At 47.2% G+C, this 144,179-nt stretch overlaps 5 protein-coding genes across 10 annotated transcripts in view; 2 read left to right on the forward strand and 3 right to left on the reverse strand.

Moving 5' to 3' along the window:
• Positions 1-8,245: 8,245 nt before the first annotated feature.
• LOC120905750 (neurogenic locus Notch protein) lies at positions 8,246-82,955 on the reverse strand. 2 transcript variants are annotated; one of them, XM_040316819.1, is made up of 12 exons: positions 82,809-82,955; positions 80,328-81,244; positions 51,871-51,949; positions 37,927-38,198; positions 37,640-37,841; positions 30,497-30,630; positions 22,006-22,518; positions 21,744-21,926; positions 12,393-18,028; positions 11,988-12,309; positions 11,400-11,789; positions 8,246-11,318 (listed from the first exon to the last, which is right to left on the reverse strand). In XM_040316819.1, the coding sequence occupies exons 2-12, from the start codon at positions 80,419-80,421 to the stop codon at positions 10,783-10,785; spliced, it is 8,361 nt and encodes a 2,786-aa protein (XP_040172753.1). In that variant the 5' UTR covers positions 80,422-81,244; positions 82,809-82,955; the 3' UTR covers positions 8,246-10,782. The 2 variants fall into 2 exon arrangements, with proteins under 2 accessions (XP_040172753.1, XP_040172752.1); XM_040316818.1 differs by having other exon boundaries at positions 11,400-11,816.
• A 3,082-nt stretch (positions 82,956-86,037) lies between these two features.
• On the forward strand, positions 86,038-88,246 carry LOC120906170 (outer dynein arm-docking complex subunit 3). Its single transcript, XM_040317654.1, has 2 exons — positions 86,038-87,313; positions 87,388-88,246. Exons 1-2 carry the CDS (start codon positions 86,133-86,135, stop codon positions 88,151-88,153), a joined length of 1,947 nt encoding a protein of 648 aa, XP_040173588.1. The 5' UTR covers positions 86,038-86,132; the 3' UTR covers positions 88,154-88,246.
• Positions 88,247-90,075: 1,829 nt separating this feature from the next.
• LOC120906168 lies at positions 90,076-95,376 on the reverse strand. Its single transcript, XM_040317653.1, has 6 exons — positions 95,096-95,376; positions 92,849-94,794; positions 92,529-92,770; positions 91,869-92,454; positions 91,084-91,777; positions 90,076-91,000 (listed from the first exon to the last, which is right to left on the reverse strand). Exons 2-5 carry the CDS (start codon positions 94,688-94,690, stop codon positions 91,100-91,102), a joined length of 3,348 nt encoding a protein of 1,115 aa, XP_040173587.1. The 5' UTR covers positions 94,691-94,794; positions 95,096-95,376; the 3' UTR covers positions 90,076-91,000; positions 91,084-91,099.
• Positions 95,377-103,409: 8,033 nt separating this feature from the next.
• LOC120905824 (dihydropyrimidine dehydrogenase [NADP(+)]) lies at positions 103,410-120,417 on the reverse strand. Of its 2 annotated transcripts, none has more exons than XM_040317025.1 (5): positions 120,413-120,417; positions 107,463-108,397; positions 103,987-105,518; positions 103,747-103,904; positions 103,410-103,666 (listed from the first exon to the last, which is right to left on the reverse strand). In XM_040317025.1, the coding sequence occupies exons 2-5, from the start codon at positions 108,298-108,300 to the stop codon at positions 103,579-103,581; spliced, it is 2,616 nt and encodes an 871-aa protein (XP_040172959.1). In that variant the 5' UTR covers positions 108,301-108,397; positions 120,413-120,417; the 3' UTR covers positions 103,410-103,578. The 2 variants fall into 2 exon arrangements, with proteins under 2 accessions (XP_040172959.1, XP_040172958.1); XM_040317024.1 differs by lacking the exon at positions 120,413-120,417 and adding an exon at positions 109,928-110,035 and having other exon boundaries at positions 107,463-108,756.
• LOC120905825 overlaps positions 110,034-144,179 on the forward strand; it is a 44,516-nt gene continuing 10,370 nt past the window's right edge. Inside the window, exons 1-4 of one of the 4 annotated variants that reach the window (XM_040317028.1) lie at positions 123,497-123,875; positions 125,325-125,523; positions 139,751-140,303; positions 140,405-140,519. In XM_040317028.1, the coding sequence (XP_040172962.1) occupies positions 139,854-140,303; positions 140,405-140,519 (565 nt within the window). In that variant the 5' untranslated portion in view covers positions 123,497-123,875; positions 125,325-125,523; positions 139,751-139,853. Of the gene's footprint in view, positions 110,127-123,496; positions 123,876-124,487; positions 125,524-137,947; positions 138,532-139,750; positions 140,304-140,404; positions 140,520-144,179 lie in introns of those variants that run through there. The other 3 variants (XM_040317027.1, XM_040317029.1, XM_040317026.1) reach the window with 3 other exon arrangements.

A 144,179-nucleotide genomic window follows, 5' to 3' on the forward strand; every position in this document is an offset into this window, starting at 1 on the left:
CAGTGCTTCATCACAGGTCTATACAACATGGAACAGATGACAGTGCACCTATCGAATAGTGTAGAGTTTGTTGGTCTCGTTCGATGGCTGCCAGAGCGCCGCCTTACCTGCGAGTTTTGCAATAATGGTTGCATACCTTACAGGCGGTTTTAAAAAGGATGCATTACTTTAGCCGGTTGGTTTCTTTGTTTCTTATCCAGTATTAGTATTTCCCCCTTCCAACCGATCTGATGCGTCTCTTTTTTGTGGCTTGTGTGTTCTTCTTGATATTCTTTTTGGTTGCTCTTCTTCCGTGTGCGAATCGTTTGTAATTACACGCGTGATAATTACGGGCTTGTTAAGGCGATTCCGATCCCACGCCACGCCGATTCAGTGGCCACACGTGTGCGACCACAATCATACTCACACACACACACACACGCACAAAGTGGTTCCGAAATCGGGACAAAGGCCGAGACGCCGTTTTGCGATTTTCGTTCGTGATTTCCAGTGCAACCCGTGTCGATGGTTTTAATTTAATTACCTTTACCCTCTTGTGTTTTTTGAAGCTGGTCAGCGTGTGGTCACTGCTGTGTCCCTCTTCCTTCCATTCTGTTCCCTTTTCGCACGCCGTTTCCGTTCCGCACGCATGCGACCACTCTCTGCGACTGATTGATTTATCGACATTATCGATATGTGCGAAACGAGAGGGGTTTGCCCATGAACCGCGCTCTGCTGATGCATTTTTGATGCACCCAAAACCCATCTCTCTGTATGTCGCATGTCCCATGGGGTTTACAGTCGATCGGTCAGCAGTGGTCAGCAGCGGTGCAAATAAAGCGTGTCCGGGGACTTGGTTATGGGGCGGGGACCTTCAAAAGTGATGAAGCTGTCAATAGGGTCCGTGTTTCTTCTTCCGCCGTGGCCTTGTGTGTTCGCATGTGTGTGTGTGTGTGTGTATGTGCGCAAACCTTTTTCCCGCACTAGACGATCTTCCCGAGAGCTCGTACGTTGTCAAGTGTTAGCTTTGATTAAACTGTCAAATTCATTTGTCAATGGCACGCACCGGGTCGGACCATGTCTGGAGGATGGGGCGCGCTCTGTGCTCAAGATTAATGGACACTGGAATGGCTGTGGCAAACCCGAACTACCGGGGAACTACTTAGCGAAATTAGTCCTCCCACAGTTCTCTGTTCGCCGCACACACACACACACAGTTTATGAAAATGTGATACGGGAAGAAAAACAATCCGGGAAACAGCTACTATTAATAGCCCTGAAGAACGATGTAAAGGTGCTGGATGGTCCGCTGCGGCTGGAAGGTGGAAGCACAAAATGAAGCCATAATCGAACCGTTTTCCCGGGCACGCTGTGAAAGAACTTCACTGGCACTGGTTTCGGATGACTTATGCTAAGTGAGAGCGTCATCACCTCCAAGCGCACAATACGGTCGTTCCACCCGCTTTGCGGTCTACGGTACACGGGATGATGCACACGTGGTGAATTGCCAAGTTCGGGTGGGTTTGTCCGTGGGCACACCATTTAATATACACACACACACACACACACTGGCACATACCTAACACAACACAACGAAGCAACAACATCAAAAAAACCATTTATCATACTCACTTAGCGTTTCGAGAGAGACGAGTGAGGAAACGCTTTTCCCCCGTGCTCCGGCCTTTCCACTCCTTCTGTTATCCCTTCCCGACACGCACACACAGCACCTCAGTCGGGAGAGAAGGGAGTAAGCGGGGCACACATATATGTATGACAGCGCAACGATTATTTATCTTCTCCAATTGTCTCCGCAGCTTTGACAAACCATTTTACTGGCGGGAATGCGGGAGGGTGGGTGTGAGGGAAGGAAAGGAGAAAACTATCATGTCCATCCCGTCCCGATCCCGTTGGCTAACGCGGCGTGGGGGACGGTTCGTGGAAATCGTACGTGGAAAATATAATCCATTATCGCTCATTAAACTAAAAGCATCTTTTTCGCTCCGGTGGTGCCCGGACGGTGGAGGGCGGAAGTGGGACAATGCCATCCTTTCTGTCTCCACTCCCAAGTAGCAGCCGACACTTTTGAACGGGTTCGAGATTGTTAATTAACTGTCAAAAAATTCATCAACAGATAACTTTTACTTGGTATCGGGGGAAGAGCATATTTAGACCTTCTGCTGAATTGGAAACTATCGCCAATACCAGCTATTGTGTTTTTACGGACTGTCGTTGACATCTGTGTGTTCAGCTGGAAGGTGGACTACGGTTTAGAAACAGAAAACAAAGTAACATGATGAACATGTACTAAGAGTTCATCTGGATAAAGTTCTTTCTTTGACCAGTACCAGCTTTGACCCTACCTCATCTAAACGGGAAAAGCCGAGCATCGCCATTGAGTCATCATTAACCACTTTGCGATATAAAACCGTTATATGCGTTACGCCTTCTTTCGAATGGACCTCAAAAGCTCGACAGAATGTCGCCATGCATTCTCATTAGATGACGCTTTTGTTGGGAACATAGTTTAACCTAATTTCCTTTAGAGGGCGCTCTCGCTAGATGTTTAATTTGAAAACATTTTACCCTTTTTCGGCTCACCGGCGACCCGGGAAGTCAAATCAGTTTTGATTGCTTACACCTTTTTTAAGCCCAAATAAACAATATTAAGCTGATTTTGTAGATTGTTCAACTATAAGTAGACATTTGACGTCTAACTGAAATACTGATGCACAATGCCTGCGTAGGACGAAGTCAAATATTAGCAAAAATCGGTTTGGCCATCTTGTCCATGCCATTTGACAGCAGAAAGAACTTGAACATTCATCAAAACCGCAGTTAATTATTTCCTATCAAATGTTTGAACCAATTAACAGTTTCCTTGCGATTACCAAACCGATTCATCATTATAATCATATTTAGAATTTGAATCGAAAAAGGCATTCAGATGTCAAGCTGTCTGCAACGAACTTTTAGGTACTTGTCAAATCGTTCTTCATTACGGTACCTCAATCCTACACATTCCTTGACTGATGCCTATCTGAACTTCGTTCAATCGTAACTAAACAAGTGAAACCCCTAATTTCATTTCATTTCATTGGTATTTTTCATTATTTTTAAAAATCTCGGGACCGCCTGTATATGTTAATATTGGATAAAGCAAATATTTAGTAGCGATTGAAAAATGTTCAGAAAAGCATCAGAATTTCAGTTGACCGTCAAATATTTACTTATAAGTGAACAATATTCAAAAGTACCTTAACATTGTTTACTTGGGCTCGAAAATGGTTCTAGCCCGATTCTAGCAATCCGATTGAGTGTCACATTGGAGTATCTCCAACTTGGCATGTATTAAACAAGCCATCGAAAGAATTGTGCCTGGCCTATCCTTCTTATCCCTCCGTTTTCCAAAACATTGTAACATAGTATCGAGTAAGCGGATTTCCATCCTACGTTTGTTCGCTAACTACATCAAAAAATCTAAAATAATAAATCAATTTATAAATCAATTTATCATAAAATGATAAATCTAAGACTTAAGTCATATGTTTTTATAAACATATTATTTTACTTGAATTTACTTGAAATTCAGAAAAATTTGTGTAATCTAGCCTGTAATCTGTAATCTCCAGCCTGAAAAAGCTGTTCACCTCAAAGAACCTGTCACGACGGACGAAGCTGGGACTATATAGTACCTATATAGTACCAGTGCTCACATACGCCTCTGAGACATGGACACTGTCCAAATCTGACGAAACCCTCTTAGCCGCGTTCGAGAGGAAGATGCTCAGAAGGATACTTGGCCCCGTATGTGTGGAAGGACAATGGAGGAGCCGCTATAATGACGAGCTATACGAGATGTACGGCGACTTCACTGTCCTACATCGTATAAAGCTCGCCAGGCTTCGGTGGGCTGGCCATGTTATACGCATGGAAACGGACGACCCAGCCCGTAAAGTCCACAAGGACAGAGGAGGCGTGGTAGGCCCAAATTGAGGTGGCAAGATGGCGTGGAGGCGTCCGCCATTAAGGCCGGGACAACGGACTGGCAGACGAAGGCGCGAGACCGTGAGCGGTTTCGGACACTCCTGAGGCAGGCCAAGACCGCAAAGCGGTTGTAGCGCCGGATAAGTAAGTAAGTAAGTAAAAACATTTAAAAACATACAAGAAGGATGTGATGGTTGTGGAGCTTCAAATTGTTGAATTACTAAAAGGGCCTATGCATGTTTGTGAATCCATTTTATTACAAAAAAAAAAATTTTTTTGCCTAATTTTTGTTTTCTTCTTCACCGACTACACCACATGGTGCTTTTGATCTATGAAAATCGGACATCTTAATCTATCGGTCCTTTCATCACGAATCAAATTTACATTTTTTTGTAGCTTCCAACAAATCTTTTCGTGTCAAAATCTTCATCATGTATCTTTAATACAGTCGTCGCCGCAAAATTTTGACTCTAACTCACCTATTTCTGTCTTGAAGGTACCAATTTTCGACAGCGTGTCATAATGTTTGTTCACGGTGGAAAAGTAATGACCAGCAGGGAGATCGGGAAACGAAATAGAATGGTAACATTGGGAAATTATTCCACAGAGGAAGAAATATTTCCACTGATGATAGCAACATCGTCTAACAATGACCTAAGCCGAGTCAACCCATTTATAGTATGACAAATATTGTATAATGCGATTAACGGAAAACCGATTCAGGTAAATCACATGAACGATGGCAAACTGTTAAAACGTGCATGCAAACAGAAACAGGCGAAAAATTTAATAAATAATAAATCAATTCCGCACTATAGAGGGGAAATAGTAGTAATAACAAACAAATCCCACACAAAACACATGTAAAGGTTGATAAGATGCCCAGATATTGAGTTTCTGACCGAAGAAGAAACCATTGCAAGACTCAACGAGCAAAAAGTCGAAGAGGTCAACATTATGAAAAGAAAAGTAAATGACCAACTGGTAAGTACTAAACCGGCAAATATCATGTTTAAGGCAGGAAAAGAAAAATGGTGTAAATGGGATAGAATATGTGCCAACTGTTGCAAACGTGTGACGTGTGTATAAAAACAAAGTGTGTATTGTGTGGAGAACCACACACCACCCTTGACAAAAACTGTCAAATCTTCCAGGACAAAATGGAGATAAGCAAAATTAAAACGGAAAACAGTATGTATACAGAAGCAAAACGTATTAGAAGAAGGTAATGCCCTGTAATACCTAGACTTAACGCAATAGAACGTACATTTGTACGAACAGTTAATCCACCAACGATACTATCTGTACCTAATACAGAGAATGGTAGATCCACCACCATTTAACATCTGTTGTATTTTCTAGAGATCATTCCGTGAGGGTCCCACCATTTGGAAATCCGCTTTTCTAATTCCCATTCACAAAAATAACGATCGCTCTTTATGTTCTAATTACCGCAGTATTGCGATACAATGCTTACTATCCAAAATTATGGATTCGATTGTTCACTCGTACCTGTCTCCTATTGTCTCTAGATATATATCTCCTCTCCAGCACGGTTTCATGCCCAAAAGCTACCGGTAAAAACCTTATGTGTCTATTATCTGTTATATTGCCAGCTCTTTAATCCGCAAGCCAAATTGACGCCATATATACCGATATGAAAGCAACATTTGATAGCATACTACTCAATCTTCTGTTAGCTTGACTTTTCCTTGACTTTTACGTTACCTCTTACATTGGCTTGGATGTTATCTTTCTGCCCGTTTTTACAAAGTACGAGTCTGGGATAGTTTCTCCGAAACATTCGTAGGTCTCTCTGGCGTGCATCAAGGAAGCGTACTAAGTCCTTTGCTTTTTGTATTCTTTGTCAACGGTTGTGTTTCTGTGCTCCCTCAAAATAGTAGTCTCCTCTGCGCTAATAGTGTAAAAATCGTTTTACCTGTTGCTTCGCCGCATGACTGTAATGTCTTCCAGAATTTTATGTTTGGTGTTGCTTCAATGGTCTCCTTTATGTCCTTAAAAATGCTCTATCATATCGTTTGGTCGTTCACACCATAAAGTCCTCTCGAATAACTACATTTGTGGTTCTCAACTTGTTCGCGTCTTATCCATCAAATACCTCGGTGTATGGTTGGACGAAAAATTACTGTTTAATTTACGTGTCAAATTCGTCCTAAATAAAAGCCAACAAAGCTCTTGGATTGATTCTTTGTTCAGCTTCCGAGATAAGAGAAGTAATGTGTCTTAAGTCTTAAGTACAAGGACTGCTGTTGTATCCATCCCACTCTTAAATACGCTGCAGTCGTTTAGTTTCCACCCGGTATCACTGCCATGGCAAGGCTAGAGAAAGTCCAACGCAAGTTTACCCGTATCTCTAATCGCCGCTTCCTTCCCGATCAGTCGTCTATCCTCCATACCATGTCCGTTGTCGTCTACTTAGTTTGGAACCTATCCAAGTCAGGCACTGCATCATCCAGTCCCATTTAATTGCCAGTCTTCTCTTCTCTGATCTTGATTCCTTATCTCTTTTTGTCGCGTATACCCCTTTATGTTCCGTCTCGTCCCATACGCCTCAGAGCTCCGCCATACATTGAATTTCGCCGAACCCGTTACCCGTTAAATGACCCTCTCCTACGAGCGTTAGCGACCTTTAATGGCCACTTCGATCTCTTCGACTACCATATACTACCTTCTCGTTTCTGCTCCTTGTATCGCAACACTATCACCCTTCCCACTCCGTAATTCGTTAACCCCGCTACATTCATACCTTTCCTTAGTTTTTAAGCCAAATATTGTCAAGCCTTAGGCGGCCAATTGACATAATTAAATAAATAAATTTAAAAAAAACATAATGAATTTCCAAAATCACAGGAAAAAACAACTGCAACAAGAAAAGACGTAACTGCACCACAACAAGTAAGAACCTAAACAAATAATACTAATGCACAAGAATACACAGCCAAGTGCACAATCGAGAAACAAAACATTATGTACGAAATGAATCCGTTCGATCCGAACGATGCGTTGGATACGATGTCCATCTATGTACAAGAAATAAATGAGACACCACAAATTGTCACGGCAATAGAGGAAGAATATATAATTACATACGGGAAAACTGAAAAATTTGATAAATTTCACAGCTTTAACTAGCGCACACAAGGAGAACTACTACAAAGTCAAGAACAGACCGAAACGAAATAATGATAATAATAACGAATGGATAGAATACAAGGAGACAAAACTGGTGAAAACAAACTAGACACAATCTGCATAGTAATGTAATTTTGCCAAGGTAAAAATACTAATTACTGGGTACATATTAATTTGATCGATATTGAGTATCTCCATTTCAAAATATCCATTGTGGATATTACACATATGGAAGGTTTTCTTTCCAACAGAAAAAGAGAAGTTTTGGAGATCATACAACTCTTGAGCGCAATAAAAGATTGGATGATAGGATAAAAGCAAAAGGCAAAACTAACGATGAATTCAAATAAAACAATACAAAAGATAAAGTAACATACATACTCTATAAAGTAAAGGAAAACCGGGCAAACCAGAACAAAACAAAACAGAGCTATCAGAAAGCACAAACGTGAACCTAGCAAAGATGTTTCTTCACAGAAAAAGAACAGATGGCCTAAGTTGCCGGAACTAGTTTTTATAGAAGTTGGTGAGTATAAAGTCACCAGTTGCGGACTAGTTTTAGAGAGCCCAGAAACTGGACTCTGAAGCCGAACCGCAATATAACCTCGCAAAGGGAAGAAAAACATTTTTTTTACTATGGGAGTACAGTTGAACGGTTCAACAGTACTCCAATACAGGACCCATGGTCTTCAAACCTCTGGTCCGGTGCGTACCTTCATAATGGCTTTATAATTAATGCAATGCATTAATACTGACAGCCTAAAAACGATAGTTTTGTAACCGTGTGATGGTCTTAATATGAAATTTACAAATACTATGCCATAAGCAGGACAAAAAGGACTCCCTAACTCTGCTGATATTCCGTAATATAGCTTGGAGTTTCTGAAGTAATACTCAATAACGTGTTGTTGATGAGCATCAGAAAGAGCCAAATTGCATCCTTAACCACTTGGTTAGAATACACTTGAGAGTCTAATTGAGTCCTTGCCGAGTAAACTAGATGTTGTGAATACCTCGACGTGAACGATTTCGGAAGAAGACAAATTGTTCGAATGTACCTAATAAATAAAGTAATGTTTCGCATGTCAAACAACACCCAAATAAATAACTCTACAAGACCGAAAAGTTCACTATTATTTTTAAAAGATATTTTATTTAAAATTCCTGCATCTACTTGTTGCGCTTTCTAACCGCATCGTCTTCGGCCGTTTACTTTACCAAAGATGCTACGGCGATTCATGTACGTGGTTGTCATAATTTGCCTTGTTTGCATTTTTTATGTTCCATTCGACTTAACTTTGCACACCCTTTTCCTGTTCTCCTCTATCAGGGCTCTAAGTTGGGCCGATAATCACGATTCAATCATGTTTGTTCGTACATTAAACATAAGTAAAAGTTCGATTTGCTGCTGCTGCTGCTGCTGCTGCAGTGAGGATTAAGCTCTTTGTTTCCATGTTTTATGTTTGCATTCTTTAACACGCCCTTGCAGCTCATCATTGGCTAAAATACTTCCACATGCTCTCTGATTGCATTCAACGCTTTCGCAAACACACCGCACAACAACAACTCGCACAAGGGCTCAAGGCGAGAAGCGCTCTCCTTCCTCACTAGTCTGCTAAATAATAAACGGAATAAAATATGAGTAAAACTGCAAACACACACCGGTGTATACTGTTTTGCTTGATCAAGGGGTTCCATTTTTTTCTACTTCGTCTCTTTAAGTGGAGTGAGTTTTTTGATTGGGCAATAGAAAGAGTTGTTGTTATGTGCTGCTGAATTGCGGCACAGTGCGATGGACCACACGCAGCAGCAGCCCTCGTACGTATGTGTGTGTGTGTGTGCTGCATTAGACACACTCGAAAAGTAAAACAAGAGAACTTGCTTAAAATTCACAACTAAACGAAACAAAGATAAACTACTAACAAGTGAGTTGTTTGTTTGCGTTAAGAGATTACGACAATTATTTGAATATTCTACACACTTAGCGGCTAGATTTTTTTTGTAATATAGCGGCTAGTTTAATGATAAAATGTTTTTGTTGTTGCTCGTGTAATAATTATTAAGCTAATAAAATGGAACAATAGCGGGACGGGTTGTGTGGAGGGTGTTTTTTGAAGAGAAAAATCTAAAGAATTCAAATTTAAATCGAAAATATCTTTCGTTGCCAACGTATAGGGGCGCTTTGTACGAAGGAAGCGGCTTAGCGTTTCCTCTGGAACGAATTCCCCTTCACACGATTAGACAAAAGTATCTCGGAAATGGTGCGAACATAATAAAAATTCAACTGATTAGTAGCAACTGTCATGCTTTTGCTCATGCGAGACAACGTTGGCTACGGCATCTGCAGGATTTATAATTGTGTAGTAAGCTGCAGCGTTACCGCTGCACCGCTGACGTGAATAATGCACGGTTATAAAAAAAATATATAAAACATAAAGTACACACGTCGATCGTCAACCCCGTTGTGAATGAATTTAAGGGAAGAAGGTTTAGGACTGATCGCCCGTCGCATTGTTTCTATTTTTCTCCTCTCGCTCACTCTCTCTTCTCTCTTTTCTCTTTCTTCTCTCTCCATCTCTTTTTTCTCTCTCTCCCTCTTTCCCTCACACACACATACACTCTTATAACCTTTGTAAAAGCGCACTATGTAATAACATAAAATATATTACTCTTCCGGGATAGTCTTTTATGCTGCGCGTCCCGGAAGGGGACAGTGAGATTGTGTATGGATGTGTGTGTTGTCGAAGAGAGCGTAAAAAAACACACACACAGAGCTTATACAAACAATTAACAAACAGTTTCTATGTACAAAATCGAACCCCACCATCGTCTGGCCCCAGCTGCGGAGTGGTAATGGTGGCGCGGCAAATGCAGTAGCGAACACCAACCAAACCATTCCGGGGCGGAAGGGATCTGTTTTCGTTATAGCAGTCGGTGCGAAGTTTTGTTTTTAGTTTTAAAAAAATGCGCGTGCACCACTCGGAACGTATACGGCACCAAAGGATCGCTAAGTTACACAGCTACGTACTATAAAAAAAGGATAACCCTAAATTATGTTTGTAAAAAAAGTCTAAAAAAGGCTTCCTCACTTTTCTCTATTCCTCTGTCTGCTCCTTTTTTTCTCCCATCTTGCTCCTGCTGTTGGGCATCCTCCTGCGAAGCATCTTTTCTATACCAGCAACTCTGCGTTTTAACTTACAAGCTAGCACGTTTGCTACACTACGCACTAAAAACAGATATGTGCAATTACAGCGCCATTGTTTAGTCCTTTTCTTCCCTCTTAGATTTTGCTATACACATTCGCGCATATCTCTCATTAAAACTTATATAATACGTTTGCTTCTGTCGAGTGTACTTTAAAATGAAAATAAAATAAAATGTATCTTTCTCTTTGCCCTCCTCCCCGTTCGCCTACAGGATTGCGCATGTTTTGTCTGCAAATAAAGGACAGGGAGGATTTTGCCCTAACACCTAACAGCCCTAGCATAACCTAAACAAAAGCGCACACAAAACGCGCAGTACGTCAACAACAAGATTCTATTCGGGTGTTGTGCCAGGGGCAGGAAAGGGACAGCCAATCACAAACGATGGCTCAAACCCACTCGGCTCCGCGGCCCCTCGTAACCCAAAGTTTCGTTTGTCTATGCGTCCGCACCAGCCGCGCTAGATGTAGATCGCCTCGGAGCCCTTGTTCGCCTGGTGGCCGGCCGCACTCGTTACGTACACGTTGTTGGCCGGCGACTGCACGCCCTCGGACCAGTCGGACGTCGAGTGCGGCGAGGAACTTGACCAGTGGCCGGGCGATTCCGGCGATGGCGTTGGGTAGCTGTCGAGCGTCTGCACCAGATGCTGGGGCGTCACGCCGCCGCTGTGCTGGCTCGGCGGGGTGAGATATTGGTAGAAGGATGATTGTTGTTGTTGCTGCTGCTGCTGCGGTTGCTGCTGTTGCTGCTGTTGCTGTTGCTGTTGCTGTTGCTGCTGCTGTTGCTGCTGTTGCTGTAGCTGTTGCTGGTGCATCTGATGATGAGCCTGCTGCTGTTGCTGCTGGCTGTTCAGTTGTGCCTGCTGCTGTGCAACCATTGCCAACACCTGCTGCTGTTGCTGCTGACTCAGCGGCGACAGGTGCGCGGACGCAACCGTCATCGCGGAGCTGGTCGTGCCGGTGGTGTTCTGTGAGGTCGATGCTTGAGATCCTTGACCTAGAAATATGGCAAAAAAAGAAAGGTGGAGTTAGTGAACATTCATTCCCTTGTTTCGCACTCTCGCTCTGTCTAACGTACCAGTAGGACTGCAGAATCCGGCCAGCTCGAGCCCGCTGGAACCGTTCACGAAGTTCATCTGCAGCCCGGCCAGCATTGCACTGTTCGAGGTGGCATTGCCGGTATTGCCCCCGTTGCTACTGCTCAACCCACCGCCCATCTGCTGTTGCTGTGGGCCGCCTCCACCATTGCAGCCTAAGCTGTTGCCACCCTGCTGCTGCTGCTGCTGCTGCTGCTGCTGCTGCTGCTGCTGCTGTTGCTGCTGCTGTTGCTGCTGCTGCTGCTGCTGCTGTAGGTTGCTGCTGGAGATCATCTGTATGTTGTGCTTTTGCTGCTGCGCGTGCCTCATCGCCTGGATGTGGGTCGGTGAGGTCGGCAGGCTGGGGCGCGTTTTGGCGGGTGAGGGAGAACCTGCAAAGGCGTTGTGATCGGGAGACACTGTAGTGCGCCAAACGCAGCGAGACAAACCAAGCGAGAAAGGTTGAAACAAAGCAAGATAGAGAGAAAGAGAGAGAGAGAGAGAGAGAGAGAGAGAGAGAGAAAGTGTTAGTAAGCTTGCAGAAGGGAAGAGCGTAGCTGCAGCAGCGAGCGGATTAGTGCGACACTTACCTATATAACCTTGAGGCGAGAGCGCCATGTTGCTCTGCACCGAGTGTGGTGGCGACTGGTTGGAGTACGGCGGGCTGAGACCACTCTCGCCCATCGTGTGCATGGCCGTGTGCATCAGGTTGTTCCCGCCCGGGCCCATACCGCTGGACGAGAGCGACCCGACGCCACCGCCGCTTCCCCCTCCGCCATTGTTCAGCGATCGCTGTTGGCTCATGAGCAGGTCGGAGAATTGATTGCCGCCGCCACCGGTGACGTTGCCCCCGAGCGAGTAGCCGTAGTTGTCGAGCTGAATATTGTGCAGCGATTGCATCGACTGTGCGCTCTGCAAAGAATACAAAAAAAAAAAAACATTAGCGATTAAATCACACAAACCAAAGCACAAATGCTGCGAGCAGCCTGTGTTACCTTTATGCAGTCTTCGTAGCTGGGAGGTTTCTTCGGCATCATGCCGTTGCCGGCAACCGCTCCACTCCCGTTCGGGCTGATCGCGTCCAGCTGGTGGACGGTCATCGCGTTCGAGTAGAGGCTGACCGAGTCGTACGGGCTGTTGAGGTTCGCGATCGGCGACTCGACCGAGCTGAGCTGATCGTCCGCCAGCCCCAGCTCGGTCAGCCCACCGTGCCCGGGAGTGGCACCGCCGGAGCCACCGCCACCACCGCCGCCGGATGTTTTCTTCGCTGCACCGGTCGGCTTCTTTGCTACCGCTTTTCGCCGCATGCTGCCCGCGACTAGTTCGGCCGCCCCGCAACTGCCGTCCTGCGGGCTGGTCGGGTTTTGGCCGAGCGACAGCCCGCCGCCCATGTTGGCCACCGCTGCCGCTGCCGCCGCCGCAGCTGCCTGTGCTGCCGCGGCTGCCTGTGCCGAAGATCCTGCCACTACACCGCCCCCACCGCCAGCGCCACCGCCGTTCATCTTTTGCTGGCGCTGCTTCTTCTGCTTGCTCTGCTTCGCCGAAGCGATGATGGTCGGGTGCGTGATCATGTGGGCGTGCGTCGGCGACATGATCGTGTTGCCACCGCCGCCGCCGCCAGCCGTGCCCGCCCCGCTACCCGCCGGTATCGTCGTCACCATCTGGGGCGACCGGGGCACGTGCTCGTCCAGCAGGCGCACTATGTCGTGATGGAGCCGCTCGCTCGCCACGTCCCGCGGCAACCGGTCCATATGGTCGGTAATGTCCCGGTTGGCGAAGTTGTCCAGCAGGGCCCGGCACGCCTCGAACGAGCCTTCGCGCGCCGCCAGAAACAGGGGCGTCTCGTCCTTGTCGTCCTGCGCGTCCCGATTCGCACCGTGCGTCAGCAGTATGTTGACCGCGTCCACGTTGTTCACCGCCGACGCCCAGTGCAGCGCCGTCTTGCCACTATTGTCCGCAGCGTTGATGTCCGCATCGGCCTGGATCAGATCCTCCACCATGCCTTCGATCGCGAGCCGCGCCGCCAGTATCAGCGGCGTCGTGCCGTCGTGCATGCGCGCGTTCAGGTTCGTCGCCCGGTTGCGCAGCAGTATCTGGAACACGCCCATCGCGTCCGCTGCCACCGCCGCGTGCAACGGCGTCCGGCCCGTGTTGTCCTGGCTGTTCGCTTCCGCGCCCGCGTCCAGCAACCGTTTCGCCGCGTCCGCCCGCGCGTACCGTGCCGCCAGATGGAGCGACGTTTCGCCCGTCTTGTCCATGGTGGCGTTCAGCTCGGCGCCCTGTGCCACCAGCTCCGAGATGATCTGCGCCGCCGAATCGTCCGTCGAGTCAATGTCCTCGCCCGAGTCGAGGCCGCCGCCCCGGACCGCCGCCACCATGAGCGGCGTCATGCCGCACGGGCCGCGCACATCCACATCCCGCACATCGCCGTCGTGGTGCGTCGGCGGCGTCATCATTGCCGGATGGTCCCGTATGTCAGCCGCCTCGAAGTGCTGCTGCGCCCAGACGCGCGGTTCCGTCTCCTCGTAGTCCGTGATCGCCGTGTGGTCGCTCGAGTAGCCCTGGTCGATCGCCCGCATGCGCTTCCGGGCCGTCGGCATCTCCGACTCGTCGTCGCTGTTGCACCACGGCTGCCCATGCCCCATCATACCGTGGCCACCGGCCCCACCAGCACTGCCATGGCCGCCTCCGTTCGCCACGACCATGTCCACCATCGACGGATTCTTGTTGAGGTTGCGCATCTCCTGCCCGTCCGGGCGGCGGCGCGACGGCCGCCGCACGTTCGTGTTTGCGGTGAAGAAACCCTCCGGGAACCAGGTGATGCCGTGGGCACGCTTCCGATTCACCACCAGCACGGTCACCAACACCATCAGCAGCAGGCCGAAGAAGCCCACCAGCACGTAGTTGACGTTCGTCGCACCCGGCAGCCCATCGTCGTCCGGATTGACGCCCTTCACCTGGTAGATCGGGAACTGCTTCGACAGCGAGTGCTTCGAGGCCGTGGCCGCCAGAAACTCGGCCGCCTCGTTCGCCGTCCCGAAGCATTCCGCGCCGCTCATCCCGATGCACTTCCGGTTGTCCAGCTCCAGGTACACCTGGATCCCGATCTGGCGCGTTTCCGTGTACACCACGTGGTGCTTCCGCCCGAACTCGCTGTCGGTCAGGCCCTGTAGTGCGGTGCCACCCTTCCACGGGTAGATCATTTCCATCCCGGCCGCGTTCTTCTTGATGCGCACCGTCGTCCGCAGCTGGTGGCCCAGATCGCGCAGGAACTGAATCGCGTTCAGCCGGAACGTGGCCGCATCCATCAGCAGTATGATCGAGATCGCACCCTCCGCCAGCTGGGCCGGCTCCTTCTCGTTCTCGCAGTCTAGCCCGTCCCAGTTGCACTCCGCATTGTTGCAGCCGTAGTCGCAGAACCCGTTCGCGTAGTGCTTCTGGCAGTAGGCGTCGTAGATCGGATTGCACGGCTGCAGCTTCTTCTCGCAGTCGCGCCCATCGAACAGGCAGGCCGCATTGTTGCACTCCTCGTTGCAGAACCCGTCCATGAATACCTCCCAGCAGTTGATGCTGGCGGTGCAGTTCAGCCACGGATTGATGCCGAGCGAACAGTCGTTCCCGTCGAAGTCGCACGCGTACGTGTTGCACTCCTCGTCGCACCGGTGGTTGCCCTGCTTCTCCCGGCAGCCCTTCTTCACGCACTGCGACCGCTGGTACTCCAGGTCGATCGCGTAGATGTTTGGCAGGGCGGCGCCGCCATGCTTGTGCCCACGGCCGCCCTGCTGCTGCTGCGTCGTATCGTACCAGCCGTGGTAGTGCGGATCGTACGTGCCGCACGTTTTGCCGCTCCACTTCGGCGGGCAGAGACACTCGAAGTCGCCCAGCTTGTTCTGGCACGGGGCGCCCTTCTCGCACGGCGCCGATGTGCACTCGTCCAGTATGTCCAGCTCGCAGTTCACGCCGCTCGTGCCGAGCGGACAGTCGCACCGATACCCACCATCGTCCGCGATCTGGCACAGCCCGTTAATGCAGGGATTGGAGTCGCAGTCGTGGCCGCTGAACTCGCAGTTCTTCCCGTAGTACCCGTCGGCGCACACGCAGTGATGGCCGGACTGGCGCGTCGAGCACTGTCCGCCGTTTAGGCAGGGGCTGTTGGCGCAGAAGTCCACCTTCACCTCGCAGTGTCGGCCCATGTGGCCCGGCTTGCAGTTGCAGTGATAGTCGTTCACCAGCTGCACGCAGTCCAGCGTGCCCGGATTCGAGCACGGATTCGACAGACACTCGTTGATGTCGCCCTCGCACCGGGCCCCCACAAAGCCGGGCGGGCAGCGGCACTCGAACCCGCCGACCTTGTCCACGCAGCTGCCATTGTTGTGGCAGGCGCCCGGCGTACAGTCGTCCGTGTTGATCTCGCACAGCACGCCGATCGTGCCGGGCGGGCAGGAGCACTTGTACCCGTTAACGAGATCGTGACAGATGCCACCATTTCGGCACGGGTTCGGCTTGCACTCGTCGATGTTCAGCTCGCAGTTCTGGCCCTGGAACCCGGCCCGGCACTGGCACCGGTACGAGCCGATCAGGTTCTTGCACGTGCCCCCGTTCCGGCACGGTTGCGACTCGCACTCGTTGATCTCGTGATGGCAGTACGATCCGGTGTAGCCGCGCGCGCACCGACACCGGTGCGAGTTGCCAAAGTCCTCGCACGTCCCGTTATGGCAGAGGTGCTTCGCGTCCACGCCCTTCCGTGCGGCCGCATCCTTGCACGATACCATCTCCACGTCGCACAGCTTGCCCGTCCAGCCGGCGGCGCACGCGCAATGGTACGTGTTTTCCTGCTGCGTGCAGGTGGCACCGTTTTCGCACGGATTTTGCGAGCACCAGTCGACGTACTCCAGGCACTGCTTGCCGGTGTACCCGTACGAGCAGTGGCACGTGTAGTCGTTCTCGTAGTCGTGGCACGTGGCCCCGTTCCGGCACGGCTGCGAGTCGCACTTGTTGATGCGATACTGGCAGTTCGAGCCGGTGTAGCCCGTCTCGCAGGAGCAGTTGTAGCTGTTGATGCCGTCGATGCAGGTGCCCCCGTTCATGCACGAGCTTTCCGTGCAGTCCTCGTCGTTCGTTTGGCAGTTCATCCCGCTGAACCCGAGCGGGCAGGTGCAGGTGTACGAGTTGACGTACTGGTTGCAGGTCGCGCCGTTCTGGCACGGCATCGACAGACACTCGTTGATGTCGACCTCGCAGTGCTTGCCCTCGAACCCGTCCACGCACAGGCAGGTGTAGTCGCCGATCCCGTCGAGGCAGGTGCCCCCGTTCTGGCACGGGAACGACGCACAGTCGTCGGTGTTGATCGTGCAGTCCCGCCCCTCGTACCCCTTCGCACAGATGCAGTGATAGGAGCCGTTCGTGTTCCGGCAGGTCGCACCGTGCCGGCACGGCGACGACAGCGCACACTCGTTGATGTCCTCGTCGCACAGTCGGCCGGTGTAGCCTAGCGTGCAGGAGCAGGCGAAGTCGAGATAGTTCGGGCTCGGTGAGCATTTGGCCCCGTTCCGGCAGCGGTTCGGCTGGCACGGGTCCATCTTGGACTCGCAGTCGCGCCCGGTGAACGGTCCGCGGCAGACGCACTTGTACCCGTTAACCAGATCGATGCAGGAGCCCCCGTTGCGGCACGGATTGTTCACGCAGTCGTCGATGTTGATCTCGCAGTTGCGCCCGGTGTACCCCGGCATGCACTGGCAGGTGTACGCGTTGAGGCCGTCGCGACAGATGCCGCCGTGCTGGCACGGGTTCGAGCCACACTCGTCGATGTCGATCTCGCACCGCCGTCCACCGTACCCCGGCGGACAGTGACAGATGAACTGGTTCACGCCGTCCTCGCAGCGGCCGCCGTTGATGCACGGGTTCGAGGCGCACTCGTCCACGTCGCTCAAGCAGCGGGCGTCGAAGTAGCCGCGCGGACACTCGCACCGGAACCCGTTCACCAGGTCCATACAGACGCCTCCGTTCGCGCACGGGTCCGACGCACACTCGTTGATGTTCGTCTCGCAGTGGAAGCCGGTGTAGCCCGGCACGCACTGGCAGGTGTACCGGTTGATGCCGTCGATGCACTTGGCCCCGTTCCGACACGGGTTGCTGTGGCACTCGTTCACGTTAACTTCACAGTTCGGACCGGACGTGCCCGGCTGGCAGCGGCACATGTACCCGCCAACCAGATCCTCGCAGTGACCGCCGAACAGGCAGGGATTCGATTCACACTCATTGATCTGTATCTGGCACAGGTAGCCGGTGTAGCCCGGATTGCACAGGCAGGTGAACGAGTTGTCGCCGTCGATGCAAGCGCCCCGATGGCACGGGTTCGACTGACAGTCGTTGATGTTCGTCTCACAGGACAGGCCCGTGTAGCCGGGCTGACATTCGCACGAGTAGCCAGCGATCGAGTCGTGACAGATGCCGCCGTTACGGCACGGCTGTGACATGCAGTCGTCGATGTTGATCTGGCACCGCAGCCCCGAGAAGCCAATCGCGCACGTACACTTGAACGAGTTGACCATGTCGCGGCAGATGCCTCCGTTCAGGCATGGGTTCGTCGCACACTCGTCTATGTCGATCTCGCACTGCGTGCCGGTGTAGCCTGAAACATGGGCAAAGAAAAGAGCGTCATTAAGCGGAGAGTTCCTCAGGGATGTTAGATATACTAGCTGACATTATATAAATGTAGAAATTAAAGAGTAAAAATGTCAAAATGTCATGAGCATCGCGAGATTTTCACCAACGAAAACAACGAAAACATATCCGTGGTAGCTTCATGCTCATTGCTGATACTCAATAAAAGTGCGTCATGACATGCCGAACGCGACATGCGAATTCTTGAATCCAGCGTGATACTCTGACTGATAAGCTGAGCTTAATGCCGGCGCAAGCATAATCATAAAATTTTCTGGTTGTGAACAGTGCTGCCAAGTGCCACTGTTTCAGTCATCAACACTCATGACTGAAACGAAACTCAAATTAAATCACGTACATAACTGAGATGATCAGTGACGAGACTCAAACAGTTGGTGGACCAATCACAAGCTTGGTGATATTTTATTTAGCACCCAACTCTTGGTCACTCATTTGGTCACGCAAAATGAGCATGCTTTCTCCCTCTGTCTGTTTTGATTATCTGTCGGGTCAAACAGAGCGCGAAAACATGCTCATTATGTTTCTTGGAACCACTCGCAAACACCGTATATCTTCCATGACCATCGCAATGATCACCGACTGAAAATGTCGTAACCAACTGACTGACTAAGAGTTGGTCACACAATGTCACCAAGCATGTGATGGTCGCAACAACTGTTTGAGGCTCACCTCTGATCATCACAGTAGGGCTCGTGACGCTGACATGATTTTATTTCACTCGGAATTTGTCATGACTATGTCAGTGACATTTTGCAAAACTGATCACAGTAAAAAAAAGTGATCAAGCGATGGTCGCAAAAATGTCATGAAGCATGTATTGGTCACACAAACCGTTCTGAGTATTACCTCTGATTATCATAATTGAGTACGTGACGCTGATATGGATTTTGTTTCAGACAGATTTTTTTATGACATTGACAGTGACTTTCTGTAGCACTGCCAACAAGTATCACAAGAGAATAGAGAACCCTCTAATGCGATTTCCAAAGTGATTATAATTACACAATGTCCCGTAGGAGTTCTCAAACAGTCTGCTTTACTACAAGACTTATAACTAGACTAGAATTATAGACATTTCTTTTGAATTATAAACATTTCTTTTGACAAACTTTCTTTTGAGTGACGACTCAAAGCGAGAGACATATATGAAGCGATGAAGTCGAGTAATCATAGTTGCGAAATGCCAACTTCTCAAATACTGTGTTGAAGACTCTGTTAGAATAACACAAACTTCAGTCTTTGGAGTAAATTAAGCTTAATAGGGGTGTTAACTCCGTAGATCCTAAAGATTTCCGAAAAAGATTTGAACGTTTGGGCACACTAGAATAACGATTGCTTGGACATTACAACATTTGATAATATCGACTGAGGACTTCTCAAACACTTTGTTAAGCAATGATCGAGTACTCTTCAAGAACTTGGACTTGGAATTCAAGATGTTTGCACCAACCAAGAATTGTATAATGTCAATTTCATTTTCCATTTTCCACTGGCACCGCACGTTGCACAACGTGCGTCACTTGAACTCAAACGCTCGGTCCAGCGTTTAGCTCCGGTTCAGATTTCATGGACGACTTCATGAGAACAAACAAAAGATAGCTCTCGATGGGGGTATTCTCAATGATGCATGTTTTCTCTTCCTCTCTCTTTCTCTCTTTCTCTCTCCTTCCGTCTCTCTCTGTCTCTTTTCTCTCTCTCTTTTCTCTCTCTCTCTCTCTCTCTCTCTCTTTCTCTCTCTCTCTGTATCTGACTTTCTAGCTCTCTCTGCTGCTTTCTTCATTCCGACATTGCGTCACTCAAAAGGTACAAATTATGTGCCATGCCTGAAGCCTGCGAACCGAATTAGAAGAAAGGCATACCGACCTAATGGCATCGGAATGGGGAGGATGGAATGCAAACATTCATTTCGCCCTCCCCGCCGGCCGAAACTCGGACCGCACCACAGCCCAAAACGTTCCGGGCGGATGTGTGTGCGAGCGCGCACACGCTCGCGAGACCACAGCCAGGCTCCCGCTCGACACGACGCCGGTATGTGCGTTATTTCCGAGCGAAAGGGGACCAGGGCGAAGTGCGCGAAACCGCATCATCATTATATGACGGTTTGATTGCACGCGTTTCGCCGCGTTTACGATGTTCGCTTCGGCGTTTGCTTGAAAGGGAACCGAGTGTCCATCATGAGATTTGCATAACTGCGATATCCAGAATATGTCTCTCGCCGAGGCGTACCCCAAGAACACAACAAGACCGTGAAAAATTACTCCACTGGCTACGACGTGAGCGTATGTATGTGTGTAGGGGGAGGAGAAGTAGGAAAAACCGCAAAAACCCACCAGACTGCACCCAATTAACTGCCAAAGAAGAGCATAACAGGAATAGTTGCTGCAGTGCCAAGCGCTCCCAACGGCGACGAATGACGAGCGCGACCGCGCGGCCTAATGGGGGACGACCCGGGGCGAACGGAAGGCACCAGAATTCGCAAACCCCGCAAACTCGCTGCAAGAGCTGACCAAGGAATGCAACAGAGTCTGGACACTGGAGCGGCCCGGGGTGGAATGGAAGTCCCGTTCCGAGGGGGGAGGCTTGTGTGGGGCATGGGAAAACTGGAATCCGATTCCGAACGAAAGCACAGCCAATACACCGGAGCAGCGAGCGGTGCATACGATTGCACACACAGTGGCCAAAGGAGTCGGCGCAAAACGCAAAACTCGGGTGACTCGGGCACGGTTGCTGCGCAGGGCCTAGAGCACAAGTCGGCCACCGCCAATCCAGTCGTTCGTACGTGATTTGTATGTAAATTGGCCACCGCGACTCTCGAGAGTTGGCGCGTTCCGTTTCTTGTTCCTAGAGGCTGGTCGAGCAGATACTGGCGGACACTGTGTGGGGAGAGGGGGGGGGGGCGGTGTGGGAAATGCCGAGAATTCGTCAAAGCAGACTCCAGAGCAATAACCGTGGGACACACTCGCCGCGCAATATGACAATAAACCATGTCCAAGGCAGGACCAGTTTTTTTTTTTTTGTCTTTTCTCCCCAGTTTCGCTCTCACACAGCTTCGTCCCGTCTTTTGTTTCTGTGGGCATGCTCGGCCAGCAGAAATAATGATCCTGTGCGAGCGGAGCACGCGCAAATCAAGATCGGCGGACCGGCGACACGATCGAAATAAGGTCAGTGCGCGGTGCGGATCAACATATTTATCATATCTGCGCGCGGCTGCCTCGGACGCGTTAGTGGACTTCCGCCTGGCGAGCTGAAATTGATCCGGCCGCTACGGCACCACTCCGCTAAGTACAACATTAATCATCAAGATGGAGTTACCGAACGGTGCGCGCCGCTCTAGCAGGAGTCCTGTGCTTTGAGCGCGTGGTTGTGTGGGCGGTTTCGGCTCGGCTCAAGCGGAACAACATAAAGCGTTTTGCTTTAAAAAAAAAAAAAAACACTCCCCATCCTAGCAAGGAACCGGTTTCATGTGCGCAGTCGTTGGTTAATGTTTGTCTACCCCCACCCTACACCTCTCCAGATGTGATTCTAGAGCGATAGGAGCATTACACAGCGGCCACACGAACTACACAGTCCACGACCGTGGAGAACCGGGAGCTTTGATAGAGACTCCACTGTGGGGTTCGCTGTCTACTTTCGCGCACACTTGATTTGCTACAGACACTTACCTGGCATGCAGACGCAACGGAAGGTACCGGGATCGTCCAGACAGCTGCCCTGGTTCTGACACGGATGTGACTCGCACTCGTTCACGTTCGTTTCGCACCGCGGTCCGGTGAATCCTTGCGAGCAGTTGCACGCGAACGAACCGGGCGTGTTCACGCAGATACCGTTGTGCTCACACGGCGAACCTGCAGCAAAAAATAGACAAAAAGGATCAGTTTTAGCCTTAAAGCCTCTTGCTGTTGACACCCTTCTGGTGACACTTACCTTGATCGCACTCGTCAATGTCTTCCGAGCAGTCGATGCCCTTGTACCCGACGGCACAGGAGCACGTGAACGAGCCGTTGATCGGGCTGGTGTCGCAGATCGCGTCCGCGTGGCACGGGTTCGACGTGCACGCATCGTCCAGATGGCACAGCAGCCCCGTCTTGCCGGGCGTGCAGCGGCAGTAGAAGCTGCCGACACCGTCGATACAGGTCGCCCCATTGAAGCAGGCCGCGTCCACACAATCGTCAATGTTGTTGCTGCAGTCGGGCCCGTTCCAGCCGTTCACGCAGATGCAGTTGTAGCTGCCGTGCGTGTTGGTGCAGGTCGCCCCGTTCTGGCAGATCGACGGCCGCAGCGCACACTCGTCCACGTCGTTCTCGCAGAACTCGCCGGTAAAGCTGGACGGGCAACTGCAGTGGTAGGCGTTGATGCCGTCCACGCATGTCCCACCGTTCTGGCACAGGTTGCCCGGACAGTCGTCCGTGTTTTCCTCGCAGTTCTTGCCTTGAAAACCTGGTGTAGGAGAAAAAATAGAGAGAGAGAGTGTGTGTGTGGGCAATTAGTTAACTTGATACGTATGCGCACGCGGAAAGTGTGGGATACCACAGCATATCCAGCATCCAGTCCTATTTAAAATGAAATTATAACAACACCAAAAATAGAGTAAGAGAAATAGAACGAATGACTTGAATTGTGCCCCCCACCCAACATTGCGGATGACAAGCGACGAACCCGACAATGTCTCTGTTCAAATGAATTTCGTAGTCGTCCAACTATTCGCCTCTGAAATTACGGTGATACTGTTCGTGCATATTCTCGGCATTTAAGTGTGTGTGTGTGTGTGTGTGTGTGTGTGTGTGTGTGTGTGTGTGTGTGTGTGTGTGTGTGTGTGTGTGTGTGTGTGTGTGTGTGTGTGTGTGTGTGTGTCTGAAAGATTGTAAAGCGTATTGATGGAACCTACAATGCATGACGTGATCAAACAAACATGCAAACCCTTCCTCCTCTCACGGTGCGCGGATGACCATTAATTCGTTTGACGATTAAGAACAAATAAGAAGAAAACAACACACACGCACGCACACACACACAACAGACCATTTTGATTTGAGCTTTGTGGTAAACGAACCGTCTTCTTCAGCGCTGCAAGCAACGGTCGCCAGCAGTCGGTGCGCCAAACTATGCGCAGCCATCGCGTGCACAGGTCATTTAGCCGTAATGGTGTAACAACACAGTCCGGCGCATTGTTGGCAGGCATACCAACAGCCCCGGAAAGCTTTAACGCCCCTGAAGGAAGTGTACGGCATGATACATTTGCTACATTAAAACATTATGATCACGCATACGTGCGTAGATTTTCAAGCCCGATTCGGAGGGCATTATCATGAGCAGAAAGAGGCAGCAAGCAGCGGCCAGCTTGGAAAAGGCATCACCGGCACCGTGGTTTAGCGAGGGCAACAATCGAGCAGTGGTCGAAGCACAGCAACCCGAACCAACACACGAACACATCGTCCGTAAGGACAGGGTTTTGATTGCAGCAGCAGCATCAGCAACAAAATCTAACAACGAGAGAGAAATGTTGATGCCCGAGCGGAGAGCGTGCAACGGCAACTGCGCAGGAGTGGTGTGGTGTGAGCAAGCGCGGCACACAACAGAAATAGAAACGAATAATTCATCTCGAATGGGCAGCGAGCGGTGAACTTAGAGCTCTCCGCGCAAAAGAGTCGCACCCGGCCTGTCTGCCTAGGAGAAGGTCTAGAAAGAAAGGAACAAAAACGCGAACGCGCTAGCGCACCATCGTTCCATTCAAAACGCCCCGATTCCTCCACACATAGTGCGCACATACACACGTGTGCGCACTAGGAGAGTGTGGGCTGCGGAACGGACGCAGGGAGCAGCGGACCAACAGCATCACGGGCAGCGACAGACACACACCAGCCACAACAGCTTGTCTGCGTGGTCGCTAAGCTAAGGGAAGAACAGTTTCCCACGGTTTCATATCTTGCTTTCCGTTTCATTCCCTCTCGATTACTTCTGCCTTAACATTAATCATCGATCGCTCTCTTTCCCTCTCGCACATTGGTTGTTTTTTTCTTTCTTTTCTGTGCCTGTATGCTCACTCACACATTCATTCGCTCGCTCGCTCATTCACCCTTTTTGCTCTTTCTTTCTATCTCTCTTTTTTCTCATTCTTTTTCATGTTTCTCTCCCATAAACGACATCTGATCGAAAGGAAGTGATCTTTTTTTTCCCCTGCTATATTCATTACACTGCGTTCACGCACACATTTTTCTTGCATCCCATTCATCGGTGGCTGATCGTTCGTTCATCCGTTAGCGGGCTCATTCGCCGTTGCTTCGTTTCATGGCAAAAGAAACAACAACACCAGTGTTCTTTTCAGCTCTTACACTCACACATAGCTGCCTGTTTGGTAAAATTCGAGCAGTTTAACTAACGGATGAATGCGAAGTGTGTTCATTCACTCCTGCTTCACCATTCAACAGTGATTTCATATTTTTTTAGACACATAGGGATTAAAGAAGCGACTGAATATTGAATGTAAGACCAGACATACCCATAACATCACACATTCCAATTCCTTTTTGTGAAAATAAAAATAGCAACATGAAGTGCAGAAAACATTGCAGGCAAAACCCAGAGCAACTCGGCGAGGAAATTGATGTTGTTATGGAAGAGGATTTGTCGCATTACCCCTGCGCTATTAATTATGTTTGCTAAAATTATGCTATCACTCCATCTATGACGTCAAAACATTAAAATGCATACCTTAATATCGACGATTTGTATTATTTTCTTTTAGTATGGTCTCTGTTATGCATTGTAAACGCATCACATAGAAGCCATACAAATGCTCTGCATTTTCTGTGGGTCATTCGGCCAGACAATCTCATTCCCGGATGATTTAAAAATACCATTTCAAGGTGAACAAAAAACAATAAACAAAACAGAAAACCTTGCAATTTACAGCTGCAATGCAGTACATTGACCGCACCGACAGGCGCATCTTAGAAGCAAAGCAGCTTCTCAACACAAAAGGAACAGATCAGAAGAGGACCGAAAGAATCAAAGCCGTCCCGTTGGAAATTAAACAAAACATAAAGCCGGCAACGCATCGTCCTAGGCGGTGCTAGAATTTCTTCTCGTTTTTCCTGATTTTCGTTCCACACTATACGGCCATTTATGTGCAAAAAATGGCCAAAAGTTGGTTTAGATTTAGATTTTTGAAGGAAATTTGACCCCGAAACGAAACATTTTCTTTTTCTCTCTCTATTTTCCTGTTTTTCCCTCTCTCTCTCTCTCTCTCTATCTTTATCTTTCTCTATTTCTCTATTTCACTCTCCATCTAGATTTGTCCATTAGCAGGTACTGCACAAAATCCTGCCGAAAAACGGGTCGAAAGTAAAAGCTTTTCCGTGGCAAGCACCTAGATGCAGATGCAGCTACAACCCAACACAAAACGATTATGCCGATGCGCCTTTATTGTTGTGTACTTTATGCCTGGTCGTCCTTCTTCCTGACGGTTGCAAACCTTTGCACAGTATTTGTATTGCTGGTTTGCAAACTGGCAAATGTAAAGTTGCATTCAGCTTACTCTTGTTCCACCAGGCACCCGAAAGGGGTTCGTCGCTTAAATCTTTCGTACTGAAAATGCGCCTGTGTAAATCAAGTCACCGCTGAGCGGGGCGGCCACGCGGAATGAAAACATAGCTCGAGGCTACACGTCCCGGGCTGACTGTCTGATTGCACTGCACGCAGATAGAGCGAGCGGTAGAGGCTGGGAGATCCGATGGCTCCGTGGCTGCTGGACGGAGTAATCATTGCAATTACGTATCGCTCCGATCCGGTATAAACTAAGATTGAATTTTGCGGTTCTGCACAAACTGACACATTCGTTTGGAGAAGAAGAGAGATAGAGATACAGAGTACGAGCGAGGGAACGATCCAGACAGCATACAGCATACATTAAAAATGGGGAAAGAAATCACCATTCCTAAACCGCTCGAGGCGGATTTGCTTCGTTGGAAAACGACGATAAAAAAAAAGACGGCCCGACGGAACAACGTGCGGCCGTGCAAACACACAGAGACTTATACACAGGATATGGCTCCGAATGGCTCCTGGACTCGCCTTCTTTTACGCTGCTTTTAATGGCTGCACCATGACTTAAGCGCACGTTCTCCTGCGGGGCAAAACGGAACGGAGCCCACTGTGTAACCATGATAAATGGTTTGATTTTCGCATCAGCAGCGGCACCGTCAGTGTCTTTCTTTTTCCTTTTCTTTTTACGTGCCGCTCGTGACACCCGAAAGGCTTTTCCCGAAATCCCGCTGACCGCCACGGCACCTCGAAACCCGGAAGTCCCGGGCCTGGCGCGTTGGAAAATCCTGCTCAGCGGAAAATCCTGCAATCTACCGTTTTGTTTTATTTTATTTTTTTATTTTTTTGGCCGAAGGCTTTCGTGAGACACGATGCGACTGGGAGAGTTTATGGAGTCGCTAGAACAGCGCCAATCGGTCCAACAAATTCAATGTTCCCAGATCCACTTCCTGGAACTGGGGGAATAACGAGCATGAAGAGGGCGAGATTGTGCAGGCATGTGAGTCGGCGGGGGGAAAACAATGAAGCTCGCAAGAGAATCAATCAACAAGCCGGTGTACGCATTCGAACAACATCCGGCTAATCAACAGACCACAGCAGCACGCCAAAGAGTTGAGGAGCTGATCCTCATCATCTCCCCGCGCTGGTTGTCATCGTCTAATTTCCAAAACCTAGCCCCGCTCCGGAAAAGGGCCATAAAAGTGGCCGAATTTTCCAAACTCCGGCCAGGAGGAGCCATCGTTTTATTGAGGGATGGTTGTCGCTACACAGTACAGTATCTCGGAAGCGTCGCGGGAAGACCTAGGCCTAGACGACGAACCCGCTCTCACTCATGGTCTCGCTCTCGCATCAGTAACTGAAAGGCCGCCCGAAAGCGAGAAAGAAAGCACTAAAGCCCAATTCCAACGGGCCTGCTCTGCGTTGGCCCCATGTTGTGGGCCTGCTGGTACGATCGCCAGACACGACACTCGCACACACACAGGGGATGAGCAAACCACTGGGAACCGGGCAATTATGGACGTAGAGAAAATCTTCGACTCAATCAGTCAGTCAAGTCTTCCGTCACATCTTTCCCACCCGCTCTCAGCGCCCAGCCTTTCGCCATCGCTGGGCCTTCTGCTCGTTCGAAGTTTATGGAGATCGGAGCGTGTGGAATTGGCCACCGCGGCGGCAACCTGGGAATTGAAAGGTTGCTCCTCGTGCCCCTCCTGAAAACGCCATAGAACCCGACAACCCGAAAATGATCATCATGGTGGTGGTGGTGGTGGTGATGATGATGATGATGATGATGATGATCATGACGATGATGATAATGCTGGAAAGACGGTAGTGTTGGGGGGCAGCGCTTTCGTCTTTCGTGATTACCTCGGGGCGATCTGTTTCGATTGCCGGATTTGCGAATATTGTGCAGGGAAAACGCAACGATCTTTCGAGGAACGATGAATCGAGGTGACTCCCCTAGAGAGGAATATATTGAATAATACATGGCGAGAGAAAGAAGGAGAGAGAGAGTGAGAGAGAGAGAGTGAAAACAAGAAAGTATGAAAAAATACATTTCGGTTCACTTCCTTCAAGGGGCAAGAGCGGTAAGAAAGAATGTTATTACAGATCACAGGGGATGTGGTGTGGTACAAAAAAAAGTAATAAACGAAGAATGTTAACACGCACACGCACAAACAAAATGCAAGTGTGTCTGCGTGTGCGTATTTCGAGAAAACATGGCAAATTAAAAGGAAAAGAAATCGAGAACGACGAAAATCTAAACCTGAGCGCCCCGTGAAGATAGAACATGCGCTCTTACACACACACACACACACACACACACACACACACACACATACATATACAAAATAAAAATGTATTTGTGAGTGTGCAGCGTGTAGGGGTAACCGGGGCAAAATTGACACCTTTTGTTTAAGGCATTATTTGACAGCAAGGATAAATTCCAAGGCCCAAAATGTATTTATTGAAGAGTTCAATGAACACCATGTAAGTTTTATAACCAGTAACTAACAACTAACCAAAAAAAATACAAAACAAGATTTAGCAGCATATTGGTATTATAAGTCAATAAAAAATACAAAAAATGCTTCACATGGGGCAACATGGGTAGATGCTTAGGCTATGGTGAGGCTATGGTGTTGTATTTGTCCACACAATTATGCTAACAGGCACAGCTTCCACCGATTCAATTTCGTTGATTAAAACATGTGTAAAACGTGTTCTATTTTTTAAAAAATGATTTTTGGATACATTTGAGGGGCTTTCCAGAACAGAAAAACAAAAGATAGGAAGAGAATACGTTTCACAAATCGTACGCAAAAGCTTTGACCATTACCAAAGCGCTGTTGCTGTGGCCCATACTGCCCCGCGTGTCAAAAAAGCATCTCATGAAACATTTACTTTTATATGACACTTTGTTTTTCATATGCTTACGTTATTATCCGGCTGTGTTGCAATTTTAATCCGTAGAAAAATGGTGGAGGCATGTACAATAACGTAAGAATAATTATGTTTCGTGGCAAATTAAAAGGAATATTCATTCAACTACTTAACATGCCCATTTTGCCCCGCTTTCACCTATACGTACGCATTTGCCCCCTGTTAAATAGAAACGGTTCAATGGTTCTTTTAAAAAAAAATTAAGAAGGACGTCGACTGTGTATAAAAGGTAATCCGCACACAAATCGTAAGACTCACAAATAAAACAATATTATGAGTGGCCTGTTGCAACAACCATAACTTCCTCGTAAAACAAACGCCCACCGTTTCATGCTTTAAACTTTTTTTTTTTGGTAACGACTTGAAGAGAGCATTAAATTACATTTACTAAGCAGAGCCAATAATTAGAAAGGAGCGCACAGAGGACACGATCGTGTTTGTTCTAGGATCAGAGAGATTTGAGCCTGCACCAATCAGTGATTTGCTTAGTCGGGTCACAATACCACGCCACTGTTCGGTCCGCTTTGTCTCTCGGTCACGTTACAAAACGCATTTAAAACACATGACACCATCATGTCCGTTTTGGTTGTTGATGACAGGCCGATGGCACGTTGATTGAAGCAACTGTTAGCAGTTCGCGGCAGCCCTTCCGGTTGATTGTTGATGATGAATGTGATCGTTTGATTGTTGATTGCTCGTCGGCCGGCAGCCGTGGCCTCTGCAGGGTTGACACGGTGCAGCAGGATACTCGTACCTACAGAAAAGGGGAAACATTCCCGCCCCAGTGTACACATTGTAGCAACATTTAGCAACAACAACTTGTGCAGCGCCGCCAGAGATTCTTACACCATCACCACACGCAAGGTGCGCGCAAGCGCGAATAGTTTATCAAAACCTCAGAATCGAATGAACCGGCGGCAAACGAAAAGAATGCACTCACTTACTCATTCACTAGGAATGATGGATGGATGGTTTTTAATCGGTGGGGAGATGCCGCCATGATCTTTGCCGCAATCACTGCCCGGCCCGATCGGTACTGCAACATTTTAACGCAACAGTCACACACATACAACACTCGGGAAAAGGGTGTGAGGTGGGAAAGTGCGCAATTTAATTCGATTTCCATTTCATCAACCGGCCCCCCCCCCCCCCGCGTCAAACCCTTCCGCGGGCACCTTTTGCGGATCGAGTGCAACATACAACAACAACAACAACAAAAAGCAATCAAGACACCGCCCAATCCCCAACTGCACTCTCCTTTAGTTCCCCATTTCTTCTCGACCGTTTCATTAAAAAAAAAAAACACAACCGATTGCAAAACGGGGTTGGAGAAAAAGGCACAAAATATACAAAAGAGCCGGGTGCCGTGCAGAAGAGGGAAAAAATGGAACCGCAACCACAATCACGCTCTTATACTTCAATTCCGACCCTTCCGCCCTACCCCTCCCTACACCACACACACACACACACACACATGTGCGCGCGGGCAGAGATAATGGATGATCGGGACGGTGGGGGAGGGGGTGAGGGGGGGATCAACAATGTAGGGCGTGAAGGTGACGACGATCGATGTGAGAACGGTTCCAGCCGCGCTTTGATAATTGCAATTTGAATGCAGCACGAGCAATACGGCGAGGGGTGGAGAGGAAAATAGAGCATTACAAGTGGGGGATGTTGTGTGTTGTGTGTTGCCGGCGCAACAACAATGAGGATGCGCATTTATGATTTATGTCGGCAAATCGGCCCCGCTGCCGCATTAATGCCCATGTGTGTGTGTGTGTGTGTGGGTTCGCTTTCTGTTGTGTTGTGCCGTTGTGTTGCTCCTTTCTCCTGCCCTCGCCCCAGCAGGCAAATCGGTTTGGAAAAAAACTCCCCATCCGGCAATGGTTATTAATGCTGCAACGTGTTTCCCACTATACACAAACACACTTACCGGGTGGACATTTGCATTCGTAGGAGTACTTTGTCGATTGCTTGCAGGTGCCGCCGTTCTGGCAGGGCGAAGGTGAGCAGGGAATGTAACCCGACTCACAGTTCTTGCCCGTGTAGCCCGGTTCACACATGCACCTGAAAGATACAAAGAGAGAGAGAGAGAGAGGAGAAAGAATGATTAGGCGTTTGATTAATAGATTAAAAATAAGTACAAACAATGTAGGGGAAAGCGGGGCAAAGTGGCACTGTTAAGGGTTTTGCTCTATATCTGTATTGGCAAAACCAGTTTACACCAGTTATTTTGACGGCAATGAAAAACAATCAGTGAAAATTTATTGTGCGGATGAAAATGGTCTCGCTATACATAAAATGTCAAAACACATCAACAAAAAGGGGCAAAATGGACCACAGCATTGAACTTAAGGTTTTGGTTTAAGCTCTTGCATCTAGGTAGAATTGTGAGAGTAGAGATTTTCATCTATTTTAAAGCTAATATACAGGGGTTTTCAATTGAGTTTAGACTTATCTGTTGATAATATTTAATTCCATGCGCACATTTAAAGGATTTGTTTTGTTTTTTTTTATCGTTAACAAAATAATAGATCTTTTATATGATATGTTTTCGGTGCTATTGTTTTAATTTCATGAACGCACGATCCAAATTAAAGGTACTTAACGGCTGATTTGAAATATTCAGTAGTGGACCCACGGGCATAACCTAACCATAAGCTGGATTGAGGTAGTGGTCGGAGAATCGTCGCAAGTGATTTTGCCGCATGCGGCAAGAAATAATTTTTGCTCAATTTTATAACCTTTAAAGGTATTATTATGAGATATTATTGTTTCATTAAAAAGATAACCATTATTCAATATGATTTTAACCATTTGACATCTGAAATAAAATCGCACACGGCGATGCGGCAATATTAAATGATATTGATTTTGCTTCGTGGGGACAGATTCGCATTTTTTTTCGAGACGGTGAAAGTTACATCGTTTTGAATAAAAAAAATTGTTTTTCTAATTTAGATTAGAATTTAATCATTAGAAGTCATAATAACCGCGTTAATATGCCAATAATGCGGGTGAACATTTCACCCCACCTAACCATTTTGCCCCACGTTCCCCTACACTGAGCACGGGTTATTTTAGCGCATCACACAGTGATATGGTATCTGCTCAAAGCTGCATGTGCTATCACCCTATCACCCTACCCCACACACACACACACAGTGAACTTATCCCTTCCAGCGTTGCTCCCGCGCATGGCTGGCAGCGATAGAATCTCACACAGCCTTAAGCAAAGGGCCAAGAAGCGAAGGGGCCATCGACAGATCGACACGAAATTTTATCACGTCCAGCAATGTTGCCACATGAAAAGACACACGCACAGGCACATCAAATGTCCACACAATTCACATTCTGCGCGCGCGCGCGCGGGGGGTACTTAAGAGCAGGGCGTTGGTAGTGCACAAAGGAGGGGACTATGCTCCACCAAAAGTGGACAAAACGGAAGCGCTAAAAGGAAACTTGCTCCCAGGGCAGAAAGGACGAAACGGCCGCCGCTCGTTTGCCCTTTTTTGGGGCTTGCTAAGGTACCAGTGGTGCTCGCGCGCGCACTCCATGAAAGGGTTTTGTGCCGGTTGCTGGAAAAATGCACTGCAAAATGGTGGCTGCCGGGGCGTGCGCGTGCACCACACGCGATTTTCTCTTTGCGTTGTCACCGGCCGGAGGAGAGCCGGAAGGGATGGCAAATGAAGAAACGGGGCAGACGGGCAAGGGTTTGACCATTGCTGGACACAGTGAGCTGGACACCCGACGGCCGCAAATGGTCGGTTTTAGAGAGGTATGCGCGCCCGGTTGCATTTATGTATGGTGGATTCTTTTTCATTTCGTTTTGCTTTTGTTTGTTTGTTTGGTTGTTTGTTGGTCTTCTTTTTCTGCCTGTATATTTATATATATATATTCCCTTCGCTTGCGTATTTTCGCTTCTCTCTGTCGCGTTCGCTGCTGTTAGACGCATTTGTTCCCATTTTTGGAACGATCCGAACAGGATCGAACTGGGACGGAGGAAAAGGGGGGGGGGGAGAATGGCAAGAAAAATAGCAAGCGTTCGCGATAGCCGCTTGCCGTACGAAAGACTGCAAGCGACGAAGCGACGAAACCCTTTTAGTAAGCATACAAGGGGGGCGAAACGGCTGCAAACCTCTGGCAGACATTGCGCCCTATCCCTGCCTCCCTCTCGTCATCTTCCCAAGCTGGCCAGTAGTTGACAGAATTAATCAGTGGACGGCTGAATTAGGAAACTTGTGATATGCAACCCGCGCAACCGCGTGCGATGGGAAATGATGCGCAGCGCAACAGAGAAAGCTTATGGATGGGGAGGAATGGTACGGCCGGGTGGAAAACATCACTCCTGCACTCCCAAGTTCTTAGACCGGGGGGCAAAAAGTCCAGGAAACAATTCATAACATTCCGCTTCGTTTTGAAAATGAGAATTTTCACTTACAAATTGCACTGTGTGTGTTCGGCTGTACGCATTCCTCCTTTAGGGCTGTTTTACTTTTTCTTTGTTATTGTTTTTGTGTTTTTTTTTGCAATACAATTTTTTTGCAATCCACATGATTTAATTTTTCAACGGTTTTTAACAGAAGAGGAAGAAGGAGGGCTATAAACAATACCATCCCATCCCAGCTAGCTATTGGTTTTCATTTTATTTCTCTTTGAATGGGGGGGGGGGAAAATCTCCCTTTGCAAGCAAAACCTCACATTTGGTGCGTATTCAAACAGTTTTCGTTCACTTTTTTGTTCCTCAATAAGTTGCCGAAAATAGCGTCCAAGTTGCTACATTTTAGCCCCCCTCTCAAGCTCTCCTTAAAAAGCACCCCGTCATCAGAAACAAAACACTACGGCCGGGTGCTTGCGATACATTTTTTTTTGATGGTAACCTAGAGTCGCTTCAAGGAAATTGTATTTTTTTATCAAAATAAACAATTTTACCAATTGCTTTAGGAAAAAATAGCTTTCCCTGCGTTTAAGCTTTGGGAAAAGTTCTGAAGAATGTTTTCACCTGCGTCCGAAAAACATTCATCAAGGACGACGGAGCCCGCAAAAGCTAGAAACTCATTTTTTGGAGAGAAAAAAAAAACAAAAGAAAAAATGATTTCTTTCGGGACTGGGAAAAACGTCAGGTCGACGCTGCCAAAAATTTAAACTCTTGCGCAGCCGCGCTCATTCGCTACAAATACCAACGAAAAAAAAGATCTTTAATGAAAACTGTTTACAGCGAGAAAAGCGCACACACCAACACAATTGAGGGTGCCGTAATCTTTTGCCCGTTTTTACTTTTTCAAAACATTCACGCAAACAATTTTGATGCAACCTGAAACCGTCCTCAACCCCCCACTTCCCCCGTGTGTCAACATTTGGCGACCCAGGAAAAGAAGGTGCCATCGTATGCGGAGGCGTTTTTGTTTTGTTTTGTCCCCTCGTCCCTCAAAAGCAGTTTTTGAGGTTAAGTGCTTCTGGAGGAGGAGGTTCGCTAGTACACGGGACTGCCATGACCGATCGTTCTGATTGTGTTTCGGGTTTGTATAGATATTTTTGTTTGATTTTCATTTGCAAACGAAAATGGGAGACTTACAAGAATGGTTTGATTTTTTAGACGAAGAATGGGAGCAGCAAAAAAACTGAAAGTGTACATGTTGGTATGATGCCGCACAAGGTAGTATATTGGAGGCCATATTCTGGGGCTGTTTTCGTCTCACAAAAGAATGATGCGTTAGATATGGCGAGTTAGTTATGTTTGTCTATTTTCACCTGAAGCGTTACCAGCGCTACAACACTTTCTTAAACCAACCCATTCTGTCTATTTCTCGCTCCGTTTCGGTGTGTATGTGTTTGTGTGTGTGTGTGTGTTATTGTTTTGCCAGACAGTTCAGAACCGCCTAGCCACGATAACACTTTTTTCCTCCACATTGTTACGTCGACAAACAGTCATATTTGCTAAACATTTACAGTCAACGTCGCGCTATCTGCGGAAAACATCAGACAGCCCTCCGGTTTTCCGGAACGTCCCCCTAAACGAAAGCAGTGCGCTCTGCTGGGGCTACAAGAAGCGATCGCACCATATCCGCCATGCCGGTGGAGATCTTGCGGCGGTTGGAAATTTGTACACCGATTTGTACCGAGCCGTGGTGGCTGCCGATGCGACATATTTTGTATTAGGGCCGTTTTAGGCAAGCGCGAGCTACCAAAGTGGCAGGACCCCGATATGGCGCGGGGCTGATTAATTCGCTTCCCATTCGGTGGACAAATCAGCAGCGACTTTTCTCACGGCCAGAAAAGCGCAACCGTACCGCCACAATCAGAGTATCCCCTGCGAGGCATCGAAGCACTCCAGAAACGCTCCCGCTGCACGTGTTGCACAGGTTGCGCAAAACGGTATGCAGCAGGTTTGTGAGTGGGTTTGGGCTAAAATAAAAACCACACACACAGCACAAAACTACAGCCTCCATGACGCTGAGGACTGTCTATACACACTCACTTGGTCATACAAAAAAAAAAAAAAAGACGAGACAAATCTCAACCCCTTTCTGCTCGACACGATTGCTAATTGCACGCTATAATTTCGTACCGCTCCACCGGACACTGTTTGCACCCGGAGCGCCTGGGCGAAGGATGTCAGCCAGCTAACCGGTGGCGGAATTTGCGCACAGATTGAAAGGTAAATTGCAGGGTTTCGGAAGCTGCAATCAGGGGCTGCCCGGTGCTCCCTGTGCTGGGTGGAGAAGCACGAGGCGCTACTGCTGCTGGTGCCTGCAACGCCTCAAGGTCCTGATGCGAAGAGGTGTTTTGCTGTGTTTTTTTTTTTTAAGTTTCTACTCCTAGATTGGTTTTTGTTGGTTCGAGAGTACCCGACAGATCTTTCGTCGAGTGGTGCTTGCCGTCCACGAAACTTAGGATCCACCGTTTGGGCCCGGATGACGTGAAAGCGTCATCGTCATGGCGTGTTGCTGTATTTTTCTTTATTTTTCAGTCGACTGGCGAAGAGCTACACACTTCACTTGATTGACAACTTCCCAAAACCACGCTGGGAACGGTTTCGGGCAGGAAGAAAGCTAATAAAACACCGCAGCCCGCTCTGTATGCTGCTGGGCTAGGGCGCGAGGAGATGGAAGCGAAATAAAAACACACACACACACACACACACACACAAGAGTTCGAGAGGGCATATCCCAGCCTAAAACCGAATGTGGGATGACTTGAACGACTCCATGCTCGGCCCCGTGCGCGCTAAAATCTCTTTTTGTTTTGTCCCGGGACGCCCGGTACGAGGGGATAATGTGTTATGGAGATCGTCATCACCATCATCATCATCATCATCATCATCATCGGGGAATCATCACCTTTCACCGTGATTTTGTTGCGCACAGAGACGATGACTCGCCGTGAACCGGAGTCCTCCTTTGAGATGCTCCGGTAAGAGCCACCGATCGTGCTTGCGCTCTTTCTACCTTCATGATCGCATTGCGAGCGTCGCGTGAAGCGTTCACTGTGCGTCAGACGTGCTCGTAACACGCACGCACACACACACACACAGGGTGGAAGGAATGGATGCTGGCGACGGTAATTCATTCCCAAACTGAGCAGATCGAAGAGCAACGATCGAACGAGAGTAGCACACCACAACCACTTCTCGGGTACGCTACCAATTGGCTGGAGCAGCGGCAGCTGTCTTAGCACCCGAACGAACGCTGGAAGCCATGGGGGAATGGGCGATTGGGGCAGTGGTCAATGAACTGGAGTTATGAATCTACCTGCCTGCCCAAAACAACAAGCTCATTGCTGGAGCGGTCTTGCGCAGCGGGTCGGGTATGTATGAGATAGCAATTCGGGCAATTCTTGGGTCTACGAACGGATATTACCTTGAGGTACGTGTCTCATCATCGCTCGTTGGCAATCAACGACAACACCAACAACCAAATCCCCCATATTTTTACAACCTGTGAGCGAAATATTACAATAGTGCGCACTCCCAAGGCGCTACACACACTGCTACTACACACTCACACACAAATAATAAAAAAAGAAGCAATCCATCTAAATTAGCGCACCCCGACTGACGAATTCAGCGAAGGCTATTCCATTTCCCATCCCACCAATGGGTTTATGGTTTCTCTCTTTTTAAAAAAAGATATTTATTGTACACACAGTTTGGGATTAGCTGCGCCACGAACTGGAGTGATAATATGGCGCACCGCGCCGAAAAGTGGAGCGAGCTCGCGCTGCACCAATAAAACATGATATAAACAAAACTATAAGGCAATCAAATGGGCGAAGAATGCCGTTCTGCTGTAAAAATAAAAGGAGCAAATCATAAAAACAAGCCTTTACATCCCAACCTGTGGAAAAAACGGGCAAGCGCCCCCTAGCGGCAGAGACAATGCGCGGGCAGATACTTCTCGGCAGGCAGTAGCGGTGCTAATAGCACCGGACCACTGCTTTTACGAGCGGGATAAACATTATATCACAATCAAAAAGGAGATCAAGAGCGAGAGAGAGAGAGAGAGAGAGAGAGAGGAAATTGCCTTCCTTTTGCTTCTGCACTTGGACGGCGCTTCAGGGGCGACCCACAGTTATCTTCGTTGGCACCTGCAGTTGTTCACGGGGGCAAATGCAATGAGCGCTACCGAAGCATATGGAAGCAGCATCCATAACCCAAGATGCAAAGTCAGCCACCTCCAGGGGAACCAATTGGAGATGCGGAAACTCACACACGTACAGACACATACGAGCTTCTAGTCAGTTCAACGATCCGCGATTGATGCTTCGGGTATTAGGAAGAAGAATCTCAACGTTCCAGAGAAGGAGGAACCTATCGCTTCCATACATATACATCCATTCCGGAGCAACGCCACGCAAACCTCCCCGGCAACCATCTGGCGCGCGCGCACTGTGTTGCCGAGATTCCGAATTCACCAGGCTAATTAAACTCCGGTTGCGAAGGCGAAGCCGAAACAACAAATTAGGCTGCGGATAATAGTGCTCGATTCGAGCAACAGCATTGGAGGGACGAGCACATTTGCCCGGGTAGTACACAACTGGATTGGCCTAAGAGGGCCTAAGGGGGCGCAATACTCACTGGTACGATCCGTGCGTGTTGACGCACTTGCCATTGTTCTCGCACGGATTCTTCAGACACTCGTCGATGTCGTCCGCACAGTACATGCCGCGGAAGCCTTTCGGGCAGATGCACTTGACGTGCCCATTCGGTGACAGCGTGCAGGTACCACCGTTCCGGCACGGGGACGAAGCGCACAGATTCTGCTTGTCACAGTGTTTGCCTGTGTGGAAATGGAAAATTTGGAAACAATCAATACGGATCGATCACATTGGCTACACACCAACCATCCCACTCCTCACACTCACCCGAATAGCCGGTCGCGCAGATGCAGGTGTAGTCGTCGAGCGTTTTCAGCTTGCAGTTGCCACCGTTGTTGCACGGCGAGGAGTCGCACGCATTCTTCACCGGTATCTCGCACAGGCTCGCGGTGTACCCGATCGGGCACCGGCACGAGAACGACGGCACTCCGTCCCGGAAGGTCGTCTCGCAGATGCCACCGTTCTGGCACCGGGGACCGGCAGCCGTGTGACACGGGTTCGGGAAGTCGCAAAAATCTCCAGTATAGCGTGACGTACAGCTGGAAAGAGGGAAAGGAAACGTTACAAGTTAGTAGCTGTTACATAAAATATAAAAAGTAAATTTAAACAAATATATGAGCACCCTTAATTACTATCCCACCACAGGCGCCACTGGACGAACGAGACGGAAAGATATGAACATATCTCCTGGTGAAAGAAGATAATCCCACGAAAACTGGCGATCGCGGACGACCACACACATCGGTTGCAACCGGGTGCGCACACACGCATCGGGGCAGGGTTCCTTTAAACGATGTTGTGGAACACTTCGCCACCGCTGACGCTATGACGCGGGACTTTCCGGAGGTTCAGGCGCGCCGCGATGCCGGGAAAGAGAATTGGCTTTCTCTCGTTCCGATGTGATTTTATCATGCGATGATTACTCAAATTCGGAATTCTCACAGCTCCCATACATTGGGAGCTATGCCATTCCCCAAACATTAACAACTCCGCAAAGTGTCCCAACTTTCCAATGTCTATGAGCGTTCTATTACGCTGTCACCAGTAGTGGCAATGGGAAATGTAATTAAATGTATTTAACCTGCACAACGATCGTGTCCAGTAGCGAGCCATCTTTAAGCCATTTCCGCCATCACCTTCAGACTGTTACGATTTTTTTTCTTCTCTCGCTCTTTCTCTCTTTCTATTTGTGTCATCTGGTGGCTCGGCATTAACTGCTAAAACCAAGTGGACGAATTTCGGACAGGTCCCAGGGTCCACGATGACACATGCAACACGTACAGCGCGCGAGTGAAAGTTATGCCGCAGTGCATAGGTTTAGTTCATCTCACGCCACACGGACTCTAAGCGCAGTCGTTTGGGACCAATTTGAAATTAGCAAATCTCAGCGAACCGAAAGCTGAAGAATAGTAGCGCGCGCCAGCCGAACACAGGGACCAATTACACGTGAGCGAGTAATCTTTCCTTTAACACACACACACACAAACACACAGTCAGAGGATAACCGTGGGAGTTGCCTGTGGTCGCGTGAGAACTTAACCGCAACCGGTTTAATAAATTGCACAGCTCTTGGTTTTACCCCAACGCCGAAACGGTCCCCATGAGAAGATTTCTCAAGATGTCTGGAAGAACACGAGATTCAATCTCAGACCTCAGACTTTCTAGGGTTCTTCTCCCAAAGGTGTTCTAATCGAAGCGCGACGAATTCGCGACCGAGTGTGGCAGTGTCCATTGTCCAAGTCTCCAACCGTTGCCGTAGCCATCATCATCATCGTCATCTTCATTTCGGAGCATCCAATTTCCAGCAGAGTGTGCTCAGTGACTTTGTCTCCAGCATTGATCGGGTTGATCTGTTTTCTCGGGAGTTCGCGCGAGATGAACATTCTCAGGATCGTCGTACCCTGAAACCACCCGCCACACTCATCTTAGCTACCATCATCTCCCCACATCCCCAACCCCCTTGTTTCGTTTTGCCTAGGTCAGCAAACGAGCCTGTGCAGGTTTAGCTGTGCAGATTCGATTTGCTGAATAATCGAAAAGCCTGCCGGCCCGATGACGAGAACCCATTAGCACCGCAGGCAGCACATCTCAGCAGGTCACACCCAAATCTCCCCTTCTCCGCACTGAATAGAAACTCGAGTGTGCGTTAGCGCATACCGATACTCTCGTAGTTCCTTTGTCTATTGGGTGACTGCTGCTTTATAGCCCCTTATATCCACGCCAACCAGCCAGCGTAAATGGGTGCGCGAGCGCTCGCACACACCAAGAACTGTGAAGAAACAGTCCCAGGGCACCGTGCCGTGGTTCATTACATTTTCTTCTCAAATTAACTCCTCACGCGGATGTTGTTCGTCGGTGCCAGAACGAACGAGCGCAGAAGCGCAACAGAAGGTAAAAACATGAAAATGCCGCTCACCATTAGGTATACCCGTCGTGCCGCGAGTGTTCCGACACGGTTCTAGCGCGTTGGGTGGTAAGAATAGAGCTTTATGCTCGGCTATTAGCCACCGTGGGGAGTGCACAACATTATATTGTACCTGGCTGAGGGCTGTTTGCTATCGGCAAGAATGAGAATGGGCCGTTCGTTACAGCAGGGGTAGCCCGCATCGATAAGTACCTTCTCTAGCAGCTAGCAGATGTAGCTGAAGAGTTAGTCACGGCGAAGAAATACAATTCTAAGAGCTCCACCACTAGATCGCTCGAGCATCGTTTCAGCAAGGCTCCTAAAAAACTACTCACACAAAAAACATCCGCCTCGACACGTCATCTTTCCGTTGTTTATTATGTTTTGCTTTCTTTTTCTGATCTTCCCTCCAGCGACAGTTGCACGTGAAGGGTTTCGCCTGCATCCGCTCGGGTGGATGGTTTTGTGTGCTGTTTTTTATTGCTTCATTTTGCTTTTACGGTGACCACTTCCAAATGGTTGTCATTCAATATTTGTGGGATATAGTCACACCCAGCGACCGTACGAGCCTTGTTGCAAAACGGCTACCGTTCCGACCGTGTCCAGAAAAAAGGGATTAAATATTAAGTGAAGAAGAAGCATTATCTAGATCATTCCAAAAATTTTGGAGCACGCGCGATTTCTAAGGTCCCGCGACGCGGAACATCTGTGTCACACATTGCTATTTTTCAGATGTGTCTCGACAGCGTTTGAAACATCTTTCAGGAATAGGAACATGATCTTGCTACAAAACGAGAGAGTGATCATTAAATGAATGTTAATGCTTTTCCTGTTTGGATGCCATTCCAGCACCAGAAACCTTGTCTAAAAAGGAGTATTAAAGCCTACTAGTAAGAAATTTTACTTTATAAGTGTGTGTATATGTGATTTGTATTTATTTTAGAATTCCTCACCCACGACTTTATCGGTCTCTATTAACTAATAAATGTAAGCATAAATGCATGATAGTCCGCCCGTCCTTACAAGATAGTTTATTTCTGTCGGAAAAAAAGGATAAGTACTGAGACGAAAATCAGCCGAAGGTCTTCAATTGATCGGAACCAATTTCAATCCAGGTCGGCGATGAAGCAACAATGTACGCCTTGATGGCAGAGATCTGGATGTATTATCTGGGAATGATGGAACTTGCAGGGCTCGCTTTTTTACCGATCACGTTATACGATACCTTTCTGCGATGCAAACACAGTATCGAATTTCCACAAAGTGAACCTCAAGCTTCCTATACATTCAACCCAAATGTGTCGGCGACTGTGTAGTGTTGCTGGAAAACATGCTGGTCCAACCGTCAACCACTTCGGCAGGCTTCTCGTTCGGGAGGCAGTAGCAAAGTTGGTAGCCGTTGGTAGAACAACTAATGCCTGCTAGACATCTTGACAACTTGAGGTGAAGTTTCAACCCACCGAAGAGCCATACCACTTGCTTAATGGACATATTACCGTACCGTAAGATCTCCAAGCGTCAGTTACCGTCAGAACCGTGGGCGTTCTGGTGAGATATCTGGACCCGCACCACGCTCCGGACAAGACTTATCAACCATTCACAGTCTATCAGTGCGGCAGTAAGGAACACCGTTACGTGTAGGCGGCCTCTTCCAACCTTTTTCTCTGACGTCTGACAACACCAGGCGAGCAGTGGTAATTAAAGCAAAGAGGAGACGTCCAACTACAGGGCAGCAGAGGCAAACCGGTTTGCCGGAACATTCTCCTGTTTCCAGCCTTCAGAAGCTCCGCATTTTCAGCACTACTCCCTCCTCCTCTGTGGTTCACCCATTAAGCGAGATGCTAGCATGGTGATAGCAATTAAGTACACTAGGCGACGAACCTGAGGTAGAAGAGTAAAATCTGAACACAAGTAAGCGGAAAACAGCAAGTTGAACCCATCTAAAAAAAAAAGGAACATTTAAATTCTGTCGAGTGTTGGGGATCGGCTTTGATTGGGTTGGGAAGGATCGGCTATGATCGATTGATTTTTTGTTGTTGTTACACTTTCGGGTTTAATCGGTAATCTGAGATTCAACGGTCAACTCTCAACGTGCAGTTGACAGGACAGCCAGGAATGTCAACCTTTTCGTTCCAAAAAAGAGCCTCATCACAACGATTTGACAGGTACTCGCCGGCATGTACTCATATTACCCAACGTACTTCCTTTCACCGCCATCAAAAGTCATCTCTAGTGCATACACACACCTGCATATATACACTCACCAACAAAGGCATCTCTTTCATCAGTAGGGGTCAGCCGTACGGGGTTTTCACCTCATAATATTTTAAGAACCGAGGCTTATATATTAATATACGCATAAAGTGTTCAGCCAATTAGCAGCAGGAGGGCAGCAAAAGACCTGCCTAAGGCATCAATCTTCGCGCAATGGACAATCTCTGCCGAGTCTGCATTAGTTTATTGCATTTTATAGCGGTCTGCAGCGGCGTATTTTTACTGCACTCCACCGAGAACGATCAGCTCAACCTCCCAGTTTTACGACCGTATATGCTCCGCCGAACCGGACCCGGCATGACACTGGCTCGCGAAGGTTGGGCAAGGATGGATGCAAAGCGCATGCGAAACAACCGATTGCACAAGATAAAAAAAACTGTAAATTGCTGTTTAATGTGCTTTTACAATCAGTGAGTGCATTCGTTATTGAGGGAACCCAAAAAAAGACGCAATAAAATCCATCCCAAAACGGTACAGGTTTTTCACATCTTTGCCGCCCCGACCGCGGTTGCCTGATCGGTCCAATAATGAGCGAAGGATATCCGCGAACGGCAGCGCGATTGGGGGAAAAGATGAAAGGTTAAGATTTGTTTGTTGGTAAGATTTGTAATAAATTCCAACATGCGGCTCAACGTCCTGTACGATGTGACGTGCAACACGCCTCACACCAACGTTCAACAAACCAACATTTTAGCGCTTTATCAACGCTTAGGCAAAAAAAAGGAACAGCAGAAACAACGAGAATTACCATGTGCGCACGAAACGCGATGATGTGTTTTTATTAATATATTTATCCCACCACCTCTCCTTGCCCTGAATGTTGCTCACATTCCAAACTTTGTTTTACGAGCCTTGCTCGACAACAAAACACGCTAACATGTCGTACACCACAACCAGCTTGGGTGGATTTTTATGAGCGATGCTGAGCATCAGGCACCTGAGCTCGCGGGCCCGAGCGAATGTCGCCAAAGCGCGCGGAGACGGTGCAAAAAGGTCGTTTTACACTATCTTAAGCCGTTAAGTGCAAACTCGAAGCACCAGGCGGGGTCAATAGACGTTTTGGGGTCGGCCGAAAGTCAGCCAGCAACTCAATAAGAAATGAGTGCTTTATTCCTACTCAGGCAGGGGACCATTTTGTTGGGAAAACATTTTGTAATCATAGCCAGCTCGTATACACCAGAATGTGTGGCTCTTGTAGATTTGTCTTTCCTCTCTCTTTTTCTCTCTCTCTCTCTCTCTCTCTCTCTCTCTCTCTCTCTCTCTCTCTCTCTCTCTCAGATTATTTTTGGCGGACCGGATTAGTAAGATTATGTTTCGAACATATTTACGAACAACACCGCCAACTTGTGACAATTTTTTATTCATCAGATTCTTCTTTTCTTCGCTCTTTCATCGCTCCTGCTTTCCATTTCCTGATTTACCATTTCGATTCAGCATTCGCCTCCATTCTTCGATGGCACCTGTTATCAGCGATAGCGCGCCGGTTTATCGTAATAAAAAGTAAATTATTTCTGCACTCCACGATACAACCTCCAACAAACAATTAGGCGACAGGGCTGGTCAACCGTCAGGGATGCTGATAACATTTGAAATGTTTCCACTACATTGGAAAAGCAAAATCGTTACTTGTTGTTTATTTCTCGTTCAATGGATAACAATGATCCCTGTGGACGTTCACAATGTTATGTTTTGAGAGCTGCAAATTTAAGCAAGTGCAAAACTTTCTATTCGCCCATTTTTTCTCGTTCTCTCGCTTTTGCAAAACACATACTCAACACTCTCTATCCTCCTTCGATCGATCAGATTTTCCATCAACCAGCCGACAGCGCCCGGGGAGGTTGGGTGTCACTTCTAAGAGGTGTTAATCTATGCCATTAAGATGCTATCTCTCAGGCGTTACAGGCCATCAAAATGGCGAAACATTCGCTCACCCACGAAATCCATCGACCCGCACAGTTTATCGGGCATAAGCAACAGCGGCCAAAAATAAAAAAGTTAAAAAGCTATCCACCGAGGTAGGCCGGAAGCGGCCTACCCCATACGAAGCCGCCCGGTACGCGGCGAGCCAGAAAATCATAATAGTAATAACAATAATAATAATAATAATAATAATAATACAAGCAACAGAAAGAGATGAAAAAAGCACACGCATCAATGGTCGATCGCGTTTGGCGTGTCTGGAATTTGATCTTCGGTTGAAATTGAAAGAAGTGGGCATACACAAAATAAAACTCAACATCACCGGGGGGGGGGGGAAGCATTCCGAAAACTGCCTGCGCTTGCAACGGGAAATGATGATTCTTTCCATTCGTTTCCCACATTTTCTTTCCCCGGGGAGGCGTCCAGAAGAAAATCTCAATCGCTTCGGATCCTCTACCAAGAAATAAACTGGCGAGTGTGAGTGACAGAGAGAGAGAGAGAGAGAGAGAGAGACAGAGAGAGACAGAGCGAAAGAGAAGCAAATCTCAATCGCTATAGATCCTCTGCCAAGAAGCATGAGTGAATGCGAGAAAGAGTGGGAGAAAACGTTTCGGTGAGAAATCGGAATCGGAACACGCATGAAACGTTGCGGTCGCGATCGTCCTCCATCGGCACCAGCATCACGGGAAACTATTCCAGGGTGTGAAGGAGAGAGACAGAAAGTGCAAATAAGCTTCCAGCTCGGGACCATAAAATGGCATAATTAAGTAATTTAATTTATACGGCTTTGTGTGTGTGTGTGTGTGTGTGTGTGTGTGTGTGCGCTGATAGAACGGATAGATGTGTTTTTTTACCTCGCCTTCCCCTCCCCCCCCCTCTCCCTCTCTCTCCATTGCCAAAAGACTTAAGCGTACTTGGTTTTAGAGAAAAGTCTCACAAGATAGAGAATGCAAATTGTGTTTTTAGCTAATTCTGAAATTCCACAGCGTCGCAGGCGAACATAAATGGTGCACATCTACGGCAAACAAGTATCTTTTGGGCAAGGTTTGAAGATCAACACATTCCTGATTCATGTAAGGATATTTCATTTGCATAACTAAACTGACAATAAATCATACTCGGATGGTTTTTGAGGCCTACAACACCCTTATGTGGTAATTTTATGAAAAGTCCAGAATGACAGCAAGCTTCTATTAACAGCTCTATCACTTCTGGTTTTTATTTATTTATTTATTTTGATAGAGACTCGGAGTCTTACTTTCCCTTGTCATTATTTCATTTTTTCCATTACTTCTCTCATAATCTACAAATCGACGGAAAACGAACCCCCCGCAGTCGTTGCTCGTTATCGTTATTTGCAAAACATAATGGCTCACGGCTAAACCAAATCTTACCCGTTTCCAAAAGAACGGCAAACGACGAACCCCATTTGTGACTTAATAAGGAAATGTGCTTCGATGAACGGATTGGCCAGAAAGAGACAGACAAGGGAATGAGGCTGTTGATACCGACCGAAAACCCGTTCATCCCAACGTGGGTGGAACGCATCGGCCATTCCATGTGGTGTTCTTTTTGCATCAGCCCTTAGCGAGCGAGCAGACACAAATCTGCGCAGAAACTGCGTCGCATGGAAAAGTGCAAGAGCCATGCACAAAATAGCAATAAGAAGAGGAAGAGGCAGACTAAGAACCAACGCACAACGGTTCGCTCATCATCGTCCGTTGTCAAGAATCTTTGTGTTGGCATGGACCCCCGTACACATCACCCCTGTCACCCAGGACTCCCAGGATGAGGCTTCTCATTTTCTTTCTTCTGTTTTATTGTTCCTTTTTGGGCAGACTCCTTTTTTTTCTTATAAATACATATATAGGAGAAGACCTTGAAGAAGCTGGCAGCAACGGAGAATGAAAAACAATGGCGAAAGGAAGTGGCCCGATGCCTTGAAGCTAAACCGAGCAAAAGGCAGACCGAACCGCTGGGCCAAACGATTGTTGAACGTCGCGGGCAAAGAAGCACACAACAAGCCCACACATATATTAATGCACCGCCCTTAAGGACACTGCGAGTGGGAAGATTGCGCATTTGCCAAGACTACCCCAAAAGGTAAAAAACAAAAGCCAGCCGAAGTACACACTGACGGCACACAGGACGAAGCGCAACGGCCCGGGCCAAACCATGTTAGGTTTCCTGGCGGCTGCCCTTGGGGCGGGCGGGAACATGTCCGAGAATAAATCCCTCGTGTGCGCTCTGGACATGGCTAAACGAAGAACAACAATGACACACCAAGCGACGAACCGGTTTTTCCCTTCTGTAGTGATTTTTTTGTTTTTGTTTTTGGTGTTGCGTTGCTGGTTTTTTTGCAATGGTTTAGCTTTGATGTGCGAAAGGCGTGCAAGGCACGTGGATGAGATGAGATGGTCTTTGTGATCAAACTATCAAATGCTGTGCGAAAGCCGAAACTTTGAAGCTTGGAAATAAAATGCTACACCAACAAATTAAATGTTTTAATTTTTAAGCTAAATGGAACTAAAATGCTACAGCAACAACACTGCATTTGTGTTCATAACGAGTTGATGCACACACAGCATAGCGCGGCATCCCGAAACAAGCGCACCGGGAAATTGACAGCATAATAATAAGTGATAGGGGGTTGGGGGAGGGAGAAAGAAGAAAGGGAGTGCACGATGATAGGGAATGACAGTGATGTGAACAAATATTTTATGCAAGAAAAAAAAACGGAACAGAAAGCTTTACCGGCGCGCGCCGTTCGCCGCTTGCAAGCCCTCCCGAGAGCAGAGGATCAAACACGATGACCATTATCGGGCATCATTTTCCCAAAGGAATAGTGTAGTGTCTTGGTTGTTGTCTGTGTTACCGGTGTTGCGGTAGCTAGGGTTTGTTTTTGTCGGACGATTTGCGCTCTGCGCTTGGGCGTTCGTCGCTTACGTTCTTAATGTGCAGAATGTATGTATGTTTAAAAAATCTCATTCTCGAATTAAGCTGGCACTAGACAGCGCCTCACGCTTCTTTCTTCTTTACTGCTAATAGCGCTCAAATTAAACATATGGCGCGCCGACTATCTAACACACGCTGCTTTTCACCCCACTTAAAGTCGGATGACGCAACCACAACGTCCGGCACACGTTCGGCTAAGTGAAAGATAACCAACAACAATGTTGAACACATCTGCGTGCATTTGGGTAGATTAGTGTGTGTGTGCCTGCGTTCTGTCCGCTACCACCAAGTGCGGTGAAGACGAAATAGAAAACACGCTTTCCCACTCAACAGTATGCGCGCCAAACGTCGAAAAAGGCACAGAAGCTTTCTTGTCATATTTGTTTGTTCTGGAGTTTATTCACCCTTTTCTCATCAAGTCTAGTACGTACCCTAATGACATCCTGTTCCCAGGCAACATTAATACCTTTCTTCCATATTCACGTGACATTGGCTCTGATATTTCTAAATCTGTTTCCTCGAAATAAAATTCAATCCTGCAAAGCGGTTGCGTCGACGTTGTGTTTAAACTTTTTTTAAATAAATTGTACCAAAGTGCCATAAAGACAAAACAAAAAAACACAACAAAACTTGTGACCAAAAGCAGCGGGATGGGGCAATAAAGAAAGCAACCATACCTCACCATCACCATACCATCCCGCGGTGATTCATAAACATCACCCATCATAATCATCATTGCCCGATAAGTGTCATTTGTTTCCCCGCTGTGTTGACTATCAAAATTTGGGATGTGTTCGTATGTGTGTGTGTGTGTGTGTGTGTGTTGTATCATTCGCTCACCGGGGACACACACGCACGCACGTTAATCGAGCAATAATATAAGGCAAAGAAACAGCCAAACAACGCGGCAAGAAACCACGCTGGAACGACCATTCAAAATGCCCACGCTCACCATGTGAGGAACACACACACACACACACACACACACACACACACACACACACACACACAGCATCGTTATGATAAACGACGAATATTTATTTATGGCGGGATATAAAGGAATGTGGAAAAATAAAACAAAATAAAACGGACAACATTTGGAAAGGATTTCTGGGAAGCGAAAAGCGTTAAAAACCCGCCTACACACGGTGGGGCGAGACGTTCGCGATATGTGTAAGGCGCTACACAACAGTGGGCTGCCTTTTTAAAGCTGATTTTTGTGTTTCTTGCTTTGACGACAAAAACAACAACAACAACAACAGCAGCAGCATCAAAAAAGCCACATTTCACTTCCACCGATTTCTTACAGGAAGAAACAAAAGAAACCACCATCAAGTAACAAATTTCGTTACATTGTGATAAAAGGGCATGGGGAGGAGGAGGAGGAGGAGGAAGAGGAGGAGGACGAAGAGGAGGAGGAGGAGGAGGAGGAGGAGGAGGATGTTTCGGTCGCTGTGTCGTGTGCTGTACCGGGTGCAATAAAAGTGCAATCAATCAGGCGAACAGCAACAACAGCAGCTCTTTCGCGAGAATGGAACACACAACGAAGAAAGAGCGAATAAAAATGTTTGATTTACATTCCCCTCTTAGCATTCTTCGCCTTCCCCCACCGTTCGTTTCGCCTCACAGGCGAGGTGCAGTTATATGGCTGTTCGCAGATCAACACACACGCACGCACAACACCACACTACATCCAGTTTCCAGCAAACCGAGAACATCTTCGAAAAAGACTGCTGACGGCAGCAAGGTGAACCAATACGGCACACACCGAGAGAATAAGAAACTCGCAACACACACCCATACAGAAACATTTCAGGGCTTTTTAAAAGCTTGTTCATAAATAATTATATTCACGTTCTGTGCCACGTCAGGGCTAATTTGAATAATTTATCGACATCGGCGAAACGTTGTCCCAAGAGGGGAAGCGCAGGGTGGGCGACGCGACTGACCCAGGCGAGCTCGAGCGAGTCCGCGCGCACGCCTGGCTTAGTGGGCAGACTAAGAGGGGGGGGGGGGGGAAAGGAGAGGAGCGGGGCGTTGTGTGCACTTATCTTTATGCCTTTTTTTTATTTATTTGTTGTTTCATGTCTTTTCGCGGATCCTCTTCCCAATTTTTGTTTCATTCCATTTAGCTCAGCTCTGTCTGAATCTGGTGTTCTGTTCTGTGCTCTTCCTTCTTGCTTCTTCCTTCCTTACAACCTTCACTATATCTTTTGATTCGTATTTCCCCTTCTTTGTTGTTAACATTTTTATAGCTTTTTTAGCTCACAGTGCATGTATCTCTTGTGTTCTTCGTTTCTCTTCTTGTTTTCAAGCTTTTGTTTTCACTTCCCATGTGTTACAAGTTTTAATTTTTGCACAATACTATTGTGTTGTATTTTTTATTCGTCCTTAGGTTTTTTTTTTTTTGTACATCATCCCTCCAGCTGAGATGTTCTCTTCTTATCTAAAAAGCAGCCTCCCTACATTAATTTGCATAAATCTGGAAAAAAAAGCTGTCGCTCGGAGGCGCTCTTCTGGCCTCCCACACAGCAATACCGTAACGCACGCCCCTGCGGATGAATCTCGCTAATGCAGCTATGGGTGTTTTTAGCAATAATTTATCGCATTTGCGTGAAACCATCTTTGAATTGTTTTTTTTCCTTCATTTTCCTTACTTTTAGATTACTTCATTCTAGCAGAAACGGAAAGCATTCGTTCTTTCGATCACTGTGTTTTGTTAAGTAATACTAAATATATAAATAAGGAATATAATCATTCATTAGTCTTTTCCTTCCTCTGTTTATTCTTTCTCAAATCGATTCTTCTTGCTTTCGTTAACTTAACTAAACTCTTCTACCCATTTGTTTATTTCTAAAACCTTCCCTGTTCACCAGTGTAACGTTTCCTAATTGGTTGCGAATCCAAACCCTTTCCCTAGCCCCACTTGCTTGTTTCTCTGCCCGCGACCTCCAACAACAATTCAGGCAAACTCCGGAAGGCACGGGGCAGCAAAAGAGAGCGCGCGCGGTGGTTCATTTTTATCAATTTACTTTTGTTTTGTGCACTTTCCAAGCGCAGTGTCTCCGCGACCCGTGCCTCTCTCTCTCTCTCTCTCTCTCTTTCTCTCTCTCTCTCTCTCTCTTTGTCTTTCTCTGCCACCCACCGTTTTTAGACGCCAAAGTGGCAACATTCTATCGCCAGTGTTTGTGACACCCTGGGCATTGAAACCAAACCGCCCGTTGTCCGTACGGCTCTGCTTCCTCCACAGCCCACTCCGGCTAATAAATCGCGTGATCGCGAAAACTGTCTCCCCCACACGACACTCTCCGTTCGCAATTGGCACTCGGTATGCCTTGTCTCTTTCTGTTTCTCTTTCTGTCTCTCTCTCTTTCTCTATTTATGTAACATACAGACAAAAAGTTATGGGAAGAGAAAAGGGATCCGAGGGGGAAAAAAGGGAAGCGAAAAGGGATCGATTCAAAAGGCGACTGCAGCGAGCGCTAACGAACGAACACGCGCCGATAAAGGGAAAGAGAAACTAAAATACACATATCCACAGTGGTGGCTACTTAAGTAAGGCTGCAGTCAGCTTTGTTGTATTGAAATATTTAGATTAAAATTGAGAAATGCATTTATTTAACTCATTTTTTAAAGAAAAACAACCTAACAAGCAACATATTAAAACATAAGCATTATCATCGAAAATAATAAAATAACACTTGATCAGTCTTACTTCTCTGCCCGCCACTGTATGCCGCACGATCCTCAGCGGATTTGGATCGTTGGTGTTCTAATGGGCGAACGAGAACTGTAACTGCAACCCGCGCGCATACACACACACACACACACACACACACACGGGCGCAGTGGGGACACAACAAGGGTGGTGCACAGAAATTTATTGCCATTTATCGTCCGAGTGCTATGGTTATGACCGCTGTTCGGCCATTATTATTTGGCAGGCCGTGACTCGGCCGGAACGATGGCGCGCGCGTTGCGCGATTTATGGCAAACGAACGTTTCGCACTCCCCGCAAAGGATGCGGAGGGAGTTGGTGGAAGGGATGGGGAGAAAACACCAATTTCTTAGTGCCACCAATTGGTGATTTTTGTTGTTGTTGTTGTTGTTGTTGTTGGAAGGGGAGTAGGAAAGGAAAATATATTTAAAAAAAAAAAACAATCCTCTCCCAACACACAAACCCAAGAACGAACTAACTTTTTGAGACGATCGTGACCGAGCCGCGAGCAATTAAGCTAACTCAGACACATGCGATGATTTCGACCTAACAGCAACGGCGAACCCCCCCTGCCGGCACAAATATCCATGCATCTTAGGTGCATCATTTGTGATGTTTTATTTCCCTGCAACAAGTATTTGTCTCACACGTGTGTCCGGGAATTGAAATCTTCCGCCTGCGTGTGTTGGATCTCCTCGCGGGCATTTGTTTATCCCGGGAATGGACGAGACTTTACTGCCTTTTAATTAGCCAGGGCCCGTGGTGTAGCCTGCCCGCACAACTGAACTGAACGCCGTCGGGCGTCCTACGCAAAGCTACAAAATTCGCGAGGCTTTGTCAGGTTGCAAAAAAAAAAAATTGTCCAATTAGCAGCAAATGAATCCTTCAACGCGGGGATCCGCTCCCCGTAGAATTCCCCTGCGGAATCGAAACTACTTACTTGCAGTAGGATGCACCGTTCGGGCGGCTGACGCACGTGCCGCCATGTTTGCACGGAGACGGTGAGCACGATAGGAAACCTGTTGAAGAGAAGAATAAGAACAAGAGGTGAGAAAAATTAGTGAATCATCCGCTTGGAAAGGGAACGCGTGCGTCTCGCAATCGAGCCTCTCGCGCGAAACAGCAGCAGCACAACAAAGTTCTGAATAAGAATAACAATCACACGAGAGCGACTGTTGAATTGCCGCGGCACGGCCGGCCGGATGTGTGCTGTCGCGTCCTCTATTTGCAAACGCTCACTGCCCGCCAGCCCGCCCGCTCTGACCGTGTTAAATTGTGCGAACACAATCCAACCCTCGCCCCATCCCTCGGTTTGCGGGGCGGTGTATTAGCATACATCAATTTGAATCTTCAACGAGGTTGCGAGCGGAATGGGGGACACTTTTTTACCAGAAGGAGACCATTTTTGTTTAATGCCTTTGGGATTGCACATCCCTCCCTTCATCTCAACTAGCAACACACGTCCAAAATGCATACTTGCATCGTTAAATCATTTATCTTTCGGCTTGTTTGCGGGTGAGGTATTGGCCCACAAAAAAGAGGAGCAAAAGAAAAAAAGAAATAAGATATAATAGCAAGCATAATTTTTGCTCTCATCTTGCATATAGACGTAGAGCGACTTTGTAGCGCGCGACAATTCTAAGAGTAGCTCAGTTTTGCAAACAGAGCTACTTGAAACAGAGCTTCATGTTTGGAGCAGTCGAATAATCCAGTTTGTTTATAGGCCAGATGAATGCTAAAATCCGAAAAAAAAAATCCAAATAAACCTTAACGCATTTTAACTTATTGTGTTAATGTTTATAGACAAAAAACGAAGCACTTTAGGAAATGAGCTACTGCAATCTACGAGATGTAAAATTTATAAACGTCATTCATCGACAACCAGCGTGACGTGACATTGTCGCGCTACGTCTGTTTGCACGGTATATCTTTTCTCTCTCTCTCTCTCTCTCTCTCTCTCTCTCTCTCTCTCTCTCTCTCTCTCTCTCTCTTTCTCTCTCTGTCTATCTCTCTCACTCACTCCATTATATTATCAATCACTGCTACTGACAGCACGTTCCACAGCACGCTTAAAGGACCCGAGGAACGGATATCCCATCCCTTGTTTATGCCTGCCCGTGGACTAGAGCTGGGAAGATCAACTAGTAACACGAATCGGATATCTTGGTATACTTTTATTTTAGTTAAAAAATATCAGGCCGAAAACACTATGTTTATTCAACTGTTCCCATCATTTTGGCAGTTTTGACACGAAGAGCATTGCATATCGTTAGGGGACTCACATGCAACTTCATGGTCGATTATAGTGAGCGCATTTGCTCAAGTTGCTCATCCCTGGCGACTGGAATTGGTGGTGCCGATCGAACGGGCAACGTATGCGGGGGCAAAGTGGGTGCGCGCGATGGTACACAAATATGCTGACACCCTCAAGATATCATTTAACATGCTGTCAACTATTCGTCTCTCGCTTTCTCTCTCCCTCTCGAGCGCCTGCAAAAGTCGACACAAACAGTGTGTGTGTGTGTGTGTGTGTGTATTTGTGTGTGTGGACACGCTGACGCGAGATTCTAAATAATTGGCCGGAATTCAGACCGCAGGGTTGCGCGGGTGCACGTCGGGGGTTATTGGTGGACCGCACCGTGAGCGCGTGCCGAGCTCCGAGAATTATGCGACATTCGCGGTATAGAGCACGGGCTCAAAGGCTTGGTTTCCGTTTGGTAACGCGTACTCCCCAGGGTCGATTACACATTGACCACCGGCACCGCACCGAAAAGGGGGAGGGGTTGGATTCAGGTTTTGTGCCGCCTAATAATGTGCGCACACCCCAGCGACACTCAAACGAACCGGACCAGAACCGTTGACACCGCGCATTGCAGCGGAATGGTGCTACTGCTGCTAGCGGAGTTGAGAGCTCTGGATGCTCTTTTGATGCGTCTCTCGACAACTCCCAGACTGGTCGAACGGGAACAGATAGCTCGAACGGGCATAGGGAACAATGTTTGGGAAGCGATATGTTATGCCTCTCCTGTTTATGACAAATTACATTCCTACGCGACTGCCAAGACCTCTGCACTCCCGACGGCTGCACTCCCACAGGAACAGTACCACATGCGAGAGGGCTGCGCATGTGTGATTGGTAAAACGATTTGTGATGTATCTGTAGTGCGCTAAGCCAAGCCGTTTTATTAATTTCTTTACGCTCGTTTATGTGTTTCACGAATCTCTTTTTTTCACTTTACCATCCGGTAGAGAGAAAACAAGATGTCAACAAGTGAAATCACACCATAAAAAACACGCAGACAGCGATTACAATCATTCTTTTGGGTACCATCTTCTATCCCCTCCCCCTCCCCTTCTCAACGCATCCCTAACCCCCAGCCAGTGAAAAATCCTTTCCTCGAAAAGTGACAGAGGAAGCAAAACACTGCCGGCTGCGTAATTGTCGCCGGGGCTATGCGTCGACGACGTCATGGGAAAATCCTGGTCACGGCACCACGGCAACCAACAACAAAATTTGGGAAATAAATCATGAACCACACGAAGATTGTCGCTTTTTCGCCTCTTTGTCTCTCTCTTTCTCTCTCTCTCTCTCTCTCTCTCTCTCTCTCTCTCTTTCACTCCAATTTTCCTCTTTTTCCGGTCGGTTTGGATATGCCTCGTCTCGCATCAAATTGATCAAAGACCCGTTTTCCCCTCGTCACTACCACCAAACTACACCAGCATTGTACGAAATTGGAAAAATCGGTGCGTAAGAATGCGGTACTGCTGCGCCGCCGCCGCTCAAGTGGTTTTTACTTTTGTCGGTGCTTTCATTTTGGGCGGCTTTTTGTGTACATCCGAGATGCAATTGACGCACTGTGCGCGCATCATCATCGTGACGATGCGAGCGGGGCGCGCGCTGCTGATGCGAAGAGAGGAGATGCACGCGCGCCACACATCAAACAGAACGATGAAACAAAAAAAAGGGGGGGGGGGAGCACAAACAACCAAAAAGGGCGACACATGCGCAACCACCAGCCACCAAACAATCAGGGACCGTCGCGTTCTAGCATCACCCATACCGTGTTGTACGTTGGTGTGCGTCTACTTTCTTTCTGTAACCGGATCGTGCTCGTTAACAAGTGTGCGCGGCCTCCCGGCAAAGCGCACTCTGGTGGCGGAACGAACGAGACCGATTTTTGTGTGTGTGTGTGTGTGTTTTTCTTTTGCTTTTGTTTTTGCTGTTGTTGATCTTCGTTTTCGTGTGAGATTTTCGTTTGGCCTGTGTATCGTCCGCAGGTGGTGGTGTGTAAGTGGTGTTTCGTTTTACTTTTTGTCTGTCCCTGTCTGTCCCCGTTCTTAATTTCAGCTACTGGTGGGCAACATAGTTGCGCCCCGGTTTTTACGACCACTGGGGTTTACAGCATGCCCGGGAGATGGCAAACAGATGTCCCCGCTGTCTCGCCGTGCTGTCGTTGAGTTGTTATTTGATCGTTTTCGCGGCAGCAGCAACCGTGAGATGGAAATGCAGGACAGCACATAATTGCTGTCGGATGTCAGTCCGGGGGGCATTTGTCGCGGTGGAAATTGGTTATTGGAAAAATCGAGACGAAACGATTTGGTGCCGTGACCAGGAGGACATCCAATCCGTTTGCTTCCAGTGATCCATGGATGGATTTCTTGCATTACCAAATGTTTAAGGTGAACATCACCTCTCACCAAGGACCTAAGGGCAATGTGTGCGCATTTCTGCTGATACAAATTTCCATTGCTTTCCCTAGATATGTGTACTCGATGCAATCATTATCTCCCTCTCGATCTTTGTCTCTCTCATCCTCATTTTTTGCTGGAATTCTCGTTTCTCTTACCCATCCAGCGTAAGTGTGAGTGAAAAGCGATATTAGGAAGCATACCAGAAAGTCCAACGTACAATTTAGCATAACGGACCCGCAAGAATGAAAACCCATTCGCTATGACTCTCTTTCTCTCTTTCGCTCTGTGTTTCGATTTCGCTTGCAGTACAATACTGCATCAATGGAATGATTCCAATTATGAAATGAACAAAAAAAAAACAGTGGAAAAAAATCACACAGTTTACGTCACTGTTACGTTTACACTGTTACACAGTTTACGATGCGTTTAAGCTGTAGCGCGTTTTATTTGCAGCAAATGCGCTGGAGTTGCAGCTAAGCAGCAAAGTTGAAAGAAACACTCCGAAATTGTTGCGTTTTGGGTTAACACTGAAATCCGTCTAAGTTTTGGTATGGAAAATTCTAGATTTACTGCTGTATCGTTCAGGAAAAGTGAAGAAAAAGACGATTCAACATATTGGCGAGTGTTTCGGATGTTCTCCTTTTCCATTTCCTATTTGCTTCTGTTTCTAGGTTTTCAATTTTTATACCATATCCCTATTAAGAGCTTTTCTCTCTCTCTCTCTCTCTCTCTCTCTCTCTCTCTATTCCTATCTATCTCTCTCTATCCTTTGAACACACACAAGCTGTACAAGAAATTATGTTGCTCATAGCGGCGGGCTACAAGCGAAGAACCCCGTAAAGGGGCATACGATCTGTAGCTTCGTGTGTTTTTTCCCGCTTCTCTGTGTGAGCCTCTTTACATTTCCTCCTGATCTGGTGTATTTAAAAAGCTGCACACTTCGCTTCGAACACGCTCCGACGGGAGACAGCACATACACATATGGCAGCGTACAGCCACAACGAAAGAAAACAAAAAAAGGGAAGCAAAACTACAAAACCCGCCAAACGCCGTGTAGGAAAGCCAGAGCAGTCAAATGGGATAGAAGATCGGGAAGGGGAGAGATAAAGAGAGAGATAGAGATAGAAAGAGAGAGAGAGAGAGCAGACCACACGAAACACGACGTAAACGAAACAGCTGAAAACAAACTCGTGGGAAAATGTCTCTCCGCCACTTGTTGGCATCAATCTGGATGAAATTAACGGCCAACCACGGGTTGGAGCAGGCTGAAAGAGAGATGCGCGGTCCAGGGAAAGGACGAAAACAAGAAAGAGAACGTGCGTATCCAAATACTATAGAGAGAGAGAGAGAGAGAGAGAGAGAAACAATTGAGAGGCATTGAGAGAGACAGAGAAAACAAAGAAGGAAGGAAAGGGAGAGAAAGCCAGGAGACAATTTCAACGGATGGTAGATGACGAAAGCGAACCCAAACGGTAGAAGAGAAGGTAAAGCAAGAAAAGGCAAAACTCCACCGACGACCCAACCAAAAGGGACCAACAACGGGCAACGTAACCGGAGCTTACGCAAAGTGAGTAAAAATAAAACCGATCTCGCCGGAAGACTCAAACACACATGCATACACGCACACACGCAGCTACAAACGTGTACAGTTGAGCACACTAACACAGCAAACGTGCAGGCAATGGACAGGGCGCAGACGAACGAAACAAAACATAATTGTGACAGAAGGGAAACATAGAGAGAAAGAGAGTGAGAAAAAAAAGAGAAAGAGAGAGAGAGAGAGCGAGAAAGAAAGAGAAATAAAAAAATACTTGGGCTGTGGCCCATCGCCCATTACGGTGTTCGTGTATTCCCGCAGGCTGTAACAGTCGACCGTCGCAAGGTAAAGACGCAATGGGAAGCAGCGAAGAGGACGAAGGGAAACGAAAACAATGATGGAAAAGGGAAGGTATGTTTAGCCGTGTTCAGCAGAACTGCAGCATAAAAAAAAAAATCCAGCCACAGCTCACACAGGACGTGCACACAACCGTACACCCAAGACCCACAGCTAGAGAGCAGGAAATAATAATGCTCTACTCTGGGTCTCTAGCCAGCGGTACCCCTGTGCTCGGGCTGAGCAGGAGGAAGATGGTGAAAATGAGGATGGTTGGTACAAACGCGCTCAGCAACACACAAGCATGCCTTCAATGCGGGCAATGGGAACGTACGGGTGACGAAGAGGCTTCCCGTCTGGGCGTTCAGGACCTTGGTTGTAACTTGAACCACACACACACATACAGACATGGAGCTGATGTTTGGTTGGTCGGGCCGAGTTGACGAAAGGGGAAAGAACAAGTTGAAAAACATCCGTTAAGGACACACTCTGAGGATCCGGACGACGGATGTCAAAAATAGACTTCAGTGAGTGAGGAGAACCTGAGGAAATTTTACGAAAAGTACTCCGGTTACTTGGCAGATGATGTGGCGATCAGTTCAGGAAGTCTCTTAGGTATAAGAGCATATGTAAAAGAGAGAGAGAGAGAGAGAGAGAGAGAGAGAGAGAGAGAGAGAGAGAGAGAGGGACATAGAGAACGAAGGATCTCTGCAGCGGTGTGAACGAAAAGATAAGCGCTGTGATCAGGAATTCCCAAAGTGTTTCCAAAAACCGTCCAAGTGTAAGGTATGAGCGAAGATGTCTCCGAGAGAGTGGGACTTTTATTTAACAAATGAGGAGATCTGCAGCTCATCTGGATATTTATGTTTTCCAACAAAACCAAAAGCGAAAGCCACAACATGAAAACACCACTGAGTAGCTGTGGGCAGTATTATGTAGGCTCATTTATTACAATCGCGGAGACACGGCAAACTCTTGCGATGCGCGTTTCCCGAGGTTTTCCGGGAGTTGACACCGTTCTCGTGCAGGTTATACTCTCTAAAGCACGACGACACAAGACGAATTGTGTGCGTGTGTATATGTGTGTGTGTGAATAGCCCCATACATAACATTCGCACGCCAACATCGTCGAGAGGTTCCACACAGTGCCGAATGTCGGAATTGTCTTTTGTCACTCAAGCCACCATTCTCGGCTTTGGACATTGCCCCGTCCAGTACGTCCGGCAATCCAACTTGTACTAAGATCTGCGTCCCGAACTTCGGCCGGAGCAGAAGGAGTTCAAAAGAGAGCAAACGATAAGCGCGATCACAGGGGACTTACCGTTAGCGAGTGCTTACCCTGAAGATACTCACAGAATGCCCAACTCTAACCATAAGAACCGCACAAAACCATTGCTCTGCCTACTGGTTCAGTGTCCGGATATGCGACTCGGTGACCACCACGAACCTCTGGTCGTCTGCTGCTTGATGCTCCAGTTATAGGCAAACCCTAACCTCCACTAATGATTTGCATGCCAGGTTGGCACACAAACACATCTTCGTAGAGCATGTATGTGTGCATTTCTATCTCATCGGAGCTGCTTTGGAGCTACGGGGAGTTAAAGCTGGTCTTCGCAGCCCCCGATGGGAGGAGGGTGTGTATGTGCTGCGGAGGATGCACGATTTGCTTTCTAAAATATGTCGATCGAACTCACGACACAGATTGGCCAGTCGCTCCGCATTTGGCGTTTGGTAAGTGCCCTGCCGCAGGCTGCTGATCCAGCACAACCTACCCGAGCAGACCCAGGGAGATGCAAACGGGCCCCGCTGGTGGATCACTTCAAATAAACGGGAAGGCCTTTTATGTGTAGCTGTGGCACGACACACATAGCACTCCTCCGCTCTCTAAAGCGGTTCGCTTTCTTCAGCCACCGTGGTATCTGAAGCAGAGGCAGAGATAGAGAGCGAAGAACTAACGAATGGCTGGCGGCCTCCACTTGGGCCTCGCTTGACATGAAATTAAAATCTCATTTACATTTTATTAAATAAAAAAAAAAGTCTTGTGCCGGCGCGATATCTTAGGCCCCCCGAAAGCTTACAGCATCCACAAAGTCTTCCACTTCTTCTGCTCAAGCAGATCGATGTCGCTCGAAATGCTAACACGCTTAGAATGCTTCACAGTTTCAAGCAGTGTTCGGGCTATTCTTATCGCCTTTATTCTTGCACCTGCCTCGCTATGCACACTGCATTGGGTGCAAGGGTTATGTACGCATGTGAGTTTGCAATATAACACTTATAGACTATCTTTGTTTTGAACAATTCGTAACAAATTCGTTAGCCAATTTGATTGGGATACAGTATCATGCGAAACAAAAGTTGGTCAACCGGATATTACTTCAGAAACTGAAAATGAAATGTGAACATTTTTACCAAGAATTTTCTACGTTTTGAGTGGATTGTTGTTTAACTTTAATTAGAGCAAAAACAACTGCTAAATGGATTGATGGTTCACTTTTTATTTCAAATGCAAGGGGTGAATGAGCATTGGGCGCTTGCGATGCAAACCTCTGCGCCTTCCCAACAACCAGATCGAACTGCACAACTCAGAACTGCACAATCGGAAGTATCCGATTCTTTCCACCGCGCGGTCGACGAAAAACACAACTATGAGATATATATCCCGGCACCTCTTGCTCAGAGCGGTCCAATCGCTTACTCCAGCAGTTTTCCCAGCCAGTTGCCTCTACGCGACGCAACCCGCCCGGTATTAATTACGTATAAATAAATTGTAATTTAATTTACTACCCCTTCCAGCCGACTCTTGCAAGCACCTTCAATGCAGCCGCACCCCAACAAGTGGCAGTGTGTGTGTGTGTGGGTCCCATGGTCGCGTAGCGATCGTTTCGGTGCCTTGCAAACGAACGAGTTTTGCCCAAGTGAGAAAAGATGGATTGCGCGAGATCGATCGAGCTTGGAGCGAGAGCGTGGCAAGGCGAGAGCGGGCACACCACTGATACCGCCCTGCGCTGCCCCACACCTTGCGGCACACCAAACGCGCTGTCATGGGAACTGAGTACGAAAGCTCCACATGGGCGCTCTGTGTTTTTTTTTTTGTTTCTGTTGTTGCTTGCCCCAAGCTCCCTCTCCTGCTGCCCGCCGGAGCGCAGGTCGAGCGTGACCGGGAACTGAGGCGTGCGCGCTCGTAATGTGGCTGTGTCTGCCGCGGCAAGTGAGCGTGTGAGGGAGCCGACTTTTGGGCCGAGACGAGACGGGAGAGAAAGAGTTCTAGTTTGGTTGCGGAGTCGGTTGTGGAGAGGATGTATAGATGGATGTTTTGCGCTCGAAGCGATTCAGCCAATTATGGTAATTAATTAAGTTAACCTAGGCTGATGTACCCAGGAGAGCACACACACACACACACACCAGACAGCATATTATTGGGCACGGGAGGGCTACAGAATGTTTGCAACATTTGCCTCATAGAGACGACTTCATGCTAACCCCAGGAGTAGTCTTAAGTAGGGACGAACACCGATGATCAGCCGCTCTCTCAAGCCGATCTAGTAGAATCGCAACGGTAAACTATGCGCAAAACCGATGCCCTACATCCACCATCGGAAAGTACAGGCCAGTGCACTATCGCCGAGCAAAGCTGAGAACCTCCAAAACATGTTCATTCCTGCTGTACTCGTCCGTCTGGTGGTAGCCGGCGCGCGAGTGATAAGAGCCTCCTGCTTCAAGCGCTACTGTGCACGGGGGGGGGGGGGGACTGTGAAATCCATCCGCATATGTGAAATGTCCCGCGGCAGTAGGGCTGCAGTCTGCGATTAAGATGCGGATGCGGTTAGCCGCACGCAACACACACCACAGCACCTTCCGCACGATTAGCATCAGGGCCCGTTTTTTTTTTTAGAGGGTCCCAGCAGCCTGGGAGGGAAGGCATGGCGAAGGTTTGCAGACGAGTGGGGAGGTTTATTTTCACACGCGATAACTCGATCACCCGACCGACCGCCACCAGTAGCCCGATTTGCACGTCCGCCTTCCTGTCCTCCGCCCAGAAACAACCGGAACCTCAATGGGAAGAGGGTGGGAGGGATTCTGCCCCAACAAGATTAGGACGCTCTCAGCCGCTGCGCGAACTAAGCAGCAGGGCCCACACGGCGGGCGTTCGTCTTCTGGTGCCGATACGTTTTGATAGAGGCAGCAAGCAAAGACGCGCTCGTACACGCTTCACCACCAGAGTCGCGATAAGTTGCGGAGCCAGCTGACTGGTGAGCGCAGGGGATGTGGTCGCCTCCCCAGGCTTATCAGGTTCGCACGCCCACGCAGGATCTCCTCCCGGCCGTAAACCCGGTTCTGTACGGTCAGGGTCACGCAACCCAGAGCACCATTCACACATGTCGCATATCAGGCCAAGACACCTTGTATAGGCTCGGTCGGTCAATTGATTGACGTCCGCGGGCGGCATACTACGCCTGCACGTTCCGCAGGAAAAAAAAAGACAGCTTGTCCGCCGGCCCATCATTGGGAATCATTGAGCGCTAATTGAATTCTAGCGCCCCGGGTCCCCAGACACAGACGGAGCCAATTGACAGAAACGGCGGCAAATGTGTGATACGGCTTGCGAACGGTTCAATGATGACCCGGGTCAGTATTTCACTCTCTATCCATAACGTCTTCACACAGCCCGAACGTCCGGGGTAATGGGGAGGTCCGTCGGTTAGTAATGATTTAATTTATCGTTCCATAGCGTTCCGGCGAACTGATTAGTGTTGTGCTCTCTGGAGCGCGCCCAGGACTCCGATCCGACACCGACTATTGTAAGTCCGTTTGCGGCTTCAGCAAAATGGGAACCGCTAGTTCCGCCCGGAGTTGGAGTCGTCCGGAGTTGTAGTCCACTTTAACTCCGGACAACTTCGGACAACTCCGAACGACTCCGAACGACTCCAGGTAACTCCAGACCACTCCGTGTGACTCCAAGTGACTCAGGACGAATCGTAGTCCAGGCGACCCCAGACTACTCCGGATGACTCCGGGTGACTCCAGACTACTCTATACGACTCCGGGCGCCTCAAGGTGACTCCGGGCAACTACGGGCGACTTCGGGCGACTACGGGCGACTCGGAACGGCTTCGATTTCACTCAAGGCGATTCCAAACGGTTTCAGAAGATTCCGAACGACCCCGGATAATGCTGAGCGAACCTACCTTCCGAAGTCGGTTCCTAAATTATCCGAGCTGGATCGGAGTTGACTCTGGAATTTTGTCAACTAAACCCATCACTAAATGTAACACTTTGGAACGGAAAAAGTGTGGGGGGGGGGGTTATTATTTGCGCCATCCCCAAAGCAAACCAATATTCTCGCCAAAATTCACCCATTCACCCCGTTACACACTCGTACCTTGGAGTACGTTGCGTTGCGCGCCCTGGCGCTTATTGTTTTGGGTCATTTAAGTTTAAACTGTGCTCCGCAACATATGCCGCTAAAACTTGACTCGTTTTTGCTGCTGGCTAGTTCTGTCCTGGGTCTATCGCACCATCCAATTGCACACACGTCACACTCAGCTGCGGCAAACCTGGACAGGGATGGACCATAGCATAGAATAGCTCGTGCAGCTTTATTACCCATCCCTACGCGGTACATGCGCGGTTTTTTTCTGCACCGCCGGCAGCATTTGCATATCAATCGGTACACCACTTTCTTCCCCTTTGTCCTGTGTGTGTGTGTTTTTTTTTTTTTTCGTTCTTTGCTGATCTACTTCAGTATTGCTCGGCTGCTGACTGCACCGTGTAGATGCTCCTACTCTCTCATCCGTCTTACGTACACTTGCAATCGTGGTAACGCTCTCCGCCGCTTACATAATCCAATCTAAACGCATCCAATCTTCCTCGGCGTGTGTACCACACTCACACACTTAGTTGTCACATTTTAGGAGTTACAATATCGCTCTTCTGCCACCTCATATTGGCAATGAGTTTGAATCGCCGGTCGGGGAAAAAGAGGGTCACACACACAACAATCAGGGCCGAGACGATGCGGCCCAAGAAAGAATTAATTACAAATCTAATTTACCATTGGCAAACAGCTCTAATTACCCGCGAGCACCTTTCTCTTTCTGGCCCACTCTGCTATCGAGCAAAAAATTAGCTCACACACACACGCACACACACAGACAACACAAAATTAACCAAACACCCCCGGCGTTGGGCGCGAGATACATCAGATCATGTATAATTTTAATCGACTTTCCCAGCAACTACAACGCTACATCAAAAGGACAGCCTACACACACACACACACACACACACACACACATACACCTTGATTCGCACATTCAGGTGACCGTAGCACGCGAGATTGCGCAAGGGTAGGTAATAACAGTTCTCCTCCCTTTCCCCCAAACAACAACAAAAAATGTACACATTCACCGTTACACACACACACACATCACAATTGCTTTGTTGGTGCAGTTGCCAAAGCCCACCCTTACCGAAAATCTCGACGCGAATGCACACAACAGCCACCCCAAAGCCACAGAAGTAAAAAAAAAAAAGAATTAAAAAAAAGCAAACCCCATGATCACCTGAATTTGGCGTTTCACATCACACAGCGGCTCGTCGTTGCTGCCAAAGTCATCAGCCAATGGAAAGGAGAGGTAAGACCTACAGCTATACCTTTCCCTCCCACCTTGCTCGTCGGATACACGCAACCCAAAGCCCATGCCGCCCGGAGAAAGGGCCGGACATTGTGCGGTTCAAAGGTTGAGCAAAACAACCTAGTTGTAAGCGTTTTGTTTTGTGGGTTTTGTTTTAGCGGGTTTTTGAGTTGTTTATTTTCAACTTATGCAAGTCTACGCTCCCCCTTGTTGGGAAGGGGGGGCAGATAAATTATGTCACCTGTGCTGCCAGGGCTTCACCTGCAAACTTGCCCCGAAAGTTCGGAACCAAATCGTTCAAGGTGTGCATTTTGATATAGGTACTTTCAGTGTCGGATTGGTTCCTTTGGAGGGGGGGGGGGGGGTTCGGAGCATCCTTCGGGATTATCACGGGCGTTTTGTTGCCGTCCGGTTGTCGGTGGAAGAGACAAAACAGCGTTACTAAAGCGCGTAACGCTGCCACGGATGATGCTGGGCTGCTAATTGGGAGAACGTACAATCGTCGGCAAACCACCGGTTGTTCTGTCATCCCGATTGCACCCGAGCAGAGCGGTTCAACGGACGGCGAGAGCATGTGTGTGTGTGTGTGTGTGTGTTTGAGCTTTTTATTAACATTCACGCTCGACACAACCATGAGTCCACACACGCAGCAGTCTGCACCTATTGATATGGAAATGCATCCCCTCACAGGGTGCGGCAGACACAGGGGAGGGGAGGAGGGATAGATATGTGTAACGGCTTCTGTGGCAGTAGCCTGGCGACACGCATGCGGCCCAAAACTTCGGCCCAAACATCCCCCTTTCCGAAACGCCCCAAATATGACGGTTCCCGCAGCGGCATACCGGGGTATGCGCACGCAATCACCCCCTTTTGCCTGTGGCGCGCGCGGTCAGTCGAAACTGGCCAAACAAAGGCTTTATTAACCGTGTAAATAAACACCGTGCGTGTCCACATACACACTCACCTTGCTCGCGCGCTTCCTCGAACAGCCCATCGCCGAACGTTCTGTCGACGGCGCATCCACCCCGACCTTCAGTTTCGAATGAAACAATTTCATTCATTCGCTGTCAATTAGCGCGCGGGGGGAGGGGGGGTAAAAACAAACATGGCGAACGCCGAGTGAGACACACACACACACACACACATGGTGGTAGGTGATTGAATGGGCAGGCGGGTAGTAGAGAGCAGTCCTGTGTTTGACTTTCTCAGGGATCCCGGAACGAATTCTTCAGCGCATCGGCTTTTGGGAGCGGAAGGGTAGACACACAGACAGAAAAAAAAGCAACCCAATTCCAGCCTACTAAAGGTATGGAGAGCAGGGGCGAATTTTCAAACGCATTATTCCGATTTAAACGCTTTAAATCCGAAGAAAGTACGGTTCATACATGAATATCAGATTATTAATGAGCTTCCTCAAACTTTTTCGGTGAAACATATCTGGCTACTGTAATGTATATAACCAGTTAAAGCCATATGCTTCCTACTTCGAAAAAGGCTCGCCCCTCTTCCCCAAGAAGCTGTCCCCAATAGGACAAGCATAGCTTCCCGTCTCTTTCTATTCCGACATGAGTCAACACGTGAAGCGCGTATTTCTGTCTAGGGGAACTAGGGAAAAGCCACCAGACGGGCGGGCGCGAAAAAGGCGGAACGCAAGAGCGAGTTGACGATCGCGGCCCAACACCGAAACAGATGGTTGACATCCGGCCCTCCCCTCTACACACATGCGAGACGACACACCGTCGTCTAGCGCGCGGTCCCACCACTTGTTGCACGGGTTGGCGGCGTCGTATTGCATTGCATGTGGGAACGGGGGGGGGAGGGGGGTGTTACAAAAATAAATACAAATCAAGCGAGTTTTGAAGCCGAGAAGCCTGTTATAGGCACCGTTGGCCACCAGCTGTAGGTAAGTTGAGAAATGTAATTCCCGATGTACAAGTGGCCATTTTGCAGCGAATGCACTGCGAATGTGTCCACCTCTAACGACACCTTCCCACTGCTGGCAAAGAGTGAAAATAAGAAGAAGAAGAAGAAGAAGAAGAAGAAGAAGAAGAAACACAGACCGGAAAGCTTACCCGCACAATACAAACAATCAAATGCATTTATCGTCTGTCGCATAGGGGGTAAAAAGGCGACGCGAGGCCCGCATCTATGCCTCATCGTTTTTTAGTTCTCTTTCTTTTTTCTTCGGTATATCACCCGTCTTCTCGAAACCCCAAAAGCGTCTTGGGGCGCCACCAAGCCGTTTCATGGGTCTGGCGACACTAATGGTAAAAGTCTACGCACACACAGACCCAGTGCAACAGTGCCAGGTAACGAACAAGTAAGTACCTCAAGAACGTCTTAACGGGCATGTCCGTGGCACACGACAAGCCGTTCGCATCGTCATTTTATCACCCTCCTCGCCGGGGCCACGTAAACACACACACACACACACACACGCTGTCGTGCGCAAAAATAAGCATCAACAAATAATGGCAATAAAATTGTGCGCCCGTTCTGTATTTCCCCCATACTAAATTCTCTCTTTTGCTTTTATCGCAAACACACACACACACACATATGCACATGCGAAAACTCCAAGAGGAGTCTCGTGTCTCATGTCGCCTTATTCAACAGTGGCCCGCGCGTTAACAGTTGAGACCTTTTTTGAAGAAAACCGATCGGTACGGGGTGACGACGGGCGATAAGACCCCACGGGCCCACCATCATCCATCACCTTCGCGGGTGCGCGCGCGCGAGCACGCGCGTTCGCCCATTTGCGTACACAGTAACTCGCCCCTAGGGCACAGGAATAGAGTGATGGCGTCGTCGGGCTTCTTGCCATTGGGGCGGCTTCAGGTCGCACCCATTTTTTAGGTATTTTTTTTTTCTTTTTCCCCCAGATCCACTACGCCCCGGACGCTCCCCTGGCAAGCGAAGATAACTCCGCTCTGATAGTTGACCGCTAGGCAAATAAAGTTTTATATATTAACCCCTTGCCATACTGCCTACGAAACATACCCAACCAAAAAAAAAGGCGACCAAACTGTGGAAGTGTTTCCAGAAAAGATTATTTTCCATTGGTGCTATCGACAATAGGCTGACAATATGATTAAACGCTTTGTTCCTGCAGGGTGCTGCAAAATGTCACTGTCAATGTCAGAAAAAAAAATCTAACTGAAACTAAATCCATGTCATCGTCCCGAACTCAATTGTGATAATCAATGGTGATACTCAAAACAATTGGTGTGATCAATGCATGCGTCGTAACATTTTTACGCTTGATCAGTCACTATGTCATGACTTTTTTTTTACTGTGATCAGTTCTGCAAAATGTCACTGACATAGGCATGACAAATTCCGCCTGAAACAAAATCATGTCAGCGTGAGGTGAGCCTCAAACAGTTGTTACGATCATCACATGCTTGGTGACATTTTTGCGACCAACTCTTGGTCAATCAATTGTTTGCGACATTTTCAGTCAGTGATCATCCCGATAGTCATCAGAGATATGCGGTGCGTGCGAGTGGTCCCAAGAAACAAAATCTGCTCTGTTTGACCCGACAAACAACTAAAGAAGACAGAGCGAGCTCATTTTGCTGCTTGACACCCCTGGCCAAGTATATTCCAAGAATGTCATATATAGCACCGACAGAAAATGTCATGACCAAGTGAGTGATCAAGGGTTGGGTGCTACAAAAAATGTCACCAAGCATGTGATTGGTCCACCAACTGTTTGAGTATCACCTCTGATCATCTCAGTTGTGTACGTGGTCAGATTTGAGCTTCGTTTCAATCACTCAATCAACACTCATGGTGACTGAAATAGTGGCAGTTGACAGCACTGTCACTTGTCAGTGCCATCACTTTGTCAGTCATAGTATCGCGTTGAACACAATCATTAGCAAGTCGCGTTCGGTATGTCATGACGCACTTTCATTGAGTATCAGCAATGAGCATCAAGCTGCTACGTATATGATCATTGTTTTCGATGGTGAATATCTAGTGATGCTCATGACATTTTACAGCACTGTTCCGGGACGAAGATTACACGGGATAATATGAAATTTCCGGGACAGCAGCTACCCGGCGCAGTGCCAGAGTTATCAACCGTCAAATGAGATGTTCATCCGTGTAACGTTGCCCCTTTCGCCCCAATTCCCACTTTGTTGCGACACAAAACCATCCGGGGGAGGGGGTTTGGCAACAACAGGTCTTACGATTGATTGGAAATCCGACGTTTGGAAGTGCACGCGACGCGCACTGTCGTTCCGATTTGTTTTTTTTTTTGCTCCGTTTCCCACCGAAACAGTCGCGTGTCTATTGCGAAGCGTTCACAAATGTTCCCATCCACCCGCAACCAAACCTGAACTGACCGCTACCCTCAGAGTGAATATCTCCCATCCCACCACCCGTTTTTGATCGCCCACGAAATCTCCGTTGGCGACAAAACGGTTGCCGGGGTGAAAGAGACACTACTTGGCACAGGGGGGGTTCGCAATCACAGCGAAGGGAAAGCAATTAAAATGCTTCACGTTGATTAAATATCCCCAACAGTCTCCCCCCCCCCCCTTCCCTGTAACAATCATCTTTGCAATCTGCCTGCCAAAAAGAGCAACAACAAAAAATCGTCAAAAATACGCGTAAAAGATGATTTTTTTGAATGTGTTTTTTTTTTTTAATTTCGCTGTGCAGTTCGACATCGGTCCATTCGTTTGCCCACTTGAACGGGCCCCATTCCCACAGTGCAGGCAACCCGAGTGCGAGAAAGAGGGAAAGAAAGGTAAAAGAAGCGATTGGTATTAACCACTTGAACGATGACTTTGGACATTCTTTTTATTTTAGCTTCAACCCTTCTCTCTTCTCTCTTTCTCTCTCGCTTACGCTTTGATGTGTCAATGGTGGAGGGATGGATCGTCAATCTGCTCCTCATCCATTCCCATCCGCCCACTCCCACACCAAAACAAAATGCGTTTGTGGGATCGAATTTTAATCGATTGATCGAACTCAAATGGGACACACTGACTGGGCAATTTTTTTCTCATTTAACCGTTTTAGATAGTGCTTTTGGTTGATTGTTGTTGCTGTACGCATTTTTTTTTTTCGGTACAAAACTAGACCACAACACCCACTTACACCAACATTGCCACGATTCACCCTCTTTCGCACCGCTTGCACTGCCAGAGCTCGGCTCATTGCATCCGCTGGGGTAAAGAGATTCGTGAAAAAAAAGTGAACCGCAAATAAACACAGCTTTGGCTGACAATTTCCACCGGTTCGCTCGCTCGCGGCAAAGTCGATTCGAAAAGCGTTACCGAACAATTCCAGCACCGTGAGAAGGATGTGGACTAACCGCAGGGGAGAGGTAAGGTTAACACGTGAGCAGGGTTCGGGGTATTGGGGCTTCTGTTTTGTTCGCTCTTTTACTTATCAGTTTAAACCAACTCGTCACACACACACACACACGCACGCGACAAGACAACTCGCTGGGAAAAGTAAGTGGACAGCGAGAAGCTGCTCGGTGGTTCGCTTCCCCCCCCCCCTACCCCAGTACAAAATCAGCCACAAAACCAATGGCCATTTCATCTTCAATCTTTATAGCTTCACCCCACGCTTCCCGCCCTCCCGTCCTCCCTGGTCAGTGGTTGGCATGATCACTTTTATGGCAAATTTGTCCGCCGCTCCGATCGCAACTGGTTCATCTCGTCCGCAATTCGATCGAGCGTCGGAGCGGTCCCCCTTTCTATCCCCGGTGGTACCTACACCAGGTCCCAGGGCAACCTTTTCTCTCTTTGCCGCGGCTTTGGTTGTTTGGCTGCACATTTTTTCCCCATTTCGCCCTTCCCAGTGGGCACCGCGCCCTGACATTTATTTGCGAAATATTAATTTGTACCAAGTGTCGCCGAGTTTTAATTAATTGCTTTTCTCTCTGCTAATTTTTTTCTGCCTTTGGTCTTTCTGCTTCTCGCGCTCTCCCCATCCCCTCTCTCTCTCTCACACACACTATTTTTTTGGAATTTTTTACGAGTGTTTATTTTTCTGCCAATGAACGGTAACACAATTGACAAAAAAAAAATCACAGCTTACACGGGGGTTTCAGCCACAAATTCGAAGCCTCCGGGAGTCGTACCAACTTTAAATGGCGCGGTTGAGCGCGGTTAGCGATCGTAAAAAGGCATAAAAAATGTAAAACGAGCGGTTCACGGAGGCAGAGGAATAAAAAAATGGTTTTACAACAAACGATTGCAAAATCAAAGCAAACCCATATGCAGACAAATCTTTCCCCTGATGTGTGTGCGTGTATACATGTGTGTATACTTCGTTTTTCGACTCCACCTTCCTCCTTCGCCGCCTAGGCCACCAGCCGAAAAGCGAGCCAGCAACAACTGCGCAGCACTCTATAAAATAAACATTAAAAATCTGTTTCCATCTTGTGCGGATCATCTCACCAGGAGCATTAAAAATTGTGTACAACCGAAAAGGGAACGGGGGGGGGTTGTTTTTTCGGGAAAGGTGCGGAGAGTATCATAATTGCAGGAAAGAAAGAAGGTGGAAGAGAAAACTTGACGACAACAGCAAGAAAAAAAAAAGTGGCAACCAGAAAAGACACTGGAACCGATGCCGCACGTTCGGTCTGTTGAGAGAGCCCCAGCCCAACGATCCACACCGTTTAAGGAGTGAAACAGGAGGAGGAGAAGGAGAAGGAGGCGGCGGAAGCTTCAGGCTGGCCAGAACCGGAGGGAAAACCGAGAACAAAGCCGCACGCAGATCTGTCTTCTCTCCGGGGTCGTGTCGAGTTCGATTAAGGGCAAAAACACACACACACACACACACACACACACACACACACACACACACACACACACACACACACACACACACACAGACAGACAGCAATAAGTAGGAATATAAAACTAAGAACAGGGCGCGCAACAAAGCAACAAACCCTCTTCCCGAGTGTGGCCCAAGAAGGAGAGCGAGAGAGAGAGCGCGAATAAAACGGCCCCGGGGCATAAAACCGGAGCAGTAAAGCGGTGGAGCATATTTTTTTTTCTTTTTTAACTTGCGTAGAAGAGAATATCCATATAGAAAGGAGAGCATAGCTCGGCGAAGCATTACATTGTGTGGTGGCGGCGTCCACGAAAGTGGATGCACGAATGCAGGGAAGGCGAAGGCGCGATTCGCTGCCTCACGGGCGTGTGTAATAAGGCCGGAATCTGAGCCAGGCGAGCGGGCGCAAGAGAGAGAGAGAGAGAGAGAGAGAGAGAGAGAGAGAGAGAGAAAACTCCACCGATGCTGCTGCTTCTGTCCAGAGATCAGGGCTCCCACAGCATCAGCATTCGAGCCACGGTGCTTTTATTTCGCTTCATCATAATCGGCCATCGATGGAAACCAGCGAGAGAGAGAGAGAGAGAGAGAGAGAGAGCAAGCGAGGGGAAGAGAATACTTCTTTAGTATTAGTATTATTATTATTATTATTATTTCTATCCTTTTTTTGTTGAAGAGCGTTGACCAGACATACCGAACATCACACATCGGAAAGGTTTTCGTAAAGCCGGACCATAAAGAAGCAGCAAAGGTAAGAGGAAACCCAACAAGGAAAACAGAAACAGCAAACGAACAGCACTGAAAGAAGCGAATGGAACGCGAGCGTGCGAGAGCAGGTGAGATAAAAAAGGGAGAGAGAGAGAGAGAGAAACAGAGAGAGAGAAGCCTTCCCCTGGCAGCGAAGATAACAGGCAGCGAGGAGCGAGCCGAGAACCGCAGGAAGAGGGAGGGACAAAGAAAACGGAGCAGCACACGGACACTTCGCGCACATCGCGCACATTTGCCGCGATCGTAATTAGGCAGCGCTTCGCGCATCTAGCGAACCTCTAGCACGAAATCCGGATCGCGGGAGCGACGTTGGCGACATCTGGAGGGAAGGGGTGAAGATATTTAAAATTCCCGGAAATATTCATAGCAGCACACACACACGCACACACGGCGTCCAATCTGCTAACATTGTATGCAAAACATCTTCGTCTGTGCCGTACAGGCACGTAGCGATGGGCGAAAATGTGCACGCCCGTGTGTGTGTGTGTGTGTGTGACCATAAACTATCGGTGCCCACGGTCCCGATGTGATCATCGGCAGCCGCCATCAATGTATCGGGTGTGGCGCGGACACCACACCGTGTTCGCATTTCCTCCACGAACTTTTTAATGTTTAATAATTCTATTCCATGCCTGCGTTTTTTTTTGTTCTCGTTCTGTTCTGGTGGCCGAAACAACCAAACTCGTAGGCAGAATGAGCTCCTACAAGTGAGCAATGCCGCGCAGGATACTGGGGCAAGCACCGGTCAAGGTGCACCCGTGCTGTGCTCGATCGAAACAAATCTCAACACAACCCGAGCGCGAGAATACACAAGGCAACCGGGAACAAACGTAACGTTAACGATAAAACCAAGCTCTAATAGCATGGAAGAAAAAAAAAGGAAAAAAGGTAACATAAGCAAGGCGAGAGAAGTAGTGGAAATAGAAAGAACGAATAAAAGCGGCACAAAAACAAATGGTAAGGATAGAGAGAAAGAGAGAGAGAGAGAGAGTACAGGTAAAGAGAACGAAATGGAATAAAAACGATATCGAATATTCCAACGCCGAAGGCACAGCACAGAAGCAAAAATAACGCATCACAAAATAAGCATAGGAGAAAAAAAGGCCGATAGAGAAACCACATAGAAGGGAAAAGTATTACAAACGAACGAGCCCAAGGAGCGCAGGCATTGAAAAGTCGTAGACAGGGAAGAATTCCCTTCTGGGGATTGAAACTTTTCATCGACTGGTTTTAGTTTTTTTTTTTTTTTTTGTAATGGTGCTGGAAATCTTACTTCCCATAAAGCTAGCGTCAGCCCTTTTGCGCTATCGTTCGCTCTTCCTTCCTTCGTTTGCTTTTCCATTTCCATACACACATTTACACACGCCCGTCGCTGTCCTCAACTATAGCGCGATAATCGAGAGTTTGCGAACAAGCGAGGAGTCTTTCTCTCTCTCTCTCTCTCTTCACATTATCAACACTGCCCACTACCAAAACCAACGCCCACGGTAAAAGGAGATTTTTATCCGTCACTGTGCGCCCACCACCTTGCCTGAAATGTTTCCCTCCTTTCCACCATTCCTGCAAACTATGTTCGCCCTCATGCGCTCTCGACTGCTACGTAGGCAGCGTACAGCAAAAAGGTGCAAGACAAACTCAACGGACAGCAGCACCTATGCGAGCGGAGAGAAGACCGTCGACCGATTTTGCGGAAAGCTGAAAGGCACCGCAAACTAGCAGAGAGTACACACTCCCGCCGAGAGCAGGATTTACAGATGGAAATAATGAGCGTGTCTTGAGGCGTTAGTTGCCGCAGTTTGCAGGGATCGGAGAGCAGAGCTAGTAAAAGCATTTCTTTCTGTCCGAAGGTCCCCTTTCGGGAACTGGATCAAATTCTGCCCAAAAACCCATCCATGTGGATCGAACGGATCGATGGTTTGGGATTTTCGGCCAAACCGGAGATCGGATTTCGCAAACAGACGTATATTCGGCCGCATGGGCTAGATGCCAGGTGCATCTTGTGCAGGAGCGTGCAGGAAAGCAGGGAAAAGGAAGCACAAACAAACAAACAAAAACCACACACACACAGTGTATACCCAAAGCAGGTAGTGGCAGTGATTTTGCGAGGATCTCTTTTGGTTTTGTTGTCGCCTTAACGTTCAGCCATGAAGGTACGCCACACATACAAGCATACGCACGCATGCGTACACTGTGTTCAATTTCCCATACGCGGCGCGGTCTGTTCTCCGCCGTATACGGACGATGGGCCAACGTAAGACTTGCGCGCCGTACCAAGCGACGAACCCGCCGGAACCGGGCGAACGGGGCGTTGCAGTAAAACATATTAAAATAAGCCGTGTAATACAACGCTGCCCCACTGCCCATCGCTCGGTTGACGCCGAAGGGATGAGCTGAATTTTAAAACCGCCTCGAAAAACTCGTTAAAGAAGCAAATATTAAAAAAAAAAAGAAAAACAACTATAACACCGTGTGCGTGGGCAGAGTTCCGAGAAAATGTCAAAACCCGGGGCCCGCTGGCGGAAACAATATTCATCATCAGAAATCGGTCCCCGGTTTCCCTTCCCCCCATTCGGGGTTGGTGTTTCGGAAATGGTTCTCGATTTTTTTTTCTTTTCATTTAATTTTGCTTGTTGCGCGCGCGCCTGATCACGTCGCGCCGGGGCACACTGCTTTATTGCAGATTTATGCTAATGTATGCATAGGCTCAAATTTCGAAGCTTATAGACATACGGACTAGTGATGGGAATAGTTTCGAAAATTGAGGAACGGAACGAACCTGCCAATCTGGAGAAAAAGAACGGAACGCGGAACGCAGGTTCAATGGAACGCAGGATGATCTGCCATGGTTACGCTTTTTTCAGTTGCTCACTTTATATATGGTGAACTTGAAAGTATTCATTGAATATTGTGTAATATATTTTTTGTGCAGTAATCACACAGTTTCAATTAAACAAAGCTAAATAATAGTTTACTGAATGGGTAAAACTATTATTCTACTAAAATATAAACGCTTAACTTAAGTTTTGTTGTTTTTGTTTTTACTAAAATTAATCATTATTCCCTTTTTATACTTCTAAATAAAGAACTAAATCAGAAATTTGTTGCAACGCATATGAAATTTAGATGCAAAATCAAATAGCTCACAAGTTTAATCGGCTTTTTAAATTTCGTATGGATTAAATTACACTACACTGATTGAATTAATATTTCTTAATAGAAGCAGATAGCATCGAATAACATTGGTTTATATAAAATACATAGACTGTTAACCTATACTGATAACATCCATATGGCAGAAGAGAAACATTTCATTCATTGCGCTTACCGCTAGTGCAGGATTGTCTCTTTAAATTTTGGCGATTAGCTTCCCACCCACAAATCTCTATCCTTCTCTGGCTTCACGGCTCAGGTGTTGTACCGTTATCTCTTTGACTGAGAGAGTCTGGCTTGCGCTGTTATCACTCATATAGACAGAATGTGTGTGTGTGTCCATACTAGAAAGAAGCAAAATCGAAGAGAACGCCGTTCTTTACCGGAACGAAAAGAACGCTGAGAGAAACAGGTTTAAATTGAACCGGCAAACCGGCTCATCAATACAAAGAATGTCTTGCGTTCTAGGCCGGATCGCAATAAGCACTGAGAGCAACCGGCCCAGCACAAATAGCCGAGAACGCTGAGAGCAGCCGGTTCAGATCGGATCGATAAGATCGTTGATAACAGTCGGTTCAGGTCGGATCGCAAAGAACGGTGGGAGCAACAGGTTCAGTTTGAACCTGCTTGGGTTAAAAATAAGGATCGCGGTCCGGATGCTTGCATGCTAGAACGGATCGCACCTGGCAGGTTCAGAACGCAACGCGCATCACTAATACGGACAGCCCCACATACTTCTTTGGCACAACAACCGTTGTCGGTCAAGGCCTGCCTGTACCCACTGGTGAAGTGAGCTTGGCTTTCAGTCACTTGTTGTTACCATAGCAGGATATTCAGTCCTGCGTATGAGAGCACGGTCTATTCGGGACTTGAACCCATGACGGGCATGTTGTTAAATCGTACGAGTGACGACTGTACCACCAGACCGGCAGCCCCACATACACACACACATACAAACAAAGGAAGAGGTGGTGAAGCTTGAGAAGCTGCTCGCGAGTCCCAACGTTGCACTCGATATTTGCTGTTGTCACAGAATCTCGCTGTGCCGTGAAAAGGCATAGCTGAAGGAAGAAAAAACAGCACACACATTGGTGCATGATTGGTGAAGTGCCTGTGCTGCATAAGAAGGTGGGCGGTGTGACCTGTGTGTAGGAGATGCACACCAGCAAGTAAAGCATAATTCAGATCATCTCGCTCGAGGGGAATGGTCTTTTTTTTTTTTTACTTTTTGCTGTCCTCTACCTCCTCACATTCCATTCTTTCTCCAAAGCCCTTCTCCTTTTTGCTCATTCGTTTGCTACGCTGCTTTCGGCTGCGTATAATTCCTTTGATACGGATTTTTGGCTCGGTTTGTCGCTTGCACCGGAATTACCAGCTACTAAACGCATTTTTATTTTTCATATTATTATTTTTGTTTTTGTTTCGTTCAGTCATCCACACATACACACGGGAACAGTTACAACTAAACAAAAAAAAGTAGACAGAGCAAAGTTTAACATGCAAAGCATCACCAACCGCCGAAGCAACAGCCACAAGCAGACGAGCGCGACACGCCACGGCCCACTACACACCACGCCAAAAGGGCGACCTACATATTTAACTTTATTTCTCATTTGACTTTTACTGCGGTCGCGCGATCACCCCAACACACACACACACACACACACACACACACACTCACACAAAGGGAGATCGTGACGACCAGCAGCAAAAGAAACGGCATGACTATCGGAGGCGGCAGGAGGGGAGGATAAAAGGGAATGGTTTTGGCCGAGCGAATGGGAAATGGTGTGCTCAATCTCGCCCCACTCGCCGCATCTGCATATCCCTGAGCGGATCCGAGAAAAGTGCACACAGTGCCATACACAGATACATTAAAGTGTGTAAGGGGGGTTTGTTTCCTTCAAAGTATTGAAATCTATTGGTTTTTCGTTATTGAATTTTATTAAAATGCGTGTTTTTTCCTAAATCCTAAACGGATGCATACAAATAGAATAATATATACGTGATCGATTGATGCACATTATTGTTAAATGATAACTAAGTTCAGATTGAAGCAGATTCATGGCTTTATACACATTTCTTTTTTTTTTTGTACTTTTCTGCTCAGATAAAATTTACGTAAAACTAATTGTGTGCTCCATCTCCAACCACACACACACACACACACACACACACACACACACACCAAACCCGGTTGCCAAGCTAAACGGGTGCCCTTCCCTTTTTTCTGTGCGCTGGGCTCGAGTCCATCCGAAACACTTCAACCGAAAACCGAGTGTCCGGGAGTCTGCGGTTGGGGCTATTGTGCTTTCGAGTGTGTGTTTCTCTGTGGCAGGCGCAAACTGGTGGAATGGTGGATACAACCGCACGTACTTGAAGAGTTTTTACCACACAGCACAAAAAAAGCATCCAATAACACACACACACACACACACACACACTCCAATACATATAAAGCGTATAAGTTAAGAGCAACAGAGAAGGATAGAAGCGAAGAAAAAAGAACTGCAGCACATCACGCCAATAGTTGATTCGTGTCGTCCGGATTTCTTGTACCGTTTCTGCTTGTGTCTGTGCTGCTCGCTCTGTGTGTGACAAAACTGGATGGGTTCAGCTCGGGGAGGGGGGGGGGGTTTAGGGTGAAAGGGGAAAGGGAACATGTATCCCCATTCACTGTCCATCTAGATTGTTTGTATGTGTGTGTGTGTGTGTGTGTGTGTGTGTGTGTGTGTGTGTGTGTGTGTGTGTGTGTGTGTGTGTGGAACCACCGTGTGGCCGCGAGCTCAGGATACCGCGAAGACGGCGCAATAGGAAGGGGCAAAGACATAAACGACGGCACAAGAAGGAGGCTGATGACGACGGCGACGACGACGATGGGGCGGCTTGAAGTGGACAATCAAGCGAGAAAACCTGTTTTCGGTTCCGCCACCGCCACCGCCATTCCCCAAACACTACGTACGGACCACCAACCCGCCCGGTTGTGCGCGGTCTGAGAAAAAATATAGGCAGTGTGCGGGCAGGCGAGCGAATAAAAAAAAGGGTCTCATAAGCAAAGTGAGCTTCGCTTGCTTCAAACTTTGCGCAGCAGTACCGCTACGGGGCAAGGGTTGGTGTATGCTACACACACACACACACATTCCGGTCGCCAGGGATTTTCTCGCAAGGGCGTCGGCCCTCTCGCCGCACACTTCACCCTCCCCTGCGGGGCGAAACGCGAGCAAATCAAGCGAAGGGTGAAAATACATACCGAGCAAACGGTGCTTGAAGGGATTTGTTTTTTGTTGTTTTTTTTTCGGTGTGATCAATTAGCAAGTTTGCATGTGCAGTAGAAAGAAAAGTCTCCTACCAATCGGGATCGAAATATCGTCCCCGGCCCAGCTCGCACGGTGCAAATGGAACGTTTGCATCATAAAGGATTCATGTTGGCACTTGGCCCACACCAATACAGTTTTTGGCATTAAATAAGATTTTGGGTACGCATTGAAGGTACAAGCCACTACCGCTAGCAAAGCTGACCGTACTGTTTGGTGCCGTGACTAGGATATGGCCGAGGGATTTCAACATTGGGCCGGTTTGTGGTTGAAGCCAGCGAGCTGAAATTTCAGCCTGTCATTGGCGCAGTACTCATTTGCATCCATTTGACAGGTCCGCCATGTTGGATTTGAGCATTTGTGTACAAACAAAGAAACGTTTTGGAAATCGTTTTCTTTTCTCTATTTGCAGTGAGTTATAGTAGTACTTTTGTTAAGCTGAAACAAATCAATTCAAAAAAAATTATCCCTTCTTGACACAATATTTGTCCTTCAGCAAAATACATAATCCTTCATGAGCGGGCCCGCGACGAATCGGCGTTTATCCACATAATTTTTCAGGTTGAAATAATCTAGGCTGAAAATCTGAGGCTAGTTTTGTGTATGTAGTTTTGTATCGAATGTTGACAAGATTTCAGCCGCCATAAGTGTCAAACTCCATATACGAAAATATCTGGTCAGTATCGTAAAACCCTCCATTGATGGTAAAATCAATAGCGATTGCCAGGTGCTGCAAAATTTACCAAATTTTACTGCTATTCTGATCGGTGGCTGGTGCCGTGACCAGGATGTAGTTAATAAAAAACACTTTAAAAACACCAGCACCGGCTTATTCGGTTGTAAAGCTTCAAACATCTTTATCGTACACATTCTCCGTCTCTCTCCCTCTCACACACACACACACACATAAACATACCCACATACGTTCAAAATCATACGAAAGTGTTCTATTTCATGACCAGGTGGTGTCGTTTCGCTCATTGAGTGGCGACTAGAACAATACTCCGTGAAATAGAACAATCGTTCTATTATTTTTTTTTATATCAGGGCAAATTTCAAAGTGTCACATTGATTTTTAACACAACAATTTGGCAGGCTGTGTTTACAGGGTTTCACACTTTATCTCAAGACCGCGGGACCCCTTCCCGAATCTGTCTTAGCCAAAGCCAAGATTGCGGTATGATGCTTGAAATCGTTGATGATACCTGAAAACAAACTACTTTCTTAACACTTGTAAATATTTTAATTAAACAAATATGCATTCACTCATTTTATTAAACTGTCTTTTTTTGGTTAAAAAAAACGAAAAGGATAATTGAGCGTTTCTAATAGACTGCAATCTTGGCTTTGGCAATTTTGGCTTTGGCAATCTTGGCTTTGGCTTAGACAGATTCGGGAAGGGGTCCCGCGGTCTTGAGATAAAGTGTGAAACCCTGTATAATCGCTCAGGTTGTTTTTTGTTTTTTTATTATTTCTTGCTTTCTTTCCTTTATTTCTGTTCGAGAAACATCGCACTAACAGCTTCCAGCGGAAAGTAAGCAATTTTAAAACAAATCCGCTTACTTGGACAGGCAAGCCCCAGCACAAGACGAGAAGCTTCGGCTTGCCATTTAATTAAGCCGCTTTGGTGCCCCGACGTGCCCAGGCCGGTGTGAATCTTCCTTCGATGGTTTACAGCAGTCGGAAGTGATTTTCATTAAACAAGAAAAAAAACCATCTAAGCGTCTCATCGTGTGTTTGCGTGTGCGTTACCAGGGTTTTACAGGCAACGAAGCAACTGCTCAACAGACGCACCCAGAGACATATGGACTTACAAGGGCGCAAACACACACACAGCGAACGGCGCAGGACATTCCACCACTACCACTGGGGAAGGACAACGGGCGACCCTTTTTTCCCATTTCCGTGCGTGCTGGGACGTGCTGGGACAGCAAAACACAAAGATACACCTGGGCCCGCATTTCACCCCAGATGGTTTGCTCAGAAGAAGGAGAAAAAACACACACACACACACACGACGATCCTTTTCTTCGTCGTTTTCGTTCGCTGCTTGTGCCATTGAGTGTCCTTAGCCAGGATGCTTAAGTTTCGACGCCTTAAAATGCATTTTAAAGAACGGAAAAACAAAGAATTCGTTCGCGCTCGAACGCATACTTACCGGAGGCGCTACCGATGGAACCGCACAGCACGATGACGGCGAACAGGACGGTGCCGCTCGTGCTGCCCATTATCCTTCGCGAAGAGCTCCCCATCGCGGACGGGGGTTCTGTGAGTGCCACCGCCTTGCTGTTTCTTGTTGCCCGTCCCGTAGTTTGTGCCGCTTTTCTTTTCTCGCCTACCGCCGAAACGCGAAAGCCCGAACGGTTGACACGTGGAGCTCGGTCGCAGGGTTCGTCGCCGCAGCAAAGCGACACTGTCCAACACTGTGCTTTCCACGGGGTTGCAACGGGCACAGGAGGGAGGTTATGGGATCTAGATTAGGGCGCTTTTCCCTCTCTCCCTCGGCACACTCGCGACACAGAGAGAGAGGAGTTGACCGCTGGGATTGGGAATGAGAACGGCCTGCTCTAATTATGGCCGCCCTTTGCGCAGGTCACAAACACGGACGCGCGCACACCCCCACGGAGAGTCCTTTTTCCACCAAAAGCGGGGGATGGGGTGGGCTCCCTCGCACTCCCTCAAATGCTGCTGGTCTGGCAGGCGCACACTTTTTCTCTTTCGCTCTCTCTCTCTCTCTCTCTCTCACACACACACACACGAAAATGAAAACCCCGTCGTTTCAGCAACGACACCCACCGAGCGGTTTAATCCTGCGATCGTTTCTGCGTCGGTTAAACATTGCGCCGCGCTCGCCCAAACACACGCGCACTGCGCTGGGCCAGATCAAACCCTCCCCCGCCACAACACACACACACACTAGCAGGCTAACGTGCACACATGCGCACGTGCACATACGCTTACAGGAGACACACGAGAAGTACGGAAATCAATCACTTTTTTTTGCTAAAAAACTAATTTGCGTTTACAATATTGTGTATTTGTTTGTTTTGTATCTCAATTGATTCGCTTTATTTCCTGTTTTGATTTGCAAAAAAAATAATAAAAGAATGAAGTAAAAACACAAATGCAATTAAATTGAGAAACAAACATAAAAATATTCCTCTGCGTTTCGTTGCAGCCGATCATTTTGATGTAAGTAAGTGTGTAATTGCCTCGCCCGTTTCTCTGGCAACGCTTCGAAACAATCGTGCTTATGCTGCAACGGTTAGTGTCAGCGCCACCTGGCGGTGAAGGCGAACGCACACCACATCCTTCCAGCCGGATGGTGACTGTATCGAAGGAGTGTGCGTGTGTCTGTGTGTTTTTTTTTTACTCCTTCGTCATGTTTTTCTATGACCATCACACACATACACATACAAACACATCCTTTCGCACGCATACAAACACAGCCAGCAATAGCTTTCACATTCTTTTTTTTTAAATTACATTAAGCGAGCCCAAAACCGCACACCTTAAAAGTGTGATATAAAGGCAAAAATTTAAGTAAGAGAAGAGAAAGTGCAGAAAGAAACAAAAAAATAGAAGAATTTTCATTTAAAAAAAAAACAAGAAAATGCATCTCTCTCTCTCTCTCTCTCTCTCTCTCTCCCTCTCTCTCTCTCTCTTTGAATAAAAAAAAAAACAAACAACTTCACATTTTTCGTACACGATCACGGGTCTCGCGCAAGGATATTACGCACACACGCAAAACACACCGAAGACAAACGCTTTAATCGAGTGGGGAGGGTGGGGGTATGCTTGGAAACTTTTCCGTTTCAGGCATTATAAGGGATTTTGCCGAAGGGCCCGATTCACTCCACGCGCACTCAATTCCATTATTCGCACGGATGTTTGTGGTTGACTGTCGATTTTCAAGAGGCCGATATGCTCGTGTATGTTCGGGTTGATTGAGGGAATGTGGAGCGCGCTGGAGCCTGCTGCCGCCGCCACTGCTTTCAAATGTGTGTTTGTGGTTAAATCTCCTTCCTTTTTTCACCCTACTCTTCTCCTTGCTTAAGCTCTTTTATAACACCGTTTTCTTCTCCGGTGCGGGTTTCCTTTCCCAGCAATGGAATTATTTTTAAGCAATACGGCCTTTTTGGACCGTTACTCCTGAATAAAAAATGTAATTATTTTATTAACAATCACTCGCGTACACACACACACACACACACACACACGGCACACACACACACAATAGCACGGCACAAAACACGGCGAAAGCCCAGGATTTGGTGATTTGATCGAAGATGCGAGTTTTTCTTTCTATCGCGGCATGCCGCCGCTGCCTGACGTTACTTTTCTTCTGCCGACAGTGGCTGCCGAACGGATCCTACGAAGTGGGCCGGTGTCTGCGTCAAGTTTTGATTCCAATTTCCACACACATACACACACACACACACACACACACGCATTCGCGAGACAATTTTTCGCTGGTATTTCTTTGCCGACACATCCTTGACGGATGTTTCATAGCACGATCACATGAAAAAAGCACACACAACACACAAGGCAAAGTCCCATTCGCTGCTCGGCTTTCTGGTTGCAGAGGAGAAGGGCACGGGAAGGGCGAGTGTTGATATTGTAAATAATATATTACACGCAATTGATGTACAACGTTCCACCGCTCCCGGACAGCACCGCTTCGCTTTCAGTCCTTGGTGCTGGTGCTAATTCTGCTACTGCTGCTAGGTGTGCTCGCTCACTCGACACGGACGACGTACACGCACGTCCGCACGCCTCAACTGTACAAATCAAACTACTCGAACCGTGCTCGAATTTTGCTCGAGTGTTGGTATTGCCCTATGGCCAGCGTACCGTACGCGGTGATCCCACTGTTCCCGATAAACACACCAGACGCACACACATCCGCGCACACTTGAGCGAACGCGTCGCTACAGCGGACGCGCTTGTATGCGAAGCGAAAGAGCGCGAGCATGCGAAAGAGAGCGCACGTTCGCGAGCAGGCTGCTTACGCACGGCGTGTGACGTGTGCGCACGATTCTGTTGCTAGATGTGTGCGTGTTGGAACTGCGCGCAGGTTCAAGATGGCGACGACCACCGAATTGCCCGGCAGCAGTCGTATAGCGAGTGCGCGAAAGAGAGACAGTGAGAGAGAAAGGGTGAAAGAGAGAGCGATCGATGGAAAGAGAGTGAGAACGCGGCAGGATCCGTTGGAACCGAATCCGGAATTTCACAAGCCGTGGAGGCTTTTTCGAGCAATGGATAAAATCTGCTCGAAACTAGAAATTAGAAAAAAAGAAAAGAAAAAAAGTCGTTCCATTATTTCTCAAGCATCAACACGCACGCTGGTTAATAATGAATGAGGTATGTTTATTTTATTTGACATTTTTTTAGCACCGCACCATGGTTTATTTTAAGCTTTATTTAAATGTTCGCTTGTGAAGGATCAAACGGTCCATAAACCTGAGCTGGCGTACCAACAAGAGTGACTGAGAACGATTGCAGTGCGAACGAGAAAGTGCCCGATAAATCGTCATTACATGCATACATACACGCACACCCGTGCACACAGCAACCTCACAAGCCAGAGCAAAACGGCTAATCAGAATGATGGCGTAGAGTGCGCTATACCGCAGGGTTTCACAATTTTCTGAAAACCCGTAACCGAAATCGAGCAGTGAGACACAACCACCACTACCACCATCAACACCACCTTGCAAACAATCTCTCCGGCTGCTTGTCTCGTTCGTTCTTTCGACCGTGCCCGCTTAAATGCCGCTTCCTTTCAGCGCGCGCACTCGACGGCAGCCCCTTTCGTCGTTCGCCTTTAGGGGTCGATGGCAGTAACCGCGGTGGTTTAGTTTTTTTCTTCTTCTTCTTCTCCTCGTTTGCTGGCCGTCCTGAGCCTGCTACCCAACAAGCGAAATTCTACGGGAAATCATTCCATCTCGCTCGCTCCCATCGCGGAACGGCGCGCGTTCGCGCATTGTCTCGCCGTGGTACCGCATGCGCCTCGACAGAACCAAAGCAAAAAAAAAACAGGCTCTTTTTTCCTTTTTCCAGTGCGTGTTTTGTGTGTGCGAGTCTCGAATATATTGGAGCATGAACATTTTGGCTTTGCTCTCATCGCAGGCTCGATCGTTGCGCTCTGCGTCCCCGCTCCCTCGCGCTCCGGATGCTGATGGATAAGTCTATCTCATTCCGCCCTGCGCTACATGCTGAAATAGTGTGCGGACGGTGGTGGTAGCACACAGCACGACAGCAAGCTTGTGTTGTTTTCTTGTTTGATATTCCATTCTTTTTGGTCTATACATTTTTTACATTTCTAGGTTATGTCCGTCCGTTCGTCCGTTTTGGGCAGCTTAGGTGGTGCGTTTGATATAGGGGTGGGTTATATATGCCTGCAGTTTTTCGATGGTTGCAATGGGATGGATTTACTGGCTAACTCTCCCTTGCAAGCTTTGCTCTCTTCGGGGATCTTGAAATGCCGAATCCTGTCGGAAAACCCCTTTCGATTTTCGGAAAAATGACCGATGAAGGAGAATCAAAATGGTCCAGAGTTTAATTACAGCAAATTGACAACACGCCTTGAGACCAGCACCAGCCATCTTTTCGAGTTCGCAAACTCCTGCATTAACGATTAAGTTTGTTGTAGGTCATCAACAACTTCGGATGGACTACCGACAAAATCGGCCAGCATCCTGGGTTGGCATCTTTAGAATGTTTCCGTACAACAATGTGGGAATGTTTACTGCAGCGCCTAGAGGGAGTCAGTACTGGACGCATTGGCAGAACTCATTCGGTCAGCACAAATGTGCACGGATGTTTGCTTCATGTTTACAATTTACGTGCGGAACAAAATTCCTCCCGTCCCCTGTGCTCTGTACCGAATCCGGCCACTTGTAATTAAAACCACACGGTCGAAATCCAAATAGAGCTGGACCACCGCCAGCGTTTGAGATTGTTTCCAAACTCAATGTCAGAATAAGTCAACAATCTCGAAGAAGCTGCTGACGAGCGGATCTTAGCAAGGCGACAAAGAGATTGTGTTATTCTCGTCGTCTCAGCAATTTCAAACGAATGTTGTTCCTTCTTGGAGAGAATTTGTGCAGGGCTCGAGGACTGCTTGTGCAGTAGTTTCAGAATCTAGATGAACAGAACACATTGCAATCCCTTGAAGGCTCTTTTTCCAGCTCAAGATCGGCAATCATCCGTTCTTGGAATGGGATCGACCGATGTAGAACATAATAAACCCAACCCGGGACATGAACGCGTGCCCAGACGCACCCAGAGCCAGCCTCGCGGCACGCCAAGACAGGCGGTAATCGAGTTGCTCTACTAGCCTAGGCTATGTGCCTCGGAGACGAAATCCATTTTTGTAGTGGCGGATAACAGGTTTTCCAAGCGGATCATACTATCGGCAGCACCTTATTTTTGGAAGAGGGTAAGGGGCTAACCCTAAGCCCTCCGATCGGCCGGCGCAAATGTCCAGACGGATGTCGTAAAATGAATTGAGCAAACTGGAGAGAACGAGAGAGAGTCGAAAACTCTGTGTGCTACGGAATGAACTCTCATCCGCTGAGCCGTTAAAAACGGGAGAATGAACCATTGCTGCTTAATCGAGCAGAAATCGAGCAGTTTGAAAAGACTGCTGAGTTGTAAGTTGCGATGAAGTTTGCTGTTGGAATACTAGCGGCACGTTGCAAAATACGTTGATCAGAAAGGATTTGAAGTTTGGTTGTTATTTCCATTGCGTTTTCAACGCGCCCAACAGCCGTAACCATGCGAACCTTTTCTAGGCAACCGAGAGGCAGCAAACGACCCTGAACAGCTCCTGAGCTGTTGGATCGATATCGACTGAGCAGTGGGGCCAGCTGCCGACGGTTTCACCGTCACAAACCGTCGTTCCGTCGTGTGTTGACCATCATCGCGGGCGTGTTCATCCACCGAGCGACCCATCATGTCGACGCCGAAACCGATCCTGAATGCGGAAAATCTCGCCCTCACCAACAAGCGCATCGGCGAGCTGAAGAAGAAGGTGATGCTGGCCGAGGGCCAGAAGAAAGCGTACACCGAGGAGTGGAACGACAAGAAGAAGGCCCAGAACGACCGGATGGCCGAGCTGCGGAAGGAGGTGCGGGACCTCACGAACAAGCTGTCCTACCTGCACAACCCGACCAGCGCCAAGGCTCAGAAGAACGTGCAGGAGATCAAGCGGCGCGTACCGTTGCCACCCGGTGCCAAGTCGGTCGCGGACGCGCTCCGCATCGTCGACCTCAAGGTGATCGATCTGCACAAGCAGACGGACGTGGCCGAGGACCGGATGCGGAAGCGGGAGCGCCACTTCAAGCAGCTGGTCGAGCAGTACCAGGCGCTGGTCGGCTACCGGGACGCCAAGTGCGACGGCTCGAACCCGCCGGAAACGATCGAGGAGGACGCGAACCGGAAGCTGATCACGCGGCTGGAGAACGAGATCCACCGCACGACGGTGCAGTGGATGGAGGCGGAGCACATCCGGAAAAAGTACCGCGGCATCAAGTCGTCGCTGATGCGCGACGCGGAAAAGTTCGAAAGCTCACTGCTGGAGCTGGAGCAGGCGATCACAGAGCAGCAGGCAGAGATCAACAAGCTCGAGGAGGTGCACAAGGAGGCGGTCCAGATGCGGGACAGCACCAAGACGATACTGCAGCGGCAGGAGCAGACGACGCACTACTCGAACAAGGCGCGGGAAAAGCAGGCACAAGACTTCCGCCGCCAGGTGGAGGAGCGGAAGCTCGAGCTGGAGCGGCTGGAGCGGAAGATCTTCTCGTCGGGCAAGACGCTCATCCACCAGGAGAGCATCCTGTCCGGCTCGGGCGAGCACGGGCGGGTAGGCGAGGGCGGGGACGACGGGAGCAGCCTGCACGACAAGGACGGCGCATCCGAGATGGAGCAGAAGTTCAAGAAGCTGATGCAGGCGACCGGGGTCAGTGCGGCGGGCGAGGTGGTGGATCGGTTCCTGGCCCAGAGGGAAGCGTCCGCCCGCCTCACGTACCTGCGGACGGTGACGGAGAACGAGAAGAAGCAGCTGGAGGCGCAGCGCGAGCTGATGAAGGCCCAGCTGGACGCGTTCAAGTTTGCCGACGTGAAGGACAGTGATGTGTAAGTGTTTGCCGGTTTGCCCCGGGGCATAATGTATATCCTTTTTTTTCATATCCTCTTTATCTCGATCGCAGCAACCAGGAGGAGCTGGAAAAGATCAAGAACTCGATCGAGGAGCAGAAGCAGCGGCGGGAAGAATGCGACAAGGCGATCGAGTACACGCGCAACGTGTTCGACACGATCAAGGATGCGCTGATCGAGCTGCTGCTGAAGCTGCGCGAGATCGAGGAAAGCCTCGACACGGCCTCGCCGTACGGCCGCCGGACGCCGCTCAAGCCGGCCGAGCTGAAGGACATCACCTCCGGGAAGCTGGCGGTCGAGGAGCTGGGCAATCTGCTCGAGGAGCGCATCAAGCTCGGCCTGATCGCGAGCGGCCAGCTGACGGCAGACGCCGACAGCGGCCTGTCCGAGGACGAGGGTGAGACGGACCGACCAGTACCGGCCGGGGTTACTGTGTCGCCGACCGGTGCGTCGACCATCACTCCAGCGCCGGCCACGCCGACCGCGCTGCAGCAACTGTCGCCGGGTCCTGGCGTTGCAGCCGCTGCGTCGGCAGCGCCAGCATCGGCCGCCGGAAGTAGCAGCGCGCTGTCCACCTCGTCGCCGGCGGAGGATCGCGAAAAGCCACCGGCCTACCCGCCGGTGTACATGAACCTGATCGCGGGCCGCACCACCACCCAGATCTCGTCCACCTCACCCGGCCAGGGCACGACCGTGGTGCTGTCGGACGACGAGGGCGACGTGCCGTCCCGCAGCTATCTCAAGCGGCAGGCGAACATGATCATTGAGGCCAAGTCGCGGCGCAAAGGCTTCCGGATGCCGGTACCGAAGCGACGCTAAGGCGGCGACTCGTTTTCGGACTTCTTTTGCTGCTGAAGAACGATCCAGACAAAATCAATAAATAAATAATCGCGTACGCGTGCTGTTTCGTTTGGCTAGTATTATTTTCTCCTTTTCTTATATTTCTTCTTTTCTTTGTCGACTTTTCGATTCACCATTTATCTTGTTCGCGCGGGTTTAACATACATACATACATTCATACATAAATTACATTTGCTTGCTAGCTATTCCGGCTTGCCACAAACGATTGGTACGCCGTCGTCACGCTTTTAAGCGGATTATCTATGTACATACACACACACACACACACGCCAGTCCTGTACGCATCTCACTCCCTCTTCCCCACCGACACTTTCTACAACTTAACAACTAATTGACAGTCGATTTTCGAAACTCCATCTACACAGCAGGTGGTTGGCGGGGGTGCTGGAAAACGCGCATTGACTAATCCCTGTTTAAAGTGTTGCGATTGCTTCTCGCTACTGCTGCTATCCGAGTTTTCCCTCATTCCCCTTCCCCCCCTGCTATACCAGTGTTCCGTCACTGTGGTTTTTCGGCTTGCCCTATTTCCATCCTCTGCCGCCCGCGCCGCACCACGCAACAGCATCAACATCCGTGTCTGCTCTCTTTGTTTCGTTATTTGGCTAGCTTATTTATGCATAAATATGCCTCTTTCTCCATTTAAAAAAGGACCTATCGGTGGTTCAGTGCGGCAGGCACGAGGGTGTGGCGGGTGGGCAAATAAAAAGGATTCTTTTTCGGAGCAAACCGAAACCACTTCAAACGAAACAAAAAAAAGCTTGGGGAAGATGGTTCGCAGGCGCAGAATTCGCGTATTATTAGCGACCAATGTACTATCCCGGTTTATCTTCCTATACAATAGCGCGCTACCCACTGTTTGGCTTGGGAGAGAGGGGAGGACAGGAAGGATACCGTTTTCAACCCACTCCTCCTAGACTGACCGTAGCTTTTCCACGCAAGCTGTTAGTTATCACCGTTATCACATCTCATTGGCAGTGTTGGTGTGTGAGGATACGAGTTCTAATGGTGCGGTGTACGAGTGTGGTTGATGGGTAAATGGACACAGTCACCCCTAATTTCACCCACCCACCCACCCCTGGATTTCAGTTCAGTTTTCGTATCGGAGTGGGGAGAATGTCCATCAACTTCTAGGCGAGTTTTTTTTCACGCGTTCTTCTCGGACTGTTACCTGTCCGTCAACTAACGTTCTCTTATGCTGAATAAAGTGATTCAATTTTCCTGTAAGCGCTTTGCGAAAATATTAGCCTAAGCATTAGACACATAAACGTTATCTCTTTTGCTGCTACGACTCCGCTGTGCCGTTGAGACATCGTATCTTGTGTTTAATATTAAACCTAGCGAGGCAGTGAAAAGTTACGACGATAGCTTCTAACACAGTACCAACAACTTAAGGAAAACAAAAACAATCGAATAAAATATCCCCCTCCTAACCCCTCCCTTTTCCCCTCTCTCACTTTTTACGTTAAATTGTTCTAGAGCGTTCTGCGGCACCCCTTCCGAGTGCCGAGTTTTGGCGAGGAAGAGTAATACAGCGCCTATTCGTTACATAATTCCTATTAAAGTAAGCTTGCTCTTCCTTCTGCTGTTTGTTGGGGCACCGAACTCGAACTCGATTGCCTTTCTTTTTTGTTTTTAAATAAACGCACATCGGTGCTGAGCAATCGCCTCTTCTTCCCAGCTAGCTTTCCTACAACTCGCTTTTAGCATCTGGCGTTCCATCGGTTCTCTTCCCTTCCCTCTCTTAGGCTAGTATTTTCTACTGCTTCTGCTGTCACCTGACAGCCTGGCAGGGCAGGACAGTGTGAGCTTCCAGCGCTTGCTCGCTTTTCCTTTGCGCTAATTTCCGTGCTTGTTTTGCAAATAAGTGTAAGTTTTGTAAATCGTTTTGGATTCTGTATTTGTTTTGGGGTTTAATTCATTTAACAGACTTATAAAGTTCAGTGCAGGAGGTCGTTTCAAAGCGTTGGGATAACTAAACAAATACGGTGGGGTTTTTTCAATAGACCAACAAAAAAAAAAGCAAATAGTGACCAATGTCACCAATGTCCGAGCATCGCAATACTAAAGGTTAATTTGCCCTTGTTGGGGCTTTTTCTACAATTCATTTTGAAATTAGAGATCTTGTCTAATAGACGAACAAAGCATGAAATAATAATGTACGATTATAAATGCAAGGAGATGAACGCTGGCAGTTGCAATAAATGAAATATAAATTAAATACGTAAACTTTGCCTTGGTAAAGCGACGGTCGCATTCGGCGGAACCGAAGCGAACTATTTGAAACTCGTTGACTCGTTCGTAAATTCTTCGGGTTGGCCCCTCTGGCTGAATGTTTTTCCTTTTTTTTCTTGCTGCCGCGTAAGGAACTATAATCTTGGGTCGTTAGGGCCCGCATTGAAATCTTGCAATAAATTAAATTCATGAAATAAACGGCGTCGAATGGAAATTTCAACAATTATTGTATGAATTTTCAACTCAATCCTGGCTCCCAGCGCACAAGTATAAGTGTCCTGCTCTGTGTTTGAGTGTTCTGTTTGTACTTTCTCGGCGTGTTCTCGAGAGACACGCTCAAACTCGAACAGCTTAATTCATTCAACGAGTTCAATATAACGCGAGCCATACTCAAAAACCCCATTTGGATGATCATCATTGACCAAAAAACGAACAAAAGACCTTAACAATGCATTAAAGTGAAGCTGCGGACAACAACAAAATATATCCTGGCGAAAATACCGTACCGGCGGTGACGAATGAGCGATGATTGAAACAGGAACGGACCGTATGGTAAACGATGGATCGTCAAATCTAAAAAAAAAAACAAAAAGGTTGAGAAAACCCGTAGTTACTAAAACAGCCACCTGTTGCGCGGTGCAAAATCGTTAGCTCACTTTGGCGTCCTCAGCCTCACTGCTCTTCCCAGAGCAGCTCCTGTTTTCCATTGGGAAGTACGCGCTTGCCGACCACGGCAAACATGGGGCGGGACGTTCTGTTGCGTGTTTGCACCGGTTCCCGGACGGCCGTCGGATCCCAGTAAACGCCACTGACCATGCAGGAGCTGTTACTGGTGCTAGAGTAGTAGCCACCACTACCGCCACCACCCGCCGCCCCCGTCCGGCCTGGGTTCTGCTCTTCCGCAGTTCCGTTCGAGCCGTTCAGCTCGCCGGCCAAGATGGCGGTGTCCGAGTTGCGGCGCCGCTTGTGGCGCTTCGTGTCGCTGTAGTTTTTGCTGGCCAGCGCCACCAGCCGCCCGGACGAACGGCGCCCGCTCGCCATCGGTTTGTGGTCCTCCGTGGCGGAGGTGTCGGATGCCACGCTGCCACTGCCACCGCCGACGGCTCCAACCTGCTCGCTGCTGGTCGAGGAAGTGGAATACGTGTGGGAGCTGCGCGGACGGCGCCCGGAGACGGCACTGCCGCTGCTGGGCCCGGTCGTGCTGTGCGCGCTGTTATGTCGCTGCACGTTCTGCACCGACAGCTCGCTCAGCACGGAGTTTTCGTCGATTTTCTGCAGCTGGCCGCCGGTGGAAGCTCGGCGCGACAAGTGGGAAGCCGCTGCTGCCGGCGCTGCGCCCGCCCGCTTGTGCTGTGGAGACGAAGGGTGAGAATATGAGTGAAATCAGTAACACGTCCCTCAAAATGTTTTAGAATTGAAAAAAAAAATGTATGAGCCCCACCAAGAATTCACCCGACGTCAGCTGCCGCTTCATGGCCGGCCCTTGCCGGTGCCCGTCGACGGTGCGGCGCTTCACGGAACCTTTTCGCCCGCCTCGGATCCTTCCCAGCCCGTACGGTACCGGCGGTTCCAGCCGGTAGAAAGGATTGTTCGCACCGTCGAAGTTGGCCCGCGGCGGAAACAGCGACTCGAGTCGGTCGCGCATCGGCAACAGCACGGGAGCGATGAACCGAATGCCCCGCTGTTTGCGCTTCCGGGCACCGATCAACCGTGCACCGTTGGTGGCATTGAACGGCACCGCACCGGATGTTGGGGATGAGTTTGAGGCAAGCGATGCGTCCGGTACCCTCGCACCGGCGGTTGACAGGGGCTGTGACGCGCCAGTAGCAGCGACTGCGGTGCTGGCGACGGTGCCGGTGGACTTGGCGTCCGTGGCGTCGGGACTCGCGTGGAGAATCGCCGTGGGCGCGATCAGTTCGGCAAAGTTGATACGCGGATCCGCGAACGATGTCGGCCGCTCGGCGTAGTTTAAACCCAGCATCCGCTCCCTGGTTGCCGCATCCATGAAGAAGTTCTTCTCGTGGTTGCTGCAATGGAGAAAGCAAGCGGAACGTTAACGGTGCGGACCGAAGGACCAACACAGCACAGAGCAGAATCTTACGTGCGGGACAGAAAGCAAGGCACTTGCAAGCACGGGGGCAGCATTCGCAGCAGGTGCTCGGTGACGGTCTCCTCTGCGCCGAGCGGTATGGTCGTGGCCTTCATCGGCGGGGGCAGCGCTTTCCGCAGCGTCCACAGGTTGGCCGGCTGGGACACTTCCCGCCCGTTCAGGAACCGGTCCGTGTTGTACCGGAGCGTCAGCTGCAGCAGATCGATCCGCTCGCTCGTGGTTAGCTTCAGGGCCTGGTGGGGGTGGAAGATTGAAAGCAAAGTTTAAAGGGGAAACGTGCACGGCAAACGAGAAAGCATCACAACCCGTACCGATGCCGGCAGCTGTAGCGCGCGCAGATTGTCTTCGATGTACGGCACGATGGCGAGCCGCAGATCGTACAGCCGGCAGCCGTTCCGCATGATCAGATTGTACAGCGCGAGGTGCACGAGGTTCACCGTGCCCAGCTCGAACCGCCGGACGAATTCGTGCCCGTGGTTGCAGATCGAGCAGATGAACAGGTAGAACGTGTCGCCCAGCAGGATGGGAAACTGCAGGCTGCGCACGCACCGCCCGTGGAACCACTGTTCGCAGCGCCGGCACTGGATCATTTCGCGCGTCCACTCGCCGTCCGCACCGCAGTAGCAGTAGTGCCGTTCCGTGTTCACCCGATGCTCGCTGTCCCAGTGGAGGGCGTGCAGGCTGTACGGCAGCTGGCTGGCGCTGGTTAGCGGCGAAAACTCATCTGGAATGACGATCGAACGAAATGGAGGCACCGGATGCGCTGATGGCGCTTGGGATGCTGCTGCTAGGCTGCTGGGTGCGTGTTCGTTCGTAAGCGAAACACACTCTTCTTCCGGCTCCTTCTCCTCCACGTGATCCACGAACATCTCCTGTTGGTCCCGTTCGCCCGAGCATTTCCCATTCGCTGCTGGTCGCTCCGGCTCCTCCGGCTCTAAGTATTCCTCCAAAAACTCCTCCTGTGGCTTCTGGTCCACATGCTCTAACTGCTTCTCCCGTTTCGTCCGCTCTACCTGCTCCACGTGCTCCAGCCGCTGCTGCTCCGCCTTGTCGTGCCTTTCCTCCCGGCCCACCTGTACCGCCTGATCCACCGAGCGCGGGCAGGGCGGTTGGCTGGGGCTAGCCGTGTGCGGCTTCCGCATCCCGTTGCCGGCCATGCGCGTAATGCGCGACAGCTCGACCCGCACCGTGGTTTGGTCCTCGAACCGCACCAGACAGCTGCGCTTCGGCTCGAACTCGATGACGGTGCCGAGGTAATACTGATCGTTGTTCGAGATCCGCACCAGCACGTCCTCGCACGGTCTCAGGTGGTCAATCTCCACCGATTCCTCTTCCCGCGCATCACTGCTGCCGTCGCCGCTATCCGCACCGTTGCTTGTGCTGGTGGCGGAGACGATCTGGCACGCCTGTTCCACCTTCTTCGCCGTCGTGGAGGGATGGCAGGGCTTTACCGACGGCAGCGGCCGGACCGCATCTTTCCTCGCCAGAAGCGAAAACGCAGGAGGAGGCGAAGGAGAAGGAGGGACGACAGGAGAAGTATTGGCTGCTGCGGGTGACCTCTTACCCGTCCCGTTTGCTGCTGGCGCACAGACGTGCACATCACCTTCCTGCATCACGTCGTCCTCGTCCTCGTCCTCGTCGTCGTCGTCGTCCTCGTCGTCGTCGTCGTCGTCGTTGTCGCACGCTTTCAGCAGCTTGTCCAGCTCGCCGAGCTTGTGCCGCAGGTTGTGCGTGAGCGCCCGCTTGGCGCTCTGGTACTCGTGCGGCCGGCCAGGGTAGCGACGCTTCTTGTTGATGCTGATCTTCAGGTTGTTCGTCGGCGTCAGGATGGTGATGGAACCACCGCCACCGGCCGCTCGGGGCCGATCGTGGATGATGATGTGCCGCGACTCACCCGATCCGGGGCTACCACCTGCTCCAACTCCAACTCCAACGCCTCCGCCGCCGCCGCCACTACCACCAGCACCACCGACACTACCACCGCTCTCGCCGTTCCGGGCTAGACGTTCCTCGCCGGGGCTTCGGGACGCATTCGGCTGGTTGGCCGTCGCACCGCCGCCGGTCGAACTGCGGGCCGGACCACCACCGTCCGCCTGGATTAGCACCACCGAATCACCATTGTCGTACCGCACTTCGACCGGGGAGCCAAGCATGCTGCTACTGCTGCTGGGGCGGTCCGGCAGCCACCAGGGCTCGAACTGTGTCTGGCAGGATGATCACGTTGCAACCGAGCCGACCATCCGAGCGTGGACACAACCTAGGCCCGCCGGATAAAATGGGCGCACGGCAACAGGAAAGGGGAGAAAGAAGAGAAAAAGGAACCGCTGGCTTTTAAACCACTGCTGATTCAATTGTTTTCTACCATTAACGGTCCCGCTCACTATCTCTGTCTCTGTCTATTTCTCGCTCTAAAATGTTCCCCCATTCTACACCAACCTGCGCGCACACACATTTCAGATGTACGTTTGCATGTGTGTGCGTGCGTTTGTGTGCGTGTGGATTTTTGTCTGAATAGGTGCGTTCTGTCGGACCGCAGCAAGAATGGCCGCTCGTCTTACCTGCGCCCGTTCGGCCGTAGCGTGGCGTGCCGGGGCCACTGCACACGCTGAAAGCAAACAGCTGCACGAACACACAGATTCACTGTCCCTTTTTCATCGAACGGCCCCCTCGCGAGGTTGTCTTCCCAGCAGTCAAAACAAAAAAAAACAACAACCCAAAGCAAATTCACAGTACCGCACACGTTCTAGCGGGGTTTTGCTTGCGTTCGGCATGCGCACGCCACACGTCCGTACCTGGCTAGACGGTCTTCACGATTGCTGCTGGTGCCGCTGCTGCTGCTGCTGTTTGCCTGTACAAGGGCTGGAAAATTTGGTTACATTTTGCAGCTACAGCTGTCAGTCGAGCGCACTGACAGCGGCTGGTACGTGTGCCTGTGCTCAGCAGCGGGTGCAGGCGGCTTGCGAGCGCTTCCCGTCCTTTCGACTGCGAACAGACAGCTCCGACCGGTAGGCGGGAAAAACATGACAAACTCAAACGGGACGGTGGATTTTATTTGTCAACGAAAGAGAGATACAGGAAGACATAAAAAATAGATAGAGAGAGCCAGATATGCTGAAGCATTGTATAACATAAAAAATCCATATTTTCATCGAACGATGAGCAATCCGAAGCTTGATCGATCGCGAAAACTATTTTTTCTATTCAATGAATGTTACATGGTATAAAAAAAAGAATGATACATTTCATCACATAACTCCGTTCGAGCTCTTCTTAAAATTGCTCGAAAAAGGATTTCACGCCAAGTTCGAGGCAAACTGTGGAACAGCCATAGAAACAATTGCTCATTTGCGATTTTCTTTTACAATATTTCGTGCCGTACATCTGCCATCCTGGTCCCACCATATGTTTATGTTTACATAGGTCGACTGCTCGAACGATTCGTTCCATGATTTGACAGTCGTTGTTCTAACTGCTCGAACTTTGTTCTATACAATTTAAATCGTCCGTTATGTTCTAAAGATTAACTCTTAAGTTAACAACCGGAATTCCGGGTATTTTTTACACTTTTAACTGAACTAACTTTTGATTAATTGCCTGTGTTTGACCTGTTGCCTTATCAGTAGCCTTCCTTTTGATTTCCAATTTTTTGGTTTAGACATTATATCAAAAATAACCAAATCGGCCATAACCCACTGTACTCTCAAGCGCCACAGATTAAGCTTAAACGACTGGAAAATCATAGAAAAAATGCAAGCTCCATTGCTTCACTGGTTTGCTTAATAGATGACGTATTATAACTCATCATTATATTGCTGTCATTTTCTTGAAATGTGTTTCGACAAGCTTAATCTAATCATGACCTACATAGCCTTCTAACTTTCCGAGCAAAAATCTATATGAATGGTCGTGTGGTCAGATACGTGGGTATCAACACCAACGACCATTACTCAAATCTCACTTGCTACAGTGGTGGTGGTTTCCATTGGAGTTTAGTATTTAAACAATCGTATCGCCGTTCTAGTTCTAGCGATGCATAACTTCAACGCGAAACCATACAACAGTACAGAGGAAATAAGAAAGCTCTCCTCCAAGCGATGAAGCTCTCAACTGGTAGGGGTATCCCACAAACAGATAGCGCCACCAGCTTTTTTGCTATTTTTAGAATGCATGAGTCGTTTGCCGTCTGCTAAACGAAGTCTTTCTATATTCCGTTTAGGTAGAGAGCTTGAGTCGTTTAGAAGCCGTCTAGTGGTCGTTTAGAGAGTTTGTAGAACTTGGGTGGTCATTATGCTGAACAGGATTTTAACACATCGGTTACTTTAACTCATTCATTTACATCACTGCATAACTTTGGCAATATTATTAGCAAGGACTGTGTAGGAACGAGGTCAAGTAATGTAGAACGATTTGACAAGTAGCCAAAAGTTCGTTACAGCAGTTTCACATCTGAAAACCCAAATTTTAGATTCAAATCGTAATTGAATTGAAAATTATTAGGCCGCAAATACACGACGCGCGTTTCCGCGGGCGCGTTCAAACGCGTATAACAGTTCCGCAGAGATATCCAGCTGAGCATCTCTGCGTTTCCGCGGTAGCGCGTTCGAATGACATTTCATTTCTACACACTTAAATTTTTTTGCCGAATCTCGGTTAATTTTTACCGAGATCTGCACAACTGAGATCTCGGCAAAGATCTCGGTTAAATTTCTGTTGCCGAAATCTCGGTTAAAAATGCAATTGACATTTTGTTTTGACGTTTACGTCTAACCGAGATTTTCGGTTAGAGCAATCCGAGATTTCAGCTAATTATAAAAACAATCTTGTTTTTTTTAATTTTAGTTGTTTTATTTGGATAAAAAGTTAGTTTGAGTTATAAAAACAAACACAATTATTTATTGAGCCATAGCCATAGCAGCCTGAGCCCATGCTGATTGCCGGTGAACTTTTTTTTCAGCATGATGCCACCATCGTATCTGTAGTTGGACGGCAGGAAGTCACCCCCCCCATTATGAGAGTTGTGGTGGGATGGGAAGCGCAGGGACGGGCGCCGGTACAACACCAGATGGTGTTCAGCGTTTGGATGTAGTAAAGGTGCAGGAAGATGGGCCGGGCATGGAGCGGGCACCGGTACAGACACGGTTCTGTAAAGCGGGCAGAGTGAAACAAGCCTGAGTGAACCCTGATTAGAATTCACGTGGTCGAGTATTTGGATATTTACCTCGTGAAGTTAACTGGAAATGAAACCTGGAAGTCCGAACGGGGCGGCAAAGTTTGGTCCAATCGGACTAGCATCCGGTAATCCTTGGATAAGGACTGCTTCGAGCAACTATCTTACGTGCGTTGACAGAGCTTCCTAGCCCACCCGTGTCCGATCGTACGCTACTGATCTGTCTCTTCACGCTGGGTATCATATTTTCATTTATTTTTCACACTATTAATTTTATAACACAAAATCACTCCGAAAGGTTTCTGCATCGACAAAATGATGAATGACAGATAGAAAACCGAGCCTCGGCTAACTCAAATAGCATAGCCGAAATTTCGGTTATTTTGACGGATGACCTCGGTGACAGCAGTTTTAACGTACGTAATCGGTATGTTGTGTTGCCGAGTTTCGGTTAAAATATTTTTTTAACTGATATTTCAGTTTTAAATGGTACTGATTATCGGCAATGGGAAATTTTCAACTGACATATCAGCAAGAATCGAAAGAGCCGACGAATGTCGGCAGTTTTTTTAACCGAGATCGTGAAATATTTTTAAGTGTGTATGACTGGATTGTTATACGCGTTTCCGCGGGCGCGGAAACGCGCGTCGTGTATTTGCGGCCTTACTTAGTTCTGTAAGGCTGGAAATAGACGAACCGACATCGTCGCGGTACTGCGAAATTCGCGCCTTGTTTATAACAGTTGTAGAACAGTTGGGGTGTCAAATCTTCCGCGCCTCCGATCGTGCCTGCTGTTTCGCAGAGATACCCAACTTCGGTATTCCTGAGATTTTCGCGGTAGCGCGAACCGATTGTTTTCACTTTTTCTGGTGAATTCGTTTGAAAAAACGTGTAGGGAAAAGAGTTTTGTATTTTATTTTGCATAAACTATGTGAAATAACCAATTTGATTCGAAAATTGATAAACATTATTTCTTCTTGGTACATTCAATCGTCACCAGACCTCTGATGGTTCCATACACGAACCGCGATTATCTCGCCTATCTGTCAGATTTTATAACAGAATTGACAGCTCAAGTCATACGCGATTTTCGCGGTACCGCGATGATCTCGGTTCGTCTATTTCCAGCCTAACAGAATTGACAGCTCAAGTCATACGCGATTTTCGCGGTACCGCGACGATCTCGGTTCGTCTATTTCCAGCCTGACATTCAGATTATCGCACAGTTGTCGCGGTGATGGTCATATTTCGATCCGGTATATTGGGCACTATGGTCTAATCAGGGGTCAAATCTCCAGGATATTACAGTTCATAAATTTTACAGGAAAAGCATGTCCCTACGGACAAAGAGCGGGTAATTTTTATCATGGTGTGCGAAAAAACCTAGTATCAAGCCGATGGAAGATTTCGTAGGCTTAAAAAAGGGGAGAAAATCGGTACCACGGTTCTCTCCCGCTCCCATACGAAACACACGGTGCGCTCTTTCGGTTTCCGAGGATCTTTGAAAAGAACCTCGGAAACCGAAACCCGACAGACAAAGAGAACGAAATTTTCAGGCGAGGGGTAGGTAGAAACACGCGGTGGGGGTCCGGCCCAAGCTCAGATCCGAAGTCCGTTGTTTTGGGCTGAGAATAAAAAATGGCGGATGGAGCGCTACCACGGAGAGAATGCGCTCTCTTGTTTGCCTTTAAAATACACGAGGCGCTCTCGCTGTAAAGAACGCTCGCTCGCGCTGTTTCATCATACCCCTACTAGCAATGAGAATGAAAAAGTGTGCGACTTTCAGGCGAGGGGCATGTAGAAGCATGGGGAGACGGTTGGAAATTCGCGGAATTGCTCGGAGGCGCGAGCGTGTTTTGGTTTCTACACAGTTTTTGCACTCACACAATTACACATGTGTGAATGTGTGCGTTCACTTTCAGCCTGCGTGCTCAGTTTGGTTTTCTCGCAGCGGCATGCGGGTATCGGTGTCTCGCTCGCACTAGTGCAGCGAGTGTTCCTCTGTGCGCTCCCCTTCTTGCCACCACACGAAATCGTCAGTTCAGCTCAAGCGTTCGTCGTGAAAGGCTGCGCGCGTGTTAGCCTAAGTCCCGGGCGATCGAAGTTTCGCTAAGTGTTGAAGTGTTGTGCACATTGAAATGAAGCTGCGCTTATTTTTTATCATCATTTATCATCATCATTTATTAAATGTGTGATGTGCGTTGCTTCATTTTAATATTTGTTTGCTGTATTGAACATCAACAACGGTATCCATGCAGTTAGGCGACTATTTTAAATACGACGATTTTTTTTATATAAATAATGTGTGTGATTTTGTGGCAAGATTGTGTGAAGCTATGTGTGAAAATGCCCCTTTATTTGCAATAAAAGTGATAAAATATAAACCAAGTTTGATGTGTTCAAGTTTTTGTTTTGATTCGGGTGCACCAAGTCCGAATGAAGGGAAGCGTACAGCGCGCTACGAAATAAACGAGCGGGAGGGGGTGTCAGTCCAGCGCAGCGCAATTCGCTGGAATCAAGTGGGAGGGGGTACCAGTTCAGCGCAGCGCAAGCCGAAAGAAACGGTAAGGAAGGGGTATGAGGAAAATACGATGAAACAGCGCGAGCGAGCGTTCTTTACAGCGAGAGCGCCTCGTGTATTTTAAAGGCAAGCAAGAGAGCGCATTCTCTCCGTGGTAGCGCTCCATCCGCCATTTTTAATTCTCAGCCCAAAAGAACGGACTTCGGATCCGTGCTTGGGCCGAACCCCCACCGCGTGTTTCTACCTACCCCTCGCCTGAAAATTTCATTCTCTTTGTCTGTCGGGACCCCTTCCTCCCAAGACAGTCAACACGCTCGAAAGTAGCAAGGAAAGTATAAAATAAGTAGCCTTCTACTTCCCGTTCTACTTTTGTTGCTTAAAATCAGAAGAATGTAGAAACATGTGGGTTCCAGGAAAGAGCAAAAAAAATGAGTTCTCGCGTGTACACCACACACATACGCACGCGACGACTCACTCACGCTTACGTTCTTGTTCTACGCCCCTCCCCCTTCTCACTCGCCCCACAGATCTATTTTTAGAACATCACTCACTTCCATCGACGGCGGTCGATGTGACGATGTGTGTCGTCGCGTGTGTGTTGTTGATTTGGTCAGAAAAACTTTTTTCTTCAGATCAAATCTCTGACTTGGAGCGTCGGCGTTCCGATTGAAACATCGCGACTTTGAACAGTGCGCGCGGTTAAAACTACCTTTTGCAGCTTTTGTACCTTTTTGCGTTGTACGTAGCGTGCGCGCCAAAATTTTAAGAGTGCGCGGAGAGTGAATGTGGTTTTTGGGGGTGGGGGAATGAGATACAGAGACAAATTTCGCTGCAAATTAAGGCTGGAAATAGACGAACCGAGATCATCGCGGTACCGCGAAAATCGCGTATGACTTGAGCTGTCAATTATCTCAGGTCCATAGTTTTATCCATTCATCGCGTTTTGGACGTTTGGATAGTTGCTCTCAGTGCTCTTTGCGATCTGGCCAAGAACGCTCGACGGAGAGAGTTGCTCTTTGATTTGATGGGCCGATTTGCTGCAAACAAAGCATCCAGGATCATTTTGAACCTGTTTCTCTCAGAACCTGCTTGGGAACGAATCGCACCTGGCAGGTTCGGAACGCAACGCACATCACTATTGGGAACCATATATAAAGGCGAAAGGCCATGAGAGTGACAAAATGCTGAAATTATTTTCAAAACGTGAGCTTTTGTCACTTTTTTGAGCTTTTGTCAATATTTTGTAACCTGGAGCAGCCAGGAAAAAAAGTTGACAAAAGTTGACAAAAAGTGACAAAATTTGACGTTCGTGAAAAAAACGTAAACAAACAGCTATTTGGCGCAGTTGTGACCCATTGCTATGATAATAATGTTAAAATGCATGATTCTAATTGATTTATGTACCTATTTCGTGCTTCTTAGACAAAATATCAATGATATTCAGATGTTGGAGCTTTTTGTCGCTCTTATGTTTATTTTTGGTGCGGCCACGAGAAAAGCTCTTTTTTGCAGTTGACAAGCAATTTTGACAAAGTTGAAGATTTTTTCAACACTTTTTCAGCTCCGTGGCCACGCGCTATAAGGCATGTAACCATACCTCACTCTCCACGGCAGAAGCAATAGCCCTGGTTATTGCAGCTGACGAAGGTCTACGCAGAGATAAACCCAACGTGATCTTCAGTGACAGTGCAAGTGTCCATCAAGCACTTGAATCTGGAACCATCCGCGACCCGAACAACCAACAACTCTGCAATATACCGAATTCACCCAAAGTGAATTATAGAATTCACATTCTGATGGATTCCTGGTGACACAGGTATTCAGGGAAACGAAATAGAAGGCCAACTAGCCAACGCAGGACGTAAAACCCCTAGCCTGTTGTCATAATACTCTTTTAACTGTCCGTCACATCTTAACCGAATGCCATGGTAAATTTGATCACAGCATTGACACCATCCTCTCACCAGACAGCGACTGCCAGCGTAAACTTTTAAAATTTCTTCGTATTACTTACCTTTATAAAGAACTCTAACCAAAATCACATTTGTAACAGACACCTTTAAAATGAAATCAACAGATAATAGCTTGTAGTAAACCGAGACTACCCGGTATAAGGTAATTTGCAAGCCACAAATGGCTTGCCATGAAGAAGGATAGATTTTAAGTATAGAATTAATTAAATTATTGATTTGAATTGGCGAATAAGAGCCGAATGAGGCCGAATGAGGCCAATTGGCTTAAAGTCTCTCAAAAGAAGCCAATCAAAATATCAAAGAAGGAGAAAAAATCGCTTCTCCAATGTAACGTAGAAGGCTGAAACTTACTTTTGTCGCAAAAACTGTCGCTTTGCGTGTTGTGGTGGTATAATTGATGGAAACTGATCTATTTAGATGTAAGATCAGTTTGTGTTTTCAGAATAAAAATTTCTATTCCTGATTCTTCTTCTTCTTCTTCTTTAGATCAACAACCGATGTCGGTCTGTTGAGGCCTGCTTGTACCCACTTGTGGAATTTGGCTTTCAGTGACTAATTGATTTCCCCCCATAGCAGGATAGTCAATCCTACGTATGGCGGCACGGTCTATTTGGGGCTTGAACCCATGATGGGCATGTTGTTAAGTCATATGAGTTGACGACTGTACTACGAGACCGGCCTAAACATTTTTTTTCCTCATTACACATTTATTAAGCAATACGGCAAAGCAGAGGCGGATTAAGGGTATCGGGGGTCTTACCTAGGCGGTAAGACAAGTTGAGGCCTCCTGTAAATGGTAAATGGTGTTCGGGGGAGGGGTTGGTAGCGGCACTAAACTTGCTGATGGGAGATTGAACAGTAAACTTGAAATGTAGTCGGGGGCCCCTACGATCACCAGTTACAGGCTCTAAATTTTTTTTTTAATTTCTATGACGAGGGAGGGGGGGGGGGTGCAAATGATTCGGCAGCCTCGGGGCCCCAACGACCATCCTTCCGGGGGCCCTTGTCGCTAGTACTCTGTTAATACGGCATACTATAGACTAGCAATGTACGGGGCCCCGTTTCCGCCTACCGTTAGATCCGCCACTGTGGCAAAGCCGTCCCTCTTGTATAAAACAAAATTACACATTTGATGATTTTGCTCACTGAAATTTCCTTGGAACTAAACACATTATTTGGAAAGAGTCATTAATTGAACGCTGTATGCACAATGATTGTTTAGAAAATCTCTTTATTGGTAAAACAGGATACATATATATATCTTTTAAATGCCTTAAGCGTATTGTAAACATTCATCTAACAGTTGCTTTTGCACCCGATGTGTTCTTCAGTTTAGTAACGCGTGAGGAAAATGCGATCTGGCTTCCCCTTCTCGGTTGTCTACTGCGATGGGCTGAGCGCGTGCACTGCGACACTCCCGTTCGGACGACCACGCTTGATGACGTGTGGAATCTTTTTCGGCACCATGCTGAAAGCAGACAGACACCGAATGTTACCGCTATCGAGGGGCCGAATGGGTAAATTTTTTAACCGCCCCGTAGATCTTACCTGATACAATCGATGATGGGACAGACGGAGAGGCACAGGTTGCACCCGGTACAGTCGTCGTTGACGTGCGGCAAATGCGTTACCGGATCGAACTCGATCGCCTGGTAGCCAGAGTCGGCACAGGTCATGTAGCACTTGCCACAGTTGATGCACAGATCCTGCAAAAGAAAGCGTTAAATTATGTCATGCTTGATCCACAATGCCACATGGGACGGGAGTCCCGTGTCCCGTAGGACTTACATCGTCGATCAGTGCGACAACCTGCTTGGTGTTGTCCAGCTTTTTGTAATCGCCGATGCGGGGCAGTGCCCCCCCCAGCACATCCTTCACGCGCGGGACAGTAGCCGGCGTGGCCGACTCGGTCCTGACCGGCGCGTGTCCATTCGTGCCGGGCTCGGCCGCACACGGATCCCACAGTGGACCGTGCTGGAGGCGCAGCTGGGCCAGCTTCTCCTCCCGCTGCTTCTTGTACTCGCCGAAGTGCAGCAGCGGCTTGCCGTCCTCGGCCCGCAACGGAGCGACCGGCTTGCCCTTCTGCAGCTTGGCCGCTGGCGGCGACTGTCCATCCCAGGGCAGTGCTTCCGGCGGCGGGTTCGCGCGCAGATAGAGCAGCGCCTTCAGTCCCAGTATGTAATCCTCGATGACGGTAAAGTCCTGGTTCTGCACGGAGGAGCAGATCTGCAGGATCGGCGCACCGCACTGGATGAACTGCAGCGCGACCTCGGCCGAGTCGATGCCGCCGATGCCGCAGATCGGGAAGCCGGGCAGCTTGTTCGCGATCAGCGAGATGGCCCGCATGGCCTGCGGTCTGGTGGCGTTTCCCGACACACCACCGTACGTGGTGCGCCGGTCGGCACCGACGGCCGGCCACGGGCTGCCGTCCGCCCGGAGCGACATCAGCCCCTGCACCGTGTTGATTGCCGACACGCCGTCCGCCTGACCGCGCTTGGCCGCCTGCGCGATCGACACGATGTCGGTAATGTTGGGCGTGAGCTTCACGAAGAACGGTATGCGCACAGCACCGCGCACCCAGCGCGAAATATTGTACACCAGCTCGGGGTCTTGACCGCAGGCCAGCCCCATGCCCGACTCGCCCATCCCGTGCGGGCAGGACAGGTTGAGCTCGAGCATGTCGGCTCCGGCCGCTTCCGCCCTTGACGCCAGCTCGACCCAGTCCGGCTCGCTGTACGTGCACATGATGCTCGCGATCAGCACGCGGCTGGGGAAGTCACGCTTCAGCTCCCGGATGCCCGTCAACCAGTAGTCGCAGCACTTCTCCGAGATGAGCTCGATGTTGAGGAAGGCGCCCTGCTGCGGACCGTAGTGCTGGCCGGCCGTCACGCCCCGCACGATGCGCGGGCTCACGTTCGTCACCATGTCCTTGTCCAGCGCGAACGTCTTCGTCACGGCAAAGCCCCAGCCCTGCTCGAACGCGCGCCGTATCATGGCGGTGCTGGTGGTCGGAGGGGCCGACGCGAGCCCGAACGGATTCTCGAATCGCACGCCGCACACCTCCACCGACAGGTCGACCTTGTCGATCTCGGTGTAGAACAGGGGCAGCTCGGGCTTGGCGTCGAGCGGAATGCCCTGCAGATAGCAGTGCATGTACCAGGCCGCCGTCTTGCCGTCGTTCACTGATTCGACCGTCGTTTCGGCTGCGCCCGCCAGATCGCCCCCGCAGAAGACGGCGGGCAGGGAGGTCTGTTGGGTTTTCGGGTCTACCTCCGGCAGTCCCCAGCGGTTCATCTTTAACCCGTCCAGTGCGCTAATGACTGTACAAAAAAAAAAAAAAACCAAACAAAGATTATCATCGATTGATCTCAACCCGCCAGCTTGAGCAGGTTCGTCGTCTCCCAAGGAACATTTTACAGACTCTCCGCGTACAGGCAGTGTCAGAGATACGCGGAATCTGGTATACGCATATTTGCATAATCCCGGTTTTCTCAGTTTTATCTCCTGCATATATTAATAGAATTAGACATATATCTAATAATCTTTGCAGGGGATAAACCATCCACTCCATACAAAAGGAAAAGAAAATGAAATACAGTAGAGCGTCGATTATCCGGGCAGCTCGGGACCGGACGGTTGCCGGTTAATCGATTTGCACGGATAATGGTCCAAGAAATGTCAAACGCATATAAAACATATGAAATTCACTAGTTTTATGATTAATTCTCCTGGAATCAATCGATTAATCGTTAGTAGAGTATTAATTTAATCAATAATTGTAGGTTTAACAACTGTTCATCAACAAAAATGAATTTCGAAAATACCACTAGACACTACAGAGCTGTACAAGAAACTGGTTCCCCAATTGACTATCGCTGCAAACTTTCGTCGTACGTATGAACAGTTGTCAGATTTATGCGCACGGTTAAGCCGCCCGCCGGTTAATCCGTCCCCGGATAATCGACGTTCTACTGTATTTTATGGTTGAAAACCACAATATACAACTTACGCAGAGGTTAGGAATTCTCAGCTTATCCGCGTTTTACGTTAATCTCGTATTTCAGGTACAACCCCTATTGTCTGTTCCAAGTTCCCTTCATCCAAGACTTTATATGCATTTAATAAGATCAATTGATCTCGATGACTAAGTCCCAAATAACAAGCCTTGAAACGTGCTTAAGAATTCGTTTACAGGTTGATTAAAGCCAGCCATCAAAACTCCAATTTTAGTTTCCAACAAAATAGGCAGTCTTACAAGCGTCTTCAGAACGTTTAAAAGATTTAACAACTTTAAAGACTGTTAAACATCTTCAAAAAACATGTTATAACTATGTGGCTTAGTACACTCTAGTGGTGGGAGCTCGGAATCGGACCTACCTGATTCCGATTCCGTGTTCGGAATCAATTCCGGAGCCGATTCCGATGCTGAAATCGATTCCGATTCCGGAGCCGATTCCGGAGCCGATTCCGGAGCCGGTTCCGGAGCCGATTCCGGAGCCGATTCCGGAGCCGATTCCGGAGCCGATTCCGGAGCCGATTCCGGAGCCGATTCCGGAGCCGATTCCGGAGTCGATTCCGGAGCCGATTCCGGAGCCGATTTCGGAGCCGATTCCGGAGCCGATACCGAAGTTGGCTCCGGAGCCGATTCCGGAGTTGGCTCCGGAGCCGATTCCGGTGTTGACTCCGGAGCGAAATCATTCCGGGAATCTCCATGAGAATGGATCTTTTACAAGTAAATTTGGATTTTTACGGTTATCAATAAGTAGTATGATTGGCCCAAACGCCTTTTTTTATGGCGATGCCGAAACTGACTCCGTTTGGTAGCCGATTCTAATTTATGAGCCATTTCCGATTCGAGAGCCGACTTCGATTCCGAAACCGATTCCGGAGTCGATTCCGGAGTCGATTCCGGAACCGACTCCGATTCCGGAGCCGATTCCGGAGCCGAATCCGGAGTCGACTCCGGAACCGATTCCTATTCCGGAGCCGATTCCGGAGTCGATTCCGGAACCGATTCCTATTCCGGATCCGATTCCGGAATCATCTCTGGAGCCGATTCCGGAGTCTATTCCGATTCCGGAATCGATTCCGGAAACTGATTCCGGACCTACTATCCGGAATCGATTCCAGAAAACTGCGGAGCTAGCCGGAATCGATTCCGACAAAAACTTCATTTTTCCCATCACTAGTACACTCATAATAAAGAATGCTTTATGACATATTTATGTGTAAAAGGTAGGGTAAATTTTTCTTGGGCTACTTACTGTCAGCATCGTACAGCCCGGACCCGAACGCGGAAATGATGTAGTTCGCCTTCAGGCGCGTGATCTGATCCTGGTCCTCCACCCAGTTTCCCGTCTCGTCCTGCTCGGTCCGGTAGAATTCCATCGCGGCAATGCGTCCCGCCCGCACAACCACCTCCCGCGGCGCCATGAACGGTATGAACTCGCAGCGCTCCTCCCGCGCCAGCTCGACCTCCTCCGGCACGGCGCGTATGTTGTTGTTGCCCTTCCGGAACACGACGAACACCTTGCGGGCACCGCAGCGCAGCGCTGATGTCGCACAGTCGAACGCAGTGTCCCCTGCGCCGAGCACGATCACGTTGCCATGGAGCGTGGGCAGCTTGGCCGACTGCTTGCACCCGCACAGGCCCGGCTTGCTACCGTCGGCGACCTGCGGCAGGAAGCTCTTGGACGTGTAGAACCCGTGCTCCTCCGTCAGCCCCTCGAACACGCGGTCCACCTTCGGCTGCGGCAGCCCAATGCCCAGAAACACCGCATCCACGCCCCCGTCCAGCAGCCCGCGCACGGTCAGATCCTGCGCCGACAGGGCCCGGTTCAGCTCGAACCGGACGCCCAGATCCTTCACCAGGTCCACCTCGAAGTTCACCACCTCGACCGGCAGCCGGTACTGCGGGATTTCGGCCGAGCTCAGGCCGCCGAGATACGAGCGCCGCTCGTACACCGTCACGTCCCGGTAGCCGAGTCGCCCCAGGAAGGTAGCACAGGACAGCGAGGCCGGCCCGCCGCCCAGCAGGGCAATGCGCTTGTTCGGATGCTTTAGCGGTGCCACGCCCGGCGGCACAATTTGCCGCAGCCCCATCCGCTTGAACACCTCCGTCGCGAACTGCTGCAGACCGCCGATGTTAATGGGGCCCTCTTCGACTGCGGCTAGATTGCAGCCGCCCACACACAGATCGCTGGTCGGACAGACCATGCCGCACGTCAGCCCGAGCGGATTGTCCGAGAAGATGGCCTTGGCCGCACCGTAGTAGTTCCGGTTCGCGATGCTCGTGATGAAGCTCTTGATGTCCAGCTGCGTCGGGCAGGACTTCTGACACGGTGCATCGGCACACTTGAGGCAGCGGGCCGCCTCCTTCAGCGCTGCCCGTTCGGACAGTGTCGTATGCTTGATGTCGGAAAAGTCGTTCGTAAGCGGGGTGCAGGACGTGCAGGAGCGGTCTTCATTGCGCTTCCAGTGTTTCTTCACCTTCTTCGTCACGGTCGTCGGTACCAGCGAGCAGGACTGCTTCACGCGCGGATTGAGAGCAAGCAGGCTCTGCAAAAAAAGAAAAAAAAGAAAAAAGTGGCGACTTTGTTCGGTTTGGGATGTGCGTATTTATTAAAAATGAGTAAGATACATCTTTGCAGCATTAACAGCTCTTTGAATGTTTTTGTTTTTAAATCGCATTTGCAATCTAGCTCTTTGCGACTACTGGCAGCTTACAGGGTTTTCCAGGGGTTCTCATAGTTGTGAGACACTTGATTCTTTCTGATGGGATTCCTATTGGATTTGTCTAACAAGGGTACTATAGAGTCCAATTCCCATTACATTAACTAAATTTCACGGAAGAAGGAGCCAATAAAGTGTCCCACAGCTATAACAACTCCTGGAAAGCCTGTATACTTAATTAATTCGTTCGTTTGATTCTCGATCAATGATTAAACTTTCCAACACCGAAATCATTCAAAAAAGTCATTGATGAGTTGAATAAATAAATCTTCCGAGAATTTAATCTCAATTCAACGTACAACTGTCTGTTGTTCATCACTCTTGCAGAGCAAATTTAACGTTTAACTCGCCTTTGTGCCTCATTCGCTCTGAAGTGACTCACGCTACTAAGTGTGGTTGTTATTCCCATTACTAAGGCGAGTGTTTGTTGTTCACTTTGCAGCCAGTCAGACTGCGCGGTTTTACCCAAGACGAGGAAACACAAACACAGCCGCAAAACAACCCCACAAGACGTAGTGTTTTGCGCTGCCACGACCCTTCAAAGGGAAATGGAAGGGCAAACACGAGATTGGCCGAGGCGGTCCTCTGGTGCAAACGAGGGCACATGATGTAATGTGCCATTTGGCGGGTGCAGTGTACTGAGTGTGTTGAGTTTGTGTGTGCATGTGTGTGTGTGTGCATAAACACTGCTACAATTTATTGGCACTGCATCAAAACAGGCGAGTGCTGCGCCGCCAGAGTGACCTGCGGCCCGATGCCCACACCCGCTGATACGGCACAGTGCGGCAAGATAAGCGGGAAGCGATCGGATGTCGGGTCGAATTTCACTCGCCACGCGTGATCTGTGGCTGCGTGACGTCGGTCGGCGAAATAGGCGACCCTGAGAACGATAACGTCATATTCGGCGTTTCGCTCATTACACAATAAGCTCTTGTTCGGGCGGACGACGCTTGGCGTAATTGCGCAGCTAGCATTCAATAACGGTGGCCCCACTTACCTCAATGTCCGGCAGGTCTTTGCTGGTCAAAACACTAGCACAACTCATGCTGAGATGTTTCAATTCTCGTCTATCTAGCACACAGCGAGCAGTTGATTGGAGGCTGGAGCGCTAGACGGTTGAAAGGAGTTGGTTTGAATCCCTGGCAAAGGTATGTTCAGCAGTCAGCGTAGCGGTAGAGGCGCAATAGAATGAAAAGGTAATGTATTTATGATTAGTCACTTTATTTCTCACAAACTATGAATAAAAGAAGAAAAAAAAACACACACACACACTTTCGCTCGACCAGAATGGCTTGCAAGCGAAGCAACTACGACACACAGGCCCACCTCACCAGTATGACAGGTGTGGGACTGCCTAACAGCACCTAACAGTGTCCCACGCAACCCAGCTCCCGCTCGCCCCATACCTTACCTAGTACGTAGGCACGATCACACACTGTTGCCTCTCGCACGACACGGAAAGCGAACACACGGCTGCTCAGCTCGAACACTGAGCATAGACTGAAAGTGGCCAGCGTGCGGCGCAACATGCGCGCTCTAGCCCACATACCACCGCGTCGACATAACTGTATGGGAGATGATGTTCTGCGCGCTGCTGGTACCTTCTGGCGCAAGTGTGGAACGTCCCGGTGTGTGCGGAGCCGACGGAGGCTCGTACGGAGGCAGTACCCACCGCGAAGAACCTGATTGGCCGTAGCGGTGGTGTGTGCGTAGTTAGCTGGCGGGCGGGTGGAATGTTGTCGCTAGCAGCTGATTGTGTGCGGGCCCTGGCAACACGCAACAAGCGCGAGGGGAATGTGATATCAACCAACTTCGGCTGTTTGTGTGTATGTGTGCGTGTGTGTGTGTTTGGCTGCGTTCGTGCGCGCGCGCCTCGCGTATGTGGCAAGCGATAAGAGATCCATACGCAGAACGCTGGCAAAGCTGGGCCAATTGACAATTGGCTTGATTGATTGTCGGTCGTATCGGCGAGGTCCGCCGAGCGTCCCGGACAGCTAACATATGTCAAACATACGGGCTTGGGCTTGGTATTGGGAGGGCTGATTCTAGCAGATTGAGATTAGCGCATCAAACAAAGGGCCTGAAACTCGACTGGTTTTAGTCATGTTCTTGGCTTCAGGTTCGTACAGCAGCTGATGGTAGAATGTTTGCCGAAGTTTTCATAGTTATAGCCCAAGCATAGACATTTTTGACTATTTCAATTAGACTGCAATAACCAACTGAGAACAACCAACTGGAAGGAATGCAATGATATTGCATACTGAACCTGTTATGTTTAGCGCTAGATCTTCGTCAAGTGTTCAAGGTCAACTATGATCTTATGAAATACCTGTACGATCTCGTTATCTTCGCATCATCAGGCAGGGTTTTCTGCAGAAGACAAATATGAAAGTGCATCGATCCAGGAATATCCGCCTTAGGAATTGAGTTCCTACTCCACGTCACTTCCAGTTCCACGTTGTATATTCTACAACTGTTCAAGTACTTTGAAGTGCTGAAGAAGTTGTATCACATAGGCAGCTTTTGCCTGTACCAAAATCTATAACATTAGAATGTATTTTTGTTCTTCTATTTGGCGTATCGTTCTACGCGGACATGTCAGCCTATATAGGCTTTCGCGATTTACCACGTACCACACAGCCGGGTAGCCTGTCCTTGCTAGTCCTTGACGACTCTTGCTTGTCCTTGACGGTCCTTGACGGACCGCGGTGCTTAAATTATAGAGGAAAGAAATTGCCATTCTTACACCAAGAGTCCATTTTTTTTTCGTCTGTTCCTGGTCTACTAACACGTATTAAAGTACTGGAGCACGTGTTGGTTCAGAACATTCGTGGTCGAGAGTGCAAAGCTGTAGAATTATTCGATTATGTTCCAAACCTTCTTCGTAGGATCTCTACCCGCTGGATTGTGATACATTCCATACCTCTAAATCGGAATAGCTTAGACGTAAAGGCGACCGATTTTTGGGGCATAAAATGCGGTTCGAATTATTGCATTATCTCTGCTCGCTCTCCACCTAAAGCAACTCTCGCCTTTTTAAACTCTTGTCTAGACATGAAGCTGCAGGCAATAAGGAATGGGCCGCACAGAGAGCAAAAGTAGAAAGAAAAAAAAACACACACACACACCACACCAAATGCGATAATCCTGTGCGAACCAACAGATCTCAACGGTGAGAGTAGGGTAGGAGAGCGCCGGGTGCGTAGAGTACGATTTCAGTAATGGTTTTGATTTAATTAGCTTTGTTCAGTCAGTAAATCTTCTCCGCACCGATCCATCTTGCCTTGCCCTCAGGGGTAAGAAAGACGGTGCTGCTGCTGGTGCCACTTCCAGCCGTTGGCGATGTTCCGGCGAAGCGTGAAATAAAAGTCGTGTGGACCCGATCGGGTCCCCGCAATCGCGCATATGTCAAAAAGTTCACATTGTTTCATGTGCGTCACATGATTCTGCGATTGTGAACACCAAAACTCCTCCCTCCCGCCACCTAAGTATCTCCTTCAACTGCTCCTATTTCGTTTCTAGCATTAAAAAGATTCAAGCAAATAAAAAAAAATTGAATAAAATAATAATTCTTGCCCTTGCCCAAAGGCGCCATCATCCCAAAAGTGCCCGAGGTTGACGCAGGGCACATTTCTGCTTGGAAGGCTCCCCGAAACCCATCGAGTGACATAAATCACTGTTTACGGTTGGTTGGTGGGGTAAACGAAACCGCTATACCAGCACAGCGTTTAGACAAATATCCGTGCTGTTCTCAGGAGATGGCATCATTTTGCTTTTCAGAATTTCTACATCTAAACACATGCGGCGTAGGAAGTTCGTTTGATCGGCAGGAGCGTAATTATTGCACTGGCTGGCTGTGGGACGAACCCTCCCGCACGGATGCCGTTGGTTTGGCCCCCTCCTTAGTGCTTTCCTTTCCCGCAGGGCTGGCTTGGTGGGTTTGTTTTGCAGTTGTGAAAGAACAATCTGCTCCCAGCAGTCGAGTTACACAACACAGCCAAAACATCACAACAAGCACAATACACAAAGCGTCACTAAAACAAAACAAAAAATAGAAAAAAAAAACAAAAGGAAAAGAAAACCACCAAAAACCTCCAAAGCGACATTCCATTCCACTCCGGCAGGCACTGATGAATATGGAACAATATATCCCTGTATCGGTAGCCGTGGCAAGCGTGGTGTGAATTGATAACGAGCCGGCAGCAGTGCGAGGAAATATCCCGCCTAGCTTCCACGCGCCAAGCTTGCCCCCGTGGGTCTTTACGTTTTTGGCTGTCATCCTTTTTAGACGCTTCTGTTCCCTCTTGTACGAAATACGTCCGCCAGTCTTCAGGATCCTGCACATCTTTCATATGCTGCTTCAGCTACTTACACCAAACGCACTTAAAAGTTCACCGTACGCAGCATCGGAAAGTTTGGCTAGATCGGATGGAAAAAGTCCTCTGGTCCACGGATTGTCGGGGCACCTCGGCGACGGGAGCGAACTGATTGGAAAGTGATGTGCACGGGGATGAATTTGCAACAACTAATCAATATGGAATGCATATGCTGTTGTTGCGAGGAGGATGATGAAGTGGAGAGTGGCAGGGGGGGGGAGATTTTTGTCCCATGCGGAGCAGGGTTTTTGTTGGAACCGGCCACACACTGATGACTATATGATGAGATGCTCTGGAGATGATCCGGAGATGGTAGCGTAACCGAATGGAAACTCAGAGCACTATTGGAAAAGACTGTTGATTGAACGATGCCGTGTCGAAAAGCGAAAGTTCTATTTTGCCTTGTTGTATTATACAGGCTTATCAGGGTGCTAAAAATCAAACATGCTTTATCTTGGACACCAACATCTGAGCGGAGTTTCCCGAGAGAGACTAAAATTGACTTTCCAACAAAGCTACTCGTCATCCCGCCCGACAACAAACAACACAAAAACAGCTAAAGATCCATTAGCTCCAGCTCCGTTAATTAGCAACCAAGCGTGCCCCGACAAACGTTGAAGCGCTTTAGGAAATCTCTCTCTCTCTCACACACACACACACACACACACACACACACACACACACACACACACACATTGTATTGTATTGTTTTTACATGAGTATTTTCGCTTCTTTTTTAATGTGTTATCTCCATAAAAAATAAACAGCACGGCTGATAGTCAGAACGCAAGCGTTGACATTTGGATCTAGACAAGTCCTATTCGAGTTCCCGAATCGCTGGAACTGCCGCGGTGCGGGCGCCAAGAAGCCGATGAGGTACTTCCAAAGATTGGCAAACAATTCGCCGGACTGCTTATCGTGATATCACGGACTTGGATACCACCTCGTTGACATACCGCAAATGTTCTTCTGTGCACTGCAGTCACTTATTTTTCCACAGAAAAAGTAAGGGGTAGGTGCACCCTGAACTTGTGTCAAAGATGATTAGGAAACTTTTCCATTAATTTCTCGGGACGGGCATCCTAGTTCAGGCACGGCACCTGCAAATGGCTGTAGTGATTTATATATCTATATTTCCGACACGCTCGCGTTGTACTCAACACTTGATGGCGCAACCCGATGGTGGCGATGGTTGAGCACCAAAAACTTCCGAAAATCAAACTAAAACCCGACATAAAAAACCGATGCATGTGTAAACACTTACCGACCAGTGCTTACCCATATTCTAGCCATTTAAATTCTGATCATTTTTCATAACCTGTACAGCTGGAGCGGGTTTGATGGATAATGGAGCCAACTGCTGAGATGGGAATAAATTCTCTCCCTCCTCTACACGCCATCCACCATGTGGATGTATCCGTGTGTGAGAGTGAGACTTTAGTTAACAAACGCACAGCGATGTTGACCTTGCTTGAGGTTCCTTGGTGTGGGTTATCCAAAAATTCCATTCTTCCGTTCGTTCCTTCAGATAGAAAAACTGGTTTGACGAGGCACCAAGCCGGGACGATGTGAAACTAGTGATGGGAATAGTCCCCTAAATTGAGGCACGGAACGAACCTGCCAATCTGGAGAAAAAGAACGAAATGCAGAACGCAGATTCAAGATAACCTGCCCTGATTACGCTCTTCGATTGCTCACTTTATGTATGGATCACTTTAAAGTATCCATTAAATAGTGTTTAATGTCTTTGATATTGTACAATCACACAGTTTCAATACGAACAAAACTAAATAATTATAGTTTACGGAATGAGTAAAAGTATTCTGCTACTAAAAGAAAAACGCTTACAGGGTTTCACACTTTATCTCAAGACCGCGGGACCCCTTCCCGAATTTGTCTTAGCCAAAGCCAACATTGCGGTATGATGCTTGAAATCGTTGATGATACCTGAAAACGTTGATGATACCTGAATTCATCGGATACAATGCTGAATCTGCGGCACATTTCTTGAAACACACTGGTATAATCGAAAAGTCTAAACATGTTGTTGTTTTCATTTTGAAAAAATCAGCATATTTCCATTTACTATCTTCTTCTTCTTCTTCTTTTGAGTCAACAACCGTTGTTGGTCAAGATCTGCCTATACCACTTGTGGGGGTTGGCTTTCAATGACTTTTGGATTACCCTCCATAGCAGGATAGTCAGTCCTACGTATGGCGGCACGGTCTATTTGGAGCTTGAACCCATGACGGGCATGTTGTTAAGCCGTACGAGTTGACGACTGTACCATGAGACCGGCTTACTTCCATTTACAATACTATTTAATAAAGAAGCAAATTACAAATGTTGTGCTACGCACATGTAATTTTGATGCAACGTCAAAAAACCAACAAGTTTAATCGGCTTGTTAAAATCACGGTGGATTAAATTAAACCCTACTGACCGATTTACAGTTCTCAATAGAAGCAAATAGCATCGAATAACATCGATCTTTAACATACACATTCGCTCATCTGTTTCCTTAGGGTTGACTTAATACTTTAAGTAAGGGGTCACAGCTCGAGTGAAATTGATAGTGATGTTTTATGTTTTTTTTTTTGCTATATCTTATTGAATATTTATCAGAATATGGCTTATCATACACATCATATTGGTGACATTGATCACGGTGATAAAAAATAATGATAATTGGGGAATGATAAAGAAAAGCATTAAATTCATTATTTTAACATGTGTTATATACTTGGGGAATTGAATTTCCTTCCTTTTGGTGTACGCTAAACCACAGGGTTTCGAATCATATAAGGCAGCGGTCGGCAAACTTTTCAGGTAAACTTAGTAAATGATCTAGAGGCCAAGCCCCAAATTTTAGAAACAAAATAATCAAATAATTCTATAAAATAATGCGGATGGTGATTTATTTGATTTGGTTTTATTTTTTTTTGTAATAATATCAGTCAAGCACAGGTCAAAAATTGGTAATTCCTACTGCTCAAACTAGTTGTAAATTAATCAGTTAAGCATCCAAAACAGAGTACTCAAAAATGGGATGGGAGAATGCGCAAAACAACAAAGCAAGAGTAATATTGCTTCTTGATGAACCCCTCCTTTCATGCCGTAAACCCATTTAGGGATATTCTGGGGATGATAAAAAAGCTAAAAAAATTTCGGGACAAACGTACATTTAGTAAGTATCAAAATGCTTTACGAACAATTAATGCAATATCATATAGGTTAATAACTAATTTCGTGTGAAAAAGTACTTTGATAATTGTTATTCTCATAAAGAACAACAATGTGGAATCATCGAACTCGTAAAAACAACAGGGTTTTTTTTTTAATTTTCGTTTTTGTTTTGAAATGTGAACGAAAATACCCCTAGAAAAATAAAAATGAAACCAACTGATTTGTGTGAAGTTAAGAACAACTAACAGAAATTTAAAAAATAGGAAAACGAGAAAAATGCATGCTATTTCACTATGTATCTAAAACTATGAATTACATGTATTGCGTTGGCGAAGGCCGAAAGCTCTCTCTCTCTCTCTCTCTCTCTCTCTCTTTCTTTCTCTCTCTCTCGCCGCAAATTCACATGCATAACTTTAAATAAATTTACTGCAACCAGAATTTTATCTCTTCTCAATACAAAATTTCGAGAACGACATCATTTGTATTAGTCCTCCATTCCAAAAGTCTTATTGTCGTGTTGAAAAAATATAAATATCAAATACGGGGATATTGAGGTAGAGTTCGATCTCACAGATTGGTTCGTCATTTCATTTTACTATGATTAAAGTTGAATGAGTACGACGGTATAAAATGTCATACAAAACGAACTACAGTGATTTGTATAAAAATAGTTTATTGCCATTATTAAAAATCAGGAAAATCCATTCGCGGGCCGAGGATCCTGTCGTGGAGTCATAATTAATCATGATACATAAGTAAAATAAATGAAAAAGTTTTGGGATGTTTACATCGGCACCCACAGTCTGATGACAGCTGCCCAGTTTGCTTGCAAATTTCTCCTTGTCGGTTGCAACACTCCCCTATATGATTGCAAAATTTCCACAGTATGCTTGCAACATTCTCCTACCGATTTGCAACATTTCCCTAAGTGATTGAACTATTCCTTTATTTGATTCGAAACCCTGTATTCTCATTAATATTCAATGAGATATTGCAAAAAAACTTTACTTTCATTTTTACTAGAACTGTAACTAAGGTGCACTATCAGGGTGTCTAATTATCCGGTAGTGCACTGTAATTGTCCATAAGAATAGTACTAATCCACGGTCCGATAAACAATGTTCAATGAATTTTTGCGGAAGACTAAGCGCATCGTGCACCGCAAGTAGTTAGTTCCAGAAAGAAAACCTCAGGCAAAAAATCAACTGCGTTAAATGAAGATACATGCGCAACGAAGAATCGTAGAACCCAACACATAGCAATTCATTGATTGCCACAATCCTGCCCAAATAATGCACCAATACTAATAATATAGTAGAAGAGATGCAGTTATTTCATTGAGTTTACCACTAGCGCAGAATTGTCTCTTTACATTTCTGTGTATTTTTTGCTTTGTCCTTGCCTGCAGATGCTGATGAATGAAGCATGCATACCTTTCAGGTACGTTCGTGGTATAAGCTCTATCCCTTTTACGTTAATAGTGAACATAGAAACGTATGCTATCGACTCTGTATTCGAGTATGGGCAGGCCCGTGAGTGTCGTATGTACGCTGGATCGAAATTAACGCTGAGAGGAAAAGGTTCAAATTTAACCTGCTTGCTTTGTACGTAACAAACCGGCCCATCGTATGAAACAGAGCAGATAATCGAGCGTTGCAGGTCGGATCGAAAAGAACTCTGAGAGAAACAGGTTCAAATTGACCTGTATGTTTTGTTTACAGCAAATTGGCCCAAAGCAAAGAGGATCGCAGTCCGGATACTTGCATGCTGGAACGGATCGCACCTGGCAGGTTCGGAACGCAACGTGCATCTCTAATGTGACCTGCCAAACAGACAGGACCACCATCGCGTCCGAGAAACGATGAGACGAATTAGAGCGATTTAAGCAACTGGTTCGTGAGTGTGGAGTGCTAGGAGGTTTCTCTTGCGAACGGTATCATAATAGCATCGTTCACAAACTACCAGTTTTGCTCCTGTCGTGTGTTGGCGTTCATTCATTTCTATTGATGCGCTACCAAGCAATGCGTTTCTTGATACTAGCGGATGGACCACGATTCTAGGAATCATATAATCAGGTTTGCACTCTTTACGTTTGGGCATGTTAGTTTTTGAAGCTACTAGGGCGCGATGTGCATTTTCTGCTAGTTGTGGGTCGTTTAAAGAGTATTTTAAAGGAGTTTCCTTCCCAGCAAACACAAACATTTAGATTTCACCAGTGTTTATCGAACTGGAAAAGCGAATAGATTTTGCTTTCTTTCCACGGATGCTTGTTACGGTGGTTGATTTTACATACTGTTTACGTTTTTTTTTTATGTAGCAGCTGCAAAAAGGTTGACTTCTGATCTTACAAAAGGATCACAGACGATGCATTGCAGACGCTAGCGAGAAAATACAAGCTTTCCGGTAGAAAAAATCACACATTAACGGTTTGCTATCGTTCAATGGTACGAAGAAAATAGCAGAATGTTTCCATCGTGCGATGTGTGGGACACAGCAATCATGTTATGTTTTATATTTTATGTTGTGGTATGCAAAGAATGGACCTCGGCCCATGCGATACAATCTGGGCAATGGCTCGGTAGGTGTGAAATTTGCGGAACAGTGCCTGTCGCATTGGGGACAATTAGTGATGTTTGTTCTACAATTATATGTTATTTATCAATTTATGCAAACCAGTGCTCAATAAGACGATCTGCTTATTTGTAAAAATATCCTTATCATTGATGTTAGAGTAAACCATGAAATATGTTCAAACAGCTATTGTTCACAGCATCTGCTGGATAATGCGAACTAATTTCTTTAATTTAAGTGAAATGAAATTGATAAATTTCTCCGTAAGATTGTTTAACAAGTTAGTCCGAAGCTTCAATATATAGAATAATAAAAATGCTAGTGTTCCGAGTACCCGGATGGACCGAGTAATTCAAGGAGCTTTACATAAAATCCGAGAAGCTGTTACTTTGCTTTGTTTTTTTCCTCTCCCTTCTTTATGGTTGTTATTTTTACCGAACTAATCTCTCTTCGCTTCGGAAATCTCGCACCGACCAAAGGCAAAGACCTTGGTCGTTCAATACATGGAGGAAAGCCCGAAGTCACGCAGGAAATTATGTCGTGTTTTACGATTGCTGGTTGCGCCTCTCCGCTAACGCGTCTCAGTGTGATGAGAATTAACTGCGACCTTTGGTAGCTCCTATGTATACTTTCTTCTCCACTCCCTACTCTTACCCTAGAAACATCGCATGCCTGCGAGTGCCACGACGAAATTACTATCCAATCATCAATTTTATTGCAAACGTTCTAACACCGGCAAGTACTGAGGGGGAAGTTGCAACAAAAGAAAGAAAGAAAAAAACACCTACATATACGCATATAGAAAGGACACCCAGTCAGTACTCTACGAGAAGGCGAAATCTGTAAACAAACGGGCGAAATAGAAACATAAGAGAATCGGATCCAATTTCACTGGGTATCGCTTAACCTGCCGACGGGTGAAGAGGCAGGCCACGGCTCAATTTCATGCTTAATGCTTAGCAATTCCGTTTCATTTCGACTATTACCGCCCGGTCCAAAAGCCGCGCAAGACATTATATGTGGCCAACTGCACCTATGTCCAGGCGTATAGGTATGTAACCGAATCAGAAGGCATCTGGATCAACAGAGGCACTAACCATCTGGTAGTAGCTGCAATTATTTTCCAACGAGAGTTGTAGGCACACGATAATCTCTCATTTGATCTTCATTTGATGATTGCCATTTGTTTGCGTGTCGTGTGTGAGCAACGCAGTGGCAAAAGAGTAGGCAAAAGAGCGAGGAGAGCTGAGAGTGTATGCAAACATTCCCACGTGTTTGATTAGCCACCTGCGTGTGTGGTCAACCGAAGAAGCAACTGAGCCACACAAAAACTCAACCTAGAATAGAACAAAGAGCACACACGCACACACACGCACAGTCACTAACAGATACTGGCGTTGACTAGTCTTTATCATAACAGTAAACATTTGCTTAAATGACCAATAAAACCAACGATAAATGGTAACGTAATCAGGTCTGGCAGATCTCGGTACAGACAAGAACTACTAGTATCAGTGCTTCCCATAGCGGACCTTTGGCACGCTTTTTTTATTTATTTTTTTGTTCACATTTGTGAGCTGTACACGATATGTTGTGGAATAGCGACAAGCTTCAGGCTATACTCTGTGCCTACTAATTGCGTAATGATGTATCTGAAACAAATAATTCAAGCGAAGACATACAGGCTTATTCTATATTTTCGATCAAGATGTCTCGACGTTAAATATTGCTTAGGAAATCGGGTTTATTTTGCACTTCAACTATCCTGCTTCTAATTGCTGTTCGAGGTTTCCATAGAAATGGGTAAAGTTTTGTTAATTAAAATGGCTACGTGTTCTTTCGATTTCAGAGTCGATTTAAGCTTGTCATTTTCGACATCAATACCCTAGCGGGAAATGGATCTAAATCGATGTTTTGAAAGCTTTGTAGTAAAATATTTTATTTTTCTTTTTTAGTATATTCGATATTTTAGGATGATTGGGGTATTAATATAATATGGTAATATTATTTATGTAAATTCACATTATTAAGGCTCCGGCCGTATTTTCAAATTGGGTAATAAAATATGTATAGTAATAATATATGTTCAATTAGTAATTATATATAACAGGTTGGCTGATAAGTCCCCGGTCTAGCAAAGAAAAACACATTTTTTTGTCAAAATTCGTTTTTATTATTCAACATAGTTCCCTTCAAGAGCGATACAACGATTATAACGACCTTCCAATTTTTTGATACCATTTTGGAAGTACTCCTACGGTTTTGCCTCAAAATAGGCCTCAGTTTTGGCGACCACCTCTTCATTGCAGCCAAATTTTTTCCCTGCGAGCATCCTTTTGAGGTCTGAGAACAAGAAAAAGTCGCTGGGGGCCAGATCTGGAGAATACGGTGGGTGGGGAAGCAATTCGAAGCCCAATTCATGAATTTTTGCTATCGTTCTCAATGACTTGTGGCACGGTGCGTTGTTTTCGTGGAACAACAAAATAACAAAAGTTGCTTGACAAAAGACGCTCTGTCTCACAAACTAATTGACATACAGACGTCAAATTTTGACACGAATCATTTGAAGGTTGATACTATATAAAAATAATATGCATTTAAAACTAGCGGCGCCACCTATGTGTCAGACCGGGGACTTATCAGCCAACCTGTTATATAGACGCCAGTAAAACTAAATTTCATTTGACCAAAATGCAAAAAAAAACGATAATTCAATTAAATGAGATAAAAATAAAACATTTAGTTTGATTATCTATAAAGAAAATTAATTAATTTAAGAACATTCCAATTTTGTAAGCGTATTTTAAAGTTATCTCCGAGAGCTGGTTCGGCTATTTAAGCCTATAAGCCTACTTTGATGTCAGCTACCCATCTGTCAATGTATTTTTCCTACACGTCTTCAAAAAAAACAAGTATATTTCAAAGAGCAATCGAGTCAAACTCGACTCGACTCGACTCGAATCGTATTCATAACAGTATAAGCTCCATATATGTAACTTTGTCGCCGAAAAGTATCCTATAAATCTAAAAGTTACTTTAATCTATTCTGTGATTCTTTTAGTGTTCGCTTACTACGATTATTTCCTAGTGTGAGTAATATGAGTGTAAGTGTGTCTGACGTCAGATACAAGTGTCAAATAATTTATGAAAATTCAATGTTGTCGACTCTAATGTAACAGAAAATGCTACATGAAACAAAACATAAAAACTGTAGCCTTAAAGCTTTTTAAATCAGATAATCATTGTTCTCTAGCCGGTCTCGTAGTACAGTCGTCAACTCGTACGACTTAACAACATGCCCGTCATGGGTTCAATCCCCAAATGGACCGTGCCGCCATACGTAGGACTGAATATCCTGCTATGAGGGGAAATCAATAAGTCACTGAAAGCCAAGCCCACAAGTGGCACAGGCAGGCCTTGACCGACAACGGTTGTTGAGCCAAAGAAGAAGAAGAAGAATCATTGTTATTTTGTGGTACGATACATTTAGTTAGCGTTAGTACAGTTTGGATAAAAAAACAAGAAGGAAAAAAAACTCTGTAATGGATGTTACTTGAGAGCCACTGGCTTAAGAAGCTTTTCTGAGTGTTATATTCTTCTTACATGTCCATAAGGGGTATGTTTGCATAGGAAAGTGTTCCAAGGGGTTCTGCTAACCGATACGAAGCACGAATTTCCTCTCCTCTGGCGAACCTTCCTCCCCGATGCGTCGGTTAGTTGACTCGGACACACTCCGGGAATTACACAAGAAAAACAGAACACCAAAGGAGTAGTATACGAGGGTAGGCAGGCAGGTCAAACCCGTAGGAGGTACGCGTATAGCTACAAATTTATTGAATTAATTGCAGAAAAAGCGGTTAGGCCAGTGGCCGAAGGAGTCGCCCCCCGCTGCTATTTCGTCGCACACATTAACACCTCGCTTTCTCGATCCCGGCTACTACCCCACATCTTGGTTGATTGATTTTCTTTCCCCGTTGTTTTTGTTGTTATTTTTGCCTTCCTTCACTCGGGCCAATTATTCGGCGATTATTAAGCGGGCTGAGTCCGGGAGGGGGCCAAAAGCCAAAAGGATATCAACTCACACCCATGTCGAGATGCTGGACGGTGAATGGGTCATGTCCCAGTGTCATTGGCTCCAGGAATCTCCCGCTGGTTGTATGTGGGTGTGAGACTGAGGAGAACATGGAGCGTGACACATGAGGGATATCAGTGTGTACTATCATTTGGTGACAAAACTGTAACCCTTTCCCGGAAGCACGAGTCACTCAATATGGGTATAGGTATGGGTACGGGCGGGCACATTGTGTGCGGATGTATGTATTTTATTTGTTTCTTTTTCACTAAGCATCCTCAGGATGAGAATGGCAATTTTTGACACAAACATTTGTTTGTTTTGATCTTCCCCACTGATCCTGGCAATCCAGATCGAAGCGTTTGCATTGAAAAGAAAGGGAAAGTTCCAGCACCGCAGGCAGGCAGAGCAGTGCAAAGCGCCACCAGCCGAAGCGCGCCCGAACGGAAGCCGAAGCAACTGATGCCAGGATGTCGGCTCGCGCGCTAGAAGCCGTCAAGACAGTGGTTGTCGACGCTGAGGGGATTCAGTATCGTTTCGTTCGCAGGAGGTCGCGTATGACACGCCACAGTGTGTTGCGTCTTTCTCGGGGGCGTCAAATGGTTCAAACGCAACAGCAGCGGCGGTTAGACCGAGGTGTACGCGTCAGTTATACATCCGGACCGTTCGAAACGGTGTGTTGATTGGTGGCAACGAACGTGTGCTTTTTATTGCAACCGAGGGAAATAAAAGATCTTGCGGTATGTGACAAGTTACGTTGGGTAAGAAGGTGTAGGAAGTGTGAGGTTAATAGTTGGGATCAATTTTTTATGGCTGGCGTACACATGCGGCAGGTGGTTTCGATTTCGTAAATGTTACGCAAACCGGAAGCACATATTCCTGTGGCGGACACATCTCCAGGAAGAAGGATCTTCGGTCCTAATACTGAAGGTTCGGAAACTCCTTCGGCATCTATTACGCGTGGCAAAATGTAAAAGGATGTAAGCCACCGCGAACCCAATTTGTTGCACTACATATTGCAACGTATTGGTTGTTCGTGTATGTGTGTGAGTAACTGTAAGGCGTACACGCGTGCAGAAGAATAATGATGTTTCCGTTTTCCCCCGGGGATCGGGTGTCCGGAAGTCGAGAAAAAAAGGGTTTCTGCAGCATAACGCAATCCATATAACTCCGCTGGGTGTGCTCGTTGGGGAAGTTGAAAGCTTAACAGGACACTTCTTCCTCCTCCTTCTCTCGTAACGTGCCGATGCGGTTCAGGCGGTCGCGTGCGTGCCAGTGGGTCGTGAAAAGAATGGTCTTTCTGACCTTAGTGATGAAAAGCTCGTACCGCAATGACAGAAAACCGCAATGAACTCGCCGGAATCGGGTGACTATCTATCAAAAGCGATGAGCCCTGCTCACATACGCCCATCAATCAAACGGTAGTTGGTGATTTTTTTTCTAATTATTTTTTTGCCAACCAAAACCCCAGGAACCAGCATCGCAAGTGTTTACAGTAAAAGCTGCACCGAACCGGAAAGTGAAACAGTGGATCTTATGATATAGAACTGCTAGACTAAAGAGTCCTCTTTTGGATTTTTTTTTTGCTGATCGTGTGCGAAGTGTGAGGAGATTGATAATCTCATTATAACATTAACAAAAACTGCTTCTGCATGTACGTTCAAATTTTTGTCCGAAAGCAATCAAAAATTTCCCGAAAAAAAAGAATATGCTTAAGCACATTGCTAAATTCTTCATATCAGGCATAACCACATACACACTCGAGCGTGGGTACATCAAATGAGTCAACATTTAAACTACTATTGTAGGCAGTTTTTGATCACGGCTGAGTATTTGGCTCACTAATGAGTATATGTGAGAGGGTGGGTATACCTGAAAAATATCATCGTTTTGCTTGTTTACAAGTGTTTGTGTGTGTGTGGGAACTAATGAATTGATTTGTCAATATTGAACCAGACAGTACTTGGAATCTCTACCCTTTTTGAAGCTGTTTCAGTAGAAAATCTAGCTTTAAAAAGTGCATCTAGCTGATTGATTGTACTCGGTTTGCTAGACGTTTTATTGTGGATATTACAGAAAAGGATAACAGGTAAAAGGAGTCACACAATGGCATCCGAAAAGTGCAACGGGTTCGCTTTGATACTTCTTCGATTTACGCTATTATTTTCACTATTGTTTTGTTTTAAAAGATGGATTAGATACATTTCAATACTGGCAGCTATGACACATCCACAATGACAAGAACAGGTGCTTAAGAAAAAAGTGTATTTGGTCAGTGAAAAGTGTGTGATGTGGTGAAGAGTTTAGAAAAAGAACAGCTATAATCCTCCAGTTAAAGGCCCAACGCTCGCTGCTTGGCCACCACTTGAGGATTGCTGTGATTGTCGGGTAAGTTAATGAGGCGAAAACACCGATCCATCTATCAATAAAACCACCCCTACACCAAAAAAATCATCAATCAATCGAAACGTGGCCCTTCTCCCAGCCAGCGAGAAAAATGGCGAAAATCATGACGTGTAATTAAATGTCTTCTTGGGCGTCTCAATCAGGTGTCGGATTTATTAAAGCAATTCACCTTGCGGTCATTTACATTTCGTGCTGCGTCTTCGATGACGCTCGCCTAGCAAAACACGGTGGCAGCAGAAAAAGAAACCTTGGTGTCAAGTACATCTGCATCAACACGTGCGGTTGTTTTGCTCCGAAAGGGATAGCGCCGTAATGTATGCAATTTACTATCGCGATGCGCTCGAAACGTATGCAACAACGCATCGCAACACGAGCTTGATTTGGTTGCCAGTTCTAGGAGAGGGAAAGGGAGTTTTCGGTTGGAAAGGGTGAGACGAACGGTGGGATAATTTATTATTTATTCAATTTGCTTCAAACGATGTTGGGATCGAAATCGAAAACAGGTAGAGCAATAAAAGCGACGATTCATGCATAATTCATTGCAAGACTTTTTCGTTTCGCCATGCAAATCAGTGCAGGCAGTAGCTTGGATTCGGTAAAGCAACAAACTTTCTATAGCTGTTATTGGTTTGCGCCACCAAAGGTGCGGCCAGTGTAATTAAGCTGAAATGGTGCAACTTGGAAAAAAATCTGCTGGACGCATGTTAGTTTTCCCTTGTTTGCATTTTCTCCCATCGTCTGCCGTTCCCTCGAAAGGATGTTAGCTGGATTTGAACTTCGTTCGGCAACCTGTTTGAACATGTGCGCACTTTCCCTCACTTTTTTTGGTTGGAAACGAATTTGCTGCACGATTCGATTGGTTCTTGTAGCACAAACGACTCACCACGAAACCAACGACGAATAGCACTGTTTTCGAAATCGAATTACTGGCGGGATTGGTGAACTTATTTAAAATGGTGTTCAACACCAGAGTATGCTTTAATGTACTGAATTTTGGAGCAAACTAGACGGCAAACGGATTTGAAATTCTTTTGTCGTAGCTGCTTCAGGTTACTGAAACTTGGTCGCATGAAAAAATAGGAATTCGGCGGGTAGACACATATATCAAGTTGATTAGAACACGAACTGTAAACACTATCCAGAGATGAGAGCAAAGAGATGGACAGAAATCGCTATGTTTGGTGCATTTTGCAATTGAAGTTGTATAAACTTCAAAGTAGTATATACTTGAGTGAAATCTTGCTGACATGTAGTTTCTTCAAGATGAATTGTTTCTTTAAGCTCAACATTTCGACAGTCTTGTCATACATCTCGCTAATTAATGTCTCGCTTAGACGGTTTTCTCTAGACTGTATGTTGAATTTGGCTAGCTGAGTTATCTAATGTGAATCTTCGAGAGACTGTTTTTAATAATATCATATTTAACGGTCAAACGATGCCATATTTCTATGGTTGCTGCTTTGAATACAACATAGCAACGAATTGACTCCATGAAAATCTCTCTAACTTCCTTGAAGATTTACCTTACCGAGACTTCATTGTATAGTTAAACCCCTCATAACGAAATCAACTTGTTCCAGCGAATCACTCATGTAGTGATTTAAACGGTATATACGAAACTTGTTTTATAATTAGTATGAGAAAGATAAGTATAGTTCACTATCGTTATTGAAAAGTGGTCTATTGGTTTAGTCTTTGATTTAATCTTTCCTAAATATATTGTTTTTCGTACGATCTACATTGATTTGAGTCTAAGAAGGTTTTGTTGTTTCGCAGATAAACATTTCCTGCTAGACTTGTTCAGAAATAAGCCAGTTTCATCATAATTGCACATTTTTTTTGTGATTAATATTTTTCAGCAAAAATAAGGTCTTAAAGATTTTGATTCATTCATTGGCATCAAATTGACAACCCACTTGTAGTCATAAGAATCTCCTCCAACAGACGATCATGTGCCACGAACGCTCATTATGCGAAATTATACTTGATAAGGGAGGTATTTGTTGAGCATTTATGCGATTTGCTCGTTATGTGAAATGCTCGTTATGAGAAAAGCTCGTTATAAGGGGTTCCACTGTATATGGTTTAAATACACATTTCGCTTCGAACCCACTCGTTACGATGTACGAGGTTGTGCGCTTAGCAAATATTGGATTGGATTGCGAACCGCAACGACCATCGTTAATCGTTTATCTCTGTATGGAATAGCCGGAGTCTCTTAGTAACAAACGATTGTCTAATTATAAACGACAATACAGCTAACAACAGTCGTTATAACTGTCGTTTAAGAAATGTAAAATGCGAAAAAAAAAAATCCCGAATTGAAGATCGTTTATAGCCTAATGACATTCGTTAACCGTATCGACAGCTATTGAGTTGTCGTTAACTTGAAAACATTGTTTACTTAGGATTTTTAAAATTTATGATTGCGTGAACAAATAAAATTCGCAACTAAAATAATATAAAATAAATGAAAATAGCTAATTTTTTTAAGACTCATTTGGTTAAAGTTGGAAATCTATAAACATTTAAGGTTACCAGCAACTGGAAACTGATCTTTCCTTCTCTCACAAACAAATGTTCATCTTAATCTCTTTGCGGTTGAGAGTCCCCTGCATTAATTATGATTTCGCACTATGTTTTGTTAATAAATCATACCGGCCATATCAACGAGGCAAGATTCACCATGCGGCAGATATTGGAGAAAAAAAAGACACATAACATACTATCTCTTCATTGACTTCAAAGCTGCATGTGATAGTATAGCCAGGGTAAAACTATACGACGCTATGAGCTCTTTTGGAATTCCAGCCAAACTGATAAGGCTAGTTTGAATGACTATGACCAACGTCACTTGCCAAGTGAAGGTGGATGGAAATCTCTCAGGGTCGTTTGCTACCACCAAAAGTACTATCTCCTATTCAACTTCGAGCTAGAGAGGGCCATCCGGGACTGGAGAGTGGAGACTTCAGGAAGTCAACCCAGATCCTGGCATACGTTGATCATATAGACATCATTGGTCTGCGGCTCTCCTATGTAGCAGAAGCCGACCTACGTAAGTCCCAAACTAACGTAGGCGTGACGTACAGATAGGTGAACGTACTTTTGAAGCCGTCCCAGAATTCACCTACGTCGGATCAAGGGTCAGTTCCGATAATAACATGGATGAGTTGCGTGCAAGGACGCTGGCTGCCAACCGTTCATTCTATAGTCTGAGATAGCAGTTCACCTCAAAAAACCTGCCACGACGGACGAAATTGCTACTATATAGCATCTATATAGTACCGGTACTCCCATACGCCTCTGAGCCATGGGCACTGTCAAAATCTGATGAAAACCTTCTGGCCGCGTTCGAGAGGATAATGCTCAGAAGGACTCTTGGGCCGTATGTGGGGAACGACATTGAAGGAGCCGCTATAATGACAAACTATACGAGAGGTACGGCCCTCTCACTGTCGTGCAGCGTGCCAAGCTCGCCAGGGTCTGGTGGGCTGGGCATGTTGTACGCATGGAAATGGACGACTTATTCCGTAAGCTCGTTTTGGCAGACGAAGGCGCGAGACCGTGAGCGGTTTCGAACACTCTTGAGACAGGCCAAGACCGTATAGCGAAAGTAGCGCCTGATAAGTAAGTTGTAAGTATCAACAAGGACTTTCACTACCACAGCTATAAAACTGAGTGAAACTATTCATTTCACGACGCACCCTGGAATCAGATGCGAGTCTATCTGAATCCATCCCGACCCAGGGGTGCAGCTTGAGCGTAAGACCGGAATCGAAATCAAGTGCGATCCGTGGTACAGGACAGTTGGTGCAATGAAGCATAAGGGACATCGATCTGTTGGTGCAACGAGTTCAGGTCGGGCCTTAAACCTACTTGGTCTTGACCCGATCTCGGAGTCGCTTATGCTTTATTGTACTTACTAAACTTTTCGGGCCGATCCGAAAGACTCCAGGTCACTGATCCCGGAGATGTATGGCGGATCAAGACTAAGCGACCATGTAGGATGCGAGTAATTTCCATATTTAGCCTTAATTCTCGACTCACGGACTTCCTCAGATGCTCCATTCCGCCTTAAGATGATAGGTCAAAATGGTGTCTGGTGGTGTAGTTATAGGACACTCATGCAACAGGACAAGACCGCTTAGTAGTTGTAACGCCGGATGTAGAAAGTGGGCACATAGCCTACAGACAAGTGACTACGTAACGGGCACAACTTTGTACAACATATCATTCAACAATCGTTTCTTCTTCCTCTTCTTCTTTGGCACAATAACTGTCGCTGATCAAGCCTTGCCTCTACCACTAGTGGGCTTGTCTTTTAGTGACATATGTTTTAACCATAGCAGGATAGTCTGTATGGGGAAAGGACTGCGTATAGAGGCATGATTCATTCGGGGCTTGAACCCATGGCGGGTATGTTGTTAGTTTGTAATATGCAAATCCATGAATGCACATTCATATATACACAAATACACACTAGATACACCTCAATTTAACTGGAAAACAAACTACTCTTAGCCTACTTCGATTGTTAATTTGACCATAAAACACTGCAATCGAGCAGATGTATTCTTTTTTAACCTTTGTTTATTTTGACGATTTTCATTCGCGATGCCACTAATTGTTTTGTTGTAAAAGTGTATACAAAGTTTTTTTTTCCGTTTGTAAATGTAAAAATGTAATTCAGTTTGCGATAGATAAGTGATAAAGTATATTATCATATGACGGTACGCTAACCCGTAACATGTGGCCAGTTCACAGGAGACGTTAATACTTCTATTCTGTTGCCTATCAAGCGTAATAATCTACTTGACCACGTTTGCGTTATTCTTAAGCTGTTCGATTTGGCAGTGCGTGCTAATGCGACTGTGCTATTCGGCTGAGGACTTTTGGAACGTCTGTTTGAGCAGAATAAAAGCTACCTTATCATGTTAACTACTTGGATGCTCTTGCTCAATTACATCAAGGATAGTAAAGAATACTCGAAATAATAATTATGATGGTGTGTTTTATGGCTCCTGCTCGTCTGTGTGACTTTTGCCAAACCATGGCCCAGCATAGCTCTTCAAACTTCAAGCACTGATCGACGGATTCGTGCTCGCCTCATCATGTTATCGAAGTAGGCCTTCCCTGATGCCTCCGCTAATTGTATCCCTTATACCAATCAAGCCCGATGGCGAGATGTAGCCAAAACATGTCAAATGCTAAAAGGCAAGCGGAAACGCAAAACAAAAACTTAACTCTGTATCTAACTAACAGCGTTGGCGACTTTCTTGGTATCTTCATATCTACTTTACACACACACAGGCAAATGCACACACACTCATGTAGTCTTTTTTGCGATATAACTTGAACGATACACAATGTTCCGCGGGAACGGAGCCCGACAAAATTGAATTCCATCGGAAAACGAAGGTCATCAATGCCAAAAAATGGGATTTATCGTAGATAACCTATCCGTTCCTTTTAGATGATATTCGTATTCGGATTGGGAGTTTGTGTGAGTGTGTTTTTTTTTTTGCGTGAGTGTAGAACTGTGTGGAAGTGAAAGGGTTAAAGAACTGGCAGATGGAACGATGCCGCTCCCGAGCTCCGGGTCAATCGTTCAACGTCCCCAGGCTATCGGGTAACTGTGCTACTTAACCCCACCAGCAGCCTGAGGCAATGCGTGTGAAATGGTAACAGCAGCGGCAGCACTGGAGATACCGAGCGAAGGAGAAGAAGCGTGAGAGAAAAAATGACACAAAATCCTTTACGCAGACCAATCTCGTGCCGTTGTGCTTTTGGTCTCCGTTGCCACAGTCCGCGTGCGATGAGATTCGCCCTTGCACCACCGTTCGTCGGCCCACCTGTCCGGGCGCGTTAAGCGAAAGCTCAGTGGGGTTTGATATGATTAACGCGGATAAAAGCTGCTGAAATAGCTGTTGGCAACCCGATTCGTCTCGCTCCGATTAACCCAGGGGCCGAGCATCCTCTTGTAAACTAATTAACGATTTACGCTATATTGACCCCCATCGCCTACAAAAGAGTGTGAAAAAGCTACTAGCGTCAACGCCAAGCGTGGTTTGCCAAACGAACAAAGGATAAACAGCAGCTACACTTTGAAGAGAGATTCATACTCACACACAAGCATACAAAAAATGAAACAAAGCAAACGATATTGAATCGGTTGTTGTGCCAAAGAAGAAGAAGAAGAAACGAAATTGAAAATACTCCCTCCTTTATTCGTTCGGTTTTCCATTAGAAAGCCGCTGCCGGAGGAAACCGCGTTGCTTGGATCGAAAATAATGAGCTGTGGTAAAGGACGCTCTCCAAGGGGGCGAGCAAAGTTTCTTCAAGTAAGCCATTCAACCTTTCGTCACACTCGAGCTCAATGGTCTCTAACCTGTAGTTCGAGGCGTTAACAATTGTTACTATATAACAATTTATGTAACAATTTATTTTTGAAAAAGAAAACGTCATTACTATACATATCATAATTTTTTATCCCACAATGGATATTAAATTTTCTACAGGAATGTCTAGAATAAGATTTAAACATATTTTTGATAAAAAAAACTAAGCCTACAAAATGTATGCTCTCAATGGATGTGGGCCGCGGCTAATGTATATTCAAACACAAGTGTTCTGCAAACTTAAAAAGGTTGGAGAGCACTGCTCTAGTACACAATACGGCTCATTGCTGCGGGCAATTCCCGTCATGATGGGTTCTCTGGTTTCGCGCTATGCGCCTCCAGTAGAATGAATACATTGAAGGATGTTTGCTAACAATAAGTGATTATGCAACGTAAATGAACGGGGCCAGTGATAATTGCGCAGTAAGTGTGGCCCTCCTTCTGTCGAACTGATGAGCTTGCAATAACGCTTTTTATTGGTTATGCCTTTCAATAGCTGTAATCCCGGCGCTTATTGGAAACAGGCGATACGCATGATTTAATTTGATTAGATCGGTTTGGGTGCAGGCTTTCAGCAAATTGGTCGCATATTCAACGCACCCCTGCTTTATAAAGGTTAGCTGAATCTTTTATCGAAATTAGCGCCTCGACCGACAATACAGTCATCAATACGTGTAAATAACCATCAATTTGTGCAACAGATGGAATTGTTGGCAGTAAGGCCTGCTTGATGAATGTCTTGCTTACTTTAAGGCGGCCACTCAGTGAGGCTTGGCAAAACGTTCGAATTTATGGAATAGCACAAATACAAACTTTTCCAGATTTTCAGTAGGGAAGTATTTGGCATAAAACCTATAAGTTAATTTACCGGGTGTTCTACATTTTTGGATGGATGTTTTTTTTAAAGAGATACAAAAAGGCCTGGCAGACGAAGGCGCGAGACCGTGAGCGATTTCGGACACTCCTTAGGCAGCCCAAGACCGCAAAGCGGTAAGTAAGTAAGTAAGTAAGTAAGTACCGGATAAGTAAGCCCTGAAAGGCCATCCGTGAGCGAAATAAAAAGCGAGTTTTTGATTCACCGTTTGCATACTTCTAGGCGTAGTTTATACGATGAACAGCAAGTCTGTTTGCACAGTGCATGCAAGGTGGATTAAAGAAACCAGGTGGTGGAATAGAGAGCATATTGACAAATCGTCATTTGACATAAGGTCCCCAGGGCTCAAACCGTTGTTTACGTTTTTTCAACTTGTTCATATAGTTTATTTACTACATTTTTAGAATTTAATATACCTTTTTAACATATTTTGTGTGCTCTTATTTAACATTAAAACATAAATTGAGTACAGGTATTGTAGTAAACAAGAATAATTCGAGTGTTATTTCGTGAATGTATTGTGTGCTTTCGATATATTTAAGGATCAACAACAAAGAAATCTTTCATTTTACACATTTTAACATTAATTACTCAATATCTAATAGGGGCATGGGCTATTTAAAAGGAATTGATATTGTAATTTACATGATTTTAAATCTCCTGAGTGTCAAAAATCATCAACTGTATCGTAAATTAGACTCATTTTTTCCTTAATAATTAAAACACATAAAAAAACACACTCAATCACCAAGAAATCTATTCTATTTGCTATACTTTGTACGCGGAAAGCAGCGGTAAACGGTTTTAAAATGACATAAGCTCCCTCACATATGGCGACCCCTCAAAGGCCCTTTTCCACCACCTAATCTTTTTAACCGTCATGTGTACGACCGCCTACCCGGATAAGTTTCGTATCTTTATACCAAAATAACTTTGGTTTAAGAAACCGTATCAACTTCAAATTTTAAAAATGCCTCAGAAAAGATGTTTTCTAACCATGTGCAAAAAATCTTTCAATATTTTTTATAAGTTTATATACTCTTCACAAGTACAACCGCCTACCCGGGTAGGCCATACATTTTGTATGGAAGAGTGATGTTTTTCGTGGGTTAAAGCGTATATCTTTTGAGTTATTTGTTAGATTTGAATGAAAATTGTCTTATAGGTTTATAACAACGTTTCATAAAATATCTTAATAAAGGGGGCCTTCACGATTCTAGTTAGTTTTTTGTATGGAGTTTGACAGTTGGAGGCTGAAATCATGTAAACAATCCATACAAAACCACACAAAAAACTAGCCTGCAATTTTCAGTCTAGATTATTCTAGCCACAAAGCTAGAATTAGATTCGAGTACCTGCTCGAAAACACAGGTTTGTTTACATTTATCCCAAGGTGCATTAAAGAGATCACGTGGTGGAATCTGGAATCAAAGTGTATGTAGTCCAGGTGGTCTCATAGCATTTTTTCATAACCAAATTTGAATATCACTTTTTGGAAGAACGGGTGTAAACTTTTGTTCAAACAAGCTTTCTGGAGGCTTGACGAATACTCAAAACACTCTTACAATCTTCATTCAGAAGCAGAAGCGATAAAAATCAGCCTTCCAAATTCATACACCTTATGATAAGCCCACCTGTATATTATACTCAATAAGATAGCTGCTCGAAAACTGCTATACAATGCAAACAGCTGACAGGCTGAAATTTCAGCCTACGAATTTCAAACGGAAAGGGCCCCAAAGTTAGAATTTTAAAAATCCTATCATTATTTTTTTCAATAAAAATTTGCTGTAACACCCCAACCGGCTTTGCCGCATGTTTTGGTGAATGCTTTTTTTTCTTTCAAATGTTGTATTGCAGATAAATTGTATTGCCTATTGTGTACCAACCACTACAAGCAAACGAAATCAAATTCGCTGGCTGAAAGTTTACATACACATTCATACGTTTGTTACAGTGTTACTGCCGAATAGTGATGGGTGTTTCGGAGCGCACCAATGGCCAGATGGCCGGAGGCAGATCCGCACCAACAGCTCCGGAGCTGGCTCCGCACCAACGGTTCCGGAGCCGGCTCCGCACCAACAGCCCCAGAGCCGGCGGCGAATCAACGGCTCCAGACCAACGGCTCTGGACTAATGTTTCAATAGAGACGGCATTGTATGATAGCGTAAAAAACGGATATATCTTCTCGTAAGTGTAGAAGTTAACACCAGATGTGATTGTGTGATTGTTGAACAATGTTCAAAACTTATCGATTTTTTTAAAGATTCCTTTCAACATTATTTACGCTGTTTATGGATCTTTCCGATTAGAACTTTATTGAAAAGGAATTTTGGTACAATCTGTTAAAACCAACGCCGGAACCGTGGGTGAAAAGCCGGCTCCGGAATCGCTGGAGCGGAGTCAGCTTCGGAGCCGTGGGTGCGGACATATATGTTTATACAACAACCAAATCTATTGAAAAATTAATATAACTTTTGAAAAAAGAAAAGTAAGTAAAAGAAAAAGACTTAATCATCCTCTCAAAACATGCGGCCTGACCGGTTGGGGTTGTAGAGTTACAACATATTTTTGATTGAAAAAAAATCTTGATAGGATTTTTAGAATTCTAATTTTACTACTATATGTTATAAAAAAGATTATTATGAACCTATAAGACAATTTTCATTCAAATCTAACAAATAACTCAAAAGATATACGCTTTAACCCACGAAAAACATCACTCTTACATACAAAATGTATGGCCTACCCGGGTAGGCGGTTGTACGGTTACGTACTGTTTTTTGGTCGTACAAGGTTAATCCACCTTAAGTGTACGTAAAAAAATTAACAGAATACCTTTGAAAGCAAACTGCCACAATATTACCTGAAACGAACCCCAACATCGACTTTCTCCGCAATTCAGCGCTCACTAACCTCGCATAATGAAATAAATTCATTATGACACTGATTTGTTTACTATTGGGAGAGTTTTTTTTGTACGCCCATGCAATCGTCGTACCATCCGCTAAACTGACACTAGTATCTGAAAGTATTCCAATTTAGCTCATTACCCAAGTACAAACACGCCAAGGAGGGGGAATAGAAGAAGTGTGGACGGGTCGAAAACCACACAGGTGCTATTTATTATACCAGCCACCACACATTACGATAAATCATGATAAAAATCTCACATACATTCCGAACGCGGAGATACCTCTAGTGAGAGAAATGTATGACAAAAAGAAAAAAAAACGAAGATACAGAAGGCACACAAGATTAATTATGGCACGGTTGCTATCTGCTCGCCAGGCCCTGTAAACTCCGTGACAGACTGATCTCCGATAGCTCCCCTGCTGCCCCGAGTCGCAAAATCCGTTTTACAACCACGACCAACTTGAAGTGTCACGGGAGATCGGTAGAGGTTAAGTTTAGGTGCGTAAATTATGGCGTATTGGCCCGCAAAAAAAAGAGAAAAAAAAACAAGCCTAGTTCGCTCACCTTGCGTGTGCAAAGTTATAGGCCCGTTTGGAAGAGCCAACACGAAAGCAAAAAAAATGGATCGTACTTCTGGGACGTCCTATCGGGGAGGATATCTAGCACTTTTTCTGAACCTACTTGAAGTGCGAGGAGAACACCGGTGAACGTGAAGCATTCGCTTCCTACTCCGCTGCTCTTTTACTTCTGGCATGCTGTTGAACAACCTCCCACCGACCTAGCTGTTGCTAGGGAGCTGAATAACCGCCTTGTAAACCCATCGCAATCAGACCGGGTAGCTGGGGCGAATAATCGTCACAGAGGAAGGGGTTTTTGCTCAATGGTGTGCGATTGAAGCGCGACATATGGATATCAACATGCAAAGGCAGCACACGTTGGAACCACATTAACTCACACATACGCAGTGGGGTAAAGTCTGTAAAGCCCAAACATCGCACGCACATGATACTTTCCACCGGCTGTTACAAAGCCTCTTCCATCGAGCAAATGGATCCTCTTTGATAGGTCCGCGCGCGTGTGTCTATTTGGGCAGCTCTTTCCAAAGCGTCCTTTGTCTGGGGCTGGGAGCTTATCTCGCAGCATACAGCGAGAAATTCGTCCGGAAGATTATGGGCGACAACAGCACGGGCACGTAGCGCCCGTAGAGTTTGATTTGTCTGCGCTCATCGCAGTGCCTCTGCAGTTTCCCCCTTCGATGACGACGACGACGACCGCAATAAACGCGGATGGAGCCTGCAACTGAACAGAAGCCGAAATGATGCAGTTCGATCTAGCCCCGATAAAGAAAATTGGAAAGTGATGTCGTGTGTGGAAAGTAACGGAGAAATCCGCCCCCTAATCCAGAGAAGAGAAAACCCCATCCGATATTCCGGCCGGGGAAGCGTAACCATTTATTCGGTAGAAGTTCGCTACATCCAGCATTGGATCAATGGCACCGCCGAAAATCTTGGCAAAATCCCCAGACTCCCAGCCAGCGCTCTGTCATTCTTTGCTAAGTTCCGCGATATCCACAAATGAGTCAGATTTACGGACACCCCGGGCAGGTTGGGTGCACATTCTGGTTTTATAATTTGAGCTACACCGAGCAACTAACCCCAAACTCCGATGACACAACACAAAACCCCCAGCTAGGGGGAAGCCGTTTTTGTCCCGGCTCAAGCTAGTTGCCCTTTGCCTGGGCAAATGTGGTCCCTCCTGGCCAGGAAATGTATAACCCCACCAGGCAAGTGTTTAAAAATGAAAAGTTTTCCGCTTTCAGCCTTAAGATACTGGTCGGGATGTAAGTGTGTACACAGTTGGCGTTGGGGATGGAAACAAACGCCCGAAGGAGCCGAGGTCGAGATTAAATTGGACTTGAAAGGCTATCCTTCGCCTATTTTATGTTATTTGCTTTTTTGCGGTTATTGCAGGGAATTGAGGCTAGGGACCACAAACAAGTGTGATAAGCATCTAGTTTTTAGCAAATTAAGACATCCTTGCGGTTCTTCGTTGCCAGACCGATTTGTTCATTTGAAGAGTATACGGTGTTTTGGGGTTATGTGTCCGGTAGACCACAACCGCATCCATTCGCATTTTTTGAGGTGCGTAGGCGGAAAACATACGTCATGCACGCTTCACCGCTGCTGTGGGGCAAGTCACTACAAACAGAAGCGAACGGTATGTATAGTGTCGTCGACAAAAAGGACGCCATTAAATGGGTGCTCGAGTCGATCCTTTTTTCCCGCCTTGGTAGGCTTTAGTACGCATGCATGTGTGTGTATGTGTCGGGTGCCACTACTACAAGGACAGAATCCATTTCGTTTTATTTATTAGCATCGTTCCGTTGGATGCCACTCTGATACCGATAGTCGGTGGCTTTCCCGCGGGACCCGAAGGGACGGGGGAGAATCTTTCCGACATTAACCCGATACCAAGGCAAGACAAAGTGATGAGTGGCATTAAGCCTTTCGGCCACCTTGCACGGCTTCCGTACTGAGAGTTTTTTTTTCTGCAGTGTGAAAGGGAAACGGAGTTAGGGAAGGCTTGTATTCTTCATCCGACAATGGAGGCTGATAAGATAGAAAGTAGGAGGAAGATGGGTGCCGAGGGAGGAGACAACATTCTAGTGATAGTAAAACTTTTCTTTTCACCACATCTCACACCACTACCGCCAGCGGGCATGCTCCTCTGTTCAAGATGGTTAGGAAATATAGGAGGACCAGGCCATTTTTCGCCCAGGAAACCTTTGATGACTTCATGGAGGTAGGTGTTCTTGTGTGCTGCTTGTTCTAGAGCTGCTCTGCTCACCACCGGGCACACAGACGTATACAAACGCGTGACTAATAATCTAGATAGCAGGAAAGCTACTCAAGTACACGCATTATCCTCCGGTTGGAAATAAAACAAATATATTGGGGCGAGCGGTACCCCTTTTCCCGTCCGGGGGTTTCTCTGCCAAGACAATTGAGATATGACACGGGTGACGGCACATGGCGGGCTGCTACCGCTAGAACCTGCAACGCCAACAATACCGGGGTAATTCTACCACAATTCTAATCGGAACATTAATCAATTAGCTATTAAATTCTTGAGTAGCTGCCAAGCGTAGTATTTCCCGACGGAGACAAGATAAATCGACAATCTTGCCAATGCCGACAGCTGTTATGCGATGGTTGTCAGGTTTGGGGGCTCATTGAAGGTCCTTGGGGGACCTTGGAGCTCGGTGCTCGGGTTTTAAAATCGAAAAATTTCATCCCGGTACGAACCACGTCAATAAAATTTTCAGCCATTAACTTCATTGTCATGTACCGGATACATTCGGCGTCTTTCGTGTTGTTGGGCTTGCTGGCTTAGTTAGGAATATGCGCGAATACGACACTCTTTGCTCAATCGTTCAACAGAGTACGGTATAGGGTGATACAGGTAGACTTCAGATGACTTGGCTACATCAAACCACGCGAGTCGCTCACCAGGAAATGGTTAAAATTCTTCCCAACCGTTCTATCTCGATTGCCCCTGTAGTCGGTTTGCACACTCTCTATCTTATTTCGAGATAAATTTAATTCATCCCACTCTGTACGTGAATTACTCAACTAGGATCCCTCACTAACTTATCTGTGTCCAAGCGATCAATTACGCCACGCGATTTGCAGGTTTTTATTCGTTGCGTGGCCTGTCCTGTCGCAAACTGTGACGCGAGCAGAACTGTAACTGAATCTGTCATTTCCTTTTGTGCGAAGCCAGCGAGAAGCGATTGACAAAGTGATGCGTACTTTTGTTTGTGAGTTGCCGCCTGAAGATGCTAATTGTGGCAGACTGTAGGGATAGATAACAAAACACCAAGCTTTCTCCGCGGCGATCCCCCGATGTAAGGTTTGATTAGGGCGCACGTCCATTTTGCTGAGAAATTAGACTCGCTGTTTCTAATGACACCATCTTGAATGTACTGGTTTACTTTGTATGTTTTACATTCTACTTTCAGCTTTTCCATTGAGTTAGTTGCTGCTGAACGGCGGACATTTCGTTTCGAGAAATCAGAGCGAAAGAAAGAGAAGGGGTGTCCGCCCAGCCTATCCAGTCTGAGAATGACCGACGGCCCGTTCGTGTACGGTATCGAGCTGAGGGATCCACCGACGGTCCCAACCGAACTCACCCAGTACGACCTGCTGTTCGGTCCGGGCAGTCTCCTTTACCGTCCGCCCAACAGCATGGCCGCCGACTACGGTGACGAGCTGTACGGTACCAACCTGTCGCTTGCGCTTGGCGAGCTGCTCCGAGACAACATTTCCGCCACTGTGGTCGGCACCCACAACCTGTCCGGGGACGGGCGCAGTGCGGCCGGTAATCTGCCGCCAGCCACCGGAACGGGCACGGCCGGTTCGCGCGGCGGCGACGGCACGTTCCAGAATCAGCTCATCATCCCCCTGTACGCCATTATCTTCTTGCTGTCGGTCGTCGGCAATCTGCTGGTAATTTTAACGCTCGCCCAAAACAAACGGATGCGCACGGTCACCAACGTATATCTGCTGAATCTGGTAGGGACGCAGCACTAGCAGCACTGGAGCAAACGCATCGTAAACGTTACTGACACTTCGCATTTTCGTGTTTTTTGTTTTTGTTTCTTGGGAAAACGCAGGCAATTTCCGATCTGCTGCTCGGTGTCTTCTGCATGCCGTTTACACTCGCCGGCCAGGTGCTGCGGAGGTTCGTCTTCGGTAGCGTCATGTGCAAATTAATACCATATTTCCAAGGTAAGATAGTGTCGCCGCCACTCAGGCGCAGATTCCATTAGTGTGTTTCTTTTATTCATAAGTATGTAAGCGTACTATTCGCCATCACATCCGAGCACCCCATCACCACCCACAAGGGACGCAAGATATCGAAGTCATTTCCACTGCTCGCCCAATACGTTCTGCGCTGCGCCGGAAACCTATGCAACCTGCCGTATCGCCAAAACCTTTTTAAAGGGACAAGGTGCCTCTTGCCTACGTTATGGACGTGCTTTTGAAGGTGCTCGATTCCGTCGCCGTTTTCTGGCTGTTGATTAGCCGTCAGCACGCCGGATGGTGGAGCGGAAGCGAAGCAACGCAATATCCTCTACGCGCTCCCTCAGTGCTTTTTCTGGAGGGGTGATGAAGATAAATTGAAGACGATGGTAATGTAAGGGGAAAGAGGACAAAAAATGCTACCAGAAAGCTTACGTTAAACACAAATTTGGCTGATTGAGTGGATTCGGGGTATGCGAGACTGGGAATGTACTGCGCCTCGGAAATTGCCCCGGTGCAACTATGCTCGAGGCCCAATTACCAGCCCGTACACGACTCGCACTTACTTAGCTTATCGCTGACGAACTTCCTACTCGTCCCCGTGCTGTGCATTGGGGCGTGAGTGGCTCATTAAGAATTTATTATGCAATCGCTGATGAAGGTATAATCCACAGATTGAGCGCTTAAAAGATTGACTGGCGGGTTTTTTTTTAAGTGTACGGGCTGCCGAGCTATATCTTTTGCGTTCTCATTACCATGTGGTTGGTGCTAGGTGAGAAAGAACAATGTCGCATTCCCATTCTGCCAAACACTCAGGGTAATTTGGTGCCACGTGCACCGGTGTTCGGGTTTCTGCAGAGTTTTATTGTCCACTCAGATCTAGCTCAGATCTTAGGTGAATCGACCTTCGCAGTTAGGCACAGCTGTTAAATGAAAGGCGAAACTTCAATATTGATAAATGGTAAAAGGTTTGACTGTAATCGAGCTGCTCATTTTAACCGAAAAGAATGAGATCTAAAAGACTCAAATTTTTGTGAGCCAATGAGGGGCAAAAAATCTTTCTTCTTTATCTGAGACAGCTGTGTCTCTACTTCCTCCTACTATTGTCCCTACTTCAGGCAATAATACGGCAATATGAACTTCGGGAAAGTATGCCCCACCTTGCATAAATTAGTTTATAAAATATTTCAACGAATGCATTATGGGAATTTTATTGGATTGTGATATACATTTTATTTTAGCCGGTCTCGTGGTACAGTCGTCAACTCGTACGACTTAACAACATGCCCGTCATGGGTTCAAGCTCCAAATAGACCGTGTCGCCATACGTAGGTCTGACTATCCTGCTATGAGGGGTTATCCAAAAGTCGCTGAAAACCATCCCGACAAGTTGTACAGGCAGGCTTTGACCGACAACGGTTGTTGAGCCAAAAAGAAGAAGAAGACATTTTATACTAAATGTATATTTTATATTTTATATTATTATTATAGTATATTATTTTTGATGTATATTTTACACTAAGCTATGACTAACCTTAGGCTGTTTATACTGGTTCTCGCACAGCTTGACATGTTTTAGCTTGTCTTATGTTTTATCTAGGTATTATTTTGTTGAGTATGGCCAATCCAATAACAACGTTGGCCATGAAATTGAGCAGCCACCTCATCTGGTTTACTCCTACGGTCACCATTTTTTTGGTAGTCACCTGAACAAAGAATCATTGTTTGGCAAACATTTTTTAAAACAAAAGCTGTGTGAGTGTGTAATCTGAGGTGATATTGTATCAAGCCTCGAGAGGAGAGCGAAGAAAGTATGGGTTTGAAATAGTAATCTCATAAAAATACCCGTATTACATCTGACATGATCATAAGCGTGTTCAAGGTAGTTACAACAAAGCATAATAAAAAAAACACAAAAACAGCAAAAAAAAAAGGTAACACATTTATTAGTGCTATGGTTTTGCTGTAACATGCAAGACCCATACGGTAGATGACACTAGCAGCCAACGAGGCAAGCACACGGCAATCGTGATCGAAACATTGTGGCGAATCCAACAACAACAAAATCCAACAAACAAACCCCATTTTTGTCCCCTTGTTGCTATTTCCCCCACAAACTGCGCACCGGTGCTCGCGCTAAGTAAATAAAGCTGTATCCATTTGCACTACCTGTCCCGCACCATGCTACCATCGCGCAATAGGCACGTACTGTATGACAGCGCGATGATGTACCATTTTCCGCAATCCGGACTCCGAACTTCGGTGCTGAAATCTCCCACGCACTTTACGGACTTCCAGCCCGCGCATCGTGGGAGCAAACAGAGCCCGCCGCTCCCGAGGCACTTTGGGCGATTGCAAATCGACATTAATGTGCAATAAAAGTGTGCAGTGATGCTGTGCTATGTGTGCTACACCCACCAGTCTGTTTGCTTCGTTCGGTGGATAGGTCGCTAGACCGGACGTTTATCGTCCGGTTCAGCAGATTGCATACAACGGATCAAACAGAATTGTACGGTAGATTGAACTCGTGACGCGTGTTTTGCAACTGCCGGATGGAAGGAATACACAAACTCGAAGTTCCCGACGGTATTAAAAGCTAGAGGTTATTTTCCATCGTTATGTGAAAATACGGAATTCGGAAATAGACAATATAGTTTAAAGTTCAATGAAAGAGATGTTTAGCTTGGTCATACTGAACTGGTTGTTTTACCCTTTTTCACCTAACCTGTTTTCACGAACAGAACGGTTCTTCGAACCTTCGAATCTTTATCCACTTGTTATGGATCGCAATCCACGAGAATAGATCGTTGTCAACTACGTCTTCATTCAAACACGACAAAAATAGTATGTACATATTCTCTTATCAATAAAATAAATGCTGCATTCTATCCTCATAAATCAAATGCGTCGCGCGGCGATTAATAAACGGTGCGCTGCTATGAAAAATGTGTAGCTACTGCTAAAACTAAACGTTTTTGAAAATGATTCGAACGTAGAACGATTGCAACGATCCCAACGTATTTTGACAACGATTCATTCTCATGGATTGCGATCCATAGCAACCGGATAAAGATTCGAAGGAAAGAGATAACAGGTGTAACACATTATGTTGCTCGTTCGGAGAACAAGATTGTAGCTACCAAATGTCCTTCGCTAGATTGTGTATTTTTTTAATGACGTAGCTCTTTAAAGTAAAATATAACCTTCAAGCATAAGGCTGAAAGTTCAAAGGTCGCAGCAGAAATCAACAGCGTGCACCGGCATGTAGCAACAACTAGCAAAACGCGTCTTTTCCAAAGCGAATGTCTACATTAGAAATCTTTCATCAAACACGACGAACTTTCGCTAATGCCATCGCAAACTGTCGTTCGCTGTCGAGCATCGATTTCGCGCTGTCTACGTGGGCGTCGGCAGCGATAACTGGACTATTCATTTGTGAGCTACCCGCACACCTGCGTAGCATGGGAACTTGTGCCACGGCAACAGTAAACTTTAAACATATTATTGTAAGCATAAGGTTCTTGGTTAAGAAGTTGCACAATGCTTCTTAAAAAAACGGAGCCCAGAGAGCCCCCTTAAAGAATCCAAAGTGCCAGAAGTTCATGAAGTGGAAGAGGCGGCTGATTGTTTACTGTGGCCCATCCT

This window comes from Anopheles arabiensis, chromosome X (genome assembly GCF_016920715.1).
Source record: "Anopheles arabiensis isolate DONGOLA chromosome X, AaraD3, whole genome shotgun sequence".
Lineage (NCBI taxonomy): Eukaryota > Metazoa > Arthropoda > Insecta > Diptera > Culicidae > Anopheles > Anopheles arabiensis.

Coding starts and splice junctions, on each gene's coding strand:
- LOC120905750 (XM_040316818.1), bottom strand. CDS start 80,421: ATGGGGAGCTCTTCGCGAAGGATAATGGGCAGCACGAGCGGCACCGTC. Junction 30,631..37,639: donor AACACGCACGGATCGTACCA/GTGAGTATTGCG, acceptor TGTATCTTTCAG/GTGCATGTGTGAACCGGGCT. Junction 22,519..30,496: donor CGAATGCAAATGTCCACCCG/GTAAGTGTGTTT, acceptor CTCCTACACCAG/GTTTTCAAGGCAAGAACTGC.
- LOC120906170 (XM_040317654.1), top strand. CDS start 86,133: ATGTCGACGCCGAAACCGATCCTGAATGCGGAAAATCTCGCCCTCACC. Junction 87,314..87,387: donor GACGTGAAGGACAGTGATGT/GTAAGTGTTTGC, acceptor TCTCGATCGCAG/CAACCAGGAGGAGCTGGAAA.
- LOC120906168 (XM_040317653.1), bottom strand. CDS start 94,690: ATGCTTGGCTCCCCGGTCGAAGTGCGGTACGACAATGGTGATTCGGTG. Junction 92,455..92,528: donor CCTTGCTTTCTGTCCCGCAC/GTAAGATTCTGC, acceptor TCTCCATTGCAG/CAACCACGAGAAGAACTTCT. Junction 91,778..91,868: donor TGACGTCGGGTGAATTCTTG/GTGGGGCTCATA, acceptor TCGTCTCCACAG/CACAAGCGGGCGGGCGCAGC.
- LOC120905824 (XM_040317024.1), bottom strand. CDS start 109,975: ATGAGTTGTGCTAGTGTTTTGACCAGCAAAGACCTGCCGGACATTGAG. Junction 103,905..103,986: donor TTGTCGCACTGATCGACGAT/GTAAGTCCTACG, acceptor TTTCTTTTGCAG/GATCTGTGCATCAACTGTGG. Junction 103,667..103,746: donor CCCATCATCGATTGTATCAG/GTAAGATCTACG, acceptor GTCTGCTTTCAG/CATGGTGCCGAAAAAGATTC.